Source organism: Strongylocentrotus purpuratus, unplaced genomic scaffold, assembly GCF_000002235.5.
Source record: "Strongylocentrotus purpuratus isolate Spur 01 unplaced genomic scaffold, Spur_5.0 spur5_scaffold_16, whole genome shotgun sequence".
In the NCBI taxonomy this organism is placed as follows: Eukaryota; Metazoa; Echinodermata; class Echinoidea; order Camarodonta; family Strongylocentrotidae; genus Strongylocentrotus; species Strongylocentrotus purpuratus.
In genome coordinates this window covers 5774491-5894845 of record NW_022145601.1, presented here as the reverse complement: position 1 = coordinate 5894845, position 120355 = coordinate 5774491, and the positions used below count along the sequence as shown (strand labels likewise).

The window sequence follows — 120355 nt, the reverse complement described above, 5'->3', positions numbered from 1 at the left end:
CTCCTCTATGAAGCTGTGCGGCGAGGAAAATATTATTTGCCGAGACACACTTGTTACAGCTGTTGAAATAGAGTCGCCGTTTCCTTGGGGGAGAGAAGATTGAATTATTTTTCCAGATATGTTTTTGATGAGAGGGGAACTTCAACTTCCTCGAAAAGAAAGCAATTAATTAATTTCAATGCTGCCGTTGTCTTATGAGAAACCTAAATTATATTTTCGACGTAGAAGTATTTTGATCATTTCCGCAATAAGTTGTATAACGTTAGAATTTCAGTATTCATGAATAATTCATATTTGTGGCTAACCCATGAGTGGTGAATCGCAGTCAACTCAATTTAGATGTTTATGTTCTAATCTCATCGGGGCTCTTCGGGTGTCTTTTTTATTCGCTGGGGTGCTGAGGGTTAAGAGTCGAAATAATGCCCAACCAGTGGCAGATTCAGGATTATCTGGTGTGAAGGCACTTATCTGAACATTCTTTAAGAAGAAAAAAAAAAAGGTTCATATTAGTCATACCAATTTGGGGCTTCGTTGACGGTCTTTCAGTTCAGAATTCTCTGACAAGAGAGAAAAAACGGTATTGTGTAGATCAATGGATATCAACGTGATCATTACCCTAAATAAAACATGTTGTTGAGTCGTCAGCCTAGATTTGCGATTGATAATGAGATAATTAACCCTGCAGTAGCTTAATAGACTGCTTCTTTCATCTCCGATCTCATATTCATTTCTTCCCTGAGAATACCACAGTGACATCGGAATGACATCGGGTATATGACCTCGATTGAATTAGAATAGAAAACCAAGCCGCTAGCATTATTTTTTCTCGTACGAAGCACAAGAAAAGAGAACACAATGCATTGTTTTCTTTCTTGCTCTTGAAATGCAGGTGCTCCTTTCAAATCTTCAAATTGACGTCTGCATTTTGTGCATTCCTCGTTTGGATATGGGGCACAATATTACTTGAGAAAACAATGACTTTTCAGTGGAATAGCCGAAAACATGTACCGGCATAGAATAAGCCCTAAAGGAGTATTTTGAGAGCTTTTTATAGACACGGATTCATCGATTTGAGTATGATAGACGTATTGTGATTTATGGGAAATATGGATAGGAGGGCACTGTAGTATGAGGTGCAAGGAAGGAATGGAATTATAGAATTGGTGTGTTTTATGTCATTTCATTGTGTCCTTGCACACGTTGCAGTACCTCCCCCGACACACTACACCAAATAAAGAAAATGATAAATAGAGCATGGAGAGCGGAATGAATAGGGAAATGGAATATGAAAAAGGGATTGCCCGCCCCTCACATCCCCCACCAGTGGCGGATCCAGAGGGGTGGGGCCGGGGGACCCGGGGGACCCGCCCCCGCGCCTGGGGAAAAAACGTGTTCAAACACGTTAATTTTACCCTTTTTTGGAGATGGGTCCCCCCTGGGACTCTTTTTCAAATTTTCGCGGACCAAAAAAAAAAAAAAATGCTCACTACCCCCCCCCCCCCCGCCGGCACGATTTTCAAATTTCATCACACTTAATTTCAAATTGATTTCAAGTTTGGGCCCCCTCCCCCCCCCCCCCCCTAAGAAATCCTGGATCCGCACCTGTCCCCCAGACACCCTTCCCTAAGTAATGGCCTTGTTAGTTCGCATTTTATCCACCGAGCAAGACCCCCCCCCCCCCCTCGCCATGATTTCAATACCCCCATCCCACAATATCTAGACCCTCAATACGCCAATGCAGTGACTTGGTGAGACTGGCATGGAAGACACGGTATATGAAAGTGAACGAATTTCACTTCAAATTATAAACAGAGACTCGCTCGAACAGCAAATTATGTTCTCATTCTAAGCGTTGAAAAGCTTTTGTCCTCACCACGTTTTCCTTTTAGGTAGATTTAAGTGGCTAATCTGCCGATGAGTGTAGCTAATACTTTGACATATTATTTACTTTAAAAGCCCCTTCCCATAGAAAAGTAGTGTCAGTCTAATGGAGAAATCCAGTTTAGGAACTAAATCCGGAGACAATCGTGTTAATTGTAAACACACAAAAAAGAGAGGAAAAGAAAAGGTGTTTTTCGACCTTTCCGTTGTTATTTCAAGGTAAGGTCCTGATTTGCATAACTTTTCTTGATTGCAGTCTGGCGTAGCTTCAAAAGGCAAGTGGGTGTTCCCTCGTCATCCCATTGCATAAAACAGTACTGTCAGTAGAAGAGAAAGATGGAGAAAGAAATGAAAAGAGGGAGGCAATGTAAAAAAAAAGGAAAAGATATAACCCCTTCCAGTATGCTCCAATTATCCGATGGCCCTCTTCGCTCACATTCATACACAATGCATTGTTGTAAGACCAGTACCCCTCTGCCCCCCCCCCCCTCTCCCGTTCTCCATCCATGGCTATATCCACGCTACGCCTATACTGACTGACGGGCTGTAATAAGTAATGGCATATTGTCATTTGGCATATAATGTCTTAGGATTTTCAGTTTATAGATAATAATACATTATGTACAAGGAAACAAAATTGATTGGTAAAATAACAACAACAACAGCAACAAAATGAAATTTAACAAAGTAACAGCTTAAGATACTGCAGAATAAGCAATAAACAGCTGCAATCTTAAATAACACGATTCATTGCTTTGGCAACTAATGACCATTTGCACAAGAAAGTTATGAAACAAAATAATCGAAAGATGCAATAAAGTATTTTATTCACCAATTTCTATATCAGCATCAGGTACCCGTCAACGATGAAGCATCTGTGCAATGACTTCCTGACACCATTTATGTGCCTTTTATACCGTTCCTGTGTCTTTGTTATGAGACGAATGGCAAAAGAGTAGTGCTTCATACCAGTAATACACCGTAATTTGTTAAGGGTTTCTAGACCTGGCAAATATATTGGCTTCTTCGGGATGAAGATTGATCTACACTTGCTTGTTAATTATTGTTTAATTGGACATTGGTCTGTTTCACGTCAAGGTCTTAGGTTGATTAAAGAAGTATAGATGTCATAATGGATAGATCATTATAATCGATTAAAATAAAGAGGGTACATTAATGGTGAAAGCGGAGGGATGAAAAGTGAAATCGTCCAGTCGCATCGGGTATGTCACTCACATCGTGCAAAATAAAAAAAAATAGGCATTGGATGAGGGCGCTCTATAGAATCCGAGATTCATCCAAATCAAAAACTCTCTCTACTTCCTTCCACTTTCTATTTTCAACAAGAGAGTTAACATCGACAATGTTGTCAGCATTGATAAAATTCAACACAATCATTCTCAAAGACAACTTCATTCATCATGACTACCATCATCATCGCTGTCATCATCGTCATCATCATCAGCATTATCATCAATACTTCATAAACTTCATCTTCATCATCTTTGTCATCAGCAGCAACATCACCGGTTTTTAATCAGACCATTGATCTGGTTTAGAGCACGCGTAAATATTAAAAGCATCAAATAAGGATGCTAAACTGTTATATTACGTAAACTATTTGTAATCAAACCTTCAATAAAATGAAATTACCACCCCCCCCCCCCAAAAAAAAAAAAAAACTATAACAAAAAAGGGGGGCCTTATGTAGAGAGAGAGAGAGAGAGAGAACAAAGAGAGGCAGAGAGAGTGATTGAAGGCAAGAGACAGGGATGCAAGGAGAGGTAGCGAGAGAGAGAGAGGGGGGGGGGGGGGCGTGCAGACAGACATATAGAGACAGAATACAGTACGTGAGGGGGTAATTCAGATGGTGTATATCCATCTGGCAGAAAATATAGCTAGTATCACCTGTGTTATCGGTACACTCAAGAGGGCAGCATTCTACATTTTGATTCTACTCTTCTCAGTAGTCAATGATAGGAGGATTAGGCGGGGAAGATGTGTGGGATAAAAGCGGGGGCTAGATACTCCGCACCCCCCCCCCCCGGAAATTTCAAGCTGCTTGTATTCCGGCTACATCATGCATGTGAAGTATGGTTTCATGACAAAATGGTATTTTAATGTAATAAATCATCGACAAAATTACTCATTTGCTCTCTTGCAAAACTTAAATACTGGAATGTTAATAATTTGTCAAAACTTCTAAGGCGCCTCCACCGCTAAATCTTATACATTTTGGATTAGAATTTGATTTAAAAATACTTGCGTTCTCATCCTCGATTTAATCATCAGTTATCAAGTCCCAATCATCATGACGTGCATTCATATCGGAGTCAACAGCTCATCCCACATCATCGTTGATAAATATCCGAGTGAACATTTTACATTTTATTTTTCATTGAATGTTCAGCTGGTTCTACACATCCGAGGCTCTGCCGCGTTCTGATTTTCTTCTTCTTCAAATAGTCCCGCAAATAGTAAATATTCAATCAGATGAAATTGACAGCTCGAATCTAATATGAGCCGAGAACCGAGAAGCCGGGAAAGATTACTGACATTTTGAGGCAACAGTATAGAAGAGTGATTGATAATAATATGGGATGGGGGGTGAATATGGGAAATAAAGGATGCTGGCAGCCTGAAAGAAAGGAGAGAGAGGGAGACAGAATTGACAGAGGGTGAGAGCATGGAGAGAGGGAGAGCGGAGAGATAGAGATTGGGGAAGGGGCATTAAGACAAACATAGGCGCCAGAAGTGGGGTGGGGGGGGGGGGGGGGGCAGGGCAAAAAAAATGGGTGGGGGCAAACGCATTTATGCCCCACCCCCCTCCAAAAAAAAAAAAAGGAGTAAAGACGGTTTGTATTTTTTAATCGAAAAGAACATAACAATAATAAAAACCTGAATTTAAATCACATATAAAAATTCCATTCAAAGAAAAGGAATTAAATTTCCTAAACATTCCGCATATATATAATATATATATCCGCATATATTTATCAATGGAGGTTTTTATAATAGCGATACGCGCATATCGTGAAAATGTGAGAGGATGGGAGAGCGTGTGTGTTTTTTTTTTGTTATAGGGGTGAGAAGCTCATGAGCCCCTGAACACTGGCATACTAATAGGGGGGGGGGGGGGTTATTTCTTATTCGATACCAGTGATTTACAAATGTTGCTGAAACCTCTAAAACCTGTGAGATTCCGGGGGCTCTGATCCCTGGACCCCATCAAAGGCCCTAAGGCGGGGCCCTGGATGCTCATCTGACCGTCGTTTAATATCTAAAACCCTGAGCTTCCGGGGGCTCAGCCCCTTGACACCCTGCCGGGGCTTAGGCCCTGAACCCCACCCCACTTTACGCTCTACCTGACTTCGTTAATACTCCACTATGAAAAACGTTCCGCGGGGCTGCATGTAACGTGTAAGCGTGGTGGTGATGATGCAGATTTTTCTTCTGCCCCCCTTCCAAACTGTTATGCTCATAACATCACTGCCCCTGGAAGGTGAGCCCCCTGGAATGTTTACCCCTCCCCCCCCCCCCCCCCCATCCCAAACTGCTTCCGGTGCGCCTTATTGACAAAGTGATATGAAGTTTTAAAAATCGGGCCAAAATATCGATCGATGAAAGTTCAATAATGACGATTCCATACTGATTTTTTCCTTCTAATTTTGTTGCCTCAATCAGGCGCGTACACAGGAGGGGGGGGGGGGGGGGGGGGGGAGGGGGGAGGGGGGTTAACCCCCCCCCTTTTGGTATTTTTCTCTATGTAACCCCCCCCCCATAACCCCCTAAAACCCCCTCTCCCTTTGGATTTTTTTTTTTTTTTTTTTGTCTCGAAATTTGAAAAAAAAAAGTGTCGAAAAAAAGTGTCCTCTTACCCCCCCCCCCCGCTTATTCAGCGGCTGGCTGAGTCGTTGCGAAATTTTCGGCCCGATTTATAAATGTTAACCCCCCCCCCCCCCCCTTGAAAAAATCCTGCGTACGCGCCTGGTCTCAATCGCACATTAAATGGGCAATGCCTGAATGAAAAAATTCGCATCGCACCGGCCCGATCGGGTGACGCTATATAGTTGTCATCCTTTTCCTTTTTTGATAGGTGTCCCCTTCTCCTTATTTTGATAAGTGTCCCCTTTTACTTTCTCCATGATTTATGTGGCCAATAATTTAAAGCGACTAAGAGCAACTTTTTTCGAATTTCCCCCAATGCTCGCTTAATTATGTAACTTACACGTACATTGTTCCAGTCTTTCATGACGATATTGTGCTTAAATTCTCGCCATGGATGTTTTTCGCTTTTTTAAAGATCTCATTGGTCGCTTCGCTCCCAAATAATTGCAAAGAATGATACTTAAGCAGTATTTTGACCATATAGAGACAGAAACAAATATTGAAATCATCCCTGGTATTAATGCTGTAATCACAACTAATGCAGTGGGATATACCATTGCTAGAATATCATATATTTTTGCTTTGAGGTTGCCCTTTGAAGGTGACCCTTTCGTAGTGCCCCCCCCCCCCCCCCCCCCACTAAGGAAGACACTCCGCTGCCCCTTCAGACTGACAGTGACTCGGTGAAAGATTGCGAGGATTGATAGGAGCACTTTTTTTTTTGGTCCTCGAAAATTTTAAAATTTGCACCCCCCCCCCCCCTTGAGCGCCAGGGGGGGGGGGGGGGCCCAACCCCAAAAAAAGGTAAATATCACGTGTTTATATATGATTTTTTTTTCTCAAGGGGGGGGGGGGGCGGGTCCCCGCCGACCCCCCCCCCCCCCTGGATCCGCCACTGCTACGGCATTCCCCAATTAAATTTATGCAATTCTGATGTTTGTGTATCTTTGATTTAAAAAAAAAATGCATTTATTACTGTTTTACGTACGTTAAGAACTGATTTTGGTATTACTGAATCAGTTATTGTCATTGTTGTTGCTTTCTTCTCGTAAAATAACAATTCATAATAATTGCTTTTACAGGGGGCCCTATACCCTACAAGCTTTGCTTTTTAGTCGGCTTTTCACATTATATTGTGCAAATTGATCTAGAATTCTAGACCTATTATAGTGAATATGTAAAAATGTACCATCTTTGTAAATATGAAAATTGTAAGAGGAAAAATAAATGAATTTAATCGAATTGAATTGAATTATGTCTTCATAATTATCATAGTATAATAGCGGTTGTATGTGTAAAATGAGATCTGTACTGTCATCAAATTGGCAATTTCACACATTGGTGCACTTTGAACGTGCTACCTTCACTATGCAATATCAAAGCGAATGCTTGCCATTTATTAGTCTACTAATTTCAACCAGGGCGCGCTGTGTTTTATCCCTGCGAGAAAAGAAAACACACAACAAAAACCGACGGGCAACTATTTCTATCTTTTATCCCACCTTTTGTCATTGTGATGAGAATGGATATTGGTGAAGTGTAATATGATGGCTCTTACTGGAGACGAAGGTATGTTATTTTACGCTCATTATTTTAGATACGCCGTAATTTATCTCAACAGACTGTTGACTATTTTTTGTGAATCCGATCCGGGTCGACCGGCGCAGTGCCTTGGTCTGGCTTGTGTGCAGTGCAGGAATTCCGGCATAGAATCAGCCTCTGTGCCCGCTGATTGGCAATGAATGTCTGCAGGCTGAATTAAGCTGAATGTGAATGAAGTTAGCGGATCAAATGTATCTGAGAAATGTAGACCTTTATATATAGTAATTTAGATCACATTTCAGATTGTCTTATCATTGTTATTTAAATCATGTGGAAATTGCATGAACTCCAAGTCATGATTATTTATTACTGATTAGCCGATTAATTTGTTGCGCTTTGCCTTGCCCACCGGCACCAGCCATAGACCTATAAAATATTAATCCATATAAATTGTAACTAGATCTAATGGGTTTGTGCTAGGTCAGAATCATATCTAGTCAAGGACTTTGACCAGTAACTCTGGCCTGAAGATACCCTTCTAAAACATACCAAAAATCAACTAAATCTTCATTAATTTTTCAAATAATGTCCAATAATGCCTACTAGCCTAGATCTAGATCTATGATAAATAAAAGTCGTTACCTTTCTCACCTGTTTTGTGTCAATTTTTTCTATTTCTCCTAAAAACAAAAACATAATACACTTTCTCACAGGTTTCAAGGCAAACAATTGCATACCCTACCGACGGTGGGGTGCGGGCGTGCGTGTGTGTGAAGTTAGTGACTGTAATCTCAGATCCTCATTAAAATCATGTCAGTTATCACACTATGATGATGACGATCATCATTACGGTCGCTAACTTCACGCATGCAAGGGCGCCCGCAACCCACCGTCGGTAAGGTATGCAATTGTATTGTGCAGCGGTTTGCCGAGAAACCTGTGAGAAAGTGTTTTATAAATATTATGTCTTCGCTTTTAGGAGAAATACACACACAAAAATAAGAAAATGTTCATACCTTTATTGACCACCCCCCCCCCCCTCTCCCATCTTGAGAAGCTTTGATTACAGTTATTCACATTGTCACCAATCTAGCATAACTTCTTTAAATTTCTCCAAGTACATGTATGGTACTTGTATTAATTTTGTTACAATTATCTTTATTATATGGTGTGTAACTTGTTCTTTTCTTATTTCCCCTTTGTAGACATACCTCAGAAGAAGGTTGTCTTGCCCAAGGCTCTCCATGACCTTGAGAAGGTTGGCGACCTTCCCAAGAAACAGGAGAGATGGAACACTAATGAGGTGAGTGGAGTACAAATAATAATTTGAAGATATCCCATTGTCTGCTATAAAAACATGTTGGATCCTACATGTATATAGAGCCTACATGTACATGTATGGGAAGAAAATAGTTCAGCATTCAATGGTTTAATTTAAATGGCAATCCAACCCCTGTAATGAGTTCATTTGAATGAAACTGAAATCAGAAAAAAATAGAAACTAGAAACAGAATGGCAAAAGTTTGAAATAAATTGGACCAATAAAAAGAAATTATGGATGTTTGACTTATGAAATCACAACTGCTATGCAAATAAAAGATAGCACTATAAATTTCAGTTTTTCTCTGAATTTTCTTCGCCCTTGGGGCCCTACGAAAAAATATAATATGGAGATTAAATCAGAGTATATTATAACATGCCCTCTAAAGAGAAGGACCATCCCAAGTCATACATATTGAAAAAAGGGGGATTTCAGTCCTTGTGTGTGTGTTTGATCGAATGGGACATTTGTAAAGATTCAGCCAATTTGAAGTTTTTGTACTGATAGTGATTACAACTTTCAAAAATTCATGAATTCTTTAATGTATATCAGATTTTTTTCAAACTTTCACTAGTTTTCTTCTCTGATTTTTCTGTTTTCTTTGAGAGTTGTTTTCTGTTAAGGTTGTTTTTCCCTTTAAGTGACATTGGCTTGTATTTGGAAAGGTTGACTAAGTTAAAGTGATTACCGTAATTAACGTTGTATAAACCGCCCTTGTGTATTAACCGCACCCCTCTTTTTCGCCCTAAAAACAAAAATTTAATAAATCATTTAACTGCGAGGTGCAGCTGAATGTGTAAGATCATTAATGTAAATTAAAAAAACAGTAGAGGGCCTAGGATAGAACCTTGTGGTACACTGTGTGTAGGAATTATTATAAACTACATATTGAGATCTATCAGAAAGATTACTTTCAAACCAAGATGACAGACAAATTTGAGTGTTGTTCTAGTTTCCTGGTGGTGAGTCAACACACCGATAGCTGAGCTGGGAGACATTGCCAGGCATAGCGCCAGGTGGAGGGGCAGAAATCAAAACTTTAAATTTTTATTTTTTTGTTTACTTTTTTTTTTAGGTGTACCGTGTATAAACCGCACCCCCGACTTTGAATTTTTTTCGGCGGCAAAAAGGTGCGGTTTATACACCGTTAATTACGGTACATGTGCATGCAGTCTGAATGAAAAAGTCTGTCCCCTACATGAACATGTAGGTCAAACTCAGTTTCCAGGGTCTACATGTACATGTACATGTACATTCGTATTATCGATTAGAATGACAACAGACCAACTACAGTACAACTGTACAGATTGAATTTCTCCATTTACTGGACAATTCTATTCCATGAATTATGAGACATGACAAACAATTTAATTTTTTTTTTTTTTTTTTTTTGGGGGGGGGGGGGGGGGGTAGCAATTTGGATTATATGTCTACATAGAACAGTGGAATTCTTTTCTACGATTACCTTTATCTTTGTGTGCCCCCTTCGTGAAGAATCAGAATCTGTACATGAAATGACATACATACACTGTACATGTACATTTACATTTATGTAGGTGGGACTATGTACGGTACACAAAAAATATTATGTATAAAATCTTGGTTTTAGCATACATTGAAACTGTGTTTTTGATGGAAATTCACCAAGTCAATGATGAATTACACTATGAAAGTTTCTAGACATTAAAATAACATAAAAGCTCATGAAAAAGTTCTTAAAACCTCAATATTTCATGATTTTCCAAGGTGTAATGCTATTAACCTGTAACGTACTAACCAACATTTTAAAATAATAAATCTCTCTTAAAATCAAAAGGTTAGCATGGTATAATGTACAGTACATACCTGTACATATACCTGAATGGTGTTGATCTCAATATTCGTGGAGGTGCAGCCCCTGCCAACCCCCAACCTTGTAGCCTTTTTATACAAATCTACATGCATAAATGTAGGGAAAAAGAAACAAATTTACATACTGTAAATTGTAAAATGTAATTATTCTCCTATTTGTCATCCTCATAATTTGTTTATAGGCTCTGTTAATGTATAAATGTATTGATTTTTACAATCATACAGTACATGATACATGTATAATTATGGTAGTCTGGTTGGAAGAAAGCGAACTGATTGAGCAAATTAATTTTAGACTTCTTGTGACTGACAGTCACTGAATTGGTGATAGAAATGGATTTACTCTACTTTAAAACATAACAAAATCACACTTAATTGCCTCACAGACATGATATTGGCCAAAGATGCAGTATACGAAACTAGTGCTGTAACATCACGGATATCTCCAATTCCGTTTAACCGCCTGTCAAAATCGGACGGTTTTCGGTTAAACGATTTATTAAAAAAAAAAAAAAAAAAAATTAAAATCGTTTTTTTTTTTTTTTTTTTTTTTGTCCGTGTGAAAAAGCTGGAAGGTATTAACTGAAGGCGCCGATTTGTGCTTGTGAACTAGTCACAAATAATAGTAACAATGTCGTTTTAGAATAATGTGTAAGATCATTAAAGTAAATTAAAAACAGTAGAGGACCTAGGGTAGAACCTTGTGGTACACCATGTGTTAAACTTGGATGAATATATATTGAGATCTATTACAAAGATTACTTTCAAACCAAGATGACAGACAAATTGGAGTGTTGTTCTAGTTTCCAAGTGGTAAGTCATCACACCGATTACTGAGCTGGGAGACATTGCCAGGCATAGTGCCAGGTGGAGGGGCATAAATCGAAACTTTAAAAAAATAAATAAAAAAAAAAAAATTATAAAAAAAAAAAAATTATAAAAAAAAAAAAAAAAAAAAAACGGGAAAACGAAACCGTCCAATTGAAAACGGAATCCGCCATGGGCGGTCGGATACCGGACGGTTAAATGTTTGACTACAGCACTATACGAAACTGGTCATTAGACTTAGTAATAATCAAAATAAAATATTGGACTAACATACATGTAACAAGTGATTTCACTGCATGGAGAAGATAAAAATAATATTAGACCAGTTTAACATTTAAAGGGACTTTGTAACATTGTTCAGATGAGAGATAGTGGTGCTAAGGTAGTGATTTCAAGGTTAGATGTACAATTAAAGATAATCTGAAAATTTGAGCGAAAACGGACCATTATTCATGGTACAAATTGGGAAAAACTGATCAGATCGATTCCTTAATTCTCCCAACTATATTATTACAATTTAATTACATTTTACGTGAAAGGAAATCTCACAAAGCAATAAAATGGCTCTACATTCCATTCCAGACATTTAAGTGTTGACAGATTTTTTATAGCCTGTTTTTATGTCCTTTTTTCATGGAAAAACGGTTGGGAAAATTCAGAAATGGTTGGGAGAATTTACATTCAGAAGCCCGCACATCGACGCCCGTTCGAAAACCCATTGAACTTTGTTAAAAATCTTCATATTGCAGGAATTAATTTCGGATTTGAGGCATCGTAGTTGGATAATCCATACATACAAACATAATTTAGCGTGTTTTGCATCCTGATTCAACAGATTTGTGAAATCAACCATCACATTGTTACTAAGTACCTTTAATAGGCGAACTGGGTACACATTGTATACATGTAGACAAAAATGTTATTGACCTATTGGATTGTAGACAAATTTGCATTAGACCAAATGGCATTTAACTGTTTTGTTCTGTACAATATGTTCAGTGTGGTATAGTGCATGGCTTCAATATTGAATGTCACCTCATGGGTCGAGCTCTTTTCTTCTTGATTTAATTATGTATCGCATAGAGAGACCATTTAAAAGAAGACATACAAACAATACATGGTAGTGTATGTGTGGGACAGTGTGGGACTGTATTGGCCACACAGAAGCAGCTCTAGGCAACTCCCATGAGGAAATCACCCTCGTTAGCCCTCTGGTATTTCAGATGCTGAACGCATCATGTCTCCCTGTCACGGATGGCTCGCATCCAGCTCACATCAATGACCGCAACGCTCGCTCGCTCCGTCTGCGCGGTGGCACGCAACATACTTCATGTTCATCAGCGCAACTCGCGACACCCCATGTCTCGGGAGTAGAAGGTCCCTTATTATGACATTCGCCATGTGCTGTAATGAGCTAACCATCTGTCATATGCTTGAATGTTATTGTGTGATCTTGACATTCCTTTCGGGAAGGTTGATTACGAGTGTACATGTAGTTAGGATTCCGCAGGCCTAGACAGCTTCTGATGAGCAGGTCAAAGGTCATCTAAAAAATAAACTTACCTGTACATACATACATGTACATGTATGTCAAAAGTATTTAGTGTTAATGAAGTAAATAAGAGAGAGTATACGCAATGAATGAAATATATTATTTATAAATACCTTACTTGTACATGTACAAATGTATACATTTGATGTGTTTTTTTTAATTGGTGAAAATGCATTATTTCTCAAGAACAACAATTCAGTCTACATGTATTTTATTTGCCTTCATCTTTTAAATAGAACGAAATCAATATACTACATGTACATTGCATAACCTTTTTGGAACTAGTGCTGTAGTCAAACGTTTAACCGCCCGGTATCCGAACGCCCACGGCACATTCCGTTTACAATTAAACGGATTTGTTTTCCCGTTTTTTTTTTTTTTTTTTTTTTTTTTTTTTTTAATAATTGTTTTTTTTTTTTTTTTTATTTATAATTTTTTTTTTTAAAGTTTCGATTTATGCCCCTCCACCTGGCACTATGCCTGGCAATGTCTCCCAGCTCAGTAATCTGTGTGTTGGCTCACCTCTCCAAAACTAGAACAACACTCCAATTTGTCTGAAATCTTGGTTTGAAAGTAATCTTTGTAATACCTGTAGATCTCAATATGTAGTTTATAATAATATTTCATCCAACTTTTACACACGGCATACCACAAGGTTCTATCCTAGGTCCTCTACTGTTTTTAATTTACATTAATGATCTTACACATTCTTCTAAAAACGACATTGTTACTATTATTTGTGACAAGTTCACAAACACAAATGGCGCCTACAGTTAAATGAAAGTCCTTCCTGCTTTTTCACACGGACCTGGCTTGCTGCCGACAGAGTCGGTCAAAAAAAAAAAAATATATAAAAAATTATTTTTTAATTTTTTTATTTTTTTAAAATCGTTTAACCGAAAACCATCCGGTTTTGACTGACGGTTAAACGGAATTGGAGATATCCGTGATGTTACAGCACTTTTTGGAACCTTATAAATTTTGTTTGTTTGGCCTTTTTGGCAATGCATACTAAATCTGTGGTATACACTGTACATGTAGGACTTGAGGTTGAGGGTTAAAATCATATTTGTACATTTTGCCAAAATGAACTACACTTGTAAAAGAAACGTTATTTTACTTGTATGAAAACGGCCATGATGATAATGATAATGATGATAATAATAATGATAATTATAATGGATACTACTACTACTACTACTAATAATAATAATAATAATAAAAGTGGGTTCTTGTATTATGCTCAACAATTATTACCCCAGCTTTAGCGTGGCTGCCAATATATAGTCTAGCATTTCTTCAAGGAATTAATTCATGCCAGGTACCTAATTACCTCACCTGGGTCGAGTGTGGCAAATATAGATAAATGTTGTGCCAAAGCACATTACTGCCATGGTTGTACTTGAACGGCAAACCATGTGATTCACAATCAGGTGACCTATCCACTAGACCACGACACCTCAACAAGTCTCTCCCTTTTTCCTTCAATATACATACATGTAGGGTACACAGACATCATGGAGTCCTTAATTTGCGGGCCATAGGGATGCACATGCACCCAGTGTGGTTTTTATTGGGTTTATTCAGCGGATGCCACGCTGTTACCTCCCCAGGGAGAATTTCTCTCCAACACATGCCCTCTGTTTGGCCAATATGATTGCGGTTATAAACATTATGAATGCTATGCCGACCGACCGACCGGTAGAACGACTTATCCTGTGGAATCGCACACACGTTGCCTACTTTGCAATGCAGCATGGCTCGTTACCTATTCTGCATTTCACCTGCGGCCCTGTCCCTGAACAGTCCTTGAAGGAAGTGGCATGACATCCATCATCACTTTCTAACACGCTTTTATTCTCTTCATCGCTGTGGTTTACCCTTTTTTCATTCATATGCATGCCCAATTTTTTTGCATCGATACAGGTTTTCCATTTAAAATAATATTTTTCATTGTAAGTATGTGCACCGTATCTCTCTGTACATATACATGTATGAAGGAGCGAATATTGATCTATACATGTAGATTAAATCTTTTTGGAGCCGGGCGGAAAGGCATTAACTTGTATACTTTTACCAGGGCTCCACTCTCTACCGAGTCCGGATTTAGATTTTTAAAGTCCCTAGGCATGAGCCCTATGTAAAAGTTGTCACTTTTAGAGACCCAGACCAACATTTGAGCACCCATATACATGTGTACACTCATCAGGTATCTGTCTAAGAGTTAAGTTAGGACAATACCTTTTGGCTTTAAACAGAAAATGTTCATGTAAGAGATAGAGCTCTCGTAACTAAGTTTGTTGTGTTCACTAAGGGTCAAATAGATGCTGAACCCATTCATGTACTGTATGTAGATTGCAAAATAATGCCACCAGAGACTTACCAGTAATCGTTTTTTAAAGAAAGGTCGCCAGTGCTCTTATTACATTACCAGTATAATTTTTTTTAGATAGACTTCTCTTCACTCTCATGAAAAATTAATGATTGTGAGAAAAGGTTTTATCACCCCCAGGCCCACTGATAATTTTATGTGAGCTTAACAAGGTCAATAGGAGCAAATAGGACAAATGACTTAACATATAATAGAAGTATACATGGGTAATACACTCGCTGGAGTCTGGAGAAAATTTGACACTCCTGAAGGTTGCCAGCTTTAAAAAGATAAGATTTAAAAATCCCTGAAGAAAAAGTAAGTTTTACTCTGCCGAACAGTAACCTGTGTACATTAGATTTGAGTGCTTGTACATTCATTTCTAGATCATTTAATTTGTGGAGAGCCAGAGCCAGATCTGGAGACAGTAGGGTGCAAATTCTGTACAAAATTATATTCCAGCATCTTTCTTCCAGTACACAATTTACAAGAAGGCCTACATCTACATGTCAGTGAAAATATATATGTACTGGTACATACATGTACATGTAGGAATGGTAAGCAATTGACCTCTGGAACTGGAAGGCTGTAAAAGAATTCTTGAAAACTAAAGAATTCAAAACAAAATCTTTCACAAAAGAGATTGTACATATGTAGAAATGAAAAAAAAAAATCTTAATGTGAGATACTGTACATGTATGTAAATATCAAATTCATTCATACAGAACTGTTGTAAAAAAATATATAAAAATATATTGTACACTTCTACATTTACATAATATATATGTACGTGTGTACATTGTTCGAAATTTACTCCAGCTGTACTGTACTTTGCCTAAAATGTGTAGAAGTGCACTTGATTTGGAGAAGGCAAAGGGTCAAATAATCATCACTAAACTCCGATTGACACTATCTAATAAGGGCCCTGCTGATGCTGATTATCAAACTTTTTGGTCGGGAAGAAAAGCATTTAAATGTCCAGCAAGGGAATGCAGCTGAGTAAATTCCACTTTTGTTGGAGCCTCGCTGAGATTTTGCCGGGGGGGGGGGGGGGGGGGGGGGGGGGGGGGGGGGGGGGGGGAGGAGGGTTTGCAACTCCTGTAAAAGCCTTGTTCACCTATAATGCAGTGTAACAATGCTAGACAAACTGCCGCAGCAGAATTAAAGAACATTTACAAGTGTAGTCCACTTTACGCTTCTATATTTTTGCACCCACTTGCAATTATTTACATGTAAAATGGTTTTAATTTGCTGAGATTTTTTTAAAGAGTTATACCATATTATGAGTGAATGAGGTGTAAGTCATACAATACCTGTATGTTTACACATGTACACTGTAGCTTGTGTTGTATTGGCCTCAAATAGCCTGTCTATACTTTAAAATTTCCACAATTATGTACACTGTAATAGATACATGTACCTTTTAATTAAAGAGAGAATAGAATAAACTCTAAGAATAGAGGTGTCAGAATTTTCAGAGCTCCTATATCTATTACTGCCCCTTTGAATTTCAGCAGAAATGGCAGACACACACATCTTTAATAGCCCTATCCTTTAAATCTGAAGTTGTCCCCTTCTTACTGCCTGCTGTTGATCATAATTACTACAGTATGTCCATGCACAATCAGATCCGTGGTAATCTATGTGAATACTCACACAGCATTAGACAACTGCCCTTGCTCGTCATATCATGGCACCGAGTGTGATTTCAAAGTTTGTCATTTCTTGCTCATTAGCAGTGTCCCAGGGAGTAGTAGTGAGATGACATTTAGAACTGTATTCCTTTCTTTCTTCTCTGCTTCTTCTTGCTTTTTTCCTTCTTCATCTTCATTATCATCCTCTTCTTCTCTCTCTTTCTCTTTTTTCTTTTTTTTTCAATTTTCTTCTTCTTATCCTCCATTTTATTTCTTCTTGTTCTTTTGTCTTTTTCTTGTCCTTCTTCTTCTTTTTTATTTTCCTTTTTCTTTCTTCTCTTCCTTTTTCTTTTTCCTCTTCTCTTTCTTCATCTACCGCTTCTTCTTCATTATTTCTTTTTCAATCTTGAACCTCTTCTCATTTAAATCAACTCGTTTTCCTTTTATCTTATCCCTTGTCAATTTCATTTTTTTTTCTTTCTTCTATGTTGTATTCTTCTTTGTTTTCTTCACCTTCTTCATATTTTTTCCTTTTCTTCTTCTTGGTCATCTTATCCTCCCTTTCTTCTTCATTATACACATAGTATATGTGAATACTTGGTTTTCTCAGTTTAATTTTGAGTAAATTGATTTAGAAATACCATGTACATGTATACACTAGTTTAATATCTTCACAAGATAACACTAAGGCCTTTTAAACTTTTAAAAATAATAAAATAAAAGTTAAAACCTGCATTACGTTTTCAATAGAAGATGTACATGTACATTGTACATCAATACAAAAAAATGTGTTTTGAATATTCATGGATTCTCAATTTCACTGCCTTATGCCTTGGGTAAGGGAGTATGTAAATCTTGTGCAAGCCTCTTTTAAATGTCAAGAAAGTGCTTTTTAGGGGGAAATCCCTGATTTCTATTACCGGTAAAGCGATGTGTCCCTGGGAAATCGCCGTAAAATCAACCAAGGTACGTTTATAATGCTCATGTCTCCAGTATGTGGGTATTGTATTGAGCAATGCATCGTAATTGATTTTATTTTCTAGATGGGTTAGCTTTTGTCCTGGCTTTTATTTAAAAAGTACATCATACATACCAACTGTTCAGATTAAAGAGGAACATTCCTCTTTTTTGGAGAAGATAATTATCATTTTAATGCAGGTGTTCCTCTTCCTGTACAAATTTGTCTGTAGTATTGAATAGGAGAGTTAGGATTGTTCCTCTTTTTTTTTTAAATAGCCTAATTTGTACAGATTTCTGATTTTCAAATGTTGGCATGTATGGTACATGTACATGCACATGTACGTGTATATACAGTTCTATTTACAAAAAGTACTGTAAGACCAGAAATTTGCATGAATGTTTTGTATGTTTGTTACCAGAAAACTGGGTGTCATTTACAACTTAGAAAGTTTCATGTTGCCAAAGTTTACATATATCGGGGGAAAATGCACATCTGAAAGTTTGAATTTTGCATGCTCCAAAGTGGTAATCTGTAACGTGGGTCCCTGATTTTTCTGTGTATTATACAGTTAAAAAATACATGGGGGCTAGGGCAAAATAGCCCCAAAAATGCTAAAAAAAAAGCCCCCAAAATTCAGAAAAGAGCCCCCATAAATTTGCATAGAGTTCAATGCAATTTTTTTTTTAGAATGTTATATTCATGCAGGCAAGCTTGAAAAATAGCCCCCGAAAAATAAATATTAATTTTTTCCCTGGATACATGTACGTATATGCTGTACATCCGTGTCAGACGAACTCAATTTGAGTTGTACACTTCGAGTCAGCCTCCCGGTTTTAATTAGCCCTGTACATGTACCCGTCGCTTCCCAGGTTATCATATTGTATGTTTTGTTTTGTCTTGTCGCCTTCTTGTGATCATCGTCTCTTGTTGATCCTCACGCTCCCTCGCTTGTTGGACTTTCTCTGAAGACCTGGCTGGCTCCCTTCCCAGTTCATTTCATGCCGCAGGAATGTGATATACATGCCTGCCATACCAGGCATCTCTCTGTGTCCTCGTTGCGCTCGTTCACACTCGGAATATCATCCAGAAAATATTCACCTTCAAAATTTTCCTATTTTACTATGTTAAATCTCACAACTCTGAACCCAGTGCATTATTTCCACTTTTGTATTCTGCTCTGTAAAGCGCATAGAAATACTTTATGCCATGCGCTATCCAAAAATATTTAATTATTATTATACCGTTTTTACATTCCTCTGAAGAGATGTTATAAGAGCTCCGTGGTATATTGATAAAGGCTCTTGACCCTTAGAAGAGGTCTTGGATTTGATTCTTCCTCAGTACTTGTGCTTACATCCTTGGTCAAGCCTTTTTGTCCACCTTTGTTTCTCTAGTCTAAGGTCAATAATCTTGGATATTGTTCTACATGTACTTGTAAGACCCACAGGAAGAGGAATATAAATACTGATGAGGCTTCTGTGGATAAATTTGGTGTTTTCCTGTTGTTGTTGTTAACGTTGTTGTTAAAATTGATGATGCTGACAAATTATGTTGATGGTAAATTTGTGATGGTGATAGTGGTGGTGGTGGTAGTGTTGATGATGATGATGATGAAGATGATGATGATGATGATGATGATGATGATGATGATGATGATGATGATGATGATGATGATGATAGGGATGAGGATGGTGATGATGATGCTGATGATGATGTTGATGATGATGATGATGATGATGATGGTGATGATGATGATGTTTTTGTTGTTGTCATGTGATCAACATTCGTTCAGGCCTCAGGGCTTCATTTTGTCAACATGCAGGAACTACGCTCTGGTTGTGATCTGATTTATTTGTGGCAAGTAGCTTGTTCATGATGTACGCGTAGACAATATGAAAGAGACAACTTCCTAACTTATACCCGGAAAGTTTATTCGAGAATCGAGATGAACTTTTTGTTAGTCACTGTATGCTCATTAACAAAAATGTATAGCTTAACCACAATGCCTTAATCATTTTTGACAGTCATTGCATATCATATCCATGAAAGTTGTTTCTTGAAGATGTGATAATGTAAACTGGCCTTAAGACTCATCCTCTCCAACAGCGCAACATATATACTCTACCTCTGGAACAATAGCTATTAGCCAATCGTACAACATACACTTACATGTATGCCTCATCACAGTGCAATGGTGTTTCATGTCATTATAACAATATCATTTCACAACATGCTATCTTCACTAATATTTCATTATTATTTATTATCTACTTATTGTGTCTCTCCACTTAAAATGGCAGATTTTGTATTAGATTGATTCACACCTGCATGCATACTGTATATAATACCTTCCAAAATTGCTTTTTAACAAATATTGGGTGTGAGGAGCGAATCATGCGTCTCGTATTACGGTAATTTTCATCATCATCGATAAGTAGCCTACCGGTACATATATTATTCAGGAGTCTTAATCATCCCACATAATTACACCTGCCCCTAACAATGAAGGGAAGAGTGATCTTTATCCAATGGCCTAGACATCAACCTGCTAGAGCGCTTGCTTTGACATTGAGGATGGGGTCGGTTATTTAAATGGAAAATTCTCAATAGTTTCATTCACACTATAAAAAAACTGAAGTGACGTTTGAAGTGCGATTCAAATCAAATATAATTTTGTTGTGCTCATCAACAAGTGGATTTTTTTGTTGTTAATACATTTGTTAATAGATTCTCTTAATATCTGACTTCTATCAACCTTTGTCAGATTAAACATGTAGGATTGGAGGGCATGGCAATTAACTGGATACATGTTATTTTTTGTTCATGAATGTACTATTTTTCTTATATTTTCCCAATTTAGACTCCAATACTATTGCCTTGAAGCAGTTGCCAGAAACCTGGTCCGCAGTTATTCATATTTTTCTAGATTTTGTTTCTCTCTCTCTCTCTCTCTCTCTCTGAACAACAATCTACATGTAATATCAAATTTCTATCTCATTCACATTCTAGCTTTAATGAATAAGTTATCTATTTTTAGATGTAGTCTTGGAACATACATGTACACAGCATAGTATCCACTCAAGCCACCCTAAGCTTTTCCCATATTAATAGGATAGATTTAGCTTTCCCCAATGAGCTACATATGGAGTATTCCGACATTAATTGTTTGTTCTCCTTTTTGTTTTCCTTCTGTTTTTTGTAGGAGATAGCCTTCTGGTTGACCCGGTTTGACAAGCATTATCAATGGCTGGCATCGACGGTGAAGATCAGGTAAGCAAATTATTGACGTCTCCGCCCAAATCCTACACCATCCTCGCTTGAACCCAATATCTTATCTAGATCTTGATATATTGCGTTTCACCTCTCTCAGTCCTATTCATTTCATTTTATGTTTGTTTTCCCCCGTCTTCATTTTCTCCTTTCTTTGTCAGTCTTAATTTTCTTACGTTTATTGTATGTTTTTTCTCTTGTTTTCTCTGTGAAGTTCCCTTCATATTGTCATTAATCATATTTTATTACAGTTTTAATGTTGACTCTCTGTCTTTCAATTGTCACAATTGTTATTACACTTCCTCCTTGTTTTGTATGTCTCTCTTTTATCTCTCTCTCTCTCTCTCTCTCTCTCTCTCTCTCTCTCTCCTCTGTCTCTCTCCCTGTCTCTCTTTCTCTTTCTCTCATTGTCACTAAGTGTTTCTCTCATTCCATATTTATCAACTCCTTTATATTGCTCCTAATAATGATGCTATACCATAGTCTAGCCCTTCTGTAGATTTTAAGAGACTGCTTTCTCAGTTATGTTGCTCTCTCCCTTACTTTTTTTATTTTCTCCTTTTCTCTTCCTTCTGTGTCACTAAATTTGCTCTCTTGCCTTGAAAATGTTATCTTATTTATTTATACCCTGTCATATGTGTTCATGTACTCTCCCTACTTTCTTCCAAGATTCTCTACTTCTTCTCTAGTTAGTAATAGTTGGCTTTATTGTGAACACGTCTTGTATATGCTGTACAATCCAGAAACCAATATATTTTTCATATAAAATGATATTCGATATGCATTTTTATGTAGCTGAAAGCTTTTGTGAACTTTTTCTGAATGCCAATGGCCACAGTCTACTTAATGAGTGATTTCAGGAAATCCATGTTGCACACAAATGTGATATTTATTGGATTTTTTAAAAGTTGTTTGTTTTGAGTTAGAAGGGCATTTAAAACTCATACATACTTTTTAACTTTCACACAGAGTAACACCCTTCTAGCTCTGAACAGATGGTATCTACTCTTTAAAAAAAAAAGAGTGAATTTTCACTCTATTTTCACTTTCTTGGGAGTGACGTCCGTGATCACTTGTTTAGGAGTGAAAATCGATTGATTTTAGAGTGCTCTCTAAGAAGAAAGAGTGAATGTTCACTCTATTTTCACTACATTTTCACTCTCCAGAGGAGTGACATCCGTGATCACTCGATTTTTTTTTAGAGAGTAAGATTCCCAGTTTATATGAGAAGAAAAAGCATTAAATCAAATTTTCAATGTATTAGTTGTTTTTTGTTCATATAAAAGTCATATGAATGGCAAATGATATCTAGGCAGATTAAATCTTGGAGTTCAAAATTTGATAGATAGAGTGAAATAATGGATAAAAGAATTATTGAGCAGACTTGTCCTGATTAACATGTAGATGTGATGTGACAATTTACATACCCTAAAGTCTCACTTTCTCAATATCTCTAGTACTCTCTTTTTCGCTCTCAGTTAAAAATAATCTCTTTCTGCCTCTCTCAATCAAAATCCTCTTCGCATACATATTGATTGGAAATTTCTTACCTCGATTTCTTACGGCTTTAACAGCATGTCTTAGTTTCCTTTGAGTTTAGAATTCGAAGATTTATTGGTGTGATAGCTTATATTAATTTAGTCTGAGTATTTTGAGAGAGAGAGAGAGATTTTCAGAAAGATCACTGGGGGATGACAAAGAGAAAGACGTAGAGGAGGGAAGAAACAGAGGAAGAGAGACAGAAACAGAGACAGACAGATAGAGCAAGCGAGAAAAGTAATCGCAAATTTGAAAAACTGAAGAAAAAAAAGGAAGGATGACGTGCGTTGATAGTATAAAATGCCACTTACTTTCTGCTTGGTTTAGAGCCTGCAGGTAAATCTCTTTCATTTTAAAATTGTTATGCCGTTTTTCTGTTTTCTGTTTTCTCATTCTATAGTTTTGTTTCACTCTCTCCCAGTGTAATATCTAGATGGGAAAATGATTAATAGTTGCACTGATAAACTTGATATGAAAATGAGGAGGATAGTATTGCATTTAAATGGAAATGGAGATTAAGCTGATGTGTGGGTAATGATATGATATTACTGTGCACACTGCACAGCTTATTATAGACTTTGCAATTTAGAAAAATAAAATTGCAATACCGGTAGTAGTATACATGCACTGTTATAAAATGTAGTACTACAGTGGAACAAGTTCATAGTTTTGAAGGATACTAAAAACAGATAGAATAAGTCGATGTACATCTACATCATGTATTATCCTCTCTCTCTCTCTCTCTCTCTCTCTAAATTTGGGCTAAAAATGTTGTGGTTAACATCAAACTGCATTATTGTTATCATCACTATCATCATCACTACCATCATTATCACTTTCATCATGATCATTAAAGGGATAGTTGAGTTCTGTTTTTAGACCGCAAATACCTTCAGGGTGCATGGTTATTGCTCTTATTCTTATCTATGACATTTATAGTGCCCTTTTAGAACCTAAAGTTGCTATGAAGGTAATTTTAGACTCCAAAATGTGTGATATTTAGCCAATACGATCATACCAATTCAGTTCCACTTTCAAAAAATCACGGTGACCGTTAATTAATTATTTAATTAAAAATAACAATACATGGGCCGGCTAATTGTGGGTAATATAAGCAGCACACAAATGCCAACAAAAAAGCCAACATCGGCATTGACTGAAATACGACGTAAAAGGTGTTATTTCGGTTTTTTCAACGGTCATTTTCAAATTTGTCAAAATATGTAATATTTGTGGTGGTACACAAGTATTAGAAATCGTTATATTTCAGCGGTCTCTGAACCGATTTTGATCAAACAAAGATGATTTTGTCATTTAAATATTATGTTCTTTCAAATATGACACTCAGTTTTTTATTATCTCACAAAAAGATTATTTGTGTAGCGCCCTCTGCAACAGAACTCAACTATCCCTTTAAGCAGCAGCAGCATTATTATAGTCACAACCATCACCATCATCATCATCATACTATCCTTATATTTGTATTCACCTACACAGCTTTTTTTTCCTTTTAATGTATTTTAAATGGCATTTAAGAAACAACCCTTATGGTACAGAAATACAGAAGATGTCACATATTCAGTTTTTTTTGTTAATACTCAAGTCCATTCTCACACGTACATCCAAGGCAAGTACTTGCTACATGGACCGAAGGTGTCCTCTGGGGAGTCAATGACATTTTACATGTCAGCTATACAGTACATCAATCAGAACAAGATGAGAATCATGGACTGGTATTATTACTTGCTAGTCCATCTTCCTTTCCATCTTGGTCGATCCAGTTGACACCCCTCCCCCCCCCCCCCCCCCCCTCCTCCTCCTCCTTTTTCCCCCTTCTACTTTACATGTGGGTGTAATTTCTCTTTTTTTCACTGTCTCTTTTTGTTTAGGGGGGGGGGGGGGGGGACTTCTCAGTTGTGATTGAACGCCTAGATTAATTTAAAGAAGCTAGATAATAATAAACAATTTAAAAACAAAGATGCAAAGTTAAATATACAAATGTAAGTCATTGTCACTTAAAAATGGGAAGCCAGCCAACAAATTGAACTATTTTTACACCATCATCTTCTTCTTTTAATATCTGCTTTGCCCCTCCCCTTCTTTGGCTCCCTCCCCTTCTGTGCCCCTCCCCCTCCTCCTTCTCTATTTCTCTCTATCCTCCTCTCTACCCCTTTCTCTCTCTCCCTTGCCCATTCTCCCTCTTTTTATCCTGCTCTGTCAGACTTTGTCCCTATGTTTTTTTCTTTTTCCTTGTAAGTTTATTTTTTAATTTGCTCTCAACTGGATCTCTCTTTTTTTTCTCCACAACTCTGTTTTGAAGAAGTCACAAAGACAGATATCATGTGTATTTTTTAAGAGACAGACAGACAGACAAACAGAAGGAGAGAGAAAGAGAGAGAGAGAGAGAGAGAGAGAGAGAGAGAGAGAGAGAGAGAGAAAGTGGTAGAGAGGAGAGAGAGAGAGAGAGAGAGAGAGATGGAACTGAAGAGATACAACAGCTAGAGAAAGAGAGAAAAGAGAGAGAGATGCATTGGTAGAGAAATATACAACGAGAAGAGAAAGAGGGGGGGGGGGCAGGAATGGAATGCAGAATTAGATTAATAAAGTGAGATACCGAGAGAATGACTGACATATAGACAAAGAAAGAGAGAGAGAAAGAGACAGAGAGACAGAGACAGAGAGACAGACATATAGACAAAGAAAGAGAGAGAGAAAGAAGAGAGAGAGAGAGAGAGAGAGAGGGGGAGGTGGGGGGGGGGGGGGGGGGGGGGGGGGGAGAGAGAACTGAACAGAACTGAACAAAGATACAACAGCTAGAGAATGAGAGAAGAGACAGAAGGGGGGGGGGGGGGAGGCAGGAATGGAATGCAGAATTAGATTAATATCGAGAGAGATACCCAGAGAATGAGATAAATGGAGAAAGGAAGGAAGTCAGGAGCACAACTTTGAGAGTTCATATTCGTTCATCAATTTCCCCAGGCCTCAATCAGTATGATGTGACATTTCATCCAGGCATGTACATGCATTACAATCATTTCACAATACGTGAGGTGCAGTTCTGTGGATATTCTAACTCTGATCCGTTTCTCTATACCCCGCAACACAGAAATGGCATTACATTACATGAACACGTAGACACGTACAGGGTGTTCATGTATTGGGATCAGGGCTCAAATTAATTTTTTGTCCACGGGGGCTCTTCCCCCCCCCCCCCCCAAAAAAGAGCCCCCGTGAGCCTTCTCACGGGGGCTCTTTTAGTACTGACGGGGGCTCTTTTTTATACAAATATCCATTGAATTGGTACCTATGATACTCCTCAATTATTTGCTATTTCATCATTATTATTTCAATCAGCATTTTCCCTCTTACAAATTTACAAGCTACATAGCTGTTACTGGCCTGTGTATATAATATATACCATACAACACTGATCTTTATGATGTCTTTAACGTGACATATCTTCTTCTCCCCTTGCAAACGAGAAAGAAAACAAAGTCATTAAAAGGGATTAGGCGACAAATAATGATTGTGATTCAAAGTGATGCGAATATTTGTTTGAATAAGCACTGCTTTTTACCCGAATCTTCTTTGTAAAAAGAACTTTTACAAATCTCAGCCATGCTTACTGAGTTGAGACGTTCCATTCAATGTAAAATACTCATTAAAGAATACACTTCTCCTATTTAAATCTGAAAGTGATCTTACAACAAAGTGGCAGATTTGCATGGCTGAGATTTGTAAAAGTCGTTTTTACAAAGAAGATTCTGGTGAAAAGCATTGCTTATTCAAAAAAATCCTTGCATCAATTTGAATTACAATGATTATTTGTCGCATGATCCTTTTATTAAATAACCTTGTTTTCTTTTTTGTTTGCAGGGGGAAAAGAAGCTATGTCACGTTAAGAAATCATAAAGATCAGTTGTATTATGCGTATATACATTATGATACCAGAACAAATGTTGATTATCAGAATGTCATTTTGGAATACCTCTATACAAATACCACATTGTCTTTAGCCCGTATCAAGTTTTGCCATTTTGTTAGGGTTGAGACGCTAAGAAATGGTTTCAAATGTACATTACACGAACCCTGAACCATTGCAAAATGAAGGTGGTTCTCTCTCTCTCCTCTCTCCCTCTCTTTACTTTAATCATGCATTATCATCAACTACATATAAAGCAGCAACCACTTAGGGTTATCTGAGATAGGTGAAAGTAAGAGTTAAAAAGTAAGTCATGCTAAAACGGCGCTTCACTTCCCCCCCCCCCCCCATGAAAAAATAAAATAGATTAGTAGTCCTCCTCTCCAGCATCCCCCCCCCCCCCCCCCCCCCCGCTTTAATATCACATTTTCACTTGGCAGCCCAAGGGGGCCGGGGGTGGAGGAGGGGGTTAAACCCCCCCCCCCCCCCCCCCCCCCCCCCCCCCCCCCCCCCCCCCCCCCGTAGATCTGCCCATGTTACCATATCATTCCACGACATCTTGGTCTTCCTCTTCTTCTCAATAGGGACTTTTAGATTTGCGTGGACGTGTTACGTCCTTTTAAGGCACTGGCAGTCACATGTGACGTCCTTTTAAGCACTGGCACTGCCTTAAAAGGAGGTCACACGTTTCAGTCCACGTTCCCATCGTGCAAATCTAAAATCTAAAAGTCCCTAATATTGATTTACTGGTCTAGGTTCATTATTTGCTAATCATTTGAAATCACCAGATTTCAGCGGGTTAACGCTTTCACAACGAAAAACTTCTCCATGACCATGTTTCTGCCCTTGCGCGATCGCCTCCAGCTCCAGCAGACATAGCGCGGCAGCGTGCACACGTACCGCTACTAAGGGCGCAGTAGGCCTATAACCACTGCTGACGGCGGCACTGCACTGTGAGCTGAATCGGTAATAATAGGCCTACTCATAAAACAAGAAATCTTGCACGCTAATCTAAGTTCCATTTCATTTGAAAATTGAAACTCAATATTGTGTTAAAGTTATAACAGAAAAGATAATCTTTATTTCATAATTCCACGGGGGCGATTTTTAATTTTGCAATCGCCCCCGTGAGCAACCTGACGGGGGCGATTATGTAGCACACGGGGGCGAATCGCCCACCGCCCCCGTGTATTTTGAGCGCTGATTGGGATGATTACGTATTATTTAGTTGTTTTTTTCTATCTGCAAAAATGAAATAAGAGTTGTAGATGCCCTGCTTTTAGCTTTAGGTTTATCCCACGATTCAACTGAATTTCGATTTGTTGTCAGCATGATCTGTACACGTGAATGTAGACCTACTTGTACATCTAGCTGGAGAGGAAGGGTCTTGGCATCTCTTTATATTTTTTTTGTGGCCCCCCCCCCCTTATTTATTCAGTGATTTAAGATGAAATCTAATAACTAAATTCCACTCCCAAATTGTCAGTTTTTATGCACGCTCATGAATTCTTTATTTTGCTGACTGGACTTCAATATGATATACAGAGTCGGCACATTGCGGTTTGCCTGATGTTTTACATGACTATAGAGAGATTAGAGGCCTTGGATGTATTATTCATAAAATCCTGATGTATGTATACAAATAAGATTAGAGGAATATGCACGCTGAAGTGTGCAGATCCTAAGAGAAAAGCCGCCTCAATTTTGACATCATTACGGAAATAATAGGCCAATGCTTTCATGAATAATGTCCTTTCAGGCTTCTTGTACTGAACCTTTAGTGTAGCTGCAAGCATATAGAGGCAGCAACAAGCGCTGCGCTAGCCTCCCCCCCCCCCCCCCCCACTTACCATGGCTTTACATAATGAGACTAGAGTAATATCTCTTTAGCGCATGTGTGCCATTTCTGAGAGACCATTATGGTCTTGAATATTTAATCTCTGTAAGTATCAAATATTCATGTTTATCAGTAATCAGATCATGTGTTTGTAGACATGGTGTACATATAGTATCTCATATTTTTTTTCTCTTCAGGATATTCTTTAATAAGGGGCTTGGTAACATTGTTCAGATGAGAGATAATGGTGCTAAGGTAGTGACTTCAATGCTAGATGTACAATTAAAGATAATCTGAAAGTTTGAGTGAAAACAGACCATTATTAATGAGACAAATTGGGAGTTGGGAGAAACTGATCTGATCGATTCCTTAATTCATACTTCTACAATTTAATTACAATTTAGGTGAGTGAAAAACGTCACAAAGCAATGAATTTGCTCTATATACTTTTCCAGACATTTAAGTGTCAAAAGATTTTTAAAAGCCTTTTTTTATTATTTTCATGGAAAAAACAGTTGTGTCAATTAAAAAAAGGTTGGGAGAATTTACTGTTAGAGGGTGTCGCACAGTGTCGCCTTCAATGTCGCCTTCAGTGAAAACCATATATATGTTTGAGGTATGAGATTTTTTTTCAGGATTCTTTGCATGTTAGAGGGTAGTAGAAGGAGTATGATAAGTAACATTTCATACAAAAATTACACATTTTTTTCCATCAACCTTCAACAATGCTACCGAGTCACTAAGTTCTGGTTTATGGTCAGGCCTGTACATGAATTTCCAAAGAATAGAATGAGCGTTCCATGCACAATGACAAAACTATAATATGCTGATGGTTATGGTAGATGATATCAAAGTAGCAAAGTAATGAGGGAAGGATCGTGTATAAGGAAATGAAAACTAGAGTTGAACAAGTACAAACAACTACAAAGTACACATGCAGGCATGACGGCACAGTGTCCTACAATGTAGAACATTTTTAATGACATAAAATCACCTTAAAAATAAAGTCAATACCATTCCAAACACTTATGATATTCTCACAAACAGATTAAAAGATAATAAAATAGTCCAAACCATTAAACAAACAAGCTACATTACATGTATGTCATGTGATCAGAAGTGTGAATTCTACTTTTTGCATGGATTGTAATTCCTAGGAAAATTTTGTTTAGTTTCTAAATATATATTTTGTTCCAAATTATATACCCCGGTATGTACTATTATGTAGATTTGATTCCGAAGGAAATTCAACTCAGTTTTCCGTGAAATGCAATTTCTTGATATTTTTAAGTATGTTTAAACAAATAAAAAGATATCGAACAGAATGACAGATACTGTACATTGTACAGTAGTGTCTGTCAAGATGCTGAATTCTTACAGAGCTCCATTTTTATATTTTGGAGGACAGCGGGAAATAATGAAAGAGGAGAACTTGTCAAGTCCATATAGATCTTTTTTCCACCCCACTTTTATCACTTGTATGTCATAAGATATCTTTTATTTTGTAGCAGATGTTTATTTTAGGGTGGTATACTGCATGATGTGTGACTAAAGCAGCTTGGGGGGAGGGGAATATAAAATGTAGAACATGGGGGGTATTTCACAAAGATCCTAAGTTGAACTTAAAAATTATGGAGAGCCATTTGTAGCCTTAAAATAAAATATATTCAAAAATGAAAATTCAAGTATTTTAGACTTTTCATAAATTCCACATCAAGAACATGAAATCTCGCTGATAATAGAAAATATGAATGATTTGAATCAACATTTTATGCCTCTTAAAATAACTTTGACAAAATATTTTTCATAGATGCTAACAGCTTTCCATAATTGTTAAGTCCAACTTAGAGATAAGTTTAACTTAGATCTTTGTGATTGAGCTTCAAGCAATCCATCCTACTGATTGATCATCCGCTCCAAGCAAAGTTTGATTTCGTCAGATTTTTACTTTAAACCGACAACTTGTTTGCCCTCTTCTAAACAAGTGGAGCACATTCCTTTTACCAGACACTTGAGGGGGGTTAGGGCCGTAGCATGCAAGTGTGTGTTGCTTAGCTACAGATCAGTATATAAAGTCCATTACGAGAAATCTCTTCACGAAGCCTGCTCACGTTTAAAGGAAGATGTCCTGTACATGTGTACTTGAAGTCTGCAGTGCACTATAGGGATTGTCCGTCTAGTGGACGGACATCCTTTTCTTTCCTCCCCTTGGGATATTGTCGCCACTTAAACTTGCCTTTAATATTGACCATGTTCATAAAACAGGGGAAAAGGGAAGAAAAGAAAAGAAATGAAGAAAAAAAAATTCCTTGTTTGCCTAGAGAGGGATATTTTTTGTAGATTCAACAGGTGTGGCCACCTATACAAACTGTGTTTAAAGTGTAACAGTCACATTACAAACAAATGTACAAGTAGAATGGACAACTAGTCCCCTTTTATATTTTTTTAAATTGAGATTGCAAAGTTTTAATGTCTCTGTAAAGTAGTAATATTAGCAGCTCTTATTTTGAATAAAGTATAAGGACGTTAAACCCCTAACATATTATTTGGTGATCAGTTCACTTTGAATAGAAAAAAATTGACATTTCCATACACTTGACAAGCAATTTGTCAATCTCATTATATATGGAGAGATTACCATATTTTTCAAATTAGTTGACTTTATTAGCATCATTTGCCATTTAGAAATGAGGTATTTGAATAAAACATGACAGTTGTCATGGAAACAGATCCTAGGTAAAGCTCTGAAGAGGTCAGTATTCCTTATTTCAAGGATTTCAGGGTATATGCTCATAGTGTGTGCTCCTTTCATTTGAGAGAACTTGGGAGCAGGCATTCTCTAGTTAAATGATTGAAGACAATCTCTTGCATTGCTCTGGGGACGAGTGCAGATTGAGAGCAAAGCAGATTAAAGGCAGTCTACATGTTCCTTTAATTTTTTTTCGGAATTTGAAGAAAAAATAAATAAAACAATACTGAAAATAGAATATACAGCATCCAACAAAATTTGAAATGAATATAAAAGACTGAAAATAATTGATGACATTTGCATGCAGCCATTTTCTGTCAAAATTCAGAAATGATTATTTTCTATTTTTTATCCCGAGCCAGCCCAACATGCATGGCCTTCATTAGATTAAACCAAATGTCATGATGCTCCGTAAGATGAATGTTGTTTGGAGGTGTGTTGCCTTGGAAGCAAACCAATAATGCAATGTCTGTCATGTTTCCCACGGCTATGCTTGTTTGATTTTGACTCGATTTCGAATTTCTACATTTTTAGAACTTGTATTAGTACATGAATGATTTGATTTTAGGTTTCGTCTCATGACAGATTTGATTTTAGGTTTCATCTCTATTTTGTCAGGTACATGTACTTGTACATCTTCATTCTCCCTGAGGAGGTTTCCATAATTTGATTTTGGATGTACGAATGAGCAGTTTCAGTCCGAAAGATGAACATAATAGTGACTTTAATTCATGGAGAAATTTATTTTTAGTTTAAAAATCAGTGCGATGATTTTAAGAAATAACATTAAGCCTCACAGTGCAGTAGACAGTTTGACACTTTTGAAATTGAGATAACTCGAGCGGAGATCTGTTGGAAACATGGTATATCCAAATCAAATCGTGTTCAGCGCAATGAGTTACACGGTAACCACCTGAATATTGATAAAAGGCATGTAACATTTTCCGACTACTCATAAGTTTATTTTACCTTTCTGTAGAGTGTACTTTACGTATGTACAGCAGGGAAAAAAATACTTTAACAATTTTGAGGGCTACATGTACATGTACTTTTCAAGCTTGCTTGCATGGAAATAACACTCTTTATGTTGTTTTGCATTGAACTCTATGCAATTTTGGGGGCTCTTTTATGACTTTCAGGGGCTCTTTTTGGCATTTCGGGGGCCAATTCACCCAGAGCCCCCGTGTATTTTTTCCCTGATGTACAGTGTATGCAATATCTCTTTCCATTTAAAGTCACGTTTGAAACTGATGTTTGAATGTACATGCAACATATTGTCTGTATGGAGCCAGAAGCATGTTGACTGTGTATCAAATAATTGAGTTAGAGCCCCTTTGGCTCCAAACAACAAATATCATTATGGAAACCAGTAAATGTTCAGATCAAAAATAAAAAAAACAGAAACAACAAGAATTTGGCGTTCGAACGGTCCCCTTTAAAGGTACTATGTCCCATTTGCAGGCCAAAAAAATGAAAAAGTTAAATTCCAACTGCATTTGAAAGATAATACTAATTTAGAACTAAAAAAGGTGGGGCTTGAAAATGTCTTCAAGTGGGAAAATAAAGACTATTAGTTGTCAAATCGACTTTAGGGCTATAGAGCCCAAAAGTAATAGTCTTGATTTTCAGACAATTGTACCGAATGGTCATACGTTTTATGCTGCACAAAGATTCAATCAGTTTAATCTTGGCCATCACAAGAAGTGGGTTATTGATGTAGACAAATGCTCATGTACCCTTTACAACCCTTTTCATGTATGTTATTACCAAAGAAGAAAAAAAGCCAGTCAGTCACTCAATAGTGTCTGACAGTGAAGTTTAGCAAGTAAACGGGTTTCCTTGCATAATTTGAATATGAGGACACTGCTAAAGTTTAAATTTCACAGATAGGACATACATGACATATTCATAATTCCTGCACAGTTCTACAGCATTTGAGGTTGGCTGCAAAAGGGACATAGTACCTTTAAGAGTTCTTCTCAGACTAAATTGCTTGAGCCAGCTAGCTCTGTGTTTTCCTCCGAGGCCCTGACGCACCCTGATGATAGGTAGGTGCAACATGAGAACATCCTGTGATGACAATCTCATGTGCTGACACACATGCACATAGTATGGGGTTCTGGGGTGCAGGGTCAAAGGAACGGGAATCAGTTCACCTTCACACAGCTGATCTCCCTGGTAGACTACATGTTCCTCAAGGACTATGATTGATCCTGGGTCTGGGTCTATTCTTAAGGAACGCTATTTATAAAAGACTGCTATTCATTGCGTTATGGATAGCGGTCCTTATGAATAGCGAGGTAAATTGTCTATGGTTTGCTCGCTACTCATAAGGGCCGCTATTTATAAAAGATCGCTATTCATTTTGTCACACGTTATGGATAGTGGTCCTTATGAATAATGGTCCTTATAAGAGCTTGACCCTTAATCCTTCCCCACCTTTGTGTTGATGGCAGTCGGGCATGCTCTCAGGAGAAAGAAAATTAATGTATTTAGTTAAAATCTAGGACCTGCTTTCTACTAAATCCAGTTGACCAAGTCATGCTTAACATAAGGAAAACTTGGACCTCTGGCTATTAAACTTCAAGTCCTTTCTTGATTAGAATTGACTTTGAACTCGTCTTTAACCCAGCAGTGGGCTTTTTTCATTGAGATCTAAAAAGTCTAGGGCCTGTTTTTCTACCAATCCAGTGGACCAAGTCATGTTTAAGAAAAGAAAAACTAAGACTTGTGGCTATAAACTTCTTTGTTCTTTCTTGATTAGAATTGACTTTGAACTTGGCTTAATCCTATTAGTGGGCTATTTTCTGTAGAATATGGACCTAAACATTCAAAGTATTATAACATTTAAAAAATGCTAAGGAGTGACAGCACTTTCAGAATGTTTACCTCACTCTTCATATTGCATGTTGGATAGTATATCGGAAGCATCCCGCTATTAAATGTACATGCCCATGTATGTAATTAACACCTTGCTATAAATGCCATTGTCCACCATCCTCTTAAAATGCTAATTTTCCACCAGATTTTATTGTACAGAGTGCAAGATCTGCACGAAATGTTTTTTTTTCTGTTTCATTTATTTATTTATTTTTATTTTGGTAATATTTCCATGAGTTTTCACTTAACTACAAGTAAACAATTTTATTACAGTCCATCGAGAGAAGCTTGTTCACATGAAAATTACTTTGTCCTGTCAACATTTTCTTTACATGGTTAAATACTACCTTCTTCCATGTATAGTGTGCATCTCTCTCTCTCTCTCTCTCTCTCTCTCTCCCTCTTTCTTTCTCTCGCCCTCTTTCTCTCTCTTCTCTCTCTCTCTCTCTCTCTCTCTCTTTCTCTCTCTTTCTCTCTCTATTTTAAATCAATCCAATGACCCTATGCCTTGGACATTTGAATCGTATAACACTTCTACCATGTAGGCAAATGCTTTTTGTACACAGTTCTCATCATAAGACCTTTTGCCACGCACATACAGTTTGCATGACATTTCTACCATCCATGTAGGTAAATACATTAGAGCTAATCCTTTAAGACTGCTCTCACATCTAATGATCTCACATCTATGCACTTGATGAAACCTAAAGCAACAGACCAAAGCAATGTTTATCGGTTGGGCCGTCAGACTTAGATATTAAACTATCGACGAGAGAAGAGAGGCTTTACTTCAGCAGATGAAGTTGAGTTCTGGTATTAAAAGTAAACATAAGTTGTTGGAAGCTTTTTTTTCTTCATGAAAGAACATATTAGATCATTTAGCAATGTCACATACAAGGATTTACTCTTACGCAAAATAAGATTAGAAATAGGCCACATTTTTATGCCACACATGTGTGTAGTGCCATATATGAACATTTAACAAATCAATTATTCATTCCCTCATCAAGTTTTGTAGAGGTACATGTATGTGAAGACATGATTTTTCCCAATTTATGTTTGTTGATAATGCGAAGTATCAAAGCTTAGATCTAAAATTATTCAAGAAAGGCCCTTATTCAACCAGTTCACCTTCCTTTCTTGAGTTAAAAAATCACAACAAAACATCAAATTTACAAAGGATTGTAAACTGTCTATGTAGCTACCAGTATGTGCAGTACTTTTCACTGTACATACATGTACTGGATTTTCTGCAAGATATTGATAATTTAATTTTGTCATCATTTTTTTTTTTTTTAATGATTAAAAGAAATAAACACCTCACAATCCGCAATCACTTTTATGGCATACAGTGTACATGTCCTTTCCCAGCAATCTCTCTCAGTATTTCTTTCATAATGGAACTGGGAAAGAACCAGTACTTGCCTTTTTCTTGTGTTTTGTAGTGCATGAACAGTGTATGCATAGAAATATCTACAGATGCTTGGTTGAAAATTTGTTGAAGATTTTTCGTCCTCAAAGGTAATAAGGCAAATTATTATTCACGCCTGTTTTGAGATTAACTTCAATTCATTATGAAGTGAGGCAAACTCAGTAAATTGATGCAAAAGAAATATGATCCATGTGTTCATTCAAAAAGGGGAAGTGAAGCGGGAATTCATTTCATACAGAAAGGAATATGAAATTGGACTTTATATGATTACCAGTGTCGGGAATTTTCTCATAAGTAACGCTTTCCTCTGGCTCTCATGGAAATACATGTATAGTATGAATAGCATGTTGATGTAATATTGGTTGACAGTAGGTAGGACATTGTATGTATTAAGTCTATGTTGGTTTAGAGTTAGAAAGGCGTTTGTAAACTCTTTGCATTATGAATATGAGTTCTGGCTCTCAGGAGATGGTGGTTTGTTTGTTGAGAGACAGAAAGGCCAAGATACGATGAGTTAACACCCTTTTGGCTCTTAGCCGACAATAGACATCGATCTACATTTGCCACACTCAACCCAGGTGATGTAAATGGGTACCTGGCAGGAATTAATTCCTTGAAATGCTAGAGTGCCGCAGTGGCTGCCTTGCTAAAGCCAGGGTAATAATCGGGGCAGCGCCAGGAGTGTCACAACGTGGCAGACATGTGCGCTTTATAAGAAGCCACCATTATTATCATTATTAACAGATTGTTGAGAGCTAGAATGGCATTAACTTTAAGATGCAAATTATAAAAGGGTATAAACTAAACATCCTTTTCACTATAAACAGACATACTTTTGGTTGAAAACTCTGTACAGAAGGATACAAGTTATACTGTATGTGAGACCCTTCTGGCTCTCAGCAGAAAATACATTGCTGGTTGAGATCTAAAAGGGCATTAGGTGATTTAGCTCTGTGAAAAAGGATATGAGAAAATGCCCTTTTTGTCATTTTTTGTGATATCAATTCATGTAGTAACATTTCACAAGAATATAACAGTTCGGCATTAACTGTGATCTAAAATTTGCTATGGAAACAATTGCTTCGGCGTTTATATTGCCAAAAGTGCTACAGGCTTTAAGTTTATATTGTCAAAAGACCTAGGGTTAGAGCTTGGGTGGCAATTTGCTTTATGTAAGATTAAGGGGTACGTGTGTTTGGTACAGAGATGAAGGAAAAAAATCTGTTATTATTAGAAATTGATGACAGAGCAGTTGTCTTTGGTGACGTGTCTGGGAGTTGTGAAAAACATTTAAGAACTTGCCAATTTGATGAGAAAACATTCTTTCTTTTTTCGTTCATGTCTTTATTAGGAATTTCTCCTGAATGGTTTTATATGGCAGAATTTGATTCATAACATATTTTATTTTTTTAAAAATCTGTTCGAACCCATTAAAGTCAAAGCTATCTTGTGAAGATGTGAAACTGTTAGGACATACCACTGAATTTGACATCATATGCCTTCACATTAATTCTGTTTGATGAAAGTTAATTATTAATTCTCTGTAAAAGGATTAAATTTAATGCCCCTTTAAAGCTCTCCACAGTCATTCATATGCAGATTTAGAAGATTTTTTTTTTTTTTTTTTTTTTTTTTTTTTTTGGGGGGGGGGGGCCTTTGGCCTGACGTTCATACATTTATTCCCTACAAATCACATGCCTCACTTAGATTCATTTCTGATCAAAGAACCGCCCCCTCCCCCCCCCCCCCCCCCTCCTAGAACGCTAACTGCAGACAATACTATTGTGTAAAATCATATTTTTGAAAGGAGATGCATCCTAAAATTTTGCTTTACTTGATCTATCTCCTCAAGAGTCATTCAATTCAAAATCCTAATCAAAATGGGAAGTCATAAAGCATCAACAAAGCACAAAAATAAGCTCGCATTTGGTTATATACTTAACCCAATATCATATTCCACATTGTCCCATCAAATGGCTATCCGGCAATGCCCACCATGCAATGAGTCCATCACGTTTATGATTTAAATGCATTGAAAAGAGATCTGCCCCAAATCATTTCCAGTGTGTTTACGTCTGCTAGTACCATTCAATTTAGTGCTTGAATTTTAACGTGTGCACCGTGCCGCATCTTCAGAGGAATTGGGTCATCATCATATTGGGTGATGAATTACCGCTCCGCAATGACATGGACATGTATTTGCAATGCGATATTTGCCAAAGTGGGGCAATCATACATCTACTTCATCAAATATACTGGTGATTGGAACATGATGGCCTTCATATACATGTAGGTAAAATGGTATCTGCAATACATTTATTTGTAAATCAGGAGCATAAAAGTTCAGTCTTGTCATACAGTAGTTCTTTTAAATGAGCAATTTATTTAACATTTCATCTATTATCGTGGAACCAGAAGGACATTAAGTCATGCACAGAGTTGCCAACCATTCCATTTTGCCGGAATTACTCCGTTTTTCCTCCAAATTACGGTACTACGTTATTTCTTCATAAAATACGTTTTTTTATTTATTTTTTTTATTTTTTTACATACCGCACGTCAAACAACTGCCCTAAAATGGTGATTTGATCACAAATTCGATAGAAAACTAAATTTAAAACATACTTGAAAATAAAAATATTCTCAAAAAGAATGAAATGCCGATAATACCAAAATAACCACCAAAAAAATTCCTGCTTGTATGGAAAAAACAGCATGATGAATGAACATTTCTGCATTGGAAGTGTGTCATGCTGGTTGTAAGTTTCGTTTTTTTTTGCTTGAAATTCCTTCTTTTTTTTTGCCGTCATGATTCCTTTTTTTGGTCGCACACTCAGGTTGGCAGCTATGCATGCATACCTTAGACAGAATTACATGTAGTGCCCTTATGGCTCTGAACAGGCAATTCATATCATCTTAATTTGCTGCATACATTTTCAAAAGGTCACAAAGAAAGGAAATTAAACACAATTGAGGGAGGTATATAGCATGTAGGATATTATGGTTCACTCACGCCCCCTCCCCCTTTAGGGCTTAGAGATTGTGAATATGGAACAATACTGCCCTGTGCTAAAAGTTGTTATGGCTATCTATATTTTCAGTTTGCACAGATAGCTTCTTATCTTGAGATATCATCTGTTCATGTTTTCTCTGGCTCTTAAGTATTTACCTTAATGCAGTAGTCTGAATTGTACAAATAGAATTGTTCAAAATCCTCAATTCAAGTAATTATAAAGAAATTACCGGTACACAATGTTTGTGATACTATAACTATATTGCTTTCCAAGTGGGCTGATACATTGTCAATATATTTGCTTGTATAAATAGGCTTAGGGCCAGAGATCAATTATCTTTTTATAGTCGTGGACATTGTATATTGAACTGTTGTATGATAATGATAACCAGAATATACATTTGCATGTGCATGTACATAATGTGAGCCTGCTCAAATGCACACACGCATGTACAAGTCCATGTAGTTGAATTCAATCAGTTTTGTAGACAGCACGGCCCATTAAACAAAGTAATCAATAACGCACTTGTTAAAACAGGAGCGTGTGCAAGATTATTCAATAGTCGTGCCACATTGATTGGCCGTGCATGCCCAGCCTTCACCAAGTAATAATGAACAAGGTTATCCTCCAGCCCTTAGCCTTCACAAAGGCGAAACAATTATTTGACATTGTCCGGAAAATTGATTATCAATATTATCAATATATGCAGCTCGTCTACAGGTATAGTGGTAGAATTAATTGTCGGCTGGTAGCTATAAAAAGAAGTAGACTCGAAGACAGAGAAGGATTTAGCTCAGGAGAGCTCCAATAGAGCAATATAAAATATGTATTAAAAAAATTATTAACATTACTCCATGAACAAGAGTCTAGACACCATTTTGAGTAATAATGTAATGATGTAAAATCTTTACCGATGATAAGCTGTCATAATGATTCATTAAAGAAAAATACTCTTTCATTAAAGTTTTCACTATTTACATCCGATAGATATGAATCTATTTCATTTATTAAGGGGAGGAACAATCAGATATTCCTTAATTTAAAAGGGGAACAAAATCAAACAACTATTTCAAATACAGCTGTCATTAGATAAAGCTGTAATTAGATCAAGCACCTATTCTGTCGTGAGTCGGTAGATATAGATGTTTATCTGACAGATCCCTAATACTGATTCAAAATTGAGTTTTGATATTGAGGCATGATGTCATTAAGTTGACACGTTCCCATGGCGACAGAAAATATTCAAAAGCTTAGTGACTTGATGGAGCTAGTAAATCAGCTTATTTGAGATACTTGCCCTTATACTGTACAGTGTATATATGCCTAACTGTCAAGGCCAAGTGGCGTGCACATCTCAAGCTACATGTATCTACTGTAGTATGCAATTACAAACTCTTTTTCAGTCGTGATGCTTAAAGATAAGCTTGAGTTCTGGTAATGATACAGAATCCAACAAAACTTACACTGAATATTCAAGATTACAAAGAAATGACATTTGCCAAACGATTTTAGTAGTATAACGGGCTGAGTAATGAGCATAGAAAGATTAGGAAATCAAGGTAAGTAGGCCCGACACCATTGTGTGCAAATGAGAGTTGTGCTTTTTAGTGAAGATGATTTCCTGCAAGTTTTTGTGAGGTTGTTTTTATTTTACTGGTTCAAATAATCAATCTACTACAGGCAGTCCATAGGCCCTGTCATGAAGCTGTTGCAGACAAGGTAGCCACATACTAACAAAGTTAGGCTAGTCCCAAGGCTTCATTATATCTCATTGTCAAATTAGAGGTCGCGCCAGCAGTAAACATGCTAGCCAAATGTAATGATTAATAAGTCCTTGACTTTCAAATCACTCTATTATTCTTGACAAAGCACACATAGACTGACAAAGTTTGACTACATGGACATGTAGGCACAAGGTTTTGATGTGTTTAATTGTCAAATTAGAGTCTGCAGCGGCAGACTACATGCTACACAAGTGTAATGGTTTAATGGATCCTTGATTTTCAAATCACTCTATCATTGGAATTGGTGTCTTAATTAGATGGACCTATCTCTTAGCTAGCGCTCTCTATACTGGGCAAAGGTGTCTCGCACACTGTCGTTTACAAGAGTCGTTTACACAAACACACACACACACTGACACACATGAAGATGTCATCCTCATTCCGTGCCCAGCAATAATCACTACATGTATGTATTCTCATTGGCAACAGCCAAAAGGGGTTGTAGTCACATTTTCACTTAAGGTCCGGGCCATCAATTATTGTTAAAAGCAAAGAAGGAAATGTATTCAGTGATTAAACGTGTTACTAAAATATATCTTAGGCTGACTCTGTTAAATTTTGAAGAAAGGGGGGGGGGCAATCATTAAAAAAATATCGCCCTCAATAGGCCTGTCATCATCAGACCGAAGTTGCCAAATAACCCGCTATTTTAACTAGCCCGATATCAAATTAGCCAGCTAATATACGTCCTCATCAGCCCGCAGTTGCAATTAGCGGGCTATTTGGTAGAGAAAATATCCTGAGAAAAGTTGGTCTTGTTTCCAAAATAGAGAGCTAATTTGGAAACAGCGTCCGAGCAAGTTTGTGATGACCGTATCAGTCTGGTGAAGACGCAATTTCAAGCTTCTGGAAATATAGTCTGAAAATAGCTGGTTATTTTGCAACTTCGGTCTGATGAAGACAGGCCTTTTATCTCTGTCTTTCTATTTGCTACTCATGATGTTCAATGATTAGTTAATATCATACATTTTATTTTAGATTTCATCCTAAATGAAAAGAAATGTACCTTCAAATGCCCCTTGACTGTGACACATTTAAACCAAGTCACAGATACTGTACTTCTGTGATAAATCAGTTTACAACAGCCATTGAGACAAGCACACTCTCAGATAAAGTGAGATAAATTGCCCTCTCTGTGTACATTATGTGTGTACAGTGATGATGATGCAGTCATGTTCTAAGTCCATTCACATGAATCTTCATGAAACTTGATAATGTTTTACATTTTAGCATTGCGCACCTTGTTTATTCTCTCATTCATTCATTCATTTGTTTGTTCTTTCAGTTTTTATGAACAAAGTATGATATGTGATGTTAGGCGAAAGAATAATAATATCAAGTTTAGAATATGAAACAATGGATGGAATAGATTATCATAACAATTTAACATAAGCATGTACATGAACGTCAAAGTACATGAAACTATCGAACAAACAGTAAAATTATGTGCATTAGATATATATTTGTTGTTCAATGAATAGGATATGAAAAGATACAATACAATAAAGTCATTTCTATAGCAGTCTTACAAACTAGGTGTTTGACAGCACTTTACATACAAAATTATCAAAGAATCTATCATGGTCAAAGAGAATAGTTTGATAGTTGATAAACAAATAATATGTTGAAGCTCATTCCAGAGACGAGTAGCATATATGCCTGAAAAGCATTGTCGCCAGCTTTGGTGTATGTTCGAGGAACATGTAGCAGGGGGTGCTTGCCCTGAATTTGCAATAAAGTTGATTTTCATGTGAAGCAAGTATTACAGATATTATACAGTTCTGTTGAATTCATACACTGAGCTGGATCCAGGTCTCTGTAAAAGGGGGGGGGGGGGGTAGGACAGTTGAAAATCTGCAACAAGGAACAACAACAAAATTGTTATACACCTGTTAATGCGGTCCTAATATAGTTGATCAATACATCATTGCTGAATATCCATTGGACCTTGTATCTTTCTACATCCAATATCCGTTCTGCTTTTTACTCAATCTACTCATCCCTTATCAAGCCCATCCTTGAACTTCACGCTTTAGATACTAATTTATCACATCCGGACAGTGTTTTTTTAAAGGCTAATAGCATTCAGCCATTCCTTCCTGAATAGAACATTCTCAAATTTGATGCACAATTTTTTGTAAAGTGTCCTGTTACAAATTATTTCATTCACCTGTTACAAATAGTTGTATTTCAATAGTTAGAATGCGAATTGCATACATTACGTGTTGTTAGGTAGTACAATCCATATTGTTTGTCCTACCTAGCAACAATGAATGTATGCACAATTTTTTGTTATGTGTCCTGTTACAAATTATTTCATTCACCTGTTATAATAATTGTATTTCATTAGTTAAAATGTGAATTGGACACATTACATGTTGTAAGGTAGGACAAGCCATGATGTTTGTCCTACCTAATGATAATGAATGTACTGTATGCACTTAACAAAGATTTGTGCATTAAATTTGATTACATTACGAAAATGGTCTATTGGCAATACTTACACTAGTTTTTTTTTCTTCTTCTTCTGCAGATACCCTTCTTTTTTTAAATATATTGTCTCTGGAAAGGGGTATATATTAAATTAGATTGACATTACATTTTAAAATGAAATAATGTTATCTGTTGGGTAAAAAGAAGTGATAAAGAGAATATTGTGTTGCCAATTTTATGATCTTAATGCTTTGCTATATAACCTTCATACCACCTTATAATAGGCACCTGTAGGTTATCTGCTGGTGCATCTGGTATACTTTAGAGCTCTGAAAATATATTAAGCCAAATCATAAAAATATGGATTTTTATCCTGTGTGGAATAACCACAGAGTAAAAAGGAAGTATTCACCAGGTACATGTATACCCCTGGTTTACCTCAGGTGTCTTATTGTTGACCTGTTGTCTTCTGTCTGGGTCCGTCTGCAGTGCTGTCACTCGCAGCACAATTCCACACACCATTGAACCAATCAAACCAAGAACATGAATAATTAAAGACGGAATCCCATCTGCAACTTCTCCAGCGCTACCAACCAGAAAACCATCTCCTTCATTCGCCGGCGAGCCACCTACTCAATCGCTTCCAGCCAAATAGGTTGAGAGGTTTTCTTTTGCGAAGGCCATTCAGATTTAATTTCAATCCCCGCAAACCATTTATCAAATAAGCATTTCAATTAAGGATCAATTTTGCACGGTCGCACCACAGTCGTAAACACTCATGTCAAATTCGAAGCAGATACGATGGCTCTTTTCCAAATAAACAGTCTCATCAACACTGAATATTAATGGCAGAGATTGAGAGGAAAGGAAATAGCCCGAGCAGTCTTTTCTGTTTCTTTTTGAATTATTCATAGTATTTGATTATCCTGTTTGGAGAATGGCATTTGAAATTCATTTGCTGATTTACTCCAAGTGTGGTGATCATTTTGATCAATTGTGGCTGTGTCATGAATTTAAATTGGAAATTTCATGGAGGATTTCAAAAATAGAACTCTTTATGGTTTTTTTTTTCTTTTTGTTACAGTAAGCACTCTATTTGCTCTAAAATACCACGATGATCACTTCAGTGCACATTCATTCTCTCCATTTTTTGCATATATCCATTTTTTTTCACTTTCTATTCCCTCTTTTGTTCCTTACATATTTTATCTCTTCCTTTCTCAATTTGCCTTGTGTTTGTTTGTTTTTTCTTCCTCTCACTCCCCCATTTTCGTTAGTCTGCTCCAATTTTCCAATTGCAAATCTTTTTATTTATGTGGCATAATATGCTTTGGTACCAAAATTGTCAGAATATACATCTGTGCCAAATAGACGATCGTAGAAAGAATATACTTATGCATAGCCCTTAAAGAGTGAAGACCTTCATCAAGTTAATACTTTCTACACTCATGTGTTTAAATTTGTATACCCGAATTAAAAAAAAGGTTAACAAAATGAATGTAATGAGTACGTCTGAGACTGAACACTACTTCTGAGGAAAAAAGTGACCCCCAAAACGACCAAAAAAATGAATAAAACCGTCAAACCCAAACAATGTTTGAAATTCATACAGCTCTTTGTCAAATGTACACAGATTGCAGTAAAGTATAAATACCTCTCCTTAGTTGCTTTCTTGAAAGTTTTTGTGATCATCCTCTCTTCATCTTAAGTCTTGATTATTTTTTCTTCTTCTTTTATTCTTAGAGGGAAGAGAGTGGCAGCTTTTCCCTTTAAAATCAGAAAAAGGGTCTCTTTAGATGATCCTCGAAAGTCTTTATAATCATGCTCTATGCTACATGTAAGCAATACATCTTGAGTCTTGTTAATTTTGTTCCTTCTTTTATTCTTCGAAGGAAGAGAGTGGCAGCATGTTCCTTCACAATCAGAAGAAGGTCCCATGGATGATTTCTCGAAAGTCTTTGTGATCATGCTTTCTGCTAAGCAAAATATCTTTAATCTTTTCATTTTGTTTTTATCTTTAAACAGGGCAGAGAGTGGCAGCATGTTCCTTTACAATCGGAAGAAGGTGAAATACAGGAACGATGGATATCTGTGGAAGAAAAGGAAAGATTGCAAGACAACCAGGGAAGATCACATGAAACTCAAAATCAAAGGAGTGGATGTAAGTCCTTTTGCATCTTAATATCTTATCAAATATTTTCATATTTCTATATTTAAGTTTTTTAATCAGATGTAAATTTGGAATCATCTTTAATATATGATTCATGTTTATTGCAACAAACGTTTGTAAATGTGCGATTGCAGCTACTTTGTTAATTGAAATTATCAACATACATCAACAGAGGGATTTTAAAAAGTATTATGCACTTTATAACAAATTTGTATCAAAATCATTTCTAATCCTAACCCCCAACCCTACACTTACATGTATGAGAGAGAAAAGCTCGGAATAATGTTATGTTTTCTTTTTAAACAATAATATGGTGTCATAGAAATACTGTTTAACAAATTATAATCAACAGCTGCTAGAGCAAATATCACCTAACCTTGGAAGTACATGTAACTAATATGCATGATAAGTATCAGACTACTGGTATGTTAACAAATTTGAGAATGAATCATGTATCATTAGGCGTGTCTGCACTATCTCGAGATTGCCAAATATCCAGCTATTTGAACTATCCCGATCGCAAACTATCCAGTCAATTTGCGTCTTCATTAGAACGAAGTAGCAAATTAGCTGGATAGTTGGTCGGGATAATATCCCAAGATATCTCGGTCTAGTTTGCAAAATATCCCACTATTTCCAAACTAGCAGGATAGTTTGCGACCGTCTTAATTAGACCAAAGTATGGAGTCAAATATCCCGATCCCATCATGCACAACGATTTCCGGTTTTCCGTGTTAACTAGTTGTAGTAGCGCGTGCACATGCGATCTATACCGCTCAGCGGTGCATGATGGGATCGGGATATTTGACTCCGTACTTCGGTCTAATGAAGACGGTCGCAAACTATCCCGCTAGTTCGGAAATAGTGGGATATTTTGCAAACTAGACCGAGATATCTTGGGATATTATCCCGACCAACTATCCAGCTAATTTGCTACTTCGTTCTAATGAAGACGCAATTAGCTGGATAGTTTGCGATCGGGATAGTTCAAATAGCTGGATATTTGGCAATCTCGAGATAGTGAAGACGGGCCTAATGTAAAGTCTGATACAGATCTTCTAACGATGTGTACATTTAAGAAGAATGAAATGAATATTTGAGTGACAGCTCCCTTTGTAGTGTAATCATCTGTTGCAATATGTGCCGTACCCCAGGTGCAAGATGGCAATCGTGCATACCCCCACATCTCCTAGTACAAGAACAAATCATCAGCTACTCCTCAAAACGAGAACGAACATCTCCGCTAGACTTTTCCCCTGTTGATTACTTACTTTACTTACGCTATTGATTTTTTTTCTCTCCCTCCTCTCTTCTTTCGATGTTCCAAATCCTCTCGCAGTGTCTCTATGGCAACTACGTTCACTCGGCCATCATCCCGACATTCCACAGAAGATGTTATTGGCTCCTCCAGGTGAGTCTAATACACCGTCGCCGGATGCGCTTACAACGTGTTGTGTGTTAATTTTGCTCATTGATGTACCTCTAATTGAGCCTTCTTTAAATTAGCAATGATGGAGGTTTTTTTAAAGAAATATAGTCTCAATTTTTTTTTAATGTATAAGATTGTTCAAATATATGTATGATGTTACCCATTCAAGAGAGATAATTTTGTAAGATCCAGATTGTTTATTTTCTTCTTTGAATTGGCGGCATATGTACAGTATTTTAAAACTATTCAAGTGTAAGAATTATTTACCCACTCTAAAAAGAAATTTGTAAGGGCTAGATGATTAATTAGTCATCTCCTTTAAATTGGCAACAGTAAACATTAAACAGGAAACATGGAATACAAAGAATTTTGAAGGTAAATAAAGGACTGCAGGGGAAAGAAATAAATGACATGTTTGATGCTATATCAGGCAAACTTTGATGCAGAATGTGAACAGCACACTACAAAGGGGTGAGAAGAAAGAAAAATGAAAAAATAGATTGAAAGAAAGTTGCTTGTGTGGTGGGGGAGGGGGGGGGGGAGATTTTAAAAAAGCATTATGCAGGTGGTGTATTGTTCAATTATAAACTGAGACAGAGCCATGGAAAAACACTTCTCACTCAAAAGACATAAGACAATCAACAGATGCTTGCAGTCAACATGACTACCTCCCGTCAGTGCAGCGATGCAGCAAGCAGGGAGAATACAAAGGCTAGCCGCTCAGACTAATAAATCATTGCTGTCAAGACGAGCCCATTAAATATGACCTTTCCACAACAACCCTGCAGTTGAGCATGGGCATGCCAGGCTCCCCAGCCCTCTAGGGGTTAATGCTCAGGCGATAATGAACCTCTTAAGGCTGAGGAATAAGGCTTTCAATGCTGGAGTTACATCAAAAGAGTCTGTATCCAAATAGATATGTGATACTGTTTTAATAAATTAATTAAAATGTAAGTGTTGAAATCTTGTATTCTAGCATGTTTGAATGAGCGTGATATGAATAGGCGCTTTTGTCTTCATTAGCGGTGTTAGTTGCATTAGACGAATAGCGTTCACGAGAGCGGAAATTGCGAGAACCACTTTGTCATATTTGTCTATTGATAGTCGAGTTACCTTGAGTTCTGTGTTTACGCTTTCAAGAAAATTAACCATCATAGCTTTTTTTCTTTTTCTCATCGAGTATCTTCCCTTGAGAGCCAAAAGGGCCGTCATGAGCTCTTTGTGAAGTGCTTTATAACTAATGTCTTTCTGTCCTTCTCACTCTCGGCTCTGGTGGATAGGAGGATGATGATAAGATGGGATTATAGGATTTGTAAATTATAATATTCAGGATCATACATGCAGCAAGTTTGCTAGCAAAATACTGTATATTGCATGCATGACAAACTTAAGTGTCAACTTTGATATTTCAGGGTAGGATGAAATCGCTTTTGTGAAATTCTGTATTCAGTTTCAACATGTTTTATTAATGACATGCCATTTATTGAGAGTAGAGTTGACAAACCTTTTCATCATATATTTTTCTGTTAATTCCAGTATTTGATTTTCCTTTGTTTAAAATTTGATTATAATGATGTAAGATGTGTACAAATTTTTCTACAAAAGTATCGCTTCATTTGTGTGACTGAAATGAGAAACTATGTCTCCTACATGTATCAACTGTAACAATGTTTGCTAAAATTGAGTTTAGCATCAAACAAAAAGCATAGCCAACTTTGTTTAATAGAAGTACTCTAGTTTCATGGAGAATCAATATTATAAACTAAAATTTACGAAATGTGATGTCTAGACTATGTAATGCTGGTAAAAGAAAGAAATGCATATTAAGCAAAGATTTAAAGATTAGCAACTGAAACAGGAATGATTCTGGCCGGGCCCTACTACATCATAAACTTGTTCAACAGATGATTTCAACTTCTATGTGTACCAGAGTCACTAGGATATGGACATATTTCTTCCACATATTCATGGAATGACCTGTTACTAGCATCTCTTCTTGACATCGGCTTGTCACTCTGATATGATACTCACACAAAGTAACCTTTTTAGCATTTCCATAATCTGCAAAGTATTTTTAGGATTTCCATTATCTAAGCTTTACTCTGATGCTTTTAAAGCCTTGGTCACAAATGCCATTACGAACTGCTACGAATGCCGTACGAACGATTTTCAGACAATGGAAATTTGGGAAGACAATAAAAAACATACAAAATTATCGTTCGTACGAACCTTTGTGACCGTAGCATAACATACTCTTGCTAACAAATATATGTTTTATCTTTAAACCAGCCATAAAGCCAGCATGGTGAAAAGAAACCTATTTTGGAGAAAATCAGCCTTAAAGATTAAGAGCAGTTAAATATGTAGTGAAGTGAGGAGTATTAAAGTGCATTGTAAAGCATGTCTTCAGTCAGCTATGGAAACATGCATTCCTCATACCTGCCAACCACCCCGATTTAGGCGGAGTTCCTCCGCATTTTTCATACCAACTCCGAATTCCGAGTGCATGCCTCAAAACTCCGATTTTTTTTTATTTTATTTTTTATTTTTTATTTTTTTTAGAGTGTAATGCACTTGGAAAGTATATAACTATTATGTTTGTATTTTGAAATGTAAAGCGCCTTGAGCATGTTCATGTAAAGGCGCTCAATAAATACCAATATGTATGTATGTATGTATGTATAAGACTAAAGCATAACACAGCACTGATAACCAGATCACGCCGACATCCGCGCTCGCGCTCATAGAAGATGTACACAGCGCAGCCCGAACGTGATCGTTAGTTCCGCAGTCACCCCCTGTGTACCCCCCCCCCCCCCCCAATCTACGGGCTACTACCCCAATCCTCCGGTGGTTCGCGACCTCGTAGTCCATCCAGAAAAATTTACTCCTAATTTCTCTTGTCTCAGGTTGGCAGGTATGATTCCTGCATTCAAAGAGTGAGAAGAAAAACATTTTAAAAAATTAGTATGAATTTAATCTAGAAATTGGTCAGAGGATAGATATTGCAGATTTCTTTCATGACAAAGCTGTACAATTTGTATTTATGTGGTATTCTTATCACTAAACACAATTTTTGATGATTTTTCTGTGATTCTGCAAGCTGATTTGACAGTACTTCATCGTCCTACAAATTAAGCCTTACTACAAACCTGTGTGTAGGAAAATGTACATTTAACATATTAGTTGTGTTCATGCATGGCTTGAAGAATCAATCGCTGCAAGATTTCCCTGGAGAAACTCAGTATTCATGTATGAATTCCAAGACCTAGCTGGAAAAACAATCATGTTGGATTCATAATGAGTAAAAACATGAGAAGATATTGCATGTTGAAAATTGCTTGCTATATAATACTCATTGCAGTGGGCTTCTGTGTCGTGCAATGTGTCAGATTTTTCCCTTTTTCTTTTTTTACTTTCTTTCTTTTTTCTTTTTTTCTTTGTCTTTCCTGCATCCTCTCTATCAATATCTATTTCTCTCTATCGCACTCTCTCTCTCACCCTCTCCATTGCTTCCTCCCCCTCTCCTTTCATCCCTCCCTCTCTTTTTCCCTCTTTCTCTTTCCCTCTCTCTTTTTCTCTCTTTCTCTCTCCCTCCCTCCCCCACATTTTCTTCCTCCGTCTATCCCTCTTACACTCTCCATCTTGATTCAATTTTGGATTTATTGTAAAAATTTAAAAAACCATGGCAAAAGTCCAGAGACTACTATCGTTATATTTACAGTAAAAGACAAGAAAACATGAAATATTGTTATACATTGTACATTTACGTAAAGTAGTTCAATAAAAACTAAAAAGAAGAATTTGATTTCATGCATTAAAGAAGTTAACATAAAAAAGTAATTGTTACATTGAATTCAATTGTACCGATTTTTGCAAGATTAATAAATATCAAAGTATAGTTGTAAATCCAATTATTAAAGGTAATACAAAGTTTTTGGAAATTTTGAAAATTGGGTGGATAGTGATTCTGTACAATTTTGATATATTTGGATGCCCCTGAAGATGTATTATAAGCACTAGAAAAATTAGCCCCTGAAACACTTCTGCTTTTGAGAAAAATTGAATATAACAATTTACCGGTGCTCCCGGTAAATTTTGATAAATTTCAATTAGCGCCTACTGCTGTACAATGGTAGCTGCGATCATGAAAATCTCAGAATAAGTAGATGTGATATATAATTTCCAAACGGGAATAGCTAATCGGTCAATTTTAGTCAAGAAACATTGTTGTATAACTTCATTAATATATTGACCTTGAGAGGGAGCTACATGTACAGGTATACAACATAACAAGTATTATTTACAATTTCATAACTTTAGACTCGATTTCAACCGCGACAACGATCATTGAATATTGTAGGATCGCATATGCTTCCAATATGTTTATTTAAACCAAATTCATGACCCCATACCAAAACTTTGTATTACCTTTAATATTGCTGTTATTAAAGAAAACAAAATAAAAGTATACCAAACTGTTATATTCATAAGTGCAACTGTTACTATAATTATTATTATTATTACACAAAACACAATAACAGACCTGAAGCCTGCCTGCCTGCATGAGCTGGTAATTTCATTACTCATTGATTGTCTCTACTCGGCTTCTGATCACACCCTATAATACATCTAATGCTAATTGGTTTCGCATTATATCATGCATGCATACATTTATTGATTCCTCTCTACCTCTTTTCGTGGAACTCGGCCTTCCTCTAGTACAGTAAACTTGTTGTGATTGACCAGAGGCTTTACAGTGGGTGCCAAAATATATTTTCATAAACTTATGTTTTAATAGCTATACCAGTACCTATATATTTTAATAGCTATGCATATATCTTTTAAAAGCTCTAACATTATATGTTTAAAAATCTATGCAAATATAGTTTGATAGCTATATATATATCGTTTAATAGATATTACATTTATATTTTAATAGCTAACTGGTATAATCTTAGTAAAAGCTATGTATATGTATTTTAATAAGGCGAGGCGTCAAAAATATCGATACCAGCAGGCTGCCGCCTCACGTATTGGCGCATCGAGGCTGCAATTACGGCCGAAGCCTGGCTGGGGCAATTATTTTTCACTTATTAGCCCAGCCGGCTTGCGCCAGGCTGGGATCTGAGGCTCGGTTTCATTCGAAAGGCGGCAGCCGGCACATGCTTTTGAATGCCATTTCCTACCGCCAGCGGTAGCCGGCTGAGCTAATTTAAAAAATGCAGCCAGGACGCACAAGTGCAGTTAGCTGCCGCTGGCTGGTATATTTATTTTTGACGCCTCGCCTAACTATACATATATATTTTGATATACATTTTGATAGCCATACATATATATTTTGATATATATTATATTTATATTTAATAGCTATACATATCTTCTGTTAAAAAACTATGTATATGTATTTGAAAAGCTATACATATATATTTTGATAGCAATGCATATATAGACGTATCTTTTAATATATATTAAATTTATATTTTAAAAAGCTATACATAGGTTTTTTAAATAGCTATGTATATGTATTATAATAACAATACATAAATATTTTGATAGCAATATATATACATTTCGATAGCTATACATACATGTATATCTTTTAATAGATATTATATTTATATTTTGATAGCTATACATAGAAGCTATGTACAGTATATGTATTTTAATAGCTATACATACAGATTTGATAGCAATACATATATTTGTATAGCTATACATATATCTTTTAAATGTATGTATAGGTATTAAAATATAAATGTAATATCTATTAAAATATTTAACAAATTTCCTCACTGCCAATCAAATGCAATGATTTAAGTGGCAGTTTTTAGAACTTGTTATTGGTGAAATTTTTATAACACAGGGCCCAAGGCATTCTAAAATTGATTAGTGGTTTGCATGGGATATCTCCCTGTGGGTTCATTTGGGACATTAGCAGCATACAAGGTGTTCTATTGTGTCATGACAATTTATATTAACGACTTTGGATAATTACAATCATTATGAACAAGGACATATAATAAACATGTGTGTGAAACACAGACTTACAATACCAGTAAGACTTTGTTTTCAAATTATGCTTTTCCAATCAATTACTGCATTATAAATATTAATAATGTTATATTATCATGTCCATGAAATGTTATATTCATATGGTTTGCAGGTAATTAATCATTTAGCATTCACTTTCTGACATTTTACTTTGTAGCTGCAAATTGATATTCAATCGCAAACTATATACCGGTAGGCAATTAGACAATGGAACGGTAGCATGAAGTATTCATTAGTACTCTGCTAAGTGAATATCCAGTACATGTACTGTACATACCATGACTTTCATCGGAATTGATTATCTCTCTTTACAAGTTGATTAAACTGTTTTAACAATTATCTGGGTATTTTTTAAAACATCCAACACATCATTCAATGCACAGTCATGTTGTTATCAGATAGAAAACATGTGTACCTTTGCTTGACATGAAATTTTGAGGTACAGGAAATTGCCCATTGAAAATAACAGCTCCATCTTCCTGAATGAAATTATATTTCCTTATTGCAGAATACAAAATTATCAATTACATTGTACTTTGTTGTTAGATAAGGATGTGATGCACTGCCTTGTATGCTTTAACACCTGTAGAGTACATTTGAACATTGCACATGACATATGCGCTATTTTTAGACACAATAGTAATGTAGTATTTCTTTTTTTTTTAAATATTTCACTCTTCCGATATCCATTTTTTTTTCTTCTTTTAACTCGTACAAGACCCGCTGAAATATTCTTCTGTCAACAAAGAAAAACTATGTGGTCGACCTAGCTCATTTTTTCTTCTGCTAACAAAGGGCCTTTCGATGATGTCCCTTGCATTAATAAACTGCCAATGGCAACTATATGTATTACTGAAGGTGTGATATGGGTTAACAGCTCTTCAAGGGCTGTTTGTTTGTGGTTTGGTCTGAAGTGATCGAGATCGCTAGGTAACTAATGGACGTTATGACCGCTGGCATCTCGTCATAGGGTTTGCTTGAATCATTTCCATGTTGTCTCATAATTATCGCAGTTGATGCATGAAGTATGCAATTCCTTCGCTGAGATAGGAAGGCAAATCACTATCCTAAAGTGTTGAGAATATGTTTTGACTAATACGTGATCATACAAATTTTGCCAAGAAACCGCCTACTTATTGATATATTTGGTAGATTATTATATCTTGTTGGACCTGATAGATATAACGCATGTGTCGCGCACGTGTGGGGGTAGTCCCATACACATCTTTATGTGTACAGTGCTTGTAACTTTATCAAGACTGGGCCAAATTTCTTATAATTTTGATGATTCCAGAACCTTGCAGTACACACCAATACTTATATGCTAGATGATCAACCTTTTCTGATCGATTCCACAACGTTTCTTGCACATTGCAATCGCATGACCATAACTGGTATTTATCTTTAAACGCCAGCTTGCAGACTTTACATGTACATGTCCATTCAATCAAAGAGTAATAACTCTGGTTGCAGGAAAAAAAAAAAAACTTCTGCCATTTTCAAAAGTGGTCGAAATTTGTGAAAGACACTTATGCTTATGCTGCAGATAATTTAATCAAGACGCTAAATTTTGGCAATCCGTGACAGTGTCTTGCCACCAAAAAATGGCCATTATTAACAATAATGAATATTTTTTGTGGGTGAAAATTTCTGACAAATATGCTACTTGCTACTTATTTAAAATTCACTTCAATTGGGTATATGTTTCCTTTTATCTCCTCACCCACATTTTACATTGTTTTTACCTTGCCTGTTATATCTATATATTTCAAAACTTTTTACTTATTTTCTGTTCATTATGACTTACTTGACTTGACTGACTTAGGTGCATAGGACGGTGTGTCCCCTTGCTCCCCTGCGAGAAACCATGCTCCAGTCTGATCTGTCCTGGGCTCGTTGCTTTGCCTCTTGTGTGGATAATCCCACTGTACATTATACTTGATTTGAAATCTTTAATTTGTTTGTGTGTGTGAAATCTACACTTTTATGCTTGTATAAAAAATACTAAAAAAAAAAAACTGTTTTTTTATGTAAAATGTGGAGTAAATAAACTTCAACTTCAACTTCAACTCCTCCCTCTCCCATTTTAGAAATGCACCCTTGTATGTACATGTATGTATGGATCCTCTGTGTGTACCTGATTCACTACAAACCTAAGCTCAATGCTAAGGTATCTCAACAATTTGACCTGATAATAAATTCAGGCTGACTGTTAATTCTTGATGCCTAGTGTAGAGGAGGCAGTAGTTGATATATTTCCCTTCTATTTTAATTTGCAATGTGTTTTAATAGGAACAGTTCATCTGCAAGTAAGTAGTTGAACTAGACTTCCTGCAGTTGTTATGGAAACATGAAGAGAGGAGTTTAATTTTATTGGCAATCAGTCACTCCATTTATATTCTCCTCAGTTGTTTAAAGGGATTGGGTAACTTTATCTCAGATTCTGAAGCAAAATCTTGGATTTAGCTCATGCTGCAACGATAATTATAAACCTATAGGTCAGTCAGGAACCCCATGACTTTTACAAGCCGATCACCTGTCTAATCATCAAGATATTTATGATTGGAAATCAAAATTTTATTTTTCGTTTTCCTAACGGTTTTCATAACACTACAGTCTATTGGGGGAAATGAGTATGGTAAAACCGGTCACTCAAAGAATTTTACTTTTTTGAGGCACTTTGTGATCATTTTGAAGTGCAATTTTTTTTAGGGCTTCAATATTGCACCATATCACAGACACTGATTACACGTAGGGCCATGCATCTCAGATTTAACATTTTTAAACAATGCCTTTAAATACAGACACATATATATGTTCTTAATAATTAGATTGGCTTATCTTTGAGACAAAAACTCATGTGCTCTTGTTTATAATCATATTTGAAAATACAGTAGAATAGTTGTCTATTTCTTTTCTGTGTGTGTTCAAAGCCATAATGTATAGAAGATGCTTGGATGACATGACATACACTGTAGTGGCCAATTTGCCATCAAGCTTTGGACAAGGAAACCTTCCTTTTAAGTCCTAACGATAGTTCATCTTCTGCTTCTAATCTGTCACCACTTGCTGCGATTATTACTGAATGGAATCCGACCCTCTATAGTTTCTGATATATTTGACCTTGCAGAAAAACGCAATTCCGCCGACTACCCTGTGAAGTGCACTAGAGGTCTTAAAAGCCATTTCTCATCGCTAATTCCTTGCTCTATTTGTTATCAGTTTTCAGTTATCCCCTGCTTGACTTCGTTTTTTTACCCTCTCTCTTTCACCCTCTTTCTTTCACCCAAAGAGCCCTGAAATCATTTCCCCAATGTCCTGGTTCATCAGGATTTTGACGTTCCAGAAAATGTCGACCTTCCAAGATATTACAATTCCACTGACAGCCCAGTGAAGTGGACTTGATAAAATAAGAGCTGCTCCTTGTCTCTATTCTCTCTTTTTATTCACAGACAGTTTCCAATTATCATCATTTTCTCCCCTTCTCTCTTTCACATGGAGAATCCTGACATCACCCTTGTTCATTACCTCAATGTCCTAGTCACTAAAGATGGTGAACTTCAAGAAAAATACAGTTCCACTGTCTAGTCTCTGAATTTATACTTGTTGTCTTAAGTACCATGTCTAATTCCTTTCATTATTCACCCCAATTGCAGTTATCCTTTCCTTTGAACTTCATTTTCTCACCATCTCTCTTTCATCCAGAGAACCAAATTGAACTAAATGGAGAAAAAAAAAATCTGACATCACCGTTGTCCAAAATATCCCAGTCACTGAAGTTCAAGTTCAAGTTCAAGTTCACTTTATTCAATACTTTCATTAAAAATATACAAAGGAAAACAAACATATAAAAGTTAGAATATAATACATGTATCAATATATAACATGAGGATAACACGAGTAGAGAAGACATGATGTACAAGGGAAAAACATTATGTTAAACATGTACATTAATGAAAGTATTTGGAGACTAGACAGGAAGGCCGGGCCTTATGTAAAAGTCTGTCTCCAGTAATTGTGTAAAAAACTAAGTACATTATTTAAATTTTGTATTTGTTATAAAAAGGAAGAAAAAAAGGAAATAATTTGCATTCACACATACACTCTCTCCCATACACACTTTTCTGTCTGATGAACATTAAGAATATAGGTTATTGCACTATTGAGTATTGCTTTAACAAGTACTGTTTAAATTTTCTTTTAAAACTATTTAGTGATGGACTCAGTCGAATATCTATGGGTATGTCATTCCACATTTTTGGACCCCTGAAAAAAATTGTATTTTGGGAAACTAGTGTCCTTACTCCTGGAATATTAAAATTATTTGAAATCCTGGTCTGGTGGCCATGAATATTCTTATTAAGTTGAAAATATTGTAAAATAGTATTTGGTAAAAGTTTTTTTAAACATAAATACATAAAAATTGCACATTGATAAACATAATTATATACCTCACTTAAGAAATCCAGCCATCTGATTGGTCGAATTGCATTCATAAACTTCAACTGTTCCTGTAAAATTCTCGGTAACCATGCATAAAACATTTCAATATTTTTAATAACCATGGTTATTAAAAAAAGTTGGTCAGCGTCCATGGTTACCCCATAGGTTTACATGTTAAAAAATGGTTTGAGCGATGGAGGATGCCGTATGTGTGCGAAGGATTGGTCGGTAATTTCAATACAATTGAATCTCGATCGATCTTACCGACAATTTTATCTTGTATTGTTGACATGAAGACGAAAATAAACTTCCAAAAACAAAAAAACAACATCTGCCGATAGATCTTGATCTAAGTTCGTGCCAATATGCATTGCAAAAGTAAAAGAAGAGTCCGTATATGGAGCTTTTGCGAAGCATTCATCACACGCGAAGCCGGTTTCAATCCATTTTAATGTATATATCGGAAAAAACTGCCAAGCATGTTAACGGCGGGCCATAGCCGAGTGGTCTAAGCGTTGGTTTTCGGTACACCTTTTGTTGTACGCAAGAGTTCGAATCCCGTCTTCGACAAAAAAGATAAATATTTTTCATTTTTCATTTTTTAGTCTATTTTTTTCGGCATATAAAAGTATTAATGACTGCTAGTATTAAAAACAACATCTGCCGATAGATCTTGATCTAAGTTCGTGCCAATATGCATTGCAAAAGTAAAAGAAGAGTCCGTATATGGAGCTTTTGCGAAGCATTCATCACACGCGAAGCCGGTTTCAATCCATTTTAATGTATATATCGGAAAAAACTGCCAAGCATGTTAACGGCGGGCCATAGCCGAGTGGTCTAAGCGTTGGTTTTCGGTACACCTTTTGTTGTACGCAAGAGTTCGAATCCCGTCTTCGACAAAAAAGATAAATATTTTTCATTTTTCATTTTTTAGTCTATTTTTTTCGGCATATAAAAGTATTAATGACTGCTAGTATTAAAAACAACATCTGCCGATAGATCTTGATCTAAGTTCGTGCCAATATGCATTGCAAAAGTAAAAGAAGAGTCCGTATATGGAGCTTTTGCGAAGCATTCATCACACGCGAGCCGGTTTCAATCCATTTTAATGTATATATTGGAGAAAACTGCCAAGCATGTTAACGGCGGGCCATAGCCGAGTGGTCTAAGCGTTGGTTTTCGGTACACCTCTTGTTGTACGCAAGAGTTCGAATCCCGTCTTCGACACATATGATAAATATTTTTAATTTTTCATTTTTTAGTCTATTTTTTTTCGGCATATAAAAGTATTAATGACTGCTTTAATATTCGAGAAATAGTTGTTTTCATACGCTCTCGGGAAGGTTAGAATTGGGCTATTCCCCTCGGCAAGCCTCGGGGAATAGCACAATTCTAACCTTCCCTTGAGCGTAATAAAACAACTATTTCTCTCAAAGCAGTCATTAATACTATAATATTGTTTACTTTTAAACAATTTAGGTTGTAGAAAAGAGGTATAGTATGAGCAAGGTATTGGCTGTGCGATATAATTCTTATAATTTTCTTTTGTAAAATTAAAAGCCTACTTGTATTTTGCATACTAGAGCATGCCCATACAAGAATACAATAATTTAAGTGGGGTAATATTAATGTATTATACAAAATCATCAATATTTCTTTAGGTAAAAATTTCAATTTATAAAATACACCAACATGTTTAGCCAATTTATTGCAGACGACACCAGTGTGTTCCTTCCAATTTAATTTATCATCGATTGTGACTCCTAAAAAAGTTAAATGTGTAACGTGTTCAATAACAGATTCCTTAACTTTAACCTTTATTTGGGTAACATCAATTTTTTTTTTGGTAAAAATCATGAAGTGTGTTTTTTTAATATTGATTACAAGTTTATTTATATATAACCAATCAACCAGTTTAGCAAATTCTGTATTAAACATATTTTGAAGAGATACAATATCTTGATGGGACATAAACACACTAGTGTCATCTGCAAATAATATCAGTTCTAGCACTTTTGAAACATTACAAATATCATTTACATATAAAAGAAATAATAATGGCCCAAGAATTGAGCCCTGGGGCACTCCACATCTTATCGCCATTGTCTGTGATTCACATTTTTCTAGAACAACATATTGTTTGCGATTACTTAAATAACTTTTGAACCATTCCAGTACAGTACCTCTAAAACCATAACATTCCAATTTTTTTAATAAAATTGAGTGATCAAGAGAATCAAAAGCCTTGCTAAGATCTAAAAACAGGCTAATCATTATTTCTCTATTATCAAAGGCATTTGTAACTTTATGAATAAACTCAGTAATGGCAGAAGAAGTAGAGTGTCCCGCTCGAAAACCAAATTGTTTGGGAGTAATGATATTGCATTTTTCCAAGAATTTATATACACGACTATATACACATTTCTCTAAAATCTTTGAAAAAATAGGAAGAATAGATATGGGCCTATAATTTGATAAATTATCATTTGATCCATTTTTATAAATAGGAATAACCTTTGCAATTTTAAGTTTGTCTGGGACAACACCAGTATTTAAAGATAAATTGATAATATCACATAAAGGGTAACATAAAATATGAATAACATTTTTAACCAATGTGATATCCACTCTATCAAAACCAGGACTCTTGCCATTTTTAAGTTTAGAAACAATATTAATAACTTCTTTTGGTGTACACGGAGTAAAAAATGCAGATGAATTATTTTTTATTACATGTTGCATACAGTCCCCAGAATTTACAAAAGAAGAAGACAGTGTATGGCCTATATTTACAAAGTATTTATTAAAAGCATTACACATTGCTGCTGTCCCATTTATCATTGCATCATTGCACTGAATTGAACTTGGTAGCACCTTCTTCTTTACACCCCTACCCAGTACTCCATTGATTATTTTCCATGTGTTTTTCATATCGCCTGCAGCATTTTGAAATTTACCTTTAAAATATGCTCTCTTTGTTTCTTTAATTTCTTCAGTTACCTTATTTCTGAAATTCTTGTATTTTTCATGTCTTTCTGGAGTTGGTTTTTTAACATATCGTCTGTATAAGTAACATTTTTTATTACAGAGTTTACGTAGTGGTTTATTAAACCATGGTTTATTTTTGAATTTCTTTTTAACTGACTTTTTAATTGGAAAGCATGACTCGTAAATATTTAAATACTTTTGCAAAAAATCATTATAGGCTTCATTAGCATCATGATTTTCAACAAACCAACATACATTCATTATTTCATTTACAAAAAGCTGTGAATTTTCTTTATTAAAATCACGTTTAAATGAAGCATGTTCCTTTTTAATTTGTAACTGTAGATTTGAAATTGAAAAAACTGGAAAGTGATCACTGACATCACCAAGGATAACACCTGCAAATATTTCTTGTAGATCATTAGTAAAAATATTATCTAACAAGGAAGCAGAATGATTACACGTGTTGGAGTATGAATAAGAGGGTAAATGTTGTTAAACATACAAACATCAAGAAATTCATTGACTCTCTTGCAAGATGTAACTTTTAATAAATTTAAATTAAAATCACCCATTAAATACAATAATTTATTTTCTTTTTTTACAATATTTAAAATTTCATCAAATGATTCAATAAAAGATTGCACTGATTGGTTTGGTGGACGATATATTACCCCTACTATAATATTCTTGGTGAGATTAGAAATTTCTACAAAAATAGACTCAAAATGAACAGTATTTAAATCTAAATCAGCTCTACTTTTAAAATCTATATCATTTCTTATATATATTGCAACTCCTCCACCTCTTTTAGCTTCTCTCCCATTACCTAAAAATGAATAATGATCAATGTTATAAAAACAATCACTCTCTTTCAGCCACGTTTCTGTTATACCTAAAATCGAAAATTGCACATCCAAAGTATTAAGAAATATAGTTAAATTTTCAAAATTCTTATTCATACTCCTGCAATTACAATGCAAGCTAGAAAAGACACATGAATAGTTCTTTAATTTTGTTTTACTGTAATCATTAAATTCATCTGGGGTATAAAAAGACTGGGAAGGCCCATAATTGTATCCATTTTCATTATTCTCAGGAGACAGATATTCATAAATAGTTTGTAAATCAATAGATTGTAAAGATTGCACATAACTTTGTTTCTCAGACATGCTCACTACACACATACACAAACACACCTACAAATATAAAAATAAAAAAATGCAAAGGGAAAAGGGGAAAGAAAGAAAGAAAAAAAAAAGTTCAATGGAGATAAACGGCAAAAAAACAAAACAAAAACAACGACAAATGTTTGATGTATTGTAAGAAGAAAAGCCACTAGGAGCCTATATAAAATTCATCAAGAACTGAAGATCATTAATTAGAAATAAAAAATTACAGCTTCTGTAAGTCCTCTTTGCGTGTGATGAGATGCTTCATTGTAGTCCCATTTGTAGTTGCAGCACTTACATAAATACGTCCACCTAATGACCATGCTGCTAGAACCTTAGGGCAAGCCTGGGCGTCACTCAACAGTTTAAAGTTAGACGCTGTCAGGTCTTCAAACACAGATATGTGAGTTCCTTTCAGTTTTCTTCTATTTGCGATTAGCTGTTGACAGCATTTGGAGGAGCGAAACTTTACGATGATACCCCTGCTCCTAGCCTTGTCAGCTGGAACTTTTCCTACACGGTGACTGCGATCGATGTCACTCTGGTCGAAGGTGATTCCCATTTGCCGTGCGACATCATAAACGATTTCATCTGTATTTTCTTGCGGTTTTTCCTTGACTCCAAAAATGCGTACACAGTTTCGACGCGAGTACTGCTCCAATGAATTGATGTTCCGTTTAAGGCTATGCGCTTCTTCATTACGGCTGTTAAGCTCCTTCTGAAGCGATTTGAGCTGTTGATCCTGTTGATCCTTCCCATTCTGAACACCCATGAGGTCACTCTCCAGCTTGTCACATCTGGTCTCCATAGAACTCAGCTTTGTCTCAAGGTCACGTATTTGAGCATCCCTCACTTTCCCTGTTGATACAAATTCAGTGATGCAAGCTTCTTGTTGTACAAGTCTGTCTAAAATTGTACCAAGTTTCTTCTCTACGCCATCTGAAATTGCCTGAATGAAATCCTCTTTTTCAAAAAGTTCAGCCAGAACGGCTTTAACTGTCTTGATAGACATTGTAAATTGGCAAGAGGGTAATGAAAATATCAGAAGACAAGGCAAGAGCACTGCGCCGGAAGTCACGGTACTACAAATGTCAATAAAATACAGCAAAAGAAACAGGTGGGACTGAACCAACGATTGACGTGTAACTTACAAGCTTGTAATCCGAAAAAATTAGGACCAATTCCGAACTGCTGCCCCACTTGACTCCTAGTATTGGCGGTTGATGATGTTTAGAAGCACTACATATCAAAAACAGTCAAATGAAGATGATGAAGAAGAGATATGAGTAGTAAAAATAGCAAATTCCTGCAGCTAAAAAAACTCGTAGGAGACGTCAAAGAGCGCCATCATTGTATGAAGATTGTGACCATCCAGATTCCAGTAGATGACTACCAAATGAAATTGGATTTATATCCTAAAAGCCATTGCTTGTATCTGTTCACTGTCATTTCTCTTAATCTCTCCTGTAACTCCATTTTTTTTCTTCTCCACCTTCTCTCTGTCACCCGTAGAATCCTGACATCATCCTGGTCCATTACCTGAACGTCCCGGTCACCGAGGACCGTAAGCTGACCCTGGAATCCTTGACCAATGGCTCTCTGATTGACCTTCCTCAGCACGATGGAACCAACTGGTCAACTGAAGATCTCATCAAGCAGATCACTCCAATGTGTAAGCAATCAATATTCAATCTAGGGAAGTGTAGAGGAAAAGTAGAAATGTGAAATGTGATGTGCAAGTGATTTCAATATAGGTCTGTTTTCATCAGCTCGAGATTGCCAAATAGCCCGCTATTTTTGATTTGGGAAATAATCCTGAAGTTACAAATCGCATCTTCATCAGCTTGAGACTTGAGCTCAAAACTTGACCCTCGAGCTTGAGAAATTAGCTCAGTTCGGGCTGGTGAGGACGCACCGGACAAATAGCGGGATATTTTGCCAAATAGCAGGATATATTGCAAACTAGCCCAAGATATCTTGGGATGATTATCTCGACCAAATATCCCGCTAATTGCAACTTCTGGCTGATGAAGACGCAAATTAACTGGATAGTTAAAATAGCGGGATATTTGGCAATCTTGAGCTGAAGAAGACAGACCTACTGTCACATCTAAATTATTTTTTCATGGCAAACCCAGCACAAACCTTGTGCTTGTCTCTTTCCTGTGTAAATTTCATTGTATATATCAACAGTGATTTCCAAGAAGGAAATAAATGTGTTTTCATGCTATAATCTGCATATAAATCTGAAAATTGAGTGATTAATTTGAATTTGTACAATTTATGATTTTGTCTGTAAAGCTGTCTCAAAATGTTTTTTATAGTTTTGTTGATCAATCAAAGAACTATATTAGCTATATTCCAGAAATAGTATGAGCACAGACTTTTCCCATCAGGTCATTCAATGGGATCTCTTAAGACAGTTTCATATCTAATCTGTGGGGAGTCATTAAAATCAGATTATATTTCAAAATCCAATTGTTGTTATTGTAGAACGATAGAATAGAAACATGAAATTGAATAACGGAAGACAAGGAAATCAAATGCCATAATTATGACAACTCTCTGTTTCATTTTGCATTCAGTACATGGATACCAGATACAGCTGAATGGATCCCAAGAGCTCACAGTAAGTTTCTTAACAGTATATTGACTCTTTGTAATCAAGTGAAAATGGTTTCATTTTCATCTACAGGGCGTATCATAATAAAGGATATTGAAGTTTAATGACGATTTATATGAAAACTACTGATTTCATAATCAAGCATTTTATGTCTGTTGTAAAGGACAGAATGTCCTCTTGTTAATGACACCCCGATCATACTACTACTGTCACAGTTGACTGAATAACAAAGCATTGCTGTCCACCATGTGAAAGGTGCACTGTGCCAAGTTTGATAACATTTCCTTCTTAGACACATAATCCACTCATTGTTCAGCATTTCAATATGTCTGGGCTGACACAAGCACTAATCTTTAGAATTTATCTGTGAATGCTAACTTGTCACAGTGCACCTTTCACATGGTGGACAGCAATGCTTTGTTATTCAGTCAACTGTGACAGTAGTAGTATGATCGGGGTGTCATTAACAAGAAGACATTCTGTCCTTTACAACAGACATAAAATGCTTGATTATGAAATCAGTAGTTTTCATATAAATCGTCATTAAACTTCAATATCCTTTATTATGATACGCCCTGTATACTGCAATCCCTGTGGATTAAGTAAAAAAGTGTAATTTGAAGCATGAGAGCTACTTTAAAGCCAAAGTGGACTTTTTTAATGTCCTGTTTATAAGCTACAAAGTTGTTAACTCAAATATAACGATGGTTGCTTTTGTAACAAACATTTACCCTTTTGAGAGTTTTGGAGCTCAAGTGTCATTATCTCTATTCAATTTTTCTGTTTTTTTTGTCAGTCACAAATAAACTCGCATAAACTTATAAATTGCCCATGTTTGATAGGACTGTATCAATGCGAATATAGTTAATGTAGCTAATCATGAATTGAAAATGAGGAAAAAAAAATCATTGTGACTTTAATTTTGTTTGTCTTTGTAGTAACAGAATATTTTACAGGATGAAGAGGTTGACACTTGATGCTCCATAGAGGCTTGTCCAGATATGATGTAGCAAACCCCCGCATAAAAACGCCACTTTTTAATATTTCACGTGAAAATGAATGTCATCTGAGCGCAGCAAAGGTCCTGCATGTATTCACCAAGCTCTATGTTATAAGATACAGAACTGTGATTCGTATGACACTTTACGTCATCATGAACAAAAATGCTGCGGTTTTCCCACTGAATATCTGAATGAGGCCTTAATCAATGTACAAACTTCAAGGTATTTAGGGTTTTTAGCCTGGACTCTTCATAATAAATATGCCTGTATGAATTCCAGCTTGAGAGTTTCATTCTCCTTGATGTATTTTTTGCTCGATAGCCATCTGCCTCTGCTGAAGTGATAGCCCAGTACCTGCTGCATGGACATCGTCAGAACAACAGTGATTCCAGGAACTGTAGCTGTTTAGACTGCACTACCCTAAGGATCATGGCTCAGGTGCCACCTAGTCCTGCAAGTGAGTCAATGGTGCAAGTCACTTGTTGGTTTTTAAAGCCCCACTGTACTACTTGTAGCTACTTGCGCCCTCTATATAGCAAACAATTCCTAATCCGCGCCTGTTGGTCCCCCATGATCCCCTTTTTCTTATGTTAATTGACAGCTGATTTAATGAGATAACCACCTGTCAGTGACCTTGCAGGGAGGTCTAATGCCCCCTGGCCAAACTAGTGCAAACGGGCTTTAAGAGTCAGATGGGCATGGGGGGAAGTCATACTTGAAAATGAGTTTATTTCATCTGATTTCATCCAAGCTCGAAAAGTTAGAGAAACAGAGAAATGAACACTTGAATTATTAAAGTTTGATAAATAAAAAGAAAGTTTATAATTGTTGAAGTTAAGAATTGGCAACTCTGTGGATCTTATCCAAAAAGGGTCATTTCAAGATGTGAGTCCATTAGACACAGGGGTAAATGTAGAGGTGCTGTGGTCGAGTGGATACGTCCCCAGACTATGGACCGCATGGTCTGCTGTTTGAGTCCCGCTGTGGCACTCATGTCCTTTGGTAAGACATTAATCTACATTTTCCACACTCAACTCAGGTGATGTAAATGGGTACCTGGCAGCAATTAATTCCTTGAAATGCTAGAGGGCCATAATGGCAACCGTGCTAAAGCTTATAAGTAGTATTAGTAATTGATAGTTTCTTAGGAATTGATATTTTCTTAAATTTTTGTGGCTCTTTGTTTGGCATTTTTGTAGGTTCCTGTAGCAGTCACACTGCATCTGTTGCATCCACCAGTCAGGGGTCTATCCATCACTCGGACAACAACATCAAATCATGCAGCAACCAAAACACGTTGTCCAACGCTATATCCAACAAAGTCAAGATGGATGACAGTGGCAATATTAACCTGTTGATTGTGGTAGCCAACCAGAACAATGCAGGCAACAACAAACTCCAGGTGAAGAGTATTGCCCCTGTGGACTCTTCGCAGAATATCTCTGAAGTCCTCAAAGGACTCGGCAATGTGCAATGTGTGACTGATGTCAGTACGAACGGTTGGGGTCCATCTGAGGGTAATGTGGATTCTAGCAGGATTGGAATGAATGGAGTCAATGGACAACTTCAGAATCACTCTGGGATGTCTTCACCAATGACTCCTAGAGGACATGTAGAGTCACCGAGTGGTTCCCAAGGAACAGTCCCTCTTGCAGCACATCAATCCCAGTGCTATGATCTCCATAGTTCCCATTTTCATCAGAACACCAATTCTATGAACCATATTCCTTCAGGTATTCACCAAGGTACTGGACCTCAAATATCCCTTCAACAAACACTGCAAGAGCAGCAGAGACATTCCGGAGGGCAACCCTTCAGGCAAGGGTCTTTGAATCCAGCTGGTCAAGGAACACAGAATTCTCTACCGCAAGCCTCACACCAAGGTCGAAGCATCCTTAGGTCTCCGCAGTTAATAGTGTCATCCCCGCAATTGATTCCCAATCAAGAGGCGCATCAGGTGCCTCAGCTCTTGTCTACTGGAACCCAACAGTGCAATCCTTTCAATCTATCCAGAGAAACAATGGAATCCATAAGATTAGGAAACCAAATCAAATCCACAAGTCACTCACCAGCAACCAGCGCCCACTCAGTACACACAGTGCAGGAACCAGGTACTTTCAAAATGCCAGGATTTAGTTTGCCAGCAGAGAATAGACCTATCGGTTCTCCACAATTGATTCTCCAGCAAGTACCCTCAAATTCCTCAACAAAACCTCCACAGTTTATTCTCAAGGCTTCTGAGTCAAAGGCAGGTGAAATTCCAAAATTTATTCTCAAACCCGCAGAAGGCACAGTGGCAATGACGGCACAAGGTTTAGCTTCCCCGCAGTTCATCCTGAAGGCTGTGTCTTCTGGAGATTCTGGAAATCCACACCTGGTTCTAGCCTCGCCGCAGACACCTAACAATGCAACAATCCATGCAAAAGAAAGCTATTTAAACAATTTAGTGTCACAGTCTGAATCAAATCCATCATTGCTTCAGATGGTAGCTGATGCAAACATTGCAGCTGCAGAGACAAGGAATAGTTTTGATGGAAGATCAAACTTGCCATCAGAATTCCCATCAAATTCACAACAATCAGATGTCACATGGGTAGGGCAGATTGAAAATGACAGCCAAACATCACAAGGAAACTCAAACACCCACAGTGGGCAACTGAAGATTACAGGGCAGGAATCCCAGGAGCTGAGAGAGTTGGTGAACGGAGATCCAAAGCTCAAGACCTTGGAGAATCGCTTCAAAGACCACCGCAGCGACCTTGTCATGCTCCCAGAGAGAGTGCAGGAACACTATCTACATCGACAGACAGATGCAAGAACAAACAATGAAGAAAAGACACCTCAAGATTTTGGAACAGGGGGATCTCACCAAGGCTCTACGTCTAATGCATCTCAGCCAGAGATGCAAGGGACCAGTAATGATAAAGCAGATCCCACCCACCTGTCTCAAAAAGGCCAAGTCCATCAAAGTCGCAGCCCTAGTCGGGTAGACATGACTTATCAACATTCTGTGAACAGCAGCAACATCTACTGCCAGAATGAACACTCTGAATTCCCCACCTTGTCCGAGTTCAATGCCATGGATCAGGATGGCAACTTCTCTCCCAACGACCAGAACTCTGTTCTCTCCGATCTCCTGTCTGCCAGTGGTTCCTTTCACAATTCAATGGGGCTGGCTGAGTCTGGGCATGACTTCACCAAGTCAGGCAGCGCTACATCAGATCTTGGTTCCCTCCCCAGTCCTTCTAACATCGAGCTGGACTTTGATACCTTTGAGCTCATGGAGAGCCCTCTCCCAGAGCTTGGAGCTGCTCTCCTTGCTTCATCCAGTCCGAATCCAAGTCTCGGGGACTTCGACCATGGTGCAAACCAGGAGCAGCCGGTACCTCAACACAACAGCCACGATGCAAGACCAAGGGATGCAGGTGATGAAGATCACTCTGGAGAACACCTCTGTGAGATCACTGACTTCTCACCGGATTGGTCCTACACTGAGGTAGTTTTTTTGTTTTTTTTTCATTTTATTCATTATTACTCTAAAATGGAAATGTTGATTTGTTGGTGAAAGGCTTAAACATGGGTGAACAATTGACATTTGTTATTGATTTGATATTGAAAAGGCAATGATAAATTTGAATTCTGATTTTTGAAAGATACACTACAACAAAGCTTGATAAATGCACTCTTGTTTTTTTTCTTATCAATGAAATCAACTATGTTCAATTTCATGGGTACATTTTGTGAAATGTTTAATTTTGCAATGGTTTTATTATCTCAACTTAGCTTTTAATAATATGTCTTTGAACAGAATTCTATATACCATGATGTAAAGAGTTCTTGGATTTGGTGAATTCCAAACTCAGTTTCTCACAGTTGCTGCACCTCTAAATGATTTTTTGTTAAATAGATTTGTTTATATAGTAACTGTTTATGGATTTTCCATGTTGCAGTGATTTTCTTAATATATATTTGTTTGTGTTTTACCAGTGCTATTAAGTTCTCCATAGCTAAATTGCTTTCCCCTACATTGTACCATTCTAGGGTGGAGTGAAGATCTTAGTAACAGGACCTTGGCATTCCACTCAAGATGTCTACAGCTGCATCTTTGACCAGACCAATGTGGCAGCAGCTCTTGTACAGACTGGTGTCCTACGCTGCTATAGTCCAGGTAATAATACACAATGTAGGCATTAGTCATGCGTACTAGGGATAAAATAGGGTACCTATCTTTGACCAGACCAACGTGCCAGCAGCCCTTGTACAGACTGGTGTCCTACGCTGCTATAGTCCAGGTAATAATACACATTGTATGCTTTAATCATGCACACTAGGCATAAAACAGGGTACCTATCTTTGACCAGACCAACGTGGCAGCAGCCCTTGTACAGACTGGTGTCCTACGCTGCTATAGTCCAGGTAATGATACACATTGTATGCTTTAATCATGCACACTAGGGATAAAATAGGGTACCTATCTTTGACCAGACCAACGTGGCAGCAGCCCTTGTACAGACTGGTGTCCTACGCTGCTATAGTCCAGGTAATGATACACAATGTAGGCATTAGTCATGCGCACTAGGGATAAAATAGGGTACCTATCTTTGACCAGACCAACGTGGCAGCAGCCCTCGTACAGACTGGTGTCCTACGCTGCTATAGTACAGGTAATAATACACAATGTAGGCTTTAATCATGCGCACAAGGGATAAAATAGGCTACCTATCTTTGACCAGACCAACGTGGCAGCAGCCCTCGTACAGACTGGTGTCCTACGCTGCTATAGTACAGGTAATAATACACGATGTAGGCTTTAATCATGTGCACAAGGGATAAAATAGGGTACCTATCTTTGACCAGACCAACCTGGCAGCAGCCCTCGTACAGACTGGTGTCCTACGCTGCTATAGTCCAGGTAATAACGCACATTGTAGGCATGAATCATGCACACAAGGGATGTACAGTAAATAGGATACCATGCTGTTTCAAACATGTATGAATAGTAGAGTATGTTCTTTGAATCCATGTCTGCATTTTGTATTCCAGTTGTTATAGAAGTGTGTGGCCTTTTGTTTCATTGTTTATTTTTGTTAGAAATTTACCCAAAGTTTGTTTGTAAGATAGTAGATAACCCATTGACTGTAGGAACCAGGTACATGTTGTATCTGTTTAAAGGTTAGGGGAATAGAAACATTCGCCAGGTTATAATCCATATCACAGGGTCTTCCCTGCAAATAATATGGAAGGCACTCATAGGCCCTGTACTGTACAGTAGTTACTCCTGCCAGTAGACAACCAAGTGGGTGGAAAGCCGAGTTTGGCTTCACTCAAGGTACAGTACAACCTGTATATAAAGACCACTCAAGGGTGACAAAAAAGTGCTCTATAGACAGGTGGTCTTGATTGACAGGTTTCTACGGGAAAAGATTGTCAAAGGAAACCAAAAATGTGGTCTTTATGGACAGGTGGTCACTAAATCGGGTTGCACTGTTCAATATAGTTTGTGAAAGTGGTACCTCAGTGTCTGTGCCTACATGTACGTCTAAGACTAACTTGTTTTTTTTACTCTGTTCCCTATCTTTCAGCCCACGAGGCAGGGAAGTGCGCTCTTCATGTGACCTGTAATGGGGTACTGATCTCTAAGCCTCTCATGTTTGAATACCGAGCACGGACTAACCAGTATGTTGCAGGGTCACATGACTGGCTTTCCTTAGATGGTAAGTCTAACCCCCACACCCCCGCCCCCCCCCCCCCCCCCCCCCAAAAAAAAAAAAAAAAAAAAAAAAAAAAAAAAAAAAATGAATTTCACTTTAGATTGAATATTTACAAAAGTTAATGATTTCAGGTAACATCAAAACAAGTAAAAATTGCTTTGAACTTAATTTTGGATTAAATGTTATACATTTATTCTAGATTTTAAGTAAATGTGATCTGAGTATGTGAGAAATTTTCATAGGGTTTATGTTATCGTAACTCCACAGGGTTAACTGTTTCAGATATTGAAGATCTTGTGTCAAGTGTTGAATTTTCACTTCGCAGTGTACACCAGTGATTGAAAAGCTGAATTGATATTTAGATGGACAGGACAAAGTTCAAATCCATTTGTTGCAATTAACAGAGAGGAATAGTACATTTATAAAGTGACTTTTCATTAGCTACAAAGTGGATAAACAAGAAATACTTACAAAGAGAGAGACCATTATCATATAAAGCTTGCATTGATTATAAAGAGAGAGAGAAATATTACATTGAATTAGAATTTGATGTGTTTTCAGACACCTCTAAAAAGCTTCTGAGAGTATGGCAATTCTTCAGTAAGGAGTTCAGGTTTTTTTGTTTTCTCCGGGGGGGGGGGGGGGGGGGGGGGGGGGGTAAATAACTAAAAGAGCCCTACCACTTCTCTGTTAACTGGTTCGAGGGACAGTAAGTAATGCAATACCAGTCATGTTGTTTAATTCATCTGCTTGTGTATTACAGAGAATCGATTCAAGATGGCTATCCTAGAGCGCCTAGAACAGATGGAGCAGAGACTTGGTACCAAAGGCAATCAAGGGAGAAGCCAGGTAAGAAGAAATGACACCTGTCTTCCCTAGAACCTTGGTTGATCCTTACCCCATTGACTCCTGGAACTGGTTGGCTCCTGTATTATGCTTAGGGAATTTAAATAATTCAGTATTCAACAGGTTAAGTGTTTGGAGAGGATTAACATAAGACCTTTGAGGATTAAAAAAGTAGAGATTGCATCTGAGCCTGTGTATGCATGTCACTGCAAGTTCATACTACTGGGGGGGGGGGGTGTTTCACAAAGATCGTAAGTCAAACTTATCTCTAAGTTGGACTTGAAATTATGAAAAGCCGTTGGCATCTATGAAATAGTTTATAAAAGTTGCTTTTGAAAGGAGTAAAATGTTGATTCAAATTATTAATATGTTCTATTATCAAGGAGATTTCAAGTTCTTGATGTGGAATTTATAAAAAGTCTAAAATACTTGAATTTGTGCTTTTGAATATATCTTATTCCAAGGCTCCAAATGGCTCTCCATAATGTAAAGTCCAACTTAGAGTTAAGTTCAACTTATGATCTTTGTGAAACACCCCCCCTGAACATCTTGTTAAATCTGGATAGGAATATTCTGGCATTATTTTTCTTCAACCAATATTTCTCCTATTTGGGCCATATATCAAATATGGAAAGAAGACTGCATAGAAAAGGTGATAATGTACGGGAAGATTGAAGGATTTCAAGTGAGGAAGACCCAAACAAGACTGATTCGAAAAAAATGATTAAGTCTAGCTGGATGCTTCCTCTCTGAAGTGTATGTCTCTTGCTGCAGAGCATAAGGCATAGTGAAGCAATTGTAGAGGTCACTAGCTGTTTGCCATGATGGGACCGATCAAACCAACCGATGATAAATTGTTATCGTTCCTCGTAGCCTTCTTATGGGATAGAGCTTGGTTCTTATGAGGACAATCCTGTGAGCATCTATCAAGACGTGTAATAATTTCTTGTTTGTCCTGTGGCCTCCATCTGTTTCTACCTTGCAGCCTCCAGGAAGTACGCAATCCGGTTCCTTTGAAGACAGAGTCTTTGGTATCTGTCAGGACCTGATGAGGCAGAGACCCCCGACCAGTGTTCCTCAGATCCAGACCGTTACTCGACCAGACCACGGCATGACACTCCTTCACCTAGCAGCGGCGCTTGGGTTCAGCCGCCTCATATCCACTCTCTTCTTATGGAGGTTTGTTTTGACACCATTTTGATCTGTTATGTCTCATTCCTTTTTCTTTCGGGGTGGGGGAGGGGGAGCAGGGTACATCTGGTTATACTATGTACACCATCTCTATTCCCAAGAGACTATTCCTATCGGATGGTTAAATATGGTGGCATAGAGCTATTTTTATTTTGACTTATGTCATTCATTCTCCTTGGTATGGAGTGGTAGATGTAGATTAATATTTTACCAAAGGACATGATGAAGTGCTGTGATGAACAAATAGGGCTTAGTCTATCATTGCTTGTGTCATCTAGTCTTCTTGGTATTGAATGGTAAATGTAGATTAATATTTTACATTAGTGGTGATCAAAAATGTTTTCACCAGATTAATCGTGAAATTCAGATGTTTTGCCGGCAATGACTATTTTAACATTCAAATTCCATCTCCTCGTCTTTTTAGGAGAGATCATAACAGCATAGCGGCAGAGCTGGAACTAGACCCAATGAACATGGACAATGCATCCTGTACCCCACTGGTAAGTTGTTCTCAGATGTTTTTCTGGGGGACTTGAGGCTGGGCAGATCTGTTATCTACAATACCTTACAGAATACAATAATATATCTACACCTGTAGGAGAAAAGAGAGGGAACTGTTGAGGTAAAGGGGAACTCCAATGAAAACATTTATTCCTTGCACTATTTCCATAATGTTTACATCCATCAGATGCTCAATGTAAGCTTATGCATTTTCCGGCAGTGCATACATGTAGCTTCAGGAACCTTGTATTTGGTGTTGTTGCTGTGGGTGGGCTGAACTGTCCAAAGTTTAATATTGCAAAATGTAACAATAATAATATCTATAATTTATATAGCGCTGGTATACACATACAGTTTCTGAGTGCTTTACAAAACAAATGAAAATTATGTTTAATCTAAATATGTAATAAACATCAACAAGAAACGTGAAATGAACATTGTGCTCTCTGCAAAAGGGCTCTCTTTTCTTACATTTCAAATGGAGTCACAAATTGTGAAGTTCAGCTTGAACTTTTAAATCGTATTCATTTTGATGATCTCTCGGAGAAGACCTAAAGGCGTCGCTCCTGTGGTTGCTTACTAACAAGCATTTATGCTTTCTAGTCAGGTAAAATAACCACCACTACTACATGTACTACTACTAATGTTGCTATTGACACTTGTCTTCTGCAGATGTGGGCGTGTGCTCTAGGTCACATGGAGTCTGCCCTTCTGCTGTACCGCTGGCGACCCCACTGCCTGAAGATGAGTGACTCCCTTGGTCGGCTTCCTCTGGACGTTGCCAAGTCTCGAGGGCACACCTCCCTTGCAGATTCGCTCGTCCAGCTCGGTCAAGAAGAATCTCACCTCTGGTCTCCCCTAGATGCTTCCCCATCCCCTAAGAGTGATCCCATACAGATACCACAGAGTGGACGCAACGTCCTACCAGCATTCATGGTGTCCTCACCAGCCACCAACACACCAAGTTCATCCCTGTCTGATGACTCAGCACCCATCTTTGAAGCTCAGTCACCGTCATCGGGATGCCTGTCAAATCTCTCAGGGAGTCCTGTCTCGCAGGGGCTGGTGACACCCAACATGGGAGCCTCGCCACAGATGTCACCCAGGCTGCAGGACTTACCGGGGACGTCGTCAGGATCGCTTGGCAACATGCTCAACGTCCAACAAGGGTTCCTGCGTAGGGACAGCGGAGTGAGCGTCAAGTCCACCAGTCCTCATCACCATCATGGCCAAAGCCACGCCCACCATCTATCCTCTAGCCCCCAGTTTCCTGCAGGGGGCATCCCCATGCCTATCCCGCCTCCTATATCCCAAGCGACCCTCAAGGCATTCCTCAGCGGGAGCCAGATCCTGGGTAACCTGGACCCTGCGGAGCTGATGGGGCTTCATCCTTTGGGAGACAGGGAGCATGCAGATCAGAAGGAGATGTGGGAGAGCTTTGTCAAGGAGCTTCAGGTAGCCGCTCAACAGCAGGAAGACCAGGGAGATGGGGTCGGGGAGGACGAACAACGTTGTGATTCTCCTATGCAGACGGATGACTACATGCCACTTCTCATGCCTAGATCTGCAGCTGGAAACAAGGTATGGACTAGATTTGAAGTTTATAGGGCAAACAAGTTTTTCTTTCAAAACAATTTTGATTAATCGTAGGAGGAATAAGAAACATACTTTTACAGCAATTTAGGAGTAAACCTGCATGCCTAGCCTCATAAGAACAATGGGATAATTTGTAACCACATACCCAGTGGAGATACATCTAGAAGCAAAGGCTGGTTTACATTTTGATTGATTGAAGGATTTTATTGAATATTATCCATTCTCGCAGTCCAAAGAACGAATTACAATGGTAATAACAATGTTCAATGTATACACATGATAAAAGCAATTATACAATAATTATTAAAACAGTCCAAGCAATCAACAATGAAATTCAAAAAGAAGTGATCAAATGACAACAATAATGGCAATTAACAATTGCAACGTATTAAAAGAGCCCCGTTAAAGGAAATATAATGATAAAATGGTAATTGTAAAACCAAATAGAGCTAATATAATGAAGTATTCATTATAGAGCATTAAAATGAAATTGAGATTATGAATTGAACAGTTGAATATTCATAGGGGGAAAAATGTACATTTAATTAAGCATTAGTTATCGTCAGGAACTTACAGTTTTGTAAATTAAATGATATGTCAGTTTCCATTGATAGACCTGCATCTATCTCATCTTTCTTTCCTTCCAGGAGCAGTACTTATCCCTGGCAGAGCACATCCTGGACGCGCTCCCTGATCGGATCAAGCTGGAGGGCTCCAGGGAGGGCTCCAGGGGTAGCGTAGCAGGATCCCAGGTGGAGTCTGAGGGACCTCATGTACAGGTGGATCAGGAGTCCCTCCATGACTCCATCAGCTCCATCGCAAGCCCTTTCTCCAGTCCTGGAGGTGTGGAGGACGCCCTCTATAGGTGAGATATTGCTTTAGAAATGATAAGATACAATGTAGCTTTAAAGAGAAGGTTGAGTTCTGGCAGAGGTGAATAATAATTTGTGGGCGTTATTATAATTGTATTATGCAAGTATAGAAGAACATCAAGAGAAAAAATATTACCCTGAAAAGCATGGCTCTTCAAATGCCTTAATATTCTAAATATGGCATATAACATCATAAAATTGGGACAGATTTTTATGCAGCATGTTGTGTAGTCCCATATACATCTTTCTGTGCACAGTGCTAGTAATTTTACCAAGACTGGGCCGAATATCTTATCATTTTGATGATTCCAGAATCTTGCAGTACACACCAATACTTTATATGCTAGATGATCAACTGTTTCTGATCGATTCCACAACGTTTCTTTCACAATGCAATCGTATGACCAGAACTCAACGTTATCTTTAAAACTGCAACTTTTAAACAGAGTACAGCATATGGCCATTTTAGCATCTGCATGTAACTTGGGTAATTCCTACTTCACTCTTTGTAGTATTTTACCGGATACAGTGTAAATGTGTCCGTAGTACTGAACGTCCATGACTTTACAGATAAAATTCATAATACAGATGACATTACTGTATAAATTAGAAAAGAATTTCAGATCATATAAGATATAACAAATGTTTTTTACTGATTCTGTTTTGACTTTATTTTTTATCTCAATCATTTATCCAGGCCTAGCATTGATAGCTCACCCGCAAGCTCGTACAGTGGGGCGGAGTCGTCTTGTCGTGCTTCTAGTAGCCCTAGTAACATCAGCTTTGATGAAGACTTCCCGCCAGCAGACTGGAGCGAGTTCTTACAGGGATCTGGACATGCTTTGCAATGGGCTTTCTCTATACTCACACTGTCTGGTGAGCATTGAATACCAGTCTTTATACCTATATTACAGGGCTTCTCACTAATTTCTTTCTTGTAGGGGGTCCAAATTCAGATTTCTAGGGTCTGTATGCTTGATTGCTTTGTTCACTCTGTATATGCCACACAAATAGTATCCCTGTGCCACATTGTGCTGAGTGGTGATCTGTTAAGATTTTAAACTGATGCGTAACTTTGATTAAACTCCTATCACGATTTGAGAAAAACAACAGATAATTTGATGTATGCATCGCCAAACATACAACATTATACACAATTTATTATACAGCAGCTCCTTTATTTGTATTTTATGCTTATCCTAACCCTGATGATATTATCTATATTTCTTATTTTTAGATGAAGAGCAAAGGCAGTTGTACAAAGCTGCTATCGTGATCCAGAATGCCTTCAGACAATACAAGGTAAGATTGGTTGGTTACATTGAGCTCTAAGGTTCTGTCCTTTTGGTATTTCATGTATATCTGTTATTTATATTCTTGATACTTCTTAACCATCAAGCCATAGAATGCCAGGTTAAGTTTCTTTTAGGTTGATTTGATACATTCTAGCTGTACACAAATTATTTTTAGGTGATTGGTACACTTTAATGATTGTTTGAACTCTGACAGCAAAGGGATAGGAGAAATTCTCAACTTCTGTTCAATTTTTCTTTAAAGATGATATTTATCTAACAATGTCTGTCAATCTACCTCTGTTTACCAAATGTATTTCAATTTATGCACGTTTTCCCCTGAAACCTTTCTTACCAGCCATTTCATTCACCTGCTATGAATAATTTCATCTCTATGGATTGAATCCACTTTGCAAACATTAGTTGTTGCTATGTCGGGTAATCTTCTTGCAAGCTTTCAGGTTAGAACAGGTCTTTTTTTTTTTTTTAAGTGGAAATTATTTTGATTATTAATGAAATTGTGTCAACCAATAAGCTCCATCATTTTGACTGATTTTGTCACAGGGAAGACAACAGCAGAAGCAGCAAGAATTGGAGGCGGCAGTGATTATCCAGAGCTACTACAGGAGATATAAAGAGGTTTGTCAACTAGATATATATCTTTAGATTTAGATTCACAATATTGTCAATGCTAGAACGTAGACATTTGGCCTCTACTAGCACGAGAATAATGCCATGTGAATAACAAATATGTAACAAATACCGGTACATGTATCTTTGAAAATCCAAGCATTATGCTGCCATATTACTAAAATACAATGGAAACAAACGCAATGAGAAAGAGAAAACAGAATATTTGAATAAACAAGAAGGAAGATCACAAGGAAATATTGATAGTGGATGACAAATAGAAAAGCATCATTTTTCTTTCTGTCTGAATGAAACGAGTCTATTCAAGGGTTAAGAGTTCAAATCCCATACTAATTTCTGTGGCAAGATATTAGTGCACAGGTGCCACTCCCCACCCAGATGTAAATTGGTATCTGGTGATTGCTGGGGGAATAATCAATTCAGAGCCTGCCAGAAGAGCAGTATTAATACTGATATGGCTACCCTGGATAAAATTATTATTATCATTAAACATGTTTAACATGTGGTCTCATTTCTCATTCAGTATTTCCACTACAAGTCCATGTCTGAGGCTGCCAGGGTGATTCAGAACAAGTTCCGCTCCTTCCAGAGCTACCGACAGTTCCAGCGGAGTCGCAAGGCAGCCATCATCATTCAGAACAGCTACAGGACGTACCGGGCTCAGGAACAGTTCAGGAAGAGTCGAGATGCTGCCATTCTCATCCAGCAGAGATTCAGGTGAGACGGGATTGGGTTTTATTTGTAGTACAACGCCAAATGTATGGCAATATTAAAGCGGGACTGCACTACTTGCGCCCTCTATACAGCCAACAATGCCTAAGCGGTACCTGTTGATCCCCCATGGTCCCTTTTTCTTATGTTAATTGAGAGCTGATTTGATGAGATAACCACCTGTCAGTGACCATGCAGGGAGGTCTAATCCCAAATTAGTACAGATATGCTTTAATGTGTTAAATAAGTGGATTAAGATACATGTACCTATTGTTATGAAATATCTTAGTCTTGATAAGACACAAATGACACGTGAAAAATTACAACAGATGTTTTCAGTATAATACCAACTTATGTTTCTGTCCACAAGTACTCCAAGGAAATTATTTACTGAATTTTGATTTATTTGCAGACTATTTAAATGTATTCAGAGAGGTGGAGTCATGTGACTTATAGTATCTACTTTTGATTATCATGTGATGTGTCTGTCATGAACTTGCCTATTAAATCATTTGCTAGTTGCAATTTATCAATTTTTGGTATTTTGTTGTCTAATATTTGAAATTAAAGATTCTGATAAATTTGGGGTAACTGAATCTACATCTTGCCATGTTTTGACATTTTTTCTCTAGGGACAAGAGGAAGGCACGGATGAAGCGGGAGCAGGAAGCGGCGCGGAAGATACAAAGGTTTCTAAGAAGATACCATAATAGGTGAGTTAAAGGGATTGGGTATCTTTGTCTCAGATTCTGAAACAAAATCCTTGAGTTAGCTCATGCTGCGATGGTAATTATAAACCTTTAGGTCAGTCAAAACCCCCATGACTTTTACAAGCCGATCGCTTGTCTGATTATCAAGATATTTATGATTGGAAATCAAATTTTCAAAATTTGTTTTCCTAATAACTTTTCCTTATAACATTACAGTCTATTGGGGGAAATGAGTATGGTAAAACCAGTCACTCAAAGATTATTACTTTTTTTAGGCACTTCATGACCATTTTGAAGTGCTTCAATATTACACCATATCACAGACACTGATAACACGTAGGGCCATGCATCTCAGATTTAACATTGTTAAACAATGCCTTAAAGAGGATAGTTCTGTAGATTGAGATGAAATGATGATAATGAAGGAGGAATGTAGCAAACGGTAAATGAGGAGGAAGAGGATAATAATGTTGGATGGGTTCAGGATTTGGCACTGCTGTATTGGTACTAGTAAATTTGGTGGTGGTGGTGGTAGTGATGTTGGGAGTTGAAGTGATGGTGACGGTGGTATCACTGGTTTATTGGGATGATGGTAGTCATGGAATTAACTGATGAGGGAGGTGGTGACGACTATCATCTTATTAATCATCATCCTTATTATAAAATAGGACAGGATGTTATTTATGACAAGCAAGATGAAAATGCAGAGAGGAAACATTGAAGCGTAGAATAAGTTTTACAAAAAAAGAAAAGGTTAATTTTACATGCTATCAAATTTATGTTGGTTTTATATGTTGTACAAATATTATTCATAGCAGTGGTAGATAGGTAGCTTTATAACTACTAACAAACAACTAATTAGTGGTTTTTCAGAGTTTTGATTTTACAGCAACTAATCAACTAATGCAATTTAATGATTGGTTGATACATATAACAATAATAACCAGGAAAATTGAGTTTATCATGCCCATGTGTACACAAACCCTTTTGTTATACACTCCCTTTCTATCGAAATACCTACTGAAGTTAATTCAGATCCATAATGTTTCATGAACAACACATGTAACATGCACTGTCTAACCAGTCACAATATTACCTGCTTCATGTGTCATCATCCTAACCTTCCTAATCATTCATAACATTTCAACCCTTTAAAAGAGTTTTCTGGGATGTTTGAGTTTTTACTACATCCACGGTGAGTTGTGTCTTCCAGTGCCCTTGGTGTTTGAGCGAAAGGGAATATGGAGTACCCCCCACTCATCCACCTCCCCATAAAAAGATCTTGGATACATAGAGGAAGATAATCAAAGGTTGATTCCTCTGCCCTAACTCCATATTTCCTTTAGCTCTCTCAGTATTTGTCAGTTTGTGAATCATGTGAACTTTGGTACATGTGTGCATGTAATTTGTTCACCATACTTCAATACAATCATCATTTGATGTTGTAGACTGTTGTCTAATGATTCAGTCAAAGCTTATTGTATTGAATGTTGATGTAGCATTATCAAATAGAATATTATCTGAATTCTCTCTTATTGAGTGCATTTGTTTTAAATTTGTGATCTCTATATTGTGCCATAAAGTGAAGAGAATATTTTCTCGTTCGGAAGCATATTCTGTCGATATATCAATTGGAAAGAATATACTCAGAACTATTAGTAAGTGTTACTAGTGTACATCTCATATCATTTGTATATACAGTGTACATGTTTATCTACATCCTGCTGAAAGTGAAATTTTATATTATTTTTTATTGAGGAAATGTGAATTTGATATACAAAAAGAGAAAACTGTAATTTTTTGGTTAACTTTATCTGCCCCCCCCCCTCTCTCTCTCTCTCTCTCTCTCTCTCTCTCTCAATCTCAATCTCAATCTCAAATATCCCTCTTTTACCCTGTATCTCTTCTCCTCTCCTCTCTCCCCTTTTCCTCTCCTCTCTCCCCTTTTCCTGTTTCCTCTTTTCCCCTCTCTTCTCTCTCTCCCTTCTCTCTTTCTGAACTACAATTTTATGTTTGGAATAAAAAGTGTTTCTGTTTATTTATATATCTGTAATGTGTTGTCAATTTTGCTTGCATTTAATTTGTATATGCATGAGCACATATTAAAATTTGTTTGACTTTTCATTTTATTAATCTACTTATCTGCATTTTTTTAATTTTTAAAATGATCAGTTGTCAACTTTATACCAGCATTTTTCCATTTCTATTTCATTGATTTGTTTTTGTTTTCTTCTTCTTTTTCACAATTTTCAGAGTGATAAGTCAGAAGAAGAGGCAAGGTAACCGAATGAAGCAAGGAACCACTTGACTGAGAAGGGACAGACGGAGGTTCAAATCTCTGCTAGATTAATCGGCACAGACCACGCCTTCACAGTGTGACCAGTCAACAAGACGGTAATCGGTTATGCACGACATTCGGTGACTTGGTACAGAGGAAGGGTCACACATGTTGGATAGTGCGCCCTCTGTAGTTTGGCTGCATGGACCCCGTGTTCATGTCGCCTTGAAGTCATGTAGGGAAGGTTGCGAAAGGAAGGAGTCCTATCGAGGGAAAGTGCAAAAGCGTATGCTGCAGATTTGAAAATGTAGTAATTTATTGGCGTTGTGATGTTGGAAGAGATAGATACACTTGTCGATGCCTCACTGAGTAGTGAGAATAGCAGCTGATGTTCAAGTTTGTAGCTATTCCTGCTGTTTGAGGAGGCTGGAGTTATGATCACTTTGTAAGGCTGCCTATTTGTATCAAAGAAATGTCTACCTTTGAAAGGACACATTCTTTGAAGTTGCCCTGCTATACAGGTTTGACTGTATACCAAGGAGCAGAAAATTGAATAGCTTCAAAGCTATAAAGGTGTGTTCATGAAGATGCATGGTATATGTATCTACATTATTAAGCTTGATTGATTGAGGAAAAGAGCACAGTAGATGATTTAGATTGATCTCAGAAGCTGGGTTGAGTGGCACGAGTGCCGTAAAGGTGTTTAGATTTGTTGACGTCTCAAGTTGATTGAAATTGATTTAGGGAAATGTGACAAGGGACATCTGCAGGGAGTGTGGCACAGATCTACAAACATTCTTGTTTTCTTTATAAATCGCCATTATTGGCTGAAACATATTGCAAATGAAAACAGATTATTTAGATACTTGGCCACAAAATGGGACCTAAAGAACTGAAGCAATTTCTTGTTGTACAGAACGTTGTCATGGAAATGACATAGTCTCTTTGGAATACTTCATACAGGGTGCTTCTAATTAGAAGAATACATCACTGCAGATGAAATGTCATTAAGTTAAAGCTGAAATAGTTGCTACCCATGAAAGTGGTCTTAATTTATATTGTAACAAACAACATCTGTGGGTGAACATTTATTGAGAACAATATGTATTTAGGAACATGGAAGAAATCGCATTTTCATCAACAAAAGCAGTGGGACTTGTCTATGCAGTCAAAACAGAAGTTATTGAGTCAAACTTAAACAAAAGGACGACAGGTTCGGGAAAGGGTTGCGGAGATTAAAAAAAAGTTGAGTTTTTTTTTCTTCTCAATGTTATGCAGTCATGATACTGTCACAAGTGGAAAGTGGGTCTATATTTGGGTGTTGGTTAATAGCCAAACTTGAATCTCAGAAAAAAAATCCCCCTTTTTTTTTTAAAGGAAGATTTTCTTGACATCAATGCTGCTTAGAGCAGAGGAAACAGCAAGCTTGCTATGACAGAAACTTAGCATATTAGGATGGTATTTATATTCTCATTTTGGATGGATGAGTGAAAATTATTCTTGTACAGTTTACACAACATATATGAACATATACAGATATGCCTTGTAATTTGATATTCTTATATACTGACTGTTCATGTATTGGAACGTTATATAACCGTAGAAAGGTCAATACATATGTAGTGGATTCAGTTTGGACTCCAAAAGTATTTTTTATGATGATGTTTATGAATATGGAGTTTATCAATCACATTTTACTGGATACTGTAATACATGTTTATCACTAGAACGACCTTGTGTATATCTAGACATCTCAGGTCCCACATTTTCTGACAAAACAAATTTACGCATTTTTTTACCATCATGCGAAAGAGGGCAGTTTGATTTCGATAACTGCATAGTATGCTATTAAAGCATGATTTACAACAAACAAGTGAGGAGTTATACCATTTCATTGCCAAATTTAATCAGATTCTGTGAAAAATTGGACAGGGAATATGAATTTCCTGTTATTGTTCCCTTGAAAAGATATTTTTTATTCAGTCTATATCTATCACAAGTCCTGATAAATACTTTGTAAAATGGATAATTCATCTTAATTGGTAAATAGTTTTTATGCTTTCATTCAGATATTATATGGACATAAATATTCAAAGGTCCATTTACAAAATATTTTGATCCTACAGTTTCCACTCCGGTATGTCATTTCAGTCAGGCCACTTTTCTGTGTTATATCAGATGTCAAAATTGATCAGAATCAAAATGACAATCCCAAAATATGCTGCAGAATTGTATAAAAGAAACTTATGGATATCTTCTCAAATTATAGCATGCCAAAATATATGAGTTGTTCAGAATTGTATGAAAGAAACTCATGGATATTTTTTTTAATTGAATGCCAAGATGAATAAATCGCTGCCCTATTTTTATCAAGCGATGCAGTATGCATCATACAACTCAGGTAGCACGCTTGGTGTGAACAAAACATTTGGCGAGATTTGGTGTGAACAAGCCGCCCCATGCTCCTAAATCATTAATGCTTCTTGCTTGGTTATGGGTTCCTCCGTTCCTCTTTAAGTCTACTGGTATTCGCTTTCCAGGGTGTTGTTTACATTTGCACAAAGCTGGATTTTATATTGTGTATCATTGACATATATAAGAACATGCTGGTAATTGTTGACGTATTCTGTTATCACCGCAAAGCTTCATTCAAACTAATGCAGTAAGCTGCCTTAAAATTACCCCCACAACAACATTTGATAGAGTCGTGTGTATCACGACTATATTGTCCGTTGAGATCTATAGAAGGTGTTAACTCTATAAAAGTATGAGTCATGCTCATCCTGATGCATGTAGACCTGTCAGTTGACGGCCTCTGAATTAGATCCCGCCACTCTGCTCTGTCAAGGGCCAAGAACCTCACTTTCTTGAAGTTCTGGTTGTGGGTCTCATCAAATGATATTATAGCCTGTTCTTGGAAGAGTATATTTAGGGGACTTGGTTACATGCATATCATTACTCTATGCACCCCCTCCCTCCCTACTTGCCATTCATGTGAATTTATCTTGTTGTTTTATAATTTTGCCTTGGATGGGAGCTATTGTAAGTGGTTTACTGTGTCATATCTTATATACCGGTATACTACTGATCATATAATGAACCCTGCTTATGGTTATGTTTTGGAACCATGGTCCAGCCACGTCTTAACTTTCATTATTATACTGCAGGTTTCTTTTTGGTTCAAGCTGGAGATTGTTTCTGTATGACTTGTTTAATCAATCCGAGCAGTGGAAACTTTATATTCATTGATGTGAGATATTTATCAATATACTCATAGAAATAGCCCTGAAATAGTTTGTCAGCATTGACTTGAATATAGAATGAAGTCATGGAGCATAGTGCTCTTGTGTATTTATGATGTATAATTGTATATCATTGCGTTATTTGAAAAATGTATGTTCACGCCTACTTTAATCAAATTTGCCTGGAATTTGACTAAACGATTGTGATTTTGTTTAAATTTTAATTCTAGGCATATTCTAGCTTGATGGTACTTACATTCATACGTTATCATCTGAAATAAGAGAGGATGAATTAAACATTACAAAACGCACAAGGTGGGAAATATACATTAGCCAGTTTCAGCTAGAGCAGAGAGATTGATGTCTTTTAAGCATATCATTGCATTCAACAACATGGTATGTACTAAATATTTAAAAATTGATTAAGGTTTAGAGATCAACTCTGCTATTTGCTATAAATTAGTTATTACCGGTAGTACTTTTTCTGCATTGTCTCTTTCATTTATTTTTTGCTACGCCTATGCAAATGTGTTGTCTATTTCTCAAGATTAAGCTAAACCTATCTTTCTATTCCTATCAGAGTTCTGAAAAGTGCCAAGCTTATGCAAGGAAGTTATTCAGTTTTGAGTGGATTTAATGTTACCAAAGGTATTCACTTCATTTATTTGCAGTTACGAGATATATATCTATGTACATATATTTGTTTATAATCAATGTAAATAGCTTTTGAAATACTATTTATGAAGTTGTTTTCTATATTGCCTATAATATGTGTGCCAGCTTTTGTATTTAAGTAGATTTTTCCTTTTTCTAAACTCTTTGAAAAAAGTTTTGCTACATTTTTTAGCGGATATTTGTATTTGATAAAAAAGCATTCAGTGAAAAGAGTACTGTGCTGTGCAGTATTTTGTAATTGCTTTAAATAATCCCTGTTATACTACACAAAGATATATTTCTTTATATATATTTTTTTTAAATTATGTGACCATTATAAAAACCGGTCAAAATCCTTACTTAGGACTTACTACTTTGAGTAAGGAAGATATACACATAGATTACACCTTTATGGTGAACAAAGGTCATACAACATGCAACAAAATACTCTTATTTTCCTCTTTTTTTCATTTAATTTTACACTCATCTATTTTTTCCAGTTTAGCTCGTTTTATTAAATTCAATTTTGTTCAACATTTTCTATTGATAAGCAATTCTAAAACATAATCAGAAAAGTAATACTTGAAATAATTTATATATCATTTTAGATGGTTGGCTTCTTGAACAAAATGATTTATTTAATTCCCTGTAAATTTTAGATGTGTAAACTTAACTATCTTATTCAAATAGGTTTCATTTGCTCTTCCTGTTTCCCTCCCTTTATCTTACTCCAAGATTGTATTGAAGCAATTACAAATTACTGTACAGCACACTAAATTTTCATGTGATTTTGTTTATTTACTGTTGCCTGTTTTAAACTGGAAATTTCTTTGTACTATTTGATATTTTGCAACGATGCAACTCGTTGATCGAGTTTGAATAGGAAAGGCAAGAACTTTTTTTCATTTTCTTTGTCAAGTATGTGCTTTGATCAAATTTATGTGTGCGTCCATCGGTTCATCCAAAGACTTCTTATTTAACAAAATTGTTTTGTTTTTTCATTTTGATATGTATGAGATGTTATGTTTTTGTTGCAAAAGTTCAGATAAAGAATTGAATTTTTCAGGTATGGCTCCCTTGTATTCAAATTTAAAGATTTGCATATTTGTGACCGTTAGCGCCTCTAGATTACAAAAAAGATTGATTTGTATCTTGTAAACTGACTTATGCCGGGCTCATATGTCAAGTCACATATTGATCTATCTTTCATTGTAAAATAATGTTATGTACTCTATACTCTGTAGTATGGAAATATTTGGTCCATGTTTCTTGAATGTGTCATTGTTGATCTTCGAATTGTTCACAATGCAGTGCATAATATCATGCTCTTATCTGTCTGTTGTAGAAAAGGATTATCATTTCTTTTCCTTCATGTAGTCTTGCCAGAGTTAGATACCAAAAACGGGATGAAATAAACAAAGAATTGGAAAGGATCCTGAGACATGGTTTCCCCTAGAACGATGCAGACCATGCAATATTCATTGATGATGCATACAAGAAATGAAAAGAGATCTTTATTCTATCATTCGGAAAAATATAGTACCGGTATATCAAAACATATGTCAAACAAATTGGCCTGAAATCACAAAGGAGGTTTATATTTAACCCTTGGTTTAAATCTTCATTTACATAATCCATGGTCTAAAATTAGCACAAAATAAGCGGGACACAGTCAAGAGGTCCAATATTAGACGCGCACAAGGCAAGGTATGCTTAATTTGCGCTAATTTTAAACCATGGGTTATGTAAATGAGGGTTTAAACCATGTGTTAAAATCTAAACCTCCTTTGTGAATTTGGGCCATTATGTCCAATTTGCTCCTGTTCATTACCATTTTGCCAAGAAGCAATAGAGATGTAACAGGAGAGTTTATGTGCTGGCTTTTTCCATACTTTACATTTAGGTGTTAGGAGTTAAATATCAATTACTAGATTTTGAATCATCATTGTTGGTCTCACTTTGAAATAATGCATACATTATATATAATCACATATAGAAAAGATTATATTTATGAGATTAACAATATTCTAAATTTATGTAGTGTTAATACAACTTATGTTCAAAGAATTAAAACAAGAGTGTTACAAAATAGAAGCAAATTAAAATCTGTTTGAAGGAATTCTAAATTTAAAAGTTTGTTAAATTCAAAAAGAGCAGTCTTTAAAGGGGCACGTTCCCGCCAGTGTAGTTATCGGAACATGCCATCTGCGTAAGAGCCGTATTCTGTTGGTGTCAATAGGCAGCTATCGTGCCGTCCGCCAGCGCGTATGTATTTTGAGCGCCCTCAGGAATATGTGGAACATGCCCCTTTAAAAGTAGGATTACAAGATTTTACTGTATTCTGTTTTCTATGCAGTCTCCAACATACTTAATCAAAATTGGCATTATAAAGATTATAGTGTTATAATTTATGTAAAATGTATGGAAAATTGTTCAGCTGAATGTACATATGTGAAAATTGTGCTACATAATGTGATGTATATTTGCACTAGAAAGAAACACTATTTATATACTCTCATCAGTATTATATTTCTTTTAGAAATAGGCTTGTACCAAATTCAATAGTTTGACAGTTTTCTTGAAGGTAATTTGACTACTTGTTCATGGTCACTTTTGCAGCTAGGTCTGCGCTAAATAGTACCTTCAATAGTTTTAGCGTAATGAGATCTTGTTTTTTTTTTTTTTTTATCAGTTCAGTAGGTTATGAGTAAATTACAAAATATGTAGTCCTTATTCTTGTCAAGATTAATACTGGAGAATATTTTGATACCTGTGTACGAATAATTATAAAGATAAGGGTGAAGATAATGATGATGTATTATTATGGTTCCCTTGTTCACAGTCGTAATGCTGAAAATGGGCGCAATAGTAATGAAGATAGTACTGTAAATGGTAATAATGCTAGTAATGATGATAATGATAGTGGTAATGATGGGGATAGTTATAGTGATAATGGTAGGGATAGTTATAGCGATAATGCTAATGATGATGATAATAGGAATTATGATAAAGATAATGGTTATGATAATGAGGATAAATAATGGTAATGATAGTGGACAGTGGATAATGGATTGATAATGAAAGTAAGTATGGTATTTAATAATAGTGATAATGATAATGGTAATTACAAAATGATGGGAATGACACTATTGACAAAATTGTATCATTTCATTGCTGATTTATTTATATACCAATGACTCCTTGCCAAAAGAAAAATTATAAAAATATAAGAGAATTGGCTAGAGATGCCTAATCTAAGGCTCTCTTTACTGATCACTGCCATTACGCATGTCACACTATCTACCTACAAAAAAATAATTAATGGTTAAAAGATATGCAAACAATAGAGCAGTGTATTTATAGAGATTCTTGATTTGTTCAAAACAGACAGACAAGAACTTAAAATGGTATATTTCCTATATTTCTAGTATTTCAACTACCTTCTCGTCCATGCACATATTGAAGTGTTCACAAATATATGAAAATGACTACCAAGTGTAGTATATAAAAGCAGATAAAAATTTGAATACAAGTAGAATCATACTGAAATGACAGATTTGTTTTTTATTAGAGAGGCTTTTTTTTATAAACTGATATTTTGATCATCATTGAATAGCATATGTAAAGGATACTTCAACGGTAATCTTCAAAAAACCTTTGGCCAATGATTATTTAAGTACATTGTAATGCTCTGAAGTGGCTCATCAGATTGGTGATGTAACTTTAATTATCTTCTTTCTTCACAATCAGTGGGAAAATAACCCGTTTCCGTTAAGCTTTCGCTTGCCGTGCTGGAAGCTTCTTCAAACGTATTTGTGGCTGGCGGGCGCTTTTACTGATGCAGTACAATTTAATGAAGGAAATTTGAACTGTAATGCTCTGTAAGGTCAATTATTGTAAGATGTGTTCATTCATATGTAAAATGAAGACACACGTACCAACACTGCAATTTAACTGGTTTTACAGGCCTGTGGATGTACTGGTAACAAGAAATTCCCAATGTCTATCTTTGGGATTTAAGCATATAATGTGAACATGCCCGTCCTTTGTTTATGCTCTATATTCCAATCACGTTCAGTCTGATAGAATTGAAGTTTTCCAACGAAGATTTCTGCTAACAAATGTCTGAATTGCCATAAATCCTTTTTTTTAAGTAATAATCTCATGGTCATGTAAGGAGTTTCTATGTGCATTGCTTCACAATCCGCTCTCACCATACTTTGTAGAATTCCACATTGGTGCATATGGTATGCTCCCCCAAAAAATAAACGAAAAAAGGGAAAATGTCATGTCGTTTGGAATTACTCCAAGCATTTTCAACTATGGAGATCACAGTGTATTCACCTTGGTGATAGTGATAAATTTTGATAAATTGTGATAAATAGCACCCAGAAACTCCTGAAGATTGCGCTTAAAATTATTTGATAGCAGTAAAAGTATGAGAAAAATCACAGACAAGTTATTGTTATGTAATATCTACAGTGTACTAAATGTTAAATGTGCTGTACTTGTATTCAGTGTGAATATTTGCTGTTTCCTCACATATACATAGTGCACATAGTTCATCTATCCCTTCAAGAAATAGTGAAAACTTTGAAGTCAGTTGAATTAGGAATAAGAGTATAGTTTATCCAAGTCAGATAATTTCATGAGTGAAGTTTAACAATAGTGTCTATTGGGAGGAAGAGGGACTTAAGCTCTGCATAAATATGTGAGTTAACGCCCCTCTAACTCTCAGCAGACGATATCGATCCTGTATGTTAACTACCGTGTGCTCACCATGTCAAGTCAATCCCACATGAACCATGAGTTGTAGGCCTTACGGCCGGTAGTTGGAATCCAGAAAACCAATCCCTGGTTTGACGTGATTTTAATCAAATGTAATCAACAGGGTATGTTAGATAAATAAGAGTCAATTGCAGTCATTTTCTTTAGATTACTTTTCAATGATTCTTTTGTTTTTCTTTAAATTATTTATTTGATACTTTATATCCGCCATGGCGGATATGCCACGGACATCTTTTTTTATATTATATTAGGAATGTTGGAATATTCATTTGCAATGAGTCATTTTGGTTCGACAATAAATATATAAATAAATCCTCTTTGAAGGAATGAATTGAAAAAGTGGTGATTGCGATTTCTTATTTCACTTTAGGACCTTAAAGGTAATACAAAGTTTTGGGAAATTTTGAAAATTGGGTAGATAGTGATTCTTTACAATTTGTATATAATTGGATGCCCCCTGTGGATGTATTACAAGCACCAAAAATATTAACCCCTAAAACACTTCTGCTTTCGAGAAAAATTGAATATAAAAATTTACTGGTGCTCCCGGTAAATTTTGATAAATTTAAAATAGTGCCTACAGCCGTACAATGGTAGCTGCGACCCTGAGAATTTCAGAATATGTAGTTGTAATATATAATTACCAAACGGGGAATAGCTAATTGGTCGATTTTAGTCAAGATACATTGTTTCAGGGTTTATTAATATCTTGACCTTGAGAGGGAGCTATACAACATAAATAGTTTAATGTTCATAATTTCATAACTTTAGACTCGATTTCAACCGCGACAACGATCACTGAATATAGTAGGATCGCATATGCTTCCAATATGTTCATTTGAACCAAATTCATGACCCCATACCAAAACTTTGTATTACCTTTAAGTCATATTTTTACCATAGAGGTAGCACCCTCCTGGCTCCCAACAGATGTTTTGGGGGGTATTTGGTATAATTTCAAAAATCAACATGGCAGCCCAAGAGCTGAATGGCATGGAATTTAAAAAATAAAATCACAAAAACAAAATGATAATAATAAAGTCATTTTTATATAGCGCATAATAATAAATTCTCTATGCGCTTTACAACAATCAATTATACAATATATTACATGATTAATCTAGAGTTTTGAATATGCATGAATTAACAGAAATACATATCGTATACATTGATGAAAAAATCAGATATGATATAAATGGCATAAACTTATGAACACAATTATAATAGTTAAATAATTACGATCTTATTGTAGTAAAGAAATAACATTATTTGACATAAACTACTAGCATCTTAAATCGGTACATATATCGTAGTCAGACAATGATATGAAGGAGAGAAACAAAGAAAGAGAGAGAGAGAGAGAGAGAGAGAGAGAGAGAGAGAGGGATTTATGTATCTTGAGGAAAGACTTGTGAAAGTGTCAAATACAAACTTGTTTATTTGAGAAAAGAAATGTATAACTTCTCCTTTGAGAAATGAAAAGCTAGGCCTATGTTCCATATTCCCAATTTGGAATTTCATAAAAACATGTAAGCTATATGTTTACAGGGGGATACAGAATTATTGTAGGCCTAGGCCCTACATGTAATATCAATGATAAGAGGCTTACGGTTGGCAAGAAGTAGGCGTACAATACATGTTTGTTTGATATGTTAAAATTTATATTCAGCATGTATGAAACAACAGATGAATTATAACACCATTTCACCATTTAAAAAATACAAAAAATTCGACCTTGCCAGGACTCGAACCTGGAATCCCCTGATTCGTAGTCAGATGCCTTATCCATTGGGCCACAAGGCCGCCCTGCCGCGTTGGCAATCGTAATGGCATTATCGATATCGCTCAATACGTGAACTTGTGAAATCGATATCGAACCGGATATCGAAACGGTTGACTGGATCTCAGTTCATGAAAGGTACGATGTCACAGTAGTCTATAGGCACAGACTCTTTTTTTTAACGCTTGGACACAATTCGATAAAGCCTTGAGCCTAGCCTAAAACTCTGTCAGTATTTGGATCAGCACCTACCCTGCCGTTCAATGTTTTTTTTTTAAACGTGTATACAGTGTATATATATATAGACTACATAACATAACTATAGACTACATAACATATTCAGACTATGTTACTGCAGTTGCAACTACTATCATACAGGCTCATCTATCTCTCTCTCTCTCTCTCTCTCTCTCTCTCTCTCTCTCTCTCTCTCTCTCTCTCTCTCTCTCTCTCTCTCTCTATATATATATATATATATATATATATATCCCTCTTCCGCTTGACATAATTATGCATAATGTTGTAATCATCATGTATCAAGCATTATTATTCTGCGTTTATTCTTGGAACTTACCTGCACTTTATACATTTGATTATTCTAGCCTTTGGCATAGCCAGGATTCAGTAGGGGGCATGGAAGGCTCGCCACATTTTGTTTTATTTGTGTAAGATTGTTTGATTGTTCGTTTGTTTTTCTGGTTTATTTTTTCATATGCCACGAAGCACCATAACTAAATAAAGCTTTCATATTTATCTCATTCCCTTTGGGATCGTGGCAAATTTTAACCTGCACTTTTAAGTATATAGAAACTGTACATTCCCATACATGTCAAAGACTTATGCAGTGTTACCATAAAAAAAAAAATTCCTGAGCACTTCATCCCCCCTCCCCCCCCCCCCCCCCTCACCCCCTTGTCTATGTCGTTGAGGCTGTGTACCAATCGATGTGTCTCTTTGTCTTTCTCTCGTCCTTGTACTACTTCATCTCTCTCCGCCTTAATATTGATTTTTTTTTTCCCCTCATTTCTCTTTTCCTATCTCTATCCTGTAATCTAATTTCCAAACAATGAAGATGCTTTTAAACCATCCTTGGCTTTTGTGGTTTGGTACAGAATCAATAACTGAAGAAGATGCTTTGCGATTAATAGCCATTGTTATCAAAACATTTCCTTAACGCCGTCATCAGAATGTGTATCATTGTGATGTAATTTTTTATATTCATCAAACTGTTGTGTTGTGCCACATTACATGCCTTATCATTTCATTTCATTTCTTTATTATGTCCATAGAGGATAAATTGTTCATATCTACATTTACCATGTTGCTTCACATTAATTTCACAGGAACAACATATTATAGTTGACAATCATAAGTGCTTAATTAAATACATCATCATCATGATCATCATCATCATCATTAAGCTCATATTTATCATCATCTTCATCCTCATCATTATCATCAACACCACCACTTTCAATATCATCTTCATCCTAATCATCATCATCAACATCACCACCACCATCCCCACCTTCACATCGTCATCATTATCATCATCATCACCACCACCACCACCTTCACCATCATCATCATCATCACCACCACCGCCACCACCACCACCACCACCTTCACCATCATCATCATCACCACCACCACCACCTTCACCATCATCATCATCACCATCATCATCATCATCATCACCATCATCATCATCACCACCACCACCACCTTCACCATCATCATCATCATCATCATCACCACCACCACCACCACCACCACCACCACCTTCACCATCATCATCATCATCATCATCATCACCATCATCATCATCATCATCACCATCATCATCATCACCACCACCACCACCTTCACCATCATCATCATCATCATCATCACCACCACCACCACCTTCACCATCATCATCATCATCATCATCATCATCACCATCATCATCTAGCTACGTCATCAAAACACATCGCTTTTGGCGTTTACCAGTAAATTTTACGAACAAACAAGGAAAACAACAAAAGAACATAAAAAACATATAGCTGTGTTTACAATGTGTCTCATTAAATATGAAAGTCAAACACAACCATACAAAACATTGGATACAAACATTACACTGTAACCTGTTTTTACGGAAAAACTACCAGCTCAAACCTAAATAATTGACATGCATGCTTGCTAAACACTCAGGAAATGTACAAGAGTGGAATGGTTGCATTTACACGACCCATTCATAAGAACAACAATTAAATTTCATCAAACACAGTCATTTGTATTTATATAATGACAATGTTCATGCACATATCAATTTTAAAAGAATTACTGATGCTCAAGGCTCCTTGCAACTCGAGTTTTAGCTTTCTGTTCAATGATTTGAATCAATTCATATTTTTCCTATGCATTCATCCAACATCCGTCTAACACGTTTGTTTAACTTAAAATGTCAAGTCTGACGATATGTTTTATAGTTGCCAAAAATGTTTTAATGTTAGAGTCTAAACAAACGACGATGCGAAAAGTATTTGTATACGGTTACTGATTTAGACTATACAACAAAATACAGCGTATGTTTGAATGTGTATAATGAATGTAAGCTACATTAAAGTACATAATTATTTAAAGTGTAATTTGGTCATTACATGAACATTTAAAGAATGTGGGAAAATACAAATAGCAAACATTAGCAAGGGACTCGACTATATAAATCAAAATCATATTTTAAAAGACAAAACAAAAACAAACCTTCGCTATTATATACAATTTATCTATAAGAGGTAAGCTACTATCACTGACATAAAATCCAAGTTGTTTTACTTCTTTGAATATATTCATCTTATCGAAATATTTTTTCAAGTAAAATTACGCACTTTATCTCGTCGCTTTTCTGGGATTAAGAATTTGCGAGGGAAATTAAAACGATAAGGTATTTTATAACAATGACTTGACCTTTCATGCCTCAGTCACATCGCCCAAAACGATTCCGAACCGCTTTGAATAAGACATAATAGAGAGTAGCGTACCCTGCTGTTGGAAAGTCTTCCCTGTATATGTCATTTATCTTCGTCATTGCATGATATTTAGAAAATTGTTTACCTCTACATCAGTACAATCATTTCAACTATTGCTTGCCGCTTGTGTTAGGCCTGGTTATGGCTCTGAACTTGTCTCTTGCGTGAGCCGCTGGTTTTAGTTACATCAGTTCACACATTTTTTTACTACCCTGGTTACCTGGACTTCTCTGGTTAAATGTTTCTGAGACTTTCCGAGCGAGACATGGGCTTTCACGTCAATCACTATCAACAGCGGAGGAAATACAGTTGTGTCAGACAAAGGCTTGACCAAGCTATCATGTCACAGACACATTTTAAAAGAATTGCTATAACCTAATTGTTACGCGCAATCAAAGTGAGCAGTACCAACTTGATTCACAATCAGCCACGAATTAAGACGAATGATTTTATGATTTGGTCAGAACAAAACTAATTTAAAAACTGCAATACGAAGACAAATTAATTACAATATAAAACACTCATAATTAGTTTTTGCAATTTGATTAGCCTTTAACCATAGATACAGTAGTGTAAAATACATGGCATGTTTACATCCTCATATACAATCACTTTATAACAATTGTCTACATAATAATGTTGCTATATTCGTTCAGTTAGACTATGTATGATGAAATATACAGTCAAACCTGTCTATAGCGACCGCCCAAGGGAAACACAAAAAGTGGTCTTTGTAGACAGGTGGTCTTTGTAGACAGGTTCCTTATGTACATGTTTCAATGAAAAACCATTTTCAAGGGAAACAAAAAATGTGGTCTTTATAGACAGGTGGTCTTTGTAGACAGGTGGTCTTTGTAGACAGGTGGTCACTAAAGCAGGTTTGACTGTAATACTCTTGGAGAGAAAAGGAACAAATTAATACTGAACAATCCTAAACCTAATATTTGGAATTTGAAACTGAGTAATTTTCGATTTATTGTTTTTTTATAATTTCGCTTCTTCAATCTTCACTATTCTGTAATAGATCTAGAATATTGCTTTTTACACTTTTGAATTGCTTTATCTTAAAACATTTCATATGATAATAATGATAGTAATAAATGTGGATACGGAATGAGTATGAGTCTAAACAATGAATTTGTATTGCACTGCAATTGAAGAACTTCACCTATCAAAACAAATATTATAGAAACTAGAAACTTATTTTTTAAAAATCACATTTTAACTGCCAGATTAAATACAGAAAGGCAAACGTCTGAAGTCCTCTTCCCCTCTGTCTTTTTAGACTTTGATATGTCATTTTCTGCTCACTGAAGATATATACTTACACTATGAAGTGTGGAACCATGTGCATAGAAATACAAATGATATTTAACGGGGAAAATGACACAGCAATAAACATACAATCGGCTTTTTTCACATTAGAAAGATTTTGATAAGAAGCTCGAATATCAATAGCAACATTTTCTTTTACAAATGTACACAGTTTTCTCTTTTTGATTTGCATAATAGAATTTAGATGATAAAACTGAAAGTCGTTTTAATCTGAGAGTATATTTTTTAGTGACAATCATCATTCATATCACTTGATTAATATTTACGATTCCTTTATTATTTTAGAGCCTTCTCTAGCATAAACTTCTTTATATTTAGGTTTTTCCTTAACTAATGACCTTCAGATAAATGACAACCCCCCCCCCCCCATTTTTTTTTCTTCTTATACTTCATTACAAAAACGGAAACCGTTTTAAAGTTGTCTTCATTTTTCTGAACAGTCTTGCAAATCATGACAAATTTAGCATGTTTGTGGGTTGTCATCAAGTCATATTTACTCTAATTATGGAGAAAATTTTCAAGTAGGATCTTTAAGTAGTTTGTTAAATGTTGATTTAACCTAAGAAACCCTCTTTCATTTTTTTCAATTAGGTGCAAAAGAAACTCTACTTTTACTGCGGTAGTTCGTTATCTACTGTAGCAGGGGCTTGGTTATCAGCTACAGCGCCCTCTCCGACTGTCTCGGTTATATCGACACGGTGGCAATGACCTTTGCTCAAAGACTTCTGTTTCCTGTTCTTTCCTAGGCAAGTAAGACCTGGGTAAAAGAAAGAAAAAGGAACACTATTGAATGACTGAATATTGTGATATATTTCAGTGATTTTCTATCATCTTTTATTTTGTACCAATATTTTATCATGCATGTTCCTATATCTTTTACCACGCTAACTATGTATTATGTCCATTTATGTTGCCTTATTCTAAATCATCCATTCTTCCTTTTCCTCTTCCTCTTCTTCCTCTCTCTCTCTCTCTCTTTCTCTATCTCTCTCTATTTCTCTCTCTCTCTCTCTTTCTCACTCGTCCTTTTTTCCCTCATTTTTAATCTTCGTCTTTTCTTTCGGAGCTCCTGCTCCTTCTTTTTTTCCTTTTGTCTTCTTTGTTTTGATACTTCTCTTTGTGCACTAAATAATCTTTTCTATTTTCGTCCGTCCCCCCCCCCCCTCCCTTTCTCTGAATAAACGTTCTCATAATAATACGCCGAAAGTTATGCTCCTTCACCCTACCTTCACTGCACATGCATGGATGCACGCAATGGTGTCCTTCCGGTTTGTTGACCACGTGACATACTTTCTTCCCGCGTCTTAGCAGACAGCACTGACCTGATAAAGAGGTGACAAAATGGCGGGAAACAATTCATCCCGAAACTGTAGTCTCAAAATCACTCAATAAATTCACCAAATTCAAGCCATAAATAGCATTATCATCTTCTTCTTACCCAAAATGCTTTCGTATTAGCTACTGAATGATAAAAAAACCTATATTGCATAAGGTTGTTATAGATAGTAAACAAATAAGATTTAATTTAGGAACTTGCGTGTGTCATTACATAAAACATACGAAAAGTTAATTTACATTAAATGTACATCAACATCGTATAACCATGAAAAATGGTAAGCATTATTTTACAGAAAGTATGAGCTTCCGGAGAAAAGCGAATTCTATGGGTAAAAAGCTCTTTGTACAATGCTATAGAAGATTGGAGATGGTACACACTGTGCACGGAACAGCAATTGAATTCATTGATCAATAATATTAAAAGCGCCTTGTAACGTAAAGTGATATACAAAATATTGTAACTTGTTTAATAAATTTTATTTATGATTAAATAATGTTAATAGTTTTTTAATTTTACTAGGAGGAAAGAGTTTTCATTATTTGCATACAATTGACAAAGGAATCTTTGACGAACCTTCTTGGCAATTCTCATGGTCATCGCATGGAATCTTGGTGGCATTTTTACGTACTTTGTTTCCCATCCTCTGCATCTTACGTTCTATTCTCTGTATCTTTTTCTCTGTCTTAGATAATTCAGTCTCTTCCGCCAATTTCTGCTTCTTGTTCTTCTTCTTATCTTTTCTGCTCTTGTCTTGTTCAGTCTGATCGAAAAGAAATTATATTTGTATTAAAGCTCGGTTGGTCTATATTCAAGTAAGAGTATGGAGGATACTTCAAACACTCGTTGTTATCCTCCATCTCACCCTTTCATTTATTCTTCTACTTCTTCTTTATCTTCTTCTTCTTCTTCTTCTTCTTCTTCTTCTTCTTCTTTTTCCTTTTCTTTTTCTTTTTCTTTTTCTTTTTCTTTATCTTTTTCTTTTTCTTTTTCTCCTTCTTCTTCTTCTTCTTCTTCTTCTTCATCTTCATCATCTTCTTCTTCTTCTCCTTCTCCTTCTCCTTCTTCTTCTTCTTCTTCTCCTTCTTCTTCTTCTTCTTCTTCTTCTTCTTCTTCTTCTTCTTTTTCTTCGTCTTCTTCTTCTTCTTCTTCTTCTTTCCCATCTTTCTGCTGATCCTTTTAGTTCCTCTTATCCATATTTCATTGGAGAATAGGAATTTAAAGTAAGTAAATCCTATAAATTGCGAACATGTTGAAAAGTTCACAGCTATTTTTTTTTTCATTTTTATTGCAAATTGGTAATGTTTTATTGCGAATTGAAAGAGGATAAGGTTGATCAAAATATTCTGTCCGTAGGGACATTTCAAACCGTTCATTATTCAAGGGTATGTATTTGCAGTGGCGGCTTTAATAGTGTCCAGACACAATCCCCCCCCCCCCCCCCCCACTGCTGGGCATATCTTAAGTTCTCTAACAAAAGTGCCCTCAGTGATAGGATATTCGGAATTTGGTGCCCCCACAGTTTCTTCATTTTTCTGTGTAATTCAGAATAGTCCCCCTCACAATTTTTTTTAAATTCCTGGAGCTGCCTCTATACCTGCGTTGGTTGTTGCTGTGTTGTCTGTAACGGTGATGGACCTGATGGGGTGAGATTGATGCCATCGACAGCCGGTGAGGGCGTTGGGTTTACTATGATCTCCACCTCATCAGCTATGAGACAGGAAAAGTAAATAATTTACGAAGCTGGGTCATTACCGGCAATGAAATGATATTACAATGATAGCATTCCGTACCAAAATATAATCTGTATTAAACAAATATTTGTGGAACAACGTAATCGGCCAAGTATAGATAGGCAATTAAAGAGAGGAAGGAGAGGAAGAGGAAAGAGAGAGAGAGAGGGATGAGAGACAGAGAGAGACAGAGAGAGACAGAGAGAGAGACAGAGGGGGAGAGGAGAGAGACAGAGGGATAGAGAGACAGAGAGAGAGAGAGAGAGAGAGAGAGAGAGAGAAACAAAGAAAGACCTTTCTTGTTGTCCATGCCTGTATTGCTTTTATCAGCATTAATTGCTTTCTTGTTTCTATCTTTTTATGCATTTTCATGAATTATACGGACTTTGTTTGTGGAACCATCTTGAAGACGGAAAACAGTCCAGGGCCGAATGGCTCGACAACATTTTTAAGGAAGAAATAGATAATCTGGATACAATCATGAGGCTTGATTGTAAGAATATACACGTGTCTCATTATTACCTGGATCAGAGGTGTGTTTTCGGTGTTTCCTGTTCTCCTGCTTCTCCATCTTCTTCTGCTCCTTGCGTACTCTCCTAGCCTCGCGTTCCGTCTGAGCTTCATCTCTCATCCTCTTACCCCCACGATCACGGTTATGCTTCCTCGACGACATGGTCGTCGCCGTGATCATCGTCGCCACGACACCCTCATCTAACTCGACTTCGGGTTCAACCAAGGGCTCCCCATCGACCACGGTCTCTGCGGTTGCCTCCATAATCATTGGTTCATTTTCGGCGACGGGGTCGGGTAGTTCGTTCACATCTCCGTTCATTGACGCTGTCGTCGTCGTGATCGTATCCTCCCAATTGTGCTTCTTGTGGTGCTTCTTCTTCTCGCTTCTTTCCTTTTTCCGATTGGCTTTATCCTTTACTTCCTTTTGAACGACGTCGCTCGATTCAGCCGCGTCTGGCTGGTCCCGATTTCGCCTCCCGCCTCGATTTCGGTGTTTCCCCTTTTGTTTTGATGGCGGAGCTTCGACTTCGGGGGCGACTGCCGGATCGGCCTGAGGGACATCCTTAGCAGGAGCTACTGTAGTTGACTCGTTGTCCTGTTCAGCTACGGTATCATGTGCCCCAGCTGAACTGCTTGATCCTTTTTTAGGTGCATCTGTCAAGAGGAAGAGAATGTTCAAATTAAGATTTAAGTCTACAAGAATTGAGAAAATCAAAGAAAAAAGACTTTTATCGAGATATTCATTTAAGACATAAAGAAAATGATGTTATGCCTTGACCATATTACATCTCTATCTCTATGTATCATAGTACGTATTACACAAATCAAAATGATTGTACCAGATGTAATGCGATTGGAAAAGAAAGATATCATATCAAGGCGAGGAAAATATAGAAAGGGGACTTGGGGAGAAAAACCAGGACCTCGTCTTATAAAAAGTTGCGATTGATCTAAATCAATCGTAAGTTCTTCAATCAATCACAAGTTTGCAGTCTCCCATCTCTTGTGTACATAGTTGCGATCGACATCAATCGCAAATAAATTGCGAGTAATATCAACTCTTTATAAGACGAGACCCTGGAAGGACATTTTTTATACTAGACAAAACATGCAGGGAAAACAGCAATATAAATATAAACTTAAAATTAGTCACAGAAGAGAAGTAAAGGAGATGAAAAGAAGATAGGCAATAGGATGTCAGAAAAATAGTGAAAAGGGAATAGCAAATAAGTATGTTGAAAATGCAATTTGAAAGCTAGAATACACTTTATTATTCGGTCGTCATGGTCAATGTGGTAACAAAATTCTTCCACGATCACTATGATTACATCACTTGGGAATAGGTTAATTCAATTATTCATGAAATGTTAGCCAATACTATTCCGAAACCAAATTGCCACGATTGAGGTCAAACGAAACGAGCCTCTTGCAAAGTATTGTTTTCCCTCTCGAGAAACAAGCGCCGAAGACAGAGTGCGTCCAGTTCGTCCACTTTTTAGCATGACTTGATCGGAGGACATTATTTTAATTTCTGTTTAAATTTGCAGAATTTTCCAAATCTAAATTGATGGAGATGGTGGTCAGATTAAACGAGAATATTGTAAGCTATCATGGAATTTGCACCGCCCTCAGGGCAAGTCCATATTAGGGTTCCTTCATATTTTTCTTTTCTTCTTCCTCTTTTTCTCCTCCTCCTCATTATCCTCCTCCTACCTCTTCTCCTCCTCTTCTCCTCCTCCTTTCCTTCTACTCCTTCTTCTTTTTTCTTCTTCTCCTTCTTTTCTTTTTGTTATGACTTGAACAGAAAGGTTGAAGTGTTGTCGAGTATCTGGGTTTTTGTTTTGTATGTGTATTCATTGCATTTTCAAAATATACAACAACAAAACAAAAAAAATGTAGGGGTCCCCCCCCCCCCCAACCTCCGCCCATAGCTCGATTAAGATTAATTTAACTGGAATATGAGAATCTCGTACATTGTGAGTGTACAAAATACAAAAGAAGAATGTACCTATAATTGTTACCCTCCTCTTCATCTATCTAAGTTAGCCTCAAAATGGGTCCAAAAACGTTGTGACATTTATTGACCGTATTAGCATTCTTTTCACTTAATTTGACAGAGAAATTAAACGTTTTCTAATTCAATAAGAACATTTTCCCGTCAGAATCCAGAATAAAAACTGGTATGGACGCGATTTTTGTTATCATGGTAAGGAACACTATATTCTCTTCTGAGTCATAATGCATTATTCAGCGTGGTCTATACGTGATACGCGACGAAGGTCGTCATACCTTGGATGAGGCAGAAAGAAGTCGGAGGCTAGCCGTAGAATTAGATATAGATAGTCCTCAACACTACTCGAGACCATCACAAAAGTAAGATGGATTTCTGGGCCAGGGAATGTAGTTGTGAAACGCACTTCTTTATTTTATTTTAACACTCGTTTTCGTTTCACATTCTAGAATCATCTTCTTCTTTGATAATCTTTACATCATGTTCAATGTAATATCTCTCTCTCTCTCTCTCTCTCTCTCTCTCTCTCTCTCTCTCTCTCTCACGAACGAAAAAGAAGACCCAAACAGTATCCAAATAATAAAGAAAACATAAATGAATCATGTACGGCATTTAGATTCTATTTTTTTCCTCATCATTCCTCTTCCTGTTCCCCATCCCTCTCTTTGTCTCACTCCACCTACCCCCCCCCCCCTCTCTCTCTCTCTCTCTCTCTCTCTCTCTCTCTCTCTCTATATATATATATCTAACTCTCATTCTTATTCTATCGAATTCACCTATGATGCACATATATCCCTATAATAAGATTCGTCTATGCTTATAAGGATTATGCAATTGGAAATTTTCTTTTTTCTTTTGTCCACATTCGATTCTCATCATTATAACGTCTTCTTTTTTTACCCTCCACAGGACGATGCAGATGGCGTAGAATAAGAAATTACTTTCCGTACAGATGATAATCCAGATGAAATTATCCACTACAAGGTTAGCATAGCAACCATATACTTCATCAGTTCCATGGCATTGCTAATAATCTGGCTTGACAAGTTGAATTAATCCCAGCTCCATATCAAACAAGGCAGCGTTTATGCATGATTCACGATGCGGATCTTTGACGAATACCGAACCGAAATTACTTCCAATTTCCAGTTATTTTCATAATTCCGATGAAATGGACATGCATGGCAGGATATGGCAGGATTGGCATCTACATGAACGCAGGCACGGCATTGTAATTGTCCAGGCCAGAGCATGAACTTCTGACAGCCTTATCAAATTTCAAAACCAATAAAAGATCAGATTCTTTAGTGATTAAAGAAGAATATACCTCCTCAAATATCTTCCGAGTCCATATTCTCTTCCGTTTACAATAAATGTGTAATTCAAAGCAATACCATTTATTTGATCATGCTGAAATTGATTCGGCTTAAATGCATTGTCCTGAAATTCAATATGCATGGAATAAAAAGTAAAGATATCAAAAGCTAATAGGAAAATAGTGATCAAATGACAAGTATTCAATATAACCGCAGTATAAATAATGCTGTACCCCCAGCTCCACCCCCCCCCCCTACTCACTTGGAAATATTACAATTGTGGCCAGCTAATGTGATTATACGCACGTCATAATTTGCATGAAAACTCAATTTGTGATCAATCACCCACGTACGGTGGCTAGGAAAAGTCAAAGTGAAATGAAATTTTCCATCAAATTACTTCTATGGCCTGAAGCTAATGGGTAATTGTGCCCAGGTGAGGTTGAAAAAGGGCGAAGAAATGGAAGAAGATGAAATAGAAGGTAGGAGTGACTGTTTCTAGCAAGGAGTGTACGACAACATACTGTCTGTTTACGAACCCAGAAGGACAATACTGCCAATGCCATTTTGGCTCTATATGCACCCTATGAATAAAAGCAGTCTACCCTACATTATTATTAGGGACTTTTAGATTCGCACGAAGACAATGGGGATTGCTACGATCGACGTCCTTTTAATGCACTGCCTTAAATGGACGTCACACGTATCAGTCCACGCAAATCTAAAAGTCCCTATTCTTATAGACGCGTAGTCCGTGCTATATTCACATGAGTTATATAGGCATATAGCTTTATATTGATAATAGCACACCCGTGCGATTTACATGACATACATGTAAGGTCTATAGCTTTATATGAATAGTAATTTTGCTAATAGTGTATCGTCATCATTATGCTTCGTGATTATGCAGAACAAAATTTGAAGCTCATTCAAAGATATTGAAAAGAAAACTTCAAGCCCACAGTCAGTCTTGAATACGAGGAGTAAACTGACTGAACTAAACTAGATAATGGATTCGTGACTTGTACAGTGTTTTATTTTTTAAGGTCTTTCTATAAAAAATAATTAAAAAATATATTATCTGAAGCCTGTAAAACATGAAAACACCCCTATTCACGAGCGTGGTCTTTTTCTTTTAAAATGTCGATCATAATTAATTTGCATTTAAAACGGTGCAATAAAAAACATAAAAGCCGTCAGTCATCGTGAGTTAATTTGATCAACACCTTTTGATGACAGACCTTCCTGTTAAATTTCCAGGTGATACAAACAATATCGTCTTTCATTTTTTCGACCGAATTCTAAGATAGAAAAGACCCTATTATGCAGTCACGCCATACTCAAGCAAAACAAATGTTAAACAGCATTGTCATTGCTCTATATACGCTAAACCTACTCAAACCACATTTTCACTTATCCAATTTGTGAAAGACTTACAGTAATTCAACGCGCAGAGTGTTATAAACTGTGTAACGGACCATATGAGGCTTCCACACCACAATGCACAGCGCCATTACCGCTGTAAACTAAAAGACGCAGGTGTTGATGGAGTTTTAATTATGAGGGGGTTCGCGAAGATACAAAATGGCGTAGCCAGCGTTGCGAACTAATGAGGAACAGATGGGGCACCTTAAACGAGGATAATGACTGCTCGAGAAACATTATTAAATGCTCTTCGTCTCTTGTTCATGCATTTAATGCTACGATTCGTCTGCTAAGAACAAAAAGAGTGTTGGCTCATACCCTTTGCTTTAACGTAGTGTTAACGACCTGTTATGGCTCCATGGAGCAACCATCTATACTTTTGAGATATATATTTTATTCAAAGTATGTCAGTTCGGAATCACTATATATAACCGATTTCGGAAAGTGAATGTCAACCCCCCCCCCTCCCCTCCCCATCCCAGGTTTTTTGTTATTGTACCTTGTCGTCCAATCATATCGAAAATGAATTTTAGATGAACAATAGTACAAATATCATGTACTGGACGTGCTTGGACTGAAGAAACAAAACAAGTCTATTTGAACATCCCGCTTGAGAACACAATCTAAGGTAGATTGGAAACAAGTCTGCCTTTCTGCATCAAAATAAGCTCTTTATATTTTTCTTTAAAAAATGTACAGATAAAATTTTCTTTCGAATATACTGTAACATTAATTATTATTTTATCAATCAATCTGACGGATCTAAATGTTGTTTTTTGTTTTCCTTTGTAACATTCTCTTAGCTGCTACCTTCATTTCCTAATGACTTTGTAGCATACATTTGCATTTCCTCCATCATGTTAACTGCAACGGCGCCTCGTATAGCTCAGCTCTGTATATGCCAAATAGAAACGGACCGTTTCAGGAAGTCACCTTCTGCGTCACTTGCGCGGAATAAGGGCGATTTATAATTCCAGGTGATCCCCATGATGCTAAAAGGTCAATTTTTACCCAGGGATATACCAGACCTGAGTCTGTCATAGATTGTCGTTCTTGTGAAAAGGTGAGGTCTATAAGAGCAGACAGGATTCTGACCTTTTGGAGGAAGATTATTGAAAGAAGATTAGGAAGAATAATTCTGAAATCAATCGGGGTTTAGAGAACGATTAGTATTGAGTCAGAAAATCGCGTTTGTGACGGAAGCCGCATACTTTACTATTAGAAATGCGGCTATATCTTTGAGAGAATTACATATAATTATGGTTCACGATTATGTTAAGATTTTTTTTTTTAATAACTAAATGATGGGATGCTGGGTAAGGTGTCTAACGGCCATAATCGAAATTGTGGTGTATTGGAAGACGTCTAGTTTGATAAATCATGAATGGCTCAATTGACAAAAAAAGTCGAGGATATGCCTACCACTGTTGTGTCAGCGCCTTGATTTGAAAGGCCAATAATGCCTTCTTAATTCTGATTTTAGATCCCTACGTGGCGATTCAGAACCTTGAACTGTACTTTTTTCTTCAAATTTCCATAACATTAGGTCTATTAAAGTGCAATATATTTGAAATAACATCTTGAATGTTTGGCGGATTAGGGATGACACGGGCCTACTTGCCCCCCCCCCCCCCCCCCCCTATAGCCTTACTCCGCCACTCACCAAAACACAAGGGCCGGTTGTACCTTCTCCCCTTGAAACCCAAGTGACACACACAACCCACAAAAATGCCCTATCAAAAGATACCTAAAAAGTGGGAAGTGTGATAAACATTTTTTTTGCTTAGCATGTCAGAATTTTTTCCGATCCACCCCCCCCCCCCCCCTCACCTTTACAAAGTCACGGGTTCGCAACAGTACTCAGACAGGCCGCAACTGCTGCCGGCACACAATGGGTTAAGTAATTATAATAATCAGATTAAATTAGCAGTAAATTGATTTATGGGACGCAGGAACCCCCTCCTACCACCCATCAATCGTCATGACGGATTTTCACCAACGGGTATAACGCATTGTGTTAGCCGATTCATCATGGGTGAAAAGGCTCGAAAAGCTCCCCTTATTCATGGTGCCATGTGTGCCCGTACTAAAGGGCACTCCTATCTTTGTCGCGAGCCAGACATGTAAGAGTTTCTTGAAAGCAAATTTCCCTGATTTTCCCCTGAATTTCTCCCCTGATTCAGTATGAAAACTCCAAGGTCCCATATTTCCATTTTGAAACGTCTCGGCTGAACAATGGGAAGCACTAACAGACAAACAAGGGTCCTCAAGAGTTTTGCTAAATGATGAAGAACTGTCTTCTAGAAAGTGCCTTCTGCAGACGTGGAAGTGTCGTTTTCAAACTAACTGCATGTATTACAATATTATTATGGCTTTAATATTATAATTCCTCCTAGTTCGCATATTTCTTCTTCTCTCCTCCTCCCATCTTCACTCATCTTCCCTCTTTTTCTTTCTCCACTTAAAATTTCATCTTCTTCTTCGAGCCATTGCCCATGTTTCTCTCTATCTATCTATCATTATGTATATCCATCTAATTCTATCCATCCATTTATCCATTTATCTATCCATACAGTCTATCTTTCTATCCATCCATCCAACCACGATCCATCCATCTATCCATCCATCTATCTATCTATCCCCGCATGAGCCCGAACGTTATCACCCTGGTGGTGGTTTTCATATAGGCATTGCCACCAAATATTTACCATATCTTGTATAGCCTTGCCGTATGAATAATACATTTTTTCGTAATGAAAATGTCCGAGGTACATCTCAAATGTTTGTAGTCGAGGCGAATTGATGGCGTCTGCCGCATCTCTAGACCAGTATGTCGTGAACTGTGGGGCCCTCCAACCAACCATAGTTCTTTAACTCTGAGGAGATATTGCATAGAGATGTGAAATAGCGGTTCTAGAAGGGGCTGAGGTTCAAGACCCCCCCCCCTCACACTAAACAGAATTGATTACGAATGGATTTCAGCGAGGCACATGTAGATATCGAGTGCAAGAACGCATACACCCCCCCCCCCCTCAAACAAAAAGTATTTTCTGCATCTGCGCCTGGAAAGGAGAGAGTTGTAATGCAGCAATACCAAAGGTGTCGTGGTCTAGTGGATATGTCACAATATTGTGGATCACTTGGTTTGCGCTTCAAGTCCCGCCGCGGCACTAATAGGACATTGATTCAAATTTGTTACTCTCCACCCAGGTGTAGTAGATGGGTACCAGGAAAAATTGATTCGTTGAATGCTTTTAGCACCTTATCGCAGCTGGGCTAAGGTAAGGGTAATAGTACTACTCTGTAGGTGCCTTAAGCATCCCCTGGGATGGATACGTGCACAGTAAAAAGGTAGTTATTAATATTATTACGTTAGTTGAAGGGTTGTACAATGCATGCTCCAGCGGCACAAGCCCCGTAGTTAAGTTACTAAACTAATCGAATTCCTACCTTTAACCTTGGAGAAAGTACGATACATAAATCCTAACCCTAGCCCTCAACCTTAAAGGGATCCGGTAACTTTGTCTCAGATTCTGAAACAAATTCTGGATTTAGCTCATGATGCAATGATAATTATAAACCTTTAGGTCAGTCAGGAACCCCATGACTTTTACAAGCCGATCGCCTGTCTGATTATCAAGATATTTATGATTGGAATTAAAAAAATTGAAAACCGTTCGCCCGACGGTTTTCATAACACTACAGTCTATTGGGGAAAACGAGTATGGTAAAACCGGTCACTCAAAGATTTTTACTTTTTTGAGGCACTTCTTGATCATTTTGAAGCGCAGTTTTTTTAGGGCTTCAATATTACACCATATCACAGACACTGATAACACGTAGGGCCGTGTATCTCAGATTTAACGTTGTTAAACGATCCCTTTAACTAAAAGTATAAAACCCTATTGCAACCCTTTACCTATTCCTATATTTTTTAACAAAATTAAGCCCGACGTTACTGTCATCAGAGAATAATTATCTCGCCTTACCTAAAGTTTGAGAAGTGTGGAACACAGGTAGATGTAGATTAATTCTCATTTGCGAGGTCATGGGTTTGAATCTTGTTCGCTGCTCGCATGAGGGGCAACAGGGTGAGTAATATAATGAGAAAGGGTGTATGCTTCGGCGACAATAATTATTATTGTTTCGCGGTCAATACGCAGGGATGGTAAGAGAGTGAATGCGAGAGAGAGAGGGGGGAAGAGAGAGAGAGAGAGAGAGAGAGATAGAGAGAGAGAGAAAGGAGGAGGCAGATAGACATACAGACAGACAGAGAAAGAATGAAATAGAGAAGACACCAACAACTGAGAGAGAGAGAGAGAGAGAGAGAGAGAGAGAGAGAGAGAGAGAGAGAGAGAGAGAGAGAAAATGCAGATATCTGAATTTCAAAAGATAAAATTAAATTTGAATTTGAAGTTTATTACATTTTCCTGATTTCTTTTTGTTATCACAATATATTGTGCTTGGTGTTCATGCCATAGTGAATGTCTACAAGCTATGCTAGTCTTTTAGAAATGGAGAATCATGGTATCATATTTTTGTCTATTTTTAATGAAATATTCATGTAATATTTGATTAGTACTAGGTTTGCAATTTCATTACTTTCTTTCTTGTATTTTCTTTCTGTTTATTCGAAAGGGAGATACAATTCTCAGCGAGGATGAGTGTGCCTTATAAGAAATGAGAGGATTTGAGAAAGAATTATGAATAATTTTCAAGGGACTTTACGAAGGGACTTAATTGGAAAGAGATTTATTCCACCGTGCCTGGAGACAGACCTGGAAAAAGGTGATCACCCCCATCCCATGAAGGCTGCTGGGTGCTTGATGAAACATATACGACATTCGAAAACAGAGAAAAAAATGATTGATATTAGTTTAGTTTAGACTTTTTTTATTTAAATACCAAGGAATGAGGTCTTATCGGAATGCATAAGTGTCATTGGCGAGTGGATATGTCACCGGACTGTTGATCTCAAGGTTTGCGGTTCGAGTCCCGCCGCGGCACTTATGTCCTTTGGCAAGACATTGATCTACATTTGCCACACTCGACCCAGGTGAGGTAAATGGGTACCTGGTAGGATTATTCCTTGATAACAGCTGCCGGAGCTAAAGCTAGGGTAATAACTTCCAAAGTTCTTTGAAAGCGCATAATTTAGGGACGTTGTATAAATATGTAATGTGATATGCGCCATACAAGAACTGAATACTATTATTATTATGTATAGTTTCACTGTCTCTACCAACTTGAAGGTCGGGTAGGGGATGTAAGATCCAATAAGGTCGCTTTTCAGAATCTGACGATGCAGATCAGGAAGTGTTCTCCTTTCTGCTGGCATTGGCGTATGATATCCAAAGGCCTTATGACATTGACATCACCATAGAGGTCTATGACATCATTGAGCAAATAGAGAGAAGTCATTAGTTGTCATCCTCGTGCCCTACGTCCTTCAATATTCCTCGTCAATATTTTGAACCGACGAATCCTTACAGTTATATGACGAATTCGCCGGTTCATAATAACGCCGACAATTTATATTTATTTTACCAGATAGATACAGAAGTAATAACATCAAAATGATAAATATGAGCCCGTATATACTCTAAGCTGCATGTGTCTGAAGAGGAAGAAATATCCGCCATGAATATCAAATACAGAATTGGGTTTCGTCTTTCTGCAGAGAGGTGCCGCTGAATGATGAAGAGATGGAAGTGCTATATAGGAAACGCGGCTGTGAAGGCAACGGGGAGCATTGTTTCATGAATGATGATGGGGAATTTGAAGTCTGCGACCCTGGTAATGGATGACTTGGAAGATACATCATCCGTGCTTTCTTCGGAAAGGGAGAAAGAAAGTAAGACTGGATACGTGAGAGGGATTGGGAGTGACGGAGAAAAAGACATTGAGACGGGCTGGGCAGGGGCGTGATCTAAAGGAGCAGTTGTAGACGTTTTTTGATGGGGGCTTTGGGGGCTTCGGAGGGGGGGGGGGTTCTTTTATTCATTTTTTACCAGTGCCTCACAAAAATTAAAAAATGGCGGGGGGTACTTGAAGAAATGGTGGGGGGTTGCGCAGCCTCAAAGCTCTCTAAAACGACTACTATATAGGCAGATCGAAGATTTTGTTTTAAAAAAAAGTTCGAAGAATATATTTAGAAGAAAAAGCCAAAATCCGCGATGTAACCATGTACTGTGCGATAATGTTCACCTCGTCGATAAAAGTAGTTGGAGAATAGACTGACTTGGGCCCTGAAACTTACAGAGTTACCATTAAACTGTATCTCCGCAAAATAAATCGTCTCTCCTTCACTGAATAGTAACCTACGATTAATGTTATGTTAAGGATTGAGACAACGCATATACAGTAGTAAGATACAGCAAGATTTGAGATACAAAAGATTTTTTTTAACGAATGATTGTAACTTGAATATTCATATTACAGGGCCCTGACCTCACACATGTTTTTTCCTAAAACCGTGATATAAATTGAAATTAAATAAAGCAGTATACGTCTATTTCTTTGCAGTTGTATGACGGTCGCTTTATCATATCGATATGAAGGAAGTACAGGATTACAAAGTGAAATGACAAGAAAGGAATTAGAACGTGATTTTTAAATTTTAACGAGTTTTTTTCTTCTGACAGTACGTCTCAAAAGGAATTCAATTCTGAAGTATATCAAAATACTTATGTTACTTCAGAGCGTTCCTTCTGACATTCAGAGTAAATATTCATTCATTCATATCAAGAAGCTAGGCGTGGAAGAAAGCATCACATTTCCTCCTGACTTTTATTTATATTTATTTATGCAATCAGTCGGATAGGTTTCAGACAATATAGATTCCAAAACTGCTTCTCATGCGAGGCATTTCCATAATCTCTCCAGGTAAAAGAAACCCTTCCATCGAGTTTTGAGTGCTAGATAAATTGAAAAAGAATATCATTAACTATGAAAATCTTGTATCGGACCCTCGACGTTTTGAAGCCTAGAAATGGCTTTTTATTTGGATCAAAATTATAAGGATCAAGGAGTTGGAAGATTATGTGTTTAAATGACAACTCTATAGATTGTGAAAAAGGATTTAAATTCAGAAGCAACCGAAGACTGGAAAAATGATTGGAGATTAATTTGTCAGTAGAGAATCGAGGGCAGCAAAAGGGCCTGGAAAGGATTTGACGAGTTCAGTGAAAGTAGGTAGAGGACGAATTTGAAATGTATTAAAAAAACTTAATTTATTCTTGAGAAAATGCAAGTAGATAAAACAGAGAACAGAATATTAGGTTCCTTTTCTAGAGACAGAATTAATGAGATAATGAGGCAGGGTAAAAGAAATAATGCACGACGAGAGAAATAAAAACGGAGCAATGAGGAAAAGCGCCTTAACGTCAAATAATAGAAAATTGCCGAGGAAAATGGAACGTTTTTTAACAAAATAATTCCAATTTAAAGGAGCCATTACTTAGCCGGGATGTTGCCTTTCGGTGGGATTCAAGACTTGGAAGATAGAGAATTTCTTAACGAAGACATCAGGGCATGAAATGAATGAAAGGAATGAATGAAAGAAGAGGAGAAAGGTGAATCGCTAAAAGGCAAAGGAACCTGTTCAGTAGATAATATCATTAATTAGCCGAGATCTTGAATTGTCATGTCCGAGAGACAATGTACGCCATTTCGTAGATGAGTTCTTTTGTGCAGGGCACCTATCAGGAGCGGATAAAGAAGAGATGGAGCGGCATCCTCTATATATCTTGGGGACATATCTATTGTGAACAGGTTTTGTGTGCTCGCTAGCTCTAATGGTGTGATGGTACATTGTTTGTTTATTTATTTATCTATTTCCTTCTTTGCTTGTTTTTTCCATTGTTTGTTTGTTTGTTTCTTTTATTTCTTGTCTCTTTGTTTCCCTTTTTTTAAATCTTTGGTTCTTGTATTTCTTTGTTTCTTTGCTTATGTTTTTGTTTATTTTTTTATTTTTCCTTCAATTACTTGCTTTTTTATGCTCTCGTGGTGGGAGGAGAGAAGTGGGAATAATTTGGATCGCAGATGGATTTTGCGTTAAAATTGATGTTTGTTATACATTTCTGAAAGGTTTAATGAGCACCGCTACACAACAACATTTTGTTTTGCCGTAAGCATACATGGAGCCCTATCAACAGGCACCAACATGTTATATTTCAACAAACGGCCTAATATCATATTGATGATTATAAGCGGATCCCCCTTATGGACAGGAGAAAAGGAAACTGCATCCATCAAACTGTTTCTATGGCAACGGACTGAGGTGGGCGAAAGTGCTTTGGGATTTCAAAGAGACTTTAAGAGGAGATAGGACATTTTGAAATATTGACGAGTGTCTCTTAAATCACCTAGTTGAGCACACTTGTCTTTGTGGTATAGACGGCTTGAAATAATGAGTTGAGTTTTGTTATAATTCAGTTTACCCTACCAGAAAAACGAAATCACTTATTGTTTGTCTCCTCTTTTAATATGTCATGTACATAGTATTCTTTGTATTTGCATTGTCACAATATCTCTTTCTCTCTCTCTCTCTCTCTCTCTGCATCTCTCTCCATCTCTCTCTCTCTCTCTCCCTCTCTCTCTCCCTCTCCCTCTCCCTCTTCCTCTCTCTCTCTCTCTCTCTCTCCTCCCTCCCCCTCTCTCTCTTTCTCTATCTCTCTCTTTTTTTTTTTTTTTATCTCTCCCCCTCTCTCTTTATCTATCTATCTATCTTTCTCTCCGCCTTCTGTTTGGAACGTCGAAATCTAATTGTGTAGGCCTATAAAAAATATTGACAATGTATGCAATGTATTTGTCCCAACCCATTCCCCACGTTTTATCCTTCTTCTATCTGTTTTTCTTCTACCTTTTTAAATGTTTTGATGCATCCATAGGTTTTGGGACAGAGGCGCTATACCCCACCCCCTCCCTGTGAGAATGTGATTATTATAAAAGGGGTGTCGGACACTTAGCAAACTAAAACATAAACGTAAAACGTTCTCTTTTGTCTTCGGATTTAACGAAAAATAATCATCAAATAGCCAAAATCATCACAAATATTTGTCCTTTATAATATTTTCCAACATGAATCTTAAAAGATTTATGAAATATTGCTTGTAAACTTCTTTAAATTGTTGTTATAAATCAACTGTCCGGAAAAGCAACCTGTCTGGACAACAAAGCACGTCGTGATGTTTTATGGACAACACACTTTAATAATCCCAGGCGCTATATAACCATAAAGCGTGATATTCGAGCAAGGGTCGACAAAGCCCCCCCCCCCCCCCCCCCCTCCGTCCAGAGGTAAAATGGTGCCCGTATGCCCATTAACAGAATCTTTAATTACACTTTTATCCCCACCATTTCAGATCTGACAATGTTTGCATTTATACCTTCTCCGAAATCAGATATCGACCGTCAAAGTTCTATCAATTTTGTTTTCATTTGTATTCGTCGATAAAATGTCTTTACTCAGGCAAACGACACTGAGACTGAACTCAATAATAGAATACGTCTCGCGGAGCACAAAAATAGTGTACTCATGATGAAATTGTCACGCGAAATTGTCAGGAATACCTTTAATGAGTATAGACAGTGAAACTAAATCAATACTATCAACTGCGACAATCAAAATCTAATAACGCGGGGAAGTATCTATACACAAATTGCGAGTCGTCTGCAAAAAGTAAAAAGGTATAGGTTAGAGTCAATGCGAGGGCAAGAGAAAGTCAGACAAATGTCAAGCAAATATTTTTTTAGCTCTTTATGGACTGATGCAGTGACTGATAAAAACAGATGACACTGTTGTTGTCATGACAACAATCTGATGCAATTTTGTAATTTAGTAGAAAAATGTTACCTCACTTCATGGTTTTTCTCCCTCGTTTCTACTTCTCTTTCTGTCCCTCTCTTCCTCTCTTTCTTTCATCTATCATTAATCTATCTTCTCTGTTTCTCTTCGTTTCACAGACTTATGTTTTTTCTACGAGTTCATTTATTTATTATTTCCTTCTTTGTTTAGTCATTCTTCTTACTTGTATTCAGTAGTCATGATAGTTGTACAATTATTTCAGCACTTCTCAATGCCTCTCCTGGGTTTGTGTTTTATAAACTTCTTCGTTGTCTAATGTTTAGAAGAGTTTCAAGCGAAGTAATCATTACTACAGTAGTACTTGATAATATAAACGATAATTTATCGTTTATCAACATTTTTTTCAAAGCGTGGGCACGCCCCCCCCCCCTCCCTACATAATGTCATAGAATCCAACCGTGTGTACACTCTGTACTAACTAGATATGATGTCTTACCTTTAAGCCGCCCAGGTGAATCGGGAGGGTGTTTCTTGTTTTTCTTCTTCGCTTCTGCCCCGGCGATGACTACCAGTATGACCACCACTACGACAAGGGACGTCTGGAAAAACCTTCCTGCTTTCATCTTTCCTTAACGATGGTCCTGATTCAAAAGTAAAATGTGATAATTATTTAGTAATTTTCAAGCACTGTCTTGTTTGTTAAAAATATACTGCAGCATCATGAGAATGAGCTGCCGATAATCTTTAAAAATACTACTATTCGGGTAACTGTCAAATTATAGGCCTATTCGCGCAGCGAGTTTCCCATATATACTGTACGTGACTTAAAGAATACCTAAGTGATATATCCTTTCAGAAAATGCAAAGTTGATATTCGGTACTAAGGCATCATCCTCGCATAGGCATTATAATTCACAAGAAACCCCACACAATCTTGATGAGTATATCACTCACAGCTCTTCATCTACATTATGAGACAAGTAGGTAATCTTGTGAAAACACACACTCTCTCTTTCTCTCTCTCTCTCTCTCTCTCTCTCTCTCTCTCTCTCTCTCTCTCTCTCTCTCTGATGTGCCAAAGCCTGGGATGCCATAACGCTTTGGTGATCCTCATAATATGGAGATCGCTACAGCGTCGAAAAGATAATGCTTAAAATCGCTCCCAATGCGAGCGTCAGCCAGAGCAATTTCCTGAAACAACAGCCCATAATGCACCCGGGAGCTAAACGCCAGCAATTCATGTGGTTGGCGGAACTTAGAGACGAAAATTAAAGAGAATGTTAAGTTCCGGGAAAGGTGAGAAAATAATGTGAGAGCTTTTCAATTCTGTTGATGTACATGTAAGTGTGGAAGAGTATCATAGAAAAATAATGTCCCCTGAAAATGATGGCTCTTCCAAATAATGATCTCACATTCGAACTATATGACAAGTGACAGCTAAAGTTTGTAGACCTTTACCAGAATAATATTATAACCGCCTCTTAAAATAATGGCAGTTGGTGTTTATTTGTTTGTTTGTTTTAACTGAATGCTAAGAGAGCGTGTGTATGCTTGTAAATTAGTAACCAGGGGACCGACGGATTTAAGTTCTCTCCGAGGGACTTGGTAATGAGGATTAATGCCTTACCAAAGGGCACGAGCGCATCGACTTTGTATCGAACCCGGAACCTCCCGGTTACGAGACCACTGCTCTATAGCTCTGAGCCAACGCGCCTCCTGATAATTCAAGAGATGTCGTTGATTTGAAATGAAATAGCTGTATGATGGATCGGAATTGTATATTAGTCAGTATTGTAATGTAAAACGCGTAATTGGATCTGGAAATGCTTTTGCACACAATAGAGGTTTAGCATCCACGAGTTATGAAAATTATATTTGAGTGATTCTGCGGATCAGTAAATTGATTGGATTTTGAAAAGAACAGTGAATATGCACATTTTAATGACTTTGTATTATACCATTTAAATGGAAACGATATGTCTCCTTAGAGCTTCAAAACATTTCCATATAGCATGACATGATATCAGTATAATATCCTATTGTGTGAAGAGTTTAACATCTTACTTAGATATAAAGAACATTATTTTAAAGGCAAAATATCCTCTCTATTTTCTTCTTCTCTCTCTCTCTCTCTCTCTCTCTCTCTATTTCTCTCTTTCTCTCTCTACCCCCCCCCACCCCCTCTCTCTCTCTCTCTCTCTCTCTCTCTCTCTTTCTCTCTTTCTCTCTCTACCCCCCCCCCCCCCACCCCCTCTCTCTCTCTCTCTCTCTCTCTTTCGCATTTTTGTTCATTGTAAAAACTGAGTTTGTTTGAAAAGCCTCTATTACCAAAATCTAGCCATAAGTGTGGACCGGGGACCTAATGGGGCCTCCCCCTTCCATTCATCCCCGAACTGAGGGATCAACTTTACCCCAACCCCTACCCCCGTTGTTGGAGGAACTCCCCCATGTCACCCCCCCCCCCCCCATTTGTGCCCACTCCTATCTATTCGGTTCAAGAAGTCAGGATACGCCAGTGACCTAGGCAATGCTCCCATTTACACAACGCCGTAAGACCACATTTTCATTCATCATAACTATTGATCGCAAGATGGTTATAAATAATTGCATTCATTGTCTTGGTTTTCGGTCTCACTTTAGTCGGAGACTTTCCCCTCAACTCTTTATACAAATTTCGGTTAGAGAGAGAGAGAGAGGGGGGGGGGGGGGAGAGGGGCTGACAGGGAGTCGCAAAGAGAGTTGAAGAGAATGTGATAGGCAGATAGACGGAGAGAAAGAGGGTTATAGAGAAGACTGGAATAAGGAAGAAAGAGACGTTTAATAGGAGCTGGGTTTCTCATGTAAGGCAATTCTTCAGATGTATTTTGTAACGAGATAGGATAGCGTATAAACTTTGAAACAAACCTAACTAGAACGAAAGTGCATTATATATGAATGAAACAAGAATAATAATGTCTGCTCTTGCCCGTGCGGCAAAGATGAAAAGCCTTTTTTTCACTGTGAAAATGAATGGTTATACCTGATGCAACTCTTTGCCTTTGGGAAAAAGGCAACTCTTCCAATTCCATACATCTGATTTTTGTTTTCTTCTTCAAATTAATGTATGCACCATACATAATACGAAACCCTAATTGCCTTTGCATTTGGAAAATCCTTGTCAACAGCACCGCTATGATTATTTTAAAATCTGCATGAAGACATGAATTATTTTGTTTCCTGCTAAGAAGATCTCCTGTGTTCGCAAAAAGACGTAATACGGAGCAAACAGTTCCAAATTCGAACAAACATGGCATTTTCCTCTGTTCAAAGTAGCAAAAAACATCTGACAGAGCCATTGCGGTTTGCTTGTTAAATTCCTTGAAGATTCCTTGTGACATTTGGGAATAATGATGTGTTTCTTCTTTCTGAGTCTCATCAAAACAGATGATATACGTCAAAGTTGATGACAATTAAACCCTGCGTATATTTCTCCTGGTCCAAATATTTTTTTTAATTAAAAGTACGACGACATGTTATTTTCAATCAGTATAAAATAAAATTAGTCATAATGTAGGGTTCTGGTGTCATATTCTCCCTTTCAATATAACACATTTCATAAAGCAATTGAGAAAGAATTTAATCGGGGATTATATTTATACTTTTAAACGCATACACTATTATCATGATTATAACGACCTTAAAGGTATTTCTTTAAATAAGTAATGTTTCTCCCTCTCGCTCTCGCTCTCCCTTCCTCTCCCTTCCTCTCCCTTCCTCTCTCTCTCTCCCTCTCTTTCTCTCTCTCTCTCTCTCTCTCTCTCTCTCTACATGCTTTACAAAGAGCAAAACACAGTGCACTTGCTATTCTAACTACAGTGCTAACACATCAGTGCTGCTATATTTAGTCCCATATACTTAGAGTGTGAGGTGAAATGATTCGTGAAATCTGAAAACCAGCCAGGCTACAACAAGCAGGGCGAGATCTGTTTTGCAGTAAATTTCCCTTTCCCATCCTGTCAGTAAACTAGTCTGCACGCGCGGGCTTTAATTTGACACTGAAACACAATAATTCCATGAAGTCTTGAGCCTAGCCTAACTATATTAGGCTGAGGAGCAGCAGCTATTAAAGTGCACGACCTATGTAGTGCAGTATACCGTGCAGCAATCTGCATAGTCTCATCGTGCAGACACTCTGTTCCGCAATACGACCGACCATGTAAAGTGCCTACAACAGATAAAGAGTGCATTATCTCTATGCGCCGTTATGAGCAAGTTATTGTCTAGCTGAATATAGTCTGAATCTGTAGACTAAGTCAAGGTGTACCTAACGAAGAGATAGAAATGACAGTGAGGGGAAGTCATCTCATGAAGAAAGCAATCTTTTCTTCGCATCCCGGGGGAAATTAAAACACGAAAATGTGAAAATCGACAGCGCATGAAACACCTTTTTCATCTGGTCGTGTGCTCAGGGTAGGAAGATGTAGCCTTTAATCCAGGTGTAATGCATCTGAAGTCGTTTTGAAGATACTATACAAGAACGTGTTCTAATCCTTCAGAATCGTAAAGAGCATTGTGATATCACATTACATACATTAATTTGCAGAACATCAATGATTATCCGTTAATATATAGTAGTATTGGTTTACGGGTTTTCATAATTTACCAACAATCATTTGTGAAATTGTGACTTTATTTTAAAACGGCATAGTATACACAATTTGCTTGAAAAGCATTGAATTAAGGCTATCCAAGAACCTCGTCACATGTCCTCGAAACTCGTTACCAGCGTTTGCTAGTCAATTAGAAAGAGTGTTGCGAGAAAATAACAGATGTCTTCGCGATATTCAGGGTGATTTTTCGAGCCATGGAGAAAGAGACACAAAAAACACTTTTGTGCTCAACAGAGGAACAAAAATGTCGCCAAGGAAGTTATTTGTCCTTTCTTTTGAAGAGGAGAGTAGAAATCAGGGAGTTTGTAATGGTAGTGAGAGAGAGAGAGAGAGAGAGAGAGATGGAGAAGGAAGATGATGATGTTGTTCTCAGGTGAAGCGGAAATTGTATCAGCTGTATAATGTAACAGGCTTGGTTTATTGTTAGAAATCAGTGATGCTATTGTCATAAACATGGCCTTAAAGGGGATGTTCAAGGTGAATTATGAAGACAAATGTAATGGTGACGATGAAAACTTGTTTACGAATGTATAAAGAAGGTGTTTGACTGCCCTGTGATCCAGTCTGTAATCTTTGATAAAGAAAAAAAAAAGTCTTTACATTTCAAAGTGTCTTTTAATTCAGAATTCTCTGAAAATGAAGAAAGAAAAAAAATGGAGGAAGAAAACTTGGTCCTCTGCCGAGCAGGCCGTGGCACAATAAAAATATGGGGCACACAATCTGTTTTCTGCTCATTTTGTTATACTATAATGTGTATTTAAGTTGACACTTTGGACTTGATTTCCCAGGGCACATGCCGCCCCACCCCCTCCCCCATCCACATACACAATTATAGGTGGTGGTAAGCTCAGGAGGTGATTTCAATTAAATATAATGAGAATGATAAGTAGGAGGAACATCGACGACGGTGGTGGTGATGAAGATTATCTTGATAGTGCCGGTGCTGGTGCTGATAATGAGGAGAAGGTGAAGATGGGGATGACAATGAAGACGAAGAGGAGGAGGTGGAGAAGCATTATGGCGATGATTGCGGTGATGATGATGATGATGATGATGATGATGATGATTATGATATTGATGATGATCAGAAGGAGGAGGAGGAGGTTAGGAAGAGATGAAGGCTATTATTGTAATAATACTCATGGTCGATGGTGGTGAAGATGAAGTAGACGAGCTATAGGACATAAGAGGATGTAAGAGAATCTGTTGGTGATTACCAAACCAATAATGGCCAAGATGATGACGGATCCCTGATGATGAATAGCCTTGGGGTTACCTAGATGATTCTATCTCTTTCTTTCTTTCTCTCTCTTTCTCTCTCTCTCTCTCTCTCTGTATCTCTTTCTATATTTCTCATCTCTCTAAGCTTATCTCTCACTCTCTTCACCTTTCTATCTTATACTGTCTCTTCCCTTTCTTTCCTAATTTTCTCTTAACAATAGAAATGGATGCTACTCAAGCTACACTGTAACTCCCATTATCCTTTGTTCAATAACAATTCGACTGTTTCTCACTCACCCTTACTCTAACACGATATCGACCCGACATTCCCAATCCCACTCCTCTACCTGACCCTCCTTAACCACCCCCCCCCCCCACACACACACACACACGCACACACCATATACTTTCCCCTTTCCTTTATATCCCATCTCCTCCCACCTTTCCTGTTTATATCCTGCTACTCTAGATCTTTTCCTCGGTAGACTGATGATCCTGTCATACATAGTTCTAGTAAAAAAACAGAACTCCTTTGAGCACTCGTCACGCCATTTTTAGTCTTCTCTTTCTCTTCCCTCCCCCCCCCCCTTTCTCTCTCTCTCTCT

The 120355-nt window shown here is 37.0% G+C and overlaps 2 protein-coding genes and 1 non-coding gene across 3 annotated transcripts; 1 reads left to right on the top strand and 2 right to left on the bottom strand.

Annotated features, from left to right (window-relative positions):
* Window positions 1-7166: 7166 nt before the first annotated feature.
* LOC105444860 (calmodulin-binding transcription activator 1-like) lies at window positions 7167-81684 on the top strand. The gene is made up of 22 exons (XM_030987682.1): window positions 7167-7338; window positions 8517-8614; window positions 21032-21099; window positions 44715-44850; window positions 46199-46270; window positions 62458-62617; window positions 63531-63574; window positions 64891-65026; window positions 65769-68065; window positions 68611-68737; window positions 70152-70306; window positions 71022-71129; window positions 72112-72305; window positions 72742-72817; window positions 73491-74399; window positions 75062-75279; window positions 75984-76162; window positions 76524-76588; window positions 77143-77217; window positions 77753-77946; window positions 78573-78653; window positions 80904-81684. Exons 1-22 carry the CDS (start codon window positions 7314-7316, stop codon window positions 80956-80958), a joined length of 5472 nt encoding a protein of 1823 aa, XP_030843542.1. The 5' UTR covers window positions 7167-7313; the 3' UTR covers window positions 80959-81684.
* A 9658-nt stretch (window positions 81685-91342) lies between these two features.
* TRNAR-ACG lies at window positions 91343-91415 on the bottom strand. The gene has a single exon. It is a non-coding gene; the product is annotated as a tRNA-Arg (tRNA).
* Window positions 91416-95405: 3990 nt separating this feature from the next.
* LOC100890598 lies at window positions 95406-114540 on the bottom strand. Its single transcript, XM_030986612.1, has 6 exons — window positions 114377-114540; window positions 99330-99974; window positions 98672-98784; window positions 97651-97837; window positions 96965-97060; window positions 95406-96495 (listed from the first exon to the last, which is right to left on the bottom strand). The coding sequence occupies exons 1-6, from the start codon at window positions 114501-114503 to the stop codon at window positions 96350-96352; spliced, it is 1314 nt and encodes a 437-aa protein (XP_030842472.1). The 5' UTR covers window positions 114504-114540; the 3' UTR covers window positions 95406-96349.
* Between the last annotated feature and the right edge of the window lie 5815 nt (window positions 114541-120355).

What these genes read in the sequence shown, in the direction of transcription:
- LOC105444860 (XM_030987682.1), top strand. Translation starts at nt 7,314, where the DNA reads ATGATGGCTCTTACTGGAGACGAAG. An exon ending in ATGCATCCTGTACCCCACTG is followed by an intron (nt 72,818 to 73,490) that starts GTAAGTTGTTCT and finishes TGTCTTCTGCAG; the next exon opens with ATGTGGGCGTGTGCTCTAGG. An exon ending in ATGCCTTCAGACAATACAAG is followed by an intron (nt 76,589 to 77,142) that starts GTAAGATTGGTT and finishes ATTTTGTCACAG; the next exon opens with GGAAGACAACAGCAGAAGCA.
- LOC100890598 (XM_030986612.1), bottom strand. Translation starts at nt 114,503, where the DNA reads ATGAAAGCAGGAAGGTTTTTCCAGACGTCCCTTGTCGTAGTGGTGGTC. An exon ending in CCATGAGAATTGCCAAGAAG is followed by an intron (nt 97,061 to 97,650) that starts GTTCGTCAAAGA and finishes CCTCTTTATCAG; the next exon opens with GTCAGTGCTGTCTGCTAAGA. An exon ending in TCCATGCATGTGCAGTGAAG is followed by an intron (nt 96,496 to 96,964) that starts GTAGGGTGAAGG and finishes TCTTTTACCCAG; the next exon opens with GTCTTACTTGCCTAGGAAAG.